A 123,921-nucleotide genomic window follows, 5' to 3' on the forward strand; every position below is an offset into this window, starting at 1 on the left:
ATTAAATGACATAATATATGTAAGGGTCTTAGAAGAGGACATGGCACAGATTATATAATGTTAGCTATTCTATGATCACTTTTTTATTACCAATACCTTGTGGCTTATATTTCTAAAAATATTCTGAGTAAATGGAATGGAGTTTTCACATTGACCTGGTTATTGTTTCAGAGACTTTTATCTAAATAAATGATAATCAATGTCTGTAATATCTTAGAAATGCCTAAAAACTAAACAGTGACGTTCAACAAAGTCAATAAAACAGTGAAGTTCAGCAACGAACAGTGAAGTTCAAAAAAGTCAACATGTATTGTGTCGCATTAGAAATTCACTCTAAGTGGTCTGTTCGGTAATTCAAAAAAATATATTATTTGTTTCTTACCTTTTTTTTTCAGTGCCTCAGGCTGATGGGCCAGTAAGAGACACAAAGGTCTTGTGAGCTCACTCCTGTGATCCAGGAGGAAGGGCAATGAAGACGAGGGGATTCAGTCAAAGACAAGAAAAGGAGAGAGAGATTTGTGTTCATGCTACAAGGCAGACTTCCAGTACTTCCCTTTAAAAAAGTCTTTGTCTTGGGGCGCCTGGGTGGCTCAGTCATTAAGCGTCTGCCTTCAGCTCAGGTCATGATCCCAGGGTCCTGGGATCGAGTCCCGCATCGGGCTCCCTGCTCAGCAGGGAGTCTGCTCCTCCCTCTCCTAGGCCCCTGCTTGTGTTCCCTCTCTCACTGTGTCTCTCTCTGTCAAATAAAAGAAAAATTTTTTTTTTAATCTGTCTTTATAAAATGTCGTGCAGTAGGCAAAGTAGTCACCAGTGATCCCTTCATCTTGCTTGTTTTTTCTAACTAATCAATTGCCTGTTCCTGTCAATTGTTGCCTAGAATTGGGTCTCACACTTGTCCCTTACTTTTTCATTCCCAAGCAACCTCACGTGTAGCCTATGAAAGATAACCTTAAAAACTTTGTTTATGAATACATGAATTTATGTCAATTATATATGTTCATTATAGATATTTGAGAAAAATCAGATAAACAAAAAAGAAGGAAAAGATTCATGCGTTGAATCCCATCATTCGGGAATAATCACTATTACTATTTGGTACATATGCCTGGATATGTGTGTATTTATGTGGAATCATATTGCACAACTATCTTACAACCTACTGTATATCATAAATGTTCCTTCATATAAATAAATAGACCTTTACAGTAGGATTATTAATAAATGTAGCTCTCTATTCTGTGAATATAATGCTATTTATTTCCTCAACCTCCTATTGTTGAAAATCTAGGCTATTTCTGATCTTTTACTTTTATAATTGTACTTTTGATGAACACCCTGGTAACTGCATTAATCACATACAGTCTTCTATTTCTGCAAGATAATTTTTTTTTTTTTTTTTTTTTACAGAGAGAAATAACAAGTAGGCAGAGAGGCAGTCAGAGAGAGAAGGGGGGGGGAGCAGGCTCCCCGCTGAGCAGAGAGCCTGATGCAGGGCTCCATCCCAGGACCCTGAGGTCATGACCTGAGCCAAAGGCAGAGGCTTAACCCACTGAGCCACCCAGGCGCCCTCTGCAAGATAAATTCTTAAAAGCAGAATTGCAGGGTCAAAGTCCATACACATTTTTAGGGTATTTGATAATGAACCAAATGCAATGTAGCTTCTTAATCTTATACCTACGTATAATGTTCCTTTTCTCCAACCCATCTTTCTAAGCACTACCAGATTAAGTTTGTAGAAAAGGACACTTATAATGTTTTGCCCTGTCGCCCCCAAACTCTCCAGGGTCCAAAATCCTCAGCCCAGCTTCTGAGGCTCCTGTAATCTGAGCCCATTACTCTACATCCCCATGCTATTGCTTCTGCTGTTACTACCACCTGGAACACACCTCCTTCCCACCCCCCCATCTCTGCCCTTTCTAGATAGGATCCCTTCTCTGCACTCTCATAGCCATGTTTAGGGATCTCCCTTCCGGCATTTATCATATTCTGTTCCATACTTCATGGATCTTTCTGTGCTGCTCTCATCTCCCTTCTCCACCACAAGTGCTTGTGAAACTACAACCGAGGCTTTCTCATCCCCTGCATCCCCAGAGTACAAGTGTCACAGTCAGGATTGACCCAACTGTGCTGCCGGCAACAGGCAGCTCTCATCTCTGAAAGGCTAAAAATGAGAAAGATTTCTTTCTCACTCATGCTACCTGTCCATCTCAGGTCAGCAGGGGCCTCTGTTCCAGGACATCCTCACTTGGAATCAGGAGACCCCTCCATCTGGAACTGATGTGGCAGCGGGGAGAATGGAGAGTTCAGGATTTATGCTGGCAAGAAATTGTTCTTACCTGGAAGAGACATTTATGACCACATCCCAGAGGCAAAGTTTGTCACATGACCTTGACAGGGGAATAGGGCAGAAAAAAAAGAATCTTCCCATATAACTGGGAGGAGAAGAGAATCAGATGAGGGGGAACATGAAGTCTTTACCACAGAAGCTAATATGGCGGCTTGTTTATAATGGACAATTAATAGATAATGTGTTGAGAGAATGAGTGAACCACGAATCCACAAGTAGTTACAAAAACAAAAGAATGGTGAACAATAACAGACTATGTTTCATTTTTAAATTAATTTTCATTTTTTATAAGTAGAGGAATGTTAACATCTATGGTTAGTTTGTTTTTCCTTTTAAGTGTATATCTGCATATGGAATACAGATACCTATTTTTTCCTCTCTCTGGGTACGAGGGAAGCGTGGAACTGGGGAATTGTGAGCCCACAACATACTTTTGGTAGAAATTGGAACTGTGCCATGGTCACACAAAGTAACTGGGTAGAAGTGTCCCATACTGTGTTAGAATGTCATGGTCCCCTAGGAGGGGTGACTGGGTTGACTCAACTCCTTTCTCTTAGAAGATATATCTCTGCATTATTTTAATTATAATGAGATGCTAATAGGATGTTACGCAGTTACTAGTACTCTGAGGAGGACCCTCTTGAGACTACACTGAGTGTGACAGAGGAAGACACAAGAAAAGGTTTGCGCTTGGCAGGGTTCTTGAGGCGGCAAGTCAACTCAACACTAAGAAGCCACACAGCTGGACAAATGCCAGTTTGAGTTCAGTTCCCCTGGGAAAACCGCGTTCCCACCAAGAACCTCTGGTTTACTCACCTAGAACCTGCAACCTCAGTGGATGTCTTTTTCTTTTCTGATAAGGCTATTATCACTCTATCAAGGTAAGCTTAAAGTTTAACAAAGTAAATGAAACCCATGGGATTTCTGTCTTTGAAATGGACTTAAATGTGGGTCTAACACGAACTTTTAGAGTTCCTGTACCGTGTGTGTTCATTTGAGAGAATCTGCCACAAAGTTTGCATTGTTGTATTGAAATGCTAGAAGACCTCGACGAAGTTTGAAATCAGCATTTAAATATTCAAGGAAATTGGTTCATGAAATGTGTTGTTTGACTTATTAGTTGTATAATAATGTTTAAATATTTGGGAAAGTGTGCTTAATCAATGTAAAAGCTTAATAAACTAAACATTAAACACAACTAAGTAGTGGTAAGTGTTTTTCCATGCCTAACCCCACTGAGACGTTAGAGATCCTAGCAACAGACAAGACAGGTTTTATCCACTAGATTTAACAGACTGTGTCTTGGAGCAAAAATGCATGAGGCTGGCTATTACTACTCAAAACAAAATCCAAACTATGATGTGTGGCAGGAAGACCCAGTTAGCAGGTGCACTGGCTGCCTTTTATAATCATGTCTTTTGATAAGGATTATTGTTTACGTTGTGGCTTGATAAGGCTTGGATCACGGGCAAATGTTTTGCCATGTTCACCTTTCTAGAACAAGATTAAGATTTGTTCCTTTAAAACACTCCCAAGGTCAAGCTTTGAAATGAGGGGAATTGAGAGGTGAAGGTTTTAGAAAAAGGCCAGGCAACTTGGATGACCGTAGGACTTTTAAGAGAAGGAAAGATTAATATTCCATTTTATGTTGCATTGATGTTAAACCCTTCCGTCTCCCCCAAAGGCTCATTAAAGTTGCCATATAAATAAGCAGACCCTTCCAAGGTCTAATAGTTTGGATTTTGTTTTGACAAAATGTACCCATTAATGATAGGACAATTGATGATTCTCCCTTCACTGATTTTTCTGGAATAGTCACCTCGACTTGCCACTTGCCTGGCTGATCTAAGATGTTCTGAGGACTTATGAGCTAAGAATGCTTAGGGATTTCATGTCCTGAAGAGCTCTTTAATCCTATGCTCCCTGAATCCTACTCTAAGCCAGACCTTCTGTCACAGCCCAAGAGCTTCCGGCAGTTTTTTTTTTGAAAGCTCTGCTGAGCAACCATTCTGCTCCATCTTTGGGGGATCCTGTGAGGGGCCCTGTAGGGTTTCCTCAGTGACTTCGACCAGGATGTAGTTCCTTCTGGGCACTCTGTCCCAGGGGGTGCTCTGAGGGTCTCCCTCTCTGAGCCAGAGCAGCGAAGCAAACCACACCATGGGTGAGATCAGCCAAGAGGCCGTGGAGAAATACCTAGAGGACCACCCCCAGTTTGCCAAGGAGTACCTCGCCCAGAGGCTGGGGGAAGCCCCCGGGGACAGCGGGCCGCTGTCGTCGGCCGAGGAGTGGGCCCTGTGCTCTGAGCTGATGCTGGCCATGCAGGAGGAGATGGCCAGCCCAGAGCCCATGGTGCACCGGGCCCTGGGGAAGTTGGCACAGCTGCTGCAGGCCGACCGCTGCAGCTTCTTCGCCGGCCGGGCCCGCAACGGCACGCCCGAGGTGGCCTCCAGGCTGCTTGACATCACCCCCACCTCCAGGTTTGAAGATAGCCTGGTGGTCCCTGAAAGAGAAGTTGTGTTTCCGTTGGACATCGGGATAGTGGGTTGGGTTGCTCACACGAAGAAAGCCATTAATGTCCCAGATGTGCAAAAGGTAGGTGGCTTTGTGACAGTGGGGCGGACCGGATATCTTGGCAGGGTCGGGGAAGAACCAGTGGGAAAGAGCTGGGAGCTGGTGGGGTGGGTTGGGGGGGTTGGGGGGGCAGCCTGCGGCATGGGGTTGTCTGTAACCTGAGGAGTAGGAACAGTGAGGAGAGGATCCCCTAGGCGGACGGTTGCCAGAGTTAGCAAATAAAGACACAAGATGCTCAGTTCAAGTTGGATTCCAGGTCAACAATGAGTGAGTTCTCAGCGGGTGTCCCTTATAGTGTCGGGCATTTTCTCAGGCAAACTTAGCAGGGCCAGGTGCATTCCACACCTGCTCCCTTACATATCCTCCCAGCTCTGGAGACTTCATTTCTGGACAGCCTGGCAAAGCGGCCCATGCTGGTGAGATCCAGTGCCTGACACTGAGACCTGTGAGCGGCTCCCCACACCTCTCACTCACAACCCTTTCAGGTCCCTCAGTTCTTTGGGATGGACTAGCTCATAAATGGATTCTTTCACTTACGGACCAAATGCACAGAAAGAACAAAGAATGCCATTTGAAAGTTCAGGTGTTGACATTTGGATTGTGAAAAATGTAAATTTGGATGATAAACACAATTGACACCCCCCGTAAGTCAGCTTTATCCAGAATCACCTCCAATCACATGGTGTGGTCCTGAGATAGCCTACTGTGCAAACACACCGCTGGTTTTGTGCTTTTAAAAACAACAACAACAAATCAATCTTCTTATCACCACAGTGGGGTTGCTTGTTAAAAAAAAAAAATACAAATTTGGAAGGAATGTAAATCACTCGTGAATGGGGGCAGCTGGGAGGCAGGAGGCTAATCCCCCATGTGCCTCCTGAAGCTGATTATAGGAGCAGGGCCTTCCTGCGGTTCCAGAAGGCACAGAAGTCGTCAAACATTAGCAACACTCTGCAAACAGGCCCAGCACAACCCCCCAGTGCAAGGGTTGCCCTCCACCACCGCAGAGTGGTCAGTCCTTTCTAATCCCTGGCTTCAGGGAGGTCAAGCTGGTTTCAGGTAGCTTCTGTCACTAACTGCCGCTGTGCCTGTGACTGCACTGGTTTGTCCCCTTTAGGCAAAATTCTCCAGACACCGATTAGGAGGCTATGCCTACACACCCTGAGGTTTTCTCACAGGGTAGTATGCTTCCTGCCAGTCCCCAAGCGAGCGAGCCCATCTCCAAAGTTACTAGGACTTCAAACTTAAGAAAGTGACATGCAAGTTTTTTTTTCTGAAAAAAAAAATTGTTTAAAGAGATGGATAAAATGATTTCTGTTGTAATGCGTTATCAATGAGCCCAGTTCGCATGTTGAGAAGAGAATGATGGCAGAGAACTGCTGGGAAGAGCAGGCAGCCTTGGTGTGTCGCTGTCCATGGTGAGCATCGCCGGGTGGACAGAGCAGGAAATGGAGGTGGGCGGGGGGCCATGTTGTCCCCTTGTCCTTTTCCTTAAAGACTCCCTGCTATTGTGAGCAGGATGGAGAAGTGTTGAGTCGAAGACAGACACCTTCTTCAGCTCAGATGAGAGACAGAGGCCTCATTTGCTTTCCATTTCTATCACTTGTAAATATTTTTTTCTTATGGAAAGAAGAGTGGTGCTTTTCAATTCCAAATGCACATTTAAAATTGAATCTGGAGCACTTAAGAAAATACTGTCCAAGATGCAATAGACCAATACACCAGACTCTGAGGGGTTGGGATACAGGCAACAGCATTTTTAAAAAGCTCTCCAGGTGATTCTAAAATGCAATCAGTATTGAAAACCACTGGTGTGTTGGGTGAACAGAGTGGGGTGGAAATTGGATTTCAGAGCAACCGGAGGATCCTCCATGGCAGGGGCTCCAGGAATCTTGAACTGACTCTTTCCCTGGGGCAGACGGGAAGCTGAGGTCACAGGGGCTGTATCTCACCCAGAGGCCATGGTATGGTCAGTGAGTGAGAAGGGCTGGGCCAGACCAGGCGCCTTCACTCTGCGTCCAGCTCTCTTTCTACGCTCCACTGACCCCCACATCCCTGCACCTTGCCAGACTTGAATCGCTATAATAAAATCTGCAAAAAGAAAAAAGAGGGAAACCAATGTTTTCATGAAATTTCTACTCATTCTTACCTTCTCATTGTATTTGACCATTTGTAAAGCATGTTCACATTCTTAATCTCCTTTGATTCTGGCAAAGATCCTGTGAGGAACAAGGGACCATATTTTTATTTCCATCCTGTACAAGGAAGAATCTGGTCAAGGCCAATCAGGCAGGATGTGACAGGTCTGGGGCCATAACTTGGGTCTTCTGAGGCCTCCCCCTCTTCTACCACACGTGGCTTCTCTCCGGTTGGCAATGTGGGCATCAGACAGACCTCATCACAGATGTGGGTTTGAGACTAGGTAACTATGTGATAGATTACATTTCTGCACCTGAGGCATGGAGGTAAATAAATATACAGATTAAATAAACATAAAGTGCCTGACTCCTAGTAGGTGCCCAGTAAACGACAACCATGATAATACTGTATTTAGGCCCAGGGGTGTTTGGGGGCTAGGTGTAGGTGCCCCAGAAAAGGGTCACTGATTATCGCCTGTTTTTAAAACAGGTTAAAAGACAGGAAAACTTTTAATAACAGGAAACAGAGAGATATCCTCCTCAGGTTAATTATTTCTTTTTCTATTGGAAAAACTGCTGGTTAATTCTATGGGTGGTTCTCGTACTGACTGTGGTTTAAAAGAAAGCCACAGGAGAAGTCCTAAGTTTTCAATAATTAACAGAACACCTCTAGCTCCCATTCCCCTCTTCCTTCCGTTCTTTCTTCTGACTCCTGGTCTCGAGGAATAATGATACTTAATCAGAATTTAACAATGCTGAGATTGGATGAGGGACCCGGTCAGTCTGCTGCTGGACACAGTGTTTCCCAGATGCCTTCAGTGACTTCTTTGAAGGTCTACCCAGGGGAGTTTGCGGATCTGAAGCAAACTTCACTAGGGATTGTTTGAGCTAGTGAACCTGAAAGCCTCGCCTTGCCTACCTGCCATCTGATGGATGGTTTTTTTTTTTTTTTAAAGATTTTATTTATTTATTTGACAGAGAGAGATCACAAGTAGACGGAGAGGCAGGCAGAGAGAGAGAGAGAGGGAAGCAGGCTCCCTGCTGAGCAGAGAGCCCGATGCGGGCCTCGATCCCAGGACCCTGAGATCATGACCCGAGCCGAAGGCAGCGGCTTAACCCACTGAGCCACCCAGGCGCCCCTGATGGATGGTTTTATGTAGGGCTTTCTGATACAATAATAAGCATTACATTTTGAAACACATGTCATTTTTTCGAAATAGCCAAATGAACTTAGGAATACTTCCTTGTGTTTAGAATCTAGAATCAAATAGCATGGAGCTTTGAAGCTGACGAGGAAAGTGTGTTTGCAAAGAAACGCGCCTGCCTGATCATCCCATGGTGTGTGTGCATCTGACCTGGCATTTGATTATTCATTTAGTGGTCAAGATTGCTGTGTAAACAAAGGGGATTGTAACCCATAATGGGTTGTAGGTTAGGAGGAAAATGGAATGCGAGTGGGTTGGGCAAGCAGTGGATGAAGAGAAAGGAGCTAACAAAGTCTGGAGATGTCCTGGCCTCAGAGGGAAGATGTTACCAGATGCAGAGAGAATGGCAGATCAGGAGGTTAGGAAAGAAATGTGGCTGTTGAAGGCGGGGAGTGGAGGTAGGGGAGGGGGGTGAGGTGGCAGAGACCGGCCCTCAGACAAACGCATGCTTCCGGGCATAGGGCATAGAAGGCCTACAATGATAAGAGCATCTATTTTCTTCTGTGGTTAGGACTGGTTACAAAAGCTAGAACTAGAAGCAGAATGGCCCTTGCGTAAGAGAACTTCTTCTCATCCAGGGAGGCCCAATAAAATTCCAGGTGTCTTTTCCCAGTAATTTTTGAGCACCTGCCATATGTCAGACACTTTTCGAAGTGCTCTACCCACACTGTGTTAGCCTACGTGTCAGGGATTCTAGAGTCCACACCGTCAGGCTTCCTATTTCCACAAGGCTATATAGCATGCCCGGGTTCACTCAGCGGGTGAACCGGGGTCCTGTTTTAGCCGGGGATCTCTGACTCCAGAGTCTTCTTCAACATTAGGTGACGTGGCCTCCTAAGTAAAGAGTTGGTTTGTATGGGTCCACACTGGGAAATGTAGAAAGATCTGGGATAAGGGGCTGCCTCTGACTCCCTTAGCATCTCACCATTCCTAACCGGGTCTTCTGCAGGAGTGATTCACCCACTAAGAGGACAGATTCCTGGGGAAGACAGATTCTACTCTAGGAGGCTGGGGGTCAGTGGGTCTGCTGGGAGGTCTGCAAATCTGAGTGTGTCTGCAGGGGTCTGTGAGGCAGAGCCCAGGTCCACTGCTGAGCTGAAGGTTCTACTGGCCAATGAGCCCTGCTCCCTGGGTGAGATTCTGGCCCAGAAGTCACACACCAGAGGACTCCCATATTTTTAATTTTGGAAACTAAACAGAGTCCAGCTCCTAGGGGGTTGTGTTAACCATCAACACAAGGAAATGAAAATAATACAACCTATGAAAGGAAAACCCCATTCAGTCTGGCCAGTGAGTCTCAGAATCAGGCAGAAAGTTTAGTTCCAATGGAAGGAGACTCGGGTTCAAAGATGAGATAGTATGAACCAGGGAAGGCTGTGTCTACACCCATCTAGAGTGGGCGATCCTCTAACTTACAGCCCATAAGAACCGCTGTCCTTGACCCTCTGAAGCTCTTCCTTTTGGGAACATTGCCACACTCATCACTCTGCCCTTTCCATGGTTAGGGTGTTAGAATCATCTCTCCCATCTACTGCATGAGGCTTGTGTCTGGGAAGATCCACTTCCTCTCTCCCACGGACAGAGGGAGAGAGAGAGAAGGAGAGAGAGAGAAAAACATGTATGAAAGATGTTGGCTTGGTAGAACATTAAAAACTGATAAGCATCTGGTGCTGGCAAGAGGGCCCCTTCACCCATGACCAGTGGAGTAAGATTTCCCACCATTTATAACAGTCATCGGTGTAAATACAAACTGCATATATCAGTGGCTCCCGTGAAAGAGATTTTTCACCTCAGGATCCATCCCATAAAATGAAAGCAAGAGTGATTAATGTGGCATTGTTTTCAGTGAAGAAAACCACGGAGTCAGTGGAGAGTGGCTGAGCGTACCACGGGCCTCCCACACTGGGCAGTACTGGGTAGGAATCTAGAGGCTGAATTCACTCTCATTTGCACAGGTCTGGAGGGAAGTCTGTAAAGTATCATTATAGGTTGCAAGCATGGTGTGAATTAGAAAGAAAAATTTTATAAAAAAGAAAAAACTTTTGTCCAAGAGTTAGAGAAAGGCATACAAGGAAACATACTGGGACACCCAGTGGCTCAGTCTACTAAGTGTCTGCTCTTGGTTTTGGCTCAGGTCGTGATCTCACGGTCCTGGGACGGAGACTGGGGTTGGGCTCCCTGCTTAGCAAGGAGTCTGCTTGCCTCCCTCTCTCTCTGCCCCTCCCCTCACCTGCAGTTTCTCTCTCAAATCAATCAATCAATCTCTAAAAAATAAAGGGAAAAAAAGGACACATACCAAGCTGTTAACACCAGTTCTCTCAAGTCAGCAAGATTAGAAGAAGTTTGAGGAGTCATTCATTTTTTCTTTATGTTATAGTGTACTGGTTGTCTGGTTTCACGCACATTTTACTCTCACAATTAGAAAGCTGAGTTCCGTGGCCCTACACCTGTAATCCCAGCTGTGACTCTTTCCCTGCACACCTTCTGTCTGTTGTAACCCTGTTTCCTCTTAGCAACCCACTTTCCTCTTGGCCATGACCTTACCTCCTTTCTCTTGGCCCTACCACAGCCTTGCCTAGATAGGCCATAGCTCAGGTGGGAGACGCTTAACCTGAAACACGTGAGTTCGCTCTGTGCAATCATAGGATGGGGGTGTGGGCAGGACCGCTGTGCTGGAGCCCTGGTCGCCTGTGCAGACGAGGTTTGGACTAGAGAGAACATTCTGGTGCCATTCTTAGACTTACGCTTCATGGTCCTGTACTGCTTTGGCAAACGTGTGAATGTGTCTTTCAGAACAGCCACTTCTCTGACTTCATGGACAAACAAACTGGCTATGTCACAAAGAACCTGCTGGCAACTCCGATCATGATGGGCAAGGAGGTTCTTGCCGTGGTTATGGCGATTAACAAAGTAAACGCCTCTGAATTTTCCAAACAGGATGAGGAGGTAATGCTACCCTGGGCATCCAGCTGGAGGCTCAGGGAATTTATTTCTTATTTAATGGAGAGAGAGATACCATAGCTAATTTGTTTTTCTCTGCTTCCTGTAGATCTTTTGCAAATACCTCAACTTTGTTTCTGTCATCCTAAAGCTTCATCATACCAACTACCTATACAGCATTGAATCCCGAAGAAGCCAGGTACTTGGAAGTTGACCTTCCTCACTCCATGCTTTCCTGTTCTGACAAAGGGACCCAGAGGCAACAAGCCCAAACCCTTCCTATCGCTCTTGAGGGTTTAAGTCACGTGGAACTGATTCCAAGACTTTAGTCCTGGCTGTCTTCTCATGTCCGCCCCTGCCTCCCACCCCCACCTCCCTGCTCCTCCATCTGTGTGTACAACTGGCTTCCCTCGTCTTTATCCTGGGTAGCCATGGTTTCTTCTGTGAGATAATTATAGTACCTACCCCATGTGGTTGTTGTGATCATTTGATCATTACATGAATTCATCCATACAAAGCTCTTAGGAGTTCCTGGTCCATATGGAAGCTATTAATTTCAGGAGCAAATCCCTCTTCTGAAGTCTGTTGCCTCCTTGAGCCAGAGGGATATGGAACAACATTGGGAACCAGGGAACCAGGCCATTCTCTGGATGTCAGTTTCTTCATCTGTATAATGGTGGGAGAGGGGTGGGGATGAAGGGCTTCCAATGTCCCCTCCTAGCCAACTGTCCAGATGAGGTTACCTCTGAGTAGCTCAGGACACGTGGAAGGAGGCATATGGATTTCTGCCCCCCAGGGGAGCAGCAGGTGCCAGGGCATCACCAATACTGGACTCTCTGCCTAGAGACTGTCTCTGCTTCCAATGTGAGGTCACCGGCCCTTTGACATTGGGGACCAGTCATGGTGTACCGCTTTCAGAGACCTTCACCTTTGCACAGGTCTGCTCATCATCCCACTCAGAGAATCTGAGTAGTGGATCAGACATGACCAAGTTCAAAAATGAAATTGCATTGTTTGATGATACATGTTCTTTTATTCAAGGCACCTCCTACTTTCTTTCAGCAAATGCTCTACCTCTTCACTGTGAGTTTTGTTCTAAGTGTTTTCTTTTTATTTCCCCCTTTCAGATCCTCATGTGGTCGGCCAACAAAGTGTTTGAAGAGCTCACAGATGTGGAGCGTCAGTTTCACAAAGCACTCTACACAGTTAGAACATATCTGAATTGTGAGCGGTACTCCATCGGACTGCTGGACATGACCAAGGAGAAGGTCCTCATCACTCCATTACATTTTTGTTTCCTCCGAAATCATCTATACAACACCCACCACATGAAATGTGATCCATTAAAAAATGGATACTATTCACACACAATATATGATGTTCATTTTTCATCTTGTTTCATTAATTCGGTTGGAGCGCTCCTAGCTGAACATAAGTAATGAATACTATATCTTTTACATTCTTATTCTCCATGTGAATGGAAGTTACTTTTATCAGAGTAACTGTTCTAAGTGGATAAACACAGGACTAGGTGTCAGGAGTGCTGGGCTTTGATCCTGGCTCTGGGACTTGGTGGTTGAGTGTATTGGTTGGGGTACTTTGGGCTGCAAGGAACATCAGACCCAGTAAGTAACAGCAAGAGAGTTATTATCTCATTTAACAAGAAGTCCCAAGATCAGGCAGTGTAAGGCTGGGTCATTCAGAGCTCAGTACAGTCATCAAGGTCCCAAGGGCTTCCTGTTTACCCTGGCATGGTCTCCACTGTCTGCAGCATGTTGACAAGGTCTCCCCTTGGGGGTGACAAGTTGGCTGATGCAGCTCCAGAGGTAGCACACAGAGAAGAAGAAACTGGGAGGTGCCTCCTGCAAATGTTACTTCCATTACCTTTCATCCAAGGGATGCCCTTCCTGAGAAGGGCTCAGCAGACTTCCCCTTTCGCTGCTGTCCAGGACTGGCTGTGTGCCTGCCTCCAACTAATCTCAGGCACCTTATAAAGGCCACTCAGGGGCTGTGCAGGCCCCTCTGCCTTGAGAAAATGACCTCCTGATGCCTAAATAAAATGGGGGTCTGTTAGAGAGGAAGAGGGGGAGAATAGATGTTGGGTAAGGCAGCCTGCACTGTTGGCCACCCCACGTGACCTTGGCCAAGCTTCTTAACCTACTTAGATTTAGTTTACTTATCTATAAAAGAGCTGCTGGCTACTGAGTCCCTTTACCTATGTGTCAGGGTTGGTGCTCTGCATGTGTAGCTCATTTAATCCTCACAACCACCCTATAGTATAAATTCTATTATTATCCGTGTTTTACAGAGGAAAAAGGCTAAGAGACTTCACTGTCTCAAGTTCGTAAGCAGTATTGCCGGGAATTATAGGTCTTTTTCAGCTCTAAAATTCCAGAATTCTAAATTAACATAAAATATGCAAAGCCATGAAATCACAGAAGACATGGTAGGTCATGGAACAGTTTGTTTGATAATATTTAAATATAATTGCTTCCAGGAATTCTATGACGAATGGCCAATCAAGCTTGGAGAAGTCGAGCCTTATAAAGGTCCAAAGACCCCGGATGGCCGAGTAAGTGCCAACATCTTCCTCTGTGCTATGTGTGCTTGGTACAGGGCACCAGAACCAGCAGAGAGGAAAGAGCACTGGTCTGAGAGGCCCTGGGTCCTAGTCCCATAAGTTTTGGTGGGACCTCACTGTAGTAGAAAGAGCACTGGACAAGGAGTTTGACGTCCACGTCTCCGCTCTGCCCAAGCCAGCTGGGTGGTCCTTGCCTAAACTCATTGTTTACCTCTCAATTTCCTTTTCTGTATAGCTGGGCTTGGTGAATCAGTAGTTGTCAAGAGGGAAGGACACATTAGAACCACCGGCCTAGTTTTTGAGCACCCAGTGCCTAGGCTCTCCTTCAAACCTGCTAGATTGGAGACTCCAGATGAGGGATGGATTGGATTAAATTTGCCCCTTGCCAGCAAGCTTCAGAGGGCAGGAACAATGTCTGACCACCATATTCCCAGCAGAGGAAAGTGAGGGTACTGGGATGGAATGTGTCCCAGCCTCAGGTTCTTCATCTGCCTAAAGTAGAGAGACTAGTTCTCCAGTCCCTCCCAGCTTTGATGAAGCACCCAATGAATCCTGTTCCTGAGGCACCTGCTCCTATCGGCCAGTGCTGGAAGGTGGGAAGCGTTCATTGCATAGTGGAGAAGGGAGCAAACACATTGGCCGAGCTTGAGAAATGACATGCTGTGTTCCACTACTAGTTATCAGTCAGGTATTTCCAGACAATAGAAAGGGATCAGTTAAAAGTAAAACAAGAGTCGTTTGAAAGTTGTGTGGATAAATTCAGCTTTAAAAATTTAGCTGCACAGGGGCGCCTGGGTGGCTCAGTGGGTTAAGCCTCTGCCTTTGGCTCAGGTCATGATCTTAGGGTCCTGGGACTGAGCCCCACATCAGGCTCTCTGCTCAGGGGGGAGCCTGCTTTGCCCTCTCTCCCTCTGCCTGCCTCTCTGCCTACTTGTGATCTCTGTCTGTCCAATAAATAAATAAAATCTTTTAAAAAAATAAAATAAAATTTAACTGCATAGGCTTGTTTGTGTGGCTAATGAGCCACTAGTATTTCCAGTCGTAGCGTGAGCTTGTAATCAGGATGTGAGCAGTGGCTGCGGTAGTTACACAAAGCAAGCATAAAATAAGGCACAATTAAATGAGCCTTAAAGTACAAGTTCGCTGATGAAAAGTCTTTTCTTTGGGAAATAAGATTGTCCTAATAATCTCTTTCCTTTTAGGAAGTCATCTTTTATAAAATCATTGATTACATTTTACATGGAAAAGAAGAGATCAAAGTGATTCCGTGAGTACTGTCCTGAGGCAGCAGGAGTTGCCATTTTGTTTTTGTGCACGTTGCGTGTCTCTGTATGGCAATGATTCTCTTTCTTCTCATCTTCCTTAAGGACCCCCCCTGCAGACCACTGGACTCTTGTTAGTGGGTTGCCAACATACGTTGCCGAAAATGGATTTGTAAGTTCCTGAACACATTCAAATCTTGAATAGTATTGGATGAAACTCTTACTAGCTATGGGATGGGAACGGATGTGAAAGTGAGATGCAGGAAGAAAGAATGACATGCCTCACAGGACGTGGGAGAGAGGACTCCTGGCAGTTGAAAGGAGGTTAACTAGAGACTTCCAAACTTGACACGAAAATATTTAGTCAACATGAGAGAGACCCATCCTTCCCCCCAACTTCTTACTCAGTAGTCATGCAAATTTCAGATGTCTTTTGAAGGTCTGTGACTATGATTCATGTTGGGTTTAATTTGATCTCAAGTACAGTTACCTTGGTCAAGACTTTCAAAGCATGGGAAATTACTGACAAAAGACAAAAATGTGTAAATGGAGGACATTGCCACTGACAGCCATGCAAAATGAGTGAGTTAATAAAGGAAGTGAAGAGTTTTACCTTGGTCTGTTAGGTTGGGGTGGGATGGGGTGGACAGATAGCCGGCCAGGTCTGGTGAAGAGAGTTCAGGTGTGGGGAGACAACAAACAAGAGGTCTCTGGTAGGTCCCATAAGTCTTAAGGTCAGAGAACTAGACTCACCACAGCTTTCCCACTCTTCTACCATACTCTCCTTCTTTCCATGGTGAATTTCTCTCCCTCGTTGGCCTTCTCTACCATCTGTGTCTTCTTTCGGCATCAAGATTCCTCCCTGCAAGAGAGTTCAGTGCTTCCAACATTTCTTTATGTTGGCATTTTCCTATCTTCCCCTTCACAAATCCAAGTTTCTATAATATATTTATAGCACTCATTTGCATATTTGGTTTTTCTTTAGTGTTGTCCTTGTGTTGTTGGCAGTGTTCATTCATCTTCGTTATTTAGTAAATGGGCATGTAAGTTATAGTGACTAATAGAGCCACTCGAGGGTCAGAGGTTAGCTAGATTAACCGGCTCAGTGTGAATATTGCTGGGTTTGGAATGGTAGCAGAGTAAGGAAAATTCTGGATGTGGCTGAAGTCTCTTCATACATCAGGGGGCTTTACTTTGGGGTTTCCGGGAGGCCTAAACCCTGGGTTCACTGGTTACGGGACCAGGTGGCCTCGAACAGATGACATGATCCCTTTCTCTAGAGTAGAGACATGCCATAGGGGAAGAAAAGGAAAAGGAGGGAAAAAACAAGTTTATTTCCTTTAGGAATAAACAGCACAAATATCACGTTTTCATGTTTGCAAAATGATTGTTTTTTTAAATGTCATTCCTGACTTAGTAGTAATGACCAAAGCATTCCAGTTCATTCCCGAGTCCACAGGTACCACAACTTTCAGCTTCAATATATCGCCAGACTGCTCAACCATAGTCCCTGTCCTTGGTTTCCTGGCAGGCCACCTACTAGATCCCTGTTTGGAGTTTTATCAGATTCAATGTGGCCAGCGCTGCCATGGTCAGTGTGGAGGGATTTATGCCCCGACTTTTAAGCACCTATTCTCTTCTCGGCTATTTCCTAGGGAAACGGATTTCCCTGCTGAAATCCATTTGGATGAAGTGAAGGTGTCAAAAGCCAATTTGTTGAATGGCTAATCTGACAAGTCATCAAACTGCCATATAACCAACTTGCCAAGAGATGGATTCCCAAAGCAGGGGAGGGTTCTCCCCCACATTTCGGTTCTAACACAGATCCCCTGCTTACACTGTCCCGCTGCCTTCCACATCTCAGCTCCCACCCTGGGCCCTATCCCTGCTCTGCTGGTAGCCCAGGACTGGTGGCAAACTCTTGGAAATCTTGTTTAAGGTACTTCTCACCAAATTCCTTCTTAGGCAAATTGCATTCCCAAAGTGGGAATTGATTTGCAGAGAGGTGAGCTTGAGCCATTTCCTGGGACTCCGTAATTAGGGTGAGCATACATCCCAGTGAGCCTGGGCCAGCTTCCATGGACAGTTGTTGTGCTGGAGTTATTAATGTTCTTCCCTTTCCCTCCCAAAGGTGTCACCCTATACGATGTACTTTCAAGGGGCCAGACTTACTAAAAACCCATTTTGTGCTTAGCACAGCATTTTCTCAAACTTAACATTATTGACTTTTGGAGCCAGATGATTCTTTGGGTTGGGCAGAGGGCAGGGAGGAAGCTATGCCATACATAGTGAGATGTTCAGCAGCATCACTGATCTCTACCCACAGACGCTGCACACCATCCTGGCTGGGAACACCTAGTCTAAAGGATGATGTCAAACATTACAGCAGCCTCAGCCGAACCATGCCTCCCCAGGAGCCTCCAGTAATATAGTGGCACAAGAGAGCGAGAGGCTGTGGCTCAAGAGCCTGGGTGCTTTGACTCAGTCCTGCTGTGGGCAAAACCCTTGGCAAATCCTTGACCTTGGACAAATCCCCTGACCTCTCTGGGCTTTAACACTCACATTTGTAGAATAAGGTTATTGACCTAATTATTTAAGAGATGGGGCCTTTGAGAATTTCTAGATGCTATTTTCTAGATAAAAATGATCTGCAATTTTAATCATAATTATTGGTGCACCTATAAAATGCTGAAACTTTTCCTTTAAGCTTTTTAAAACATTTCCCTCAATCATTTCGCTGGGTTGGAGAGAGAAAGTAGAGGCACGCTTTAGGGCGAGCTGTCACAAAAGTCCCGCAGCCCGACCTCTCGGGTCGTAGGGGACACGCGCACAGAGTTCTCATTAAACAAATACCTCCCAGCTCTGAATGGGACGTGACAGGCACCAGTTAATGATTTCTCAGATATTAAAAATGAGAACTAGGCCAGATTGTAGCATTGGAGGCACGAAATACAGGATCAAGCCAAGCTGGAATTAAGATGTGGGAACTGAGAGAGAGCAAGGATTTCTGAATACTGAGCTAAAAAGCTTGGCCTCTAGGATCTTGACCCACAGGTAGATGTTCTCCAAGGGCCTTAAAAGTATGGGTGGAAACTGACACTGTTGGCAGAAAGGTCAGAAAAGAGGACTAAGCTACTTCTTGCCTCTTTAAAACATACCCAAAGGATGCTCAGCCACGAATTCACTCAGGTTAGATTGTAAAATTAATGGACAGCACCCATAATTCCTTCGACTCTTAGGCTGTGTATGCTAACAAAACCTTTGGAAGACTTGCGCAGTTGCTTCCTAAGAGTAGCACAAACCCAGCATGTATGGCTTGACCACGGTTGGTTGCAAGCGCTAACACTGCGGGGAGGGGGGAAGCGGGGGTGACCCCCAAGAGCCAGGGCAGCGGGGGTAGAAGGCCTTGCTCCCCGTTCACCAGTGTTAGAGTTTCGACACCTTTATGAGCAGGTTGTTAAACTGTTGCCCACGGTGGGAGTATTGGTGCCACGGAAATGGGCAGATCTTAAAAGTGAGGGCCGCCCCGCCCCGCCCCTCCCGAGGAGAGCGGGCCACACCATCCCCCTCACTCAGACTCCACTTTGAGCTTCCTCCCATGGTTTTGAACAATGTCTCTTAACCTTTTTGATCTTCTAATTCCTCATCTTTAAAAGAAGAAGCTCAAGCTTAATGATTAAAATTCCTTCCAACTTTAAAATGCTATGATTTTAAGGATCTACTATATAGTTTTGGTGGAAAGAAAGTTATAACATTTTACTGAGATGTTTGTGGATATGATCTGACATACAGATAATTAAAAATTACCAAGAATGGAATGTTTCTTGTCCTTGGGATTGAAAGCAGTAGTTTCTGAATTCAGTACTTCACATGATATCTCAGAGTGACTACTTACCTTGTACCTAAATCTGCCTGGCTGCTTCCTCCTCCCTTAGCCACCTGCCTGCAACTCAGGTCCCACATCTGAAGGAAAGAAAGGAAGAAGGAAAGAAAGAAAGGGAGAGAGAGGAAGGAAGGAAGGGAGGGAGGGAGGAAGGGAAGAAGGGAGGGAGAAAGGGAAAGAGAGAGAAAGAAAGGAAAGGAAAGGAAAGAAAGAGAGAGAAAGAAAGAAAGAAAGAAAGAAAGAAAGAAAGAGAGAGAGAGAGAGATGGGGGGAAGGAGGGAGGGAGGGAGATAGAGAGGGAGGGAAGGAAACAGAGTCTTCCCGGCATCACTACCACACCTGCCCCAGAAGAACAGTCCTCTGCTCAGCTTCCTCCTCTCCTCTCAGCTTCCTCTCCTCTCCTCTCCAAATTGTTTGGAATTTGGAAGAAGAATCCTGAGAGACTGGGAATAAGAAAGAGCAACGATTGTGCTAAATGTCATACAATGACTTAATTAGACCCTCAATGTGTTGTTAGTGAGTTTGGCCCAGCCAAGTTTGGTGTGAATAATTTACCTGCGAGCCATGTAGAGCTGTGGAGGAAACCCTCCTCCGTTGCATTCTTTCTTACGTGGGCTTTGTGGGTTCATGGTTCCGCCACATGATGTTTTAGGTCTCTCATGTCCTCTTGCTTTACAGATATGTAACATGCTGAATGCCCCTGCAGACGAATACTTCACATTTCAGGTAACTTTGCCCTCAGCTAGGCTTCACCCAGGAGTGCTGCTCCCCGCCCCCCATCCCTGGAGTCTGCCTTGGGGTTAGGTGGCCTTCAAGGCTTCTGTCCCATTCACCCTGGCTGGGCCAGTGCCACCAAATAGCAGATTCTTCAGGGAAGGGAGAAGAGGTGAGAGAAGGAGGGGGGATGAGAGAAGGAGACAGGAAGCTTATCACCCCAGCAACAGGGGGTGGGAGGGCACGGTCCCTGCCACTCCTCCATTCTACCCACTCCTGGTCGCCCAGGGCTTCGAGCAGTGCCTGGCACATCACAGGCGCACATCACAGTGTTTTTCGGCTGAGTGATTAGCTGTATGCCTACTACCACCTGGATTCAACCCTTTGGTGGTTTTCCCAGGCCCTTCCCTGCAGTTTACTGGGAAAGAAAATCTATTTGTTGGGTCCTTGGGGGTCTCTCCTGCTGTCAGACTCTTGGTTTTATCTTTCCTCCTGCAACATCCAGGGATCCCCCTCCCCACCGGTCCTCTCCAACCCTCCCCACCACTCCGCAACTGCGGGGGAGAAACTGGCGTGTGTCCCTGCAGCCTCTCCTTTTCTGCCTTCTGGCCTGTGTTTAGTGTCCTGTTTTAACAAACATCCAGTTAGAGCCCGGGTTCCAGTCAGGAATAGAGACAGCCCTCCCCGTGGGGTCATCGGTCCTGGCTTCCTGTCTCACACAGACACACACACAGAGCCCCATCTCCGCCTGATGGAGATGCCGGCCTCCTAGAGCCTGAGGACTGGATGAGAAGCAGCGTCCCAAGCTGGGCAGGCAAACCTAGGCGCACTTGCCTAGTTTCCTGGAAGGTTTCCCTCCGATCTCCCCACCCGCTGCTCACCCACATGGAAAACACACAAATACCATATGGCGCATTTGCTCCAGCTCCCCACCCCTCGCAGCCACAGCCTCACGGTGACCACACTGTGCTGGTCCTGACCCTGACCTTTAAGGCAGTTGGGTGCCAGAAAAGTGTGTGCAGGAAGGAACAAAAGGGGACAAGCGCTTTCTAAAGTGTCTGACCTTCAGCAGCTGTTGTCTGACTGGGGAGGGAAGGGAGCTGACCCAGGGGACCCGGGGCTGTGCTCTGAGGTTTGAGGGCAGCCACACATGGCTCTGATGGCCCTGGCTGCCAGGAGGCTGCAGACCTGCCTGAGTAAACCTCCAGCCCATAGGAATTTCCCAGCTCTCCAAGAAACACCAGTGTGGTGCCCGTGAACATGGGCTTCTCGGGTCTCTGGCGGTGGTGGGGGTGGGGGGTGGTGACTGTGCAATGGCTGCTGGGCTGGGAAGTCCACAGTCACCAGAGCACAGGGCTGCTTCCTGTGGGCCACTCCAGCTGCTGGCTGAGCGTTGTGGGGATACTGAGGCAGATGCATTGCTGGGAGACCCCAGCTCCTCCCACCACAACATTGGCCCCAGGAACCCCCCAACAGCCCTGTGAACTCTGACAACGGCATCTTGGTCTAAGATACTGCTCCCCCCACCCCGCCCGTCCTTAGCCTGGGTCAGGACTGAATCTTGATGGTGTTCTCGGCTTCCTCGGGCCTCCTCCCAGCTTCCTCAGGGACATCACCCCTGGGGATCATTCCACAGAGCAGATTCGGGATAGGGTTGCCGCCCCTCCAGGTCTCCAGCCCTCTCTTCACCTTCCCACTATCTCTCCACCTGCTCATACCCCACTTCTATTCTCACTAGACCCTTTTGTACCTGGGAAGTTTAATGGAAAAACGACTGATTCCAAGTGAACTATGGTCACAGCAAACCTGCAAAGGCAAAGTTCTCAAACTGTGTTCCTCAGGCGACCTGGTGGATTAGCTTTCTATCGCTGCTGTAACAAATTACCACTCACGCACAGCTACATTATCTTATGGTTCTGGAGTCAGAAGTCCAAGAATGGGTCACGCTGGGCTAAAATCAGGGTGTTGGCAAGACTGTGTTCCTTTCTAGAGGCAGTAGGGGAGAACCCATCTCCTCATCTTTTCTAGTTTCTAGAAGCTACCTGCATTCCTTGGGTCATGGCCCCCTGCCATCTTCAAAGCCAGCAATGATATCATCCCTGACCTTGCTTCTGTTGTCTTCTTCATCGATTCTAGCTCTCTCTTTTCTACTTTTAAGGATCCTTATAATTACTTTGGGTCCACCTGCAAAATCCAGGATAATTTCCCTGTCTTAAGGGCAGCTGGCAGCCCTAATTTCATGTGCTGCTTTAATGCCCCCTTGCCATGAAAAGTAACATATCCACAAGCTCTAGGATTTGGATGTAGACACTGCAGGGTGTTCCTTGAAGTGGATAAAGGGGTTCTTCCTTTAAGCCAATTGAAGTGGTCTTCCATTCACAGGAAAAAAAAATAACACATAGAATTTTCTCAGTTTTAAGTTTTCATCCTATTAATTTTTCTTAAATCTTTAGTTCCTTCTCGCACTTTTCTGTCAGCAAGCTCTAACTAACTTAACAACAACAAAATACATGAACATGCCCAGGCAACAAAAGATATTTACCGAAAACTGAGAAACAGTCACTGAAACTTGTTTTGGAAGCTTTTAAAAATATACAGGGTGCTTATGGTTGTGAAGGTATTTTGTACACAGGTAATATACTCTCTGCAATTGCTTTTGTCCCTAGTCTATCTGGCAGTGTACGTAGAGAAACAGTTCACGGTATTTTCTTAGGATAAAGACTTTGAGAAACACTGTGTGCTGATTTTTTCCCCAAAACTTTTACCACCAAGACACATAAGTTGAGGTTTGATTTCCATCTGCTTTTCATTGCAAGTCCAGAGACGAACCTCTGACTAAAAGCCGCTGTTTACCGAGCACCTGTCACATGCCCGGCCCTGTCCCGTCACTTGTGCGGAGCTCAACAGTGTGTGAGACACTCTTCGGCAGGATTAGACTATAGCCTCACAGACAAAAATCAACAACTCCGAAGCATGTGGAAATTGTCTAACTGCTAAGTTGTGTGCCCCAGGCACTAAGCGCTGATTGAGTTCTGAAAAAGAGAAGTTCCATATGGGTCAGAAAGGTGAGAGAAGGTTTCATGGGAGAGGCAAGACAGGCTGGGCCTCGATGGATGTTCACTAAATGGAGCAGCCCCCAAAGCAGAAGACTGTTTTGAGAGATCAGGCAGGAAAACAGAAACCACACTAGGTATTTCAACAGAGAGAATTTAATATGAGGAATTAGCTAAACAGGTGTTGGGGAACAGAAAAAGTGACCAGGGAATACGGAGGTAACATAGAGGTAAGTGCTAGGGGGGGCAAAGAAAAGAGGTTAAGGTCATCACAATGCAGATGCTTGGTTCTAGTACACTGAATCACATGTGCTAGAACATCTTTACGGCATTCTAGTCCTGGCCATGTTCTGATACAGTGTGGAATTGCGCAGCTGACAGAGAGACTAGATTATTCTTTCTTTAAAGGTAGCCTAGTTTGGGGGGATGGTGGTGAGAGGGTAGCTCAGGGAAGACTTGGGGTGCTGTGTTAGTTCTGTATCTTGCTTCTGGGCAGGGTGCACATGGCTACACATGTGATGAATTTGCACAGAAAGGCACACACACATACACACACACACACGTGCACAAGTAAGTTCACACCCATCTAGTGAAATCTGAGTGAGATCCAGGGCTTATATCAATCTTTATTTCCTGGATTTGATAGTGTGCTACAGTTACACAAGGTGTTCCCACTGGAGAAACTGGGAGAAGGGTGCATAGCACTTCTCTGTACGTTTCTTTTGCAACATCCTGTGAATCTATAGTTATTTCAAAATTGAAAGTCGAAGCATAATCTGAATGTCTTTATTGTTTGTAGAAAGGACCTGTAGATGAAACGGGTTGGGTCATTAAAAATGTCTTATCCCTGCCTATTGTCAATAAGAAAGAAGATATTGTGGGAGTAGCTACATTTTATAACAGAAAAGATGGAAAACCTTTCGATGAGTATGATGAACACATTACTGAGGTAAGTGCGATTATAAAATAATGGAGGTAAATGAAATTCATGAAACAATGGAGGCAGTGTCATTATTTGTTACTCTGGAGGGATGTTACTGAAGGGCAATTAAGGCATGAGTCACACATGGTTGTGGTCAGTATGTGCCCATTGTGTCATTTCCGTTTCCTGACATCTGTAGACTGCAACATTTTCTTCCTGAGATTGAACTCTCGCTTAATCAAAATTCTTTACGATATGAGGAAATCAGGAAGAAGGTTTCTATCTCCTTTCCCCACCCCTTCTATTCCTTGTCATTCTTACTATCTCCCCCAATCCTCTGAGTTTCAGACTGGGCTTTATTCTACTGTGTATTTGAAATTCCTCTCCTCTAATAAGGTATTTATGGGGCATGGTGCATTTTGAAAAGCAAGGGCTCAGCCAGTTTTATTGTCTGGGGCTGATTATTAGTATGTTTTTTTTTTCTTTGGTTGAAATAAGAAGCTGGGTTGTTGATGGTGAGAAGGAGATTGATTGATAGAAAAGATGCCAATGGTTGCCTCCAAAACAAGTTTTTAATTTGTAGAGAATTGAATCACATTTTATCCATTTCAGACTCTCACACAATTTCTTGGATGGTCTCTTTTAAATACTGACACCTATGATAAAATGAATAAGCTAGAAAACAGAAAGGATATAGCTCAGGAAATGCTCATGAGTCAGACCAAAGCCACTCCCGATGAAATCAAGTCCATTCTGGTAAGTGGGGAATTCGGTTCTGTGGACATTTGGCGGCATCTAAGTGCAGCTTCTGGAATTTGTTTAATTACCTAGAGGTCTGACAAATGAGGATAGGTTTAGTCCTGGGCTAAGGAGGAGGAGACAAAGAAGGAAGTTTGGGGGAGGACCTGGGTGCCCAGCAGACACAGAGCCTTATTAGATGTCTCAGCTGCTTAGTTGGAATTGGACTCTGCTTAAAATATTAAAAAAATTTTTTTAAAAAACAGTTCATGGATCAGTAGGAGCTAGAGGAGTGGCAGCTAGATTCAAGTGTGTTAGTAAGGAAAAAATATTTCCAGGAAGGGAAATGTACCAGTCAGCTATTACCACATAATGCTGCATAACAAATATGTCAGTGGTATATGACAACAAACACCTATTTCCTCCTCAGGCATTGGTGGGTTGACCAGGCTTCAACTGATTCTTAGTTGGGCTTGGCTCTAAGCTGTGGGTTTGGTTTGCTTGATGCATATATCATTCTTCTTGACCAGCAGCTACCTGAGAAGTGTTCCTCTTATGGTAATGTCAGAAATGTGAGAGAGTAAGCCCAAGTGTGCAAGTTCATTTCAAGTCTTCACTCAACGTCACATTCACTCAAAGTCTCATTGGCCAAATGTGACCAAGACCAATATCATGGATGATGGGGAAGCAAGTGGATATTTACTAACAATGTTCTAATCACCACCACATTAAGGGAAGATATCACACACCCACTATCTTTATTCCTTTTATTTCCCTAGTTTTTGGAGTGTGTGTAGGTGCAGTTTTCTTGTTTTTTTTTTTTTTTCTTTTTTTCTCATTTTGGTTTTGCTGAGTGGTTTGAAAGTTGAGAGAAATTTTACTTAACAATTTGAGATGTTAAAAATAATAAAATCTAGGGAGGATCAAGGGAAATTATTATTAACTCATAGAAAACAAAGGAGAAAATAAAAGAACTCATAGAAAAACAAATTTTTCTCTTTCTTGCCTACATACAAACAACCTACATTTCTCTCTCTGTCTCTCAGACAGTCACTGTTACATTTTACATTTGGGGAAGAAAGAAATCAATTATATTAGGGTTTTTTTTGTTTGTTTGTTTGTTTTTAGGAAATTCTTCATAATTATACTACAGGTCTTCTTTGTATCCAAAATACATCTTTGCATAGAACTCATTACAGCATATTTTAAATACATTTAAACCAATTTTAAGAGTAGAGGAATCAGATAGAAATTTACTTTATAGGAATCTCACACCCTGAATCCTTTTACATTTTAGAAAATTAAAGAGAAGTTAAATACAGATGTAATTGAAGACTGTGAAGAAAAACAACTTATCACAATTTTGGTAAGTGTTTCACTTCTATCCTTTACATCTTTTAAATAAAATATATTAGGATACATGTTCTCATTTCTCAAGTAAGTGTTGACTTTCCTCTTCTCTGCCATCTTTAAAGGCTAAAAAGAAAAGAGATTTCTTATAAAGAGTGATCTTCTGGTTCTCTGCATTTCTTCCTCCTTGTCTCCTACAGTCCAATACACAAAGATAATTTAGAATCAGAAACCAGATTTCTGAGATGTCTGGGTGGCTCAGTTTGTTAAGCGGCTGTGTTCGGCTCAGGTCATGATCCTAAGGTCCTGGGATTGAGTCCCGCATCGGGCTCCTTGCTCAGTGGAAAGTCTGTTTCTCCCTCTGTCTGCTACTCCCCCTGCTTGTGTTCTCTCTCTCTCTCTTTCTGACAAATAAATAAATAAAATCTTTAAAAAAAAAAGAAAAAAGAGGGGCACCTGAGTGGCTCAGTGGGTTAAGACTCTGTCTTCAGCTCAGGTCATGATCTCAGGGTCCTGAGATCGAGTCCTGCATCAGGCTCTCTGCTCAGCAGGGAGCCTGCTCCCCCCCTGCCTATTTGTGATTTCTCTCTCTCTGTCAAATAAATAAATAAATAAAATCTTTAAAAAAAAAAAAAGAAAAAGAAAAAAGAAAGAAACCAGACTTCCACATAAGGAAACACAGGCACAGACTCTAAGGATATCATGGCCTTATTTATTTTAATAGTTTTGGATTGCACTCTAATCACCCCAGAAGACATGACAAAATCACAGTAGAATGTTAGACCCTCTGAGGCACAACTGTCTTCTGCCAGGTCTGGTTTCTTCCTTCTGGAACTTGGAGGAATTTGATTCTTTCCTATGGTTGCCATTGGGCCACCCCTATCATGTCCGGTTGCAATAACTTCTCTTCTTGTCATTAATACTATATTTGATTCTAGGTAGTTTTGCCCTAAACTTCTTTGCCATAGACATTTTTGCTGCAAGCATTTCAGGGCAAGCATTTTTGCTGCATAACTGATTGGTTTGTAAGGCAATCTTGCTGTAAAATAAAAAATAATAGTTCTTATATTACATAAACCTAAAAGAAATTTTAGTGAAAAAAGAAAGTGTGATGCCAAAGGAGGAGATAAATCAACAAGTAAATATATATATACATATATATGTGTATGTATATATATATATATATATATCTTATGTATGCATATAATATATATACACACACATACATATTACTCTGAATGAAAGACAAGTGCACAGAATAAAATCATTTATTTGCGCCGTGTTGCCATGAATCTACCCTATACGTTTAAAATATATTCAAATATTTTTTATTTTGCAGTAAAGTCTCTTTCATTTTTTATTCATTTTTTGGTGTGTTTCATTACATCCTTTTAAATTAATTTTTAAGTAGGCTCCATGCCTAACTTGGAGCCCAACACGATTCTCATGATCCTGAGATCAAGACCTGAGCTGAGCTCAAGATTAGGAAGCTTACCTGACTAAGGTGCCCCTCATTACACTCTTTTTAATGAATGTCCCTCTCTTATTTTTTGTGATTTTATTTTTTATGGCAAAAATTGCCTTGTAGCTAATTAGTTATGTGGGCAAAAATGTTGGCAACGAAAATGCTTGCAATGAAAATGTAATCGTAAGTGGAGATCATAATTTTGGGGGAACCTTTCTGAAATATTTGTTTGAGTTCCTAAGTTTTATGCAGTAATGATTTAGGATGAGCCTAGAGCAGATTTTATATTCAAACAGGTGTTTCTTGGTAAAGCTATTGGTTCTTTACCCATTTTATTGCTTCTCCAACATAAGGTCCTTTGTCCTCTAACTGAAGAACTAGCGACTTTCTACAATGTCATGGATGCCAATGGCCGCTTTGCTTTACAAGGAACTCTGAGGTAGCCTGCACCAATGCAGACAAAGGAGGCGAGGCAAGTCCTCCCCCTGCCTTCCTTCCCTCCTCTCCAGGACACATCAGGAGGCCCTGCACCTCGCAATTACACCGTAGACCCAGAGAGGACTTCCCAGAGAAGGACCTCGGTCACCCATGCTTAATTCTGTGTTTTTCCTTCAGTCAGTAGTTAGCGAGGCACACTCTACCATCCGGAGCACAAAAGGTAGTATAGTCTGGTCAAGAAGCCGCGTTCCTTTTTTTTTTTAAGATTTTATTTATTTATTTATTTGGCAGACAGAGATCACAAGTAGGCAGAGAAGCAGGCAGAGAGAGGGGGAAGCAGGCTCCCCACTGAGCAGGGAGCCCGATGTGGGGCTTGATCCCAGGACCCTGAGATCATGACCTGAGCCGAAGGCAGAGGTTTTAACCACTGAGCCACCCAGGCGCCCCAAGAAGCCGTGTTCCTTAAGGATAAAATACAGGCAATCACACTGCCCTGCAGGGATGAGTTTCCAGAGTGTGAGCACCAAAGGCACAGGGAGGCCAAGGGCCTGTTTCTACTCGCGGATGATGGCAGAACACAAGGGAGCTGTGGCAAGGAGGCTTGAGGGGAAAGCAGGATTTGTCTGGGCAGAGGGTGAAGCTGGGGGCCTGCTCAGGTGCCCAGGGGATCCTTCTGGGAGTAGATGGAGTGAGGCAGCCTTGAAAGGTGCCATCAGAGCTGCTCCCAACTGCCCTCATCCCAGCTTAGCGGGGAGAAGACTGGCCATTGGGTGCCCAGAGTTCCTACTTATTAGACCAACCAAACCAACCAAACGCCTTTATTTTTTATCGACCCTCTGTACCACATATTGTAAAATAGCTGTTCTTCAAATTCTTTAATTTTTGTAGTAAACTACTTTGATTGTTTTGCCTGTTACTGCAAATGAGACCTGGGGGTCATTCTTCTGAGAACTTCTTCCTTGGATTCTTGCTAAAATGCACACTTAGACTTTAGTGTGACTGAGCCTTTAAAGCATTAAAATCATTTTCACATCCTATCTTCACTCTATAAATTGTAGGGCTGAGACAACCTCCAGCAGGGAGTCTATGTGGCCCGGGGTACTGCCCACCATACCGCTTTAACCTTCTCTACTCTGATTTTTAAAAGATGTGCTTATTGTCTGCCTCTCCCCATGAGAATGCATGTTTCAGGGACAGTGACAGTGTCTGCTTTAGTCATCCATAATGCCTACAACACAGATAGAAACCAATAAATGTCTATTGAATGAATAAATGATGAATGCATAAGAGGAAAAGAAGAACCTACATGGGCAAGGAACCTGGGAGTGTTTGGACAGAGAAAGAAGGTGACAAGAAGGAGTAACGAAGGACATAGGCAGGTTCTATGAGAAACGGAGAAAGGGTTTTTGTGAGCTGAATCTTCATTATTTCTCTGTGAGGCAGGCAGATAAGATTATCATTGCTTTTCAATTAAGACGGCAAAGACAAAATTGTTACTATTGTTGTTCATGTTTCACAGATGAGAACACTGAGGCTTATGCAGTCTGGGAGATATAGCTAAACTGAACCCAGAACTAAAGGCTAGTCTCTTGGCTCTAAACCATTGCTTTGGAGGGCAAAAAAAATCATGTCTGCCTGATGTGACCAGTCTGAGACTAGCCCGGGTGAGAAGGCATCACAGGGCTCTGGGAGACCTGGGGAAGGGAGAGAAGGGCGACGGGGAGAGATCAATCCAGACTGAGGGCTTAAGGGATGAGAAATCATAATTTTGCTTAAAATAGCCATTTACCATTTGGTATTAAAATTTGTGTAAAATAGAGCATGAACTATTCCTCCTGGGAAACCATAACTTGCTGAGCAACACGGCCTTAGCACAGTGTGCAGGACTTAGGACTGGCTCAGTAAATACCCCTTGGACTGAATTGCTCCTGCGCGCTTCCGGTGGACCCATGTCACTCTTCCTAGCTTCTTTCTCCCTCCTGGAGCTTCCTCTCCTCCCGTGGGATGGTCTCCTCCCTGCCTTCCACCAAACCAGCTGAGTCTACACATCCTTCCAGAATCTCTCTCCCTCTAATTCCCCCTGCAGCCTGCCTTCAGTCTCTACCCCCAGCCTTGGGCCCGGGATGTTGTTACACTCTGTGAGTATTCTAAGTTCCCACCTTTCAATGATCTATATTAGAAATATTAGAAATATTTCAAAGAGCTAAGTTCCTTAAGGGCACGATCCCTATTTTTATTTCCCTGGCCATGTCAGTCGTCACGGGCCAAGTTCACTGTTTTATCCATAGTCCTTGATCTAACAAGGTGTGGGGTGAATGAGGCGTCATTCATCCCACAGACGTTTCCCAAGCCCCTCCCTGGCACAGGCCTGCGGACACCGGGAGCCACGGCAAATAAGACACGCGCGATCCCACGTGGCAGAGTCCGCGGTCTGCGAGCAGGTAAAGAGCAGATAAGAATGAATGAAGTGATCGTTCACTGTTCGCCAAGTAGTTCTGAAAGAGGAGAAGAGAGAAGTCGAATCCTGAAAATGGACCAGGCTGCTGCAACAAGACCTTTTCTTTAGCATCAGAAAAAGAGAACGGCCACTGGAGATGGATTCAGAATTGAATTCCATCTCTCAGAAAGTTTCTTAATGAAGCCAAATCTCAGCGTCACCCTCTGGAAACTGGGGACGATGGTGTAGGCTTGTCGGGGGATCACACACGGCCTCTGCATGGCCCTGGGGTCAGGTGCACAGAGGCTCGGGGGGCTGCACATGGTCCCCTTTCATGGTAATTCTGCTTTACACCCCATGTGAAATAGGGGAGAGCAGGGTGGGGTGGGGGAGGCAGGTAATCCGAAGCAGTCTGCCCTTGTCTCCGCAGAAAGAGGACCTGCCAGACCCACAGGCGGTGGACCTGTACGAGTTCCGTTTCAGTGATTTCCCCATCACAGAGCACGAGCTGATTAAGTGTGGGCTGCGGCTGTTTTTTGAAATCAACGTGGTGGAGAAATTCAAAGTACCCGTCGAGGTCAGATAGCATGTAATTGAAAGGAAGGTGTGATGCCATTGCTGCCCTTGCCTGTGTTTCCCGTGGTTCAAAAGATTAACTTCCGTTTGGGTTTTCAATGATTATTAACTTTGTAAATATATCAGCTTGAGCCCTGCAAACAGGACCAACCTATCTTTTTAGATAAGATGGTCACAGACCTTCTGATCTTTAGAATTCGATTCCAAAGTCTGAACAGAGCTGTCTTGTTTGGGCGGCAGGTTCTGACCAGGTGGATGTACACGGTGAGGAAAGGGTACCGCTCCATCACCTACCACAACTGGCGGCACGGCTTCAATGTGGGGCAGACCATGTTCACTCTGCTCATGGTAGGTACAGAGAGCTGTGAACCGCGGGAAACCTGCACATTTCCCTCGTGGGCACGATGACAAGCGGCTGTGGTCCATGGTTTTAGATCAGTAATTTTGGATCCTATAAGCCCCAAACGCCCCTGTAGATGATGCCAGGCAACATGGGTATCCCTGGGCACGTGGTTGGATGAGTACCGTGGCATTCACATACTCATGGCCTTAATGGAAACAGTTAGGAACCTGCTGGGTTTTGTAATTGCTGGGAATGAGCTGCGGTACCCGAGATGTAAAGCCTATTTGCTCTACAAACCGGGCAGGCCATCTTCTCCTTTGCAGGCAGGCCTCAGTGCGCCCGCTCAGAGGTGTATATGTCTAAGTAAATATATATATATATATATACATATGTGTGTTTTTAGACAGGAAGACTGAAGAAATACTATACGGATCTTGAAGCCTTCGCCATGCTCGCAGCTGCCTTCTGCCACGACATTGACCACCGAGGCACCAATAATTTGTATCAGATGAAGTAAGTGACGAGTACTGGTGATGTTTGAAGCCGTCTTGGGGGAGAAGAGAACTTGTCTCTTAGCCTGTCAGCTCTTCTCCATCATGTTCAGGAATCTCAGAGTCACGTTCTGTTCCTTCAGAGCCTCAGCCCTCATGATAATGTCTGCTCTTTCTCCCTGGATGTTTGCAGCCTGCAGCCCCCGTCCCCTATGGTTTTCATCTCCAGACGTGCTCTGCCTTATTCATAAATACTGTCACTCCTCCTCTCCTCAAGTGCTTAGTCAGAGTATGGAATTCATATATGAAAGTGCACCAGGCTTGGGCTTACACGCACACACACTTGTGGAACATCCCCAACCAGAGGGCGTTCCTTTCTGGGCTCACTCCCCTTCCCTCCCCTCCTGAGCTCTCCTACAGCTGGCGTGGCACCTTATCCTCGCTGCCACCTTCCCCTCCTGCCCCAGCCAAGGGCAACAATGAAGGTGCAGTTTCTCAGCTCAGACAGATGTGGGCTCACTGGGTTCACAAGTGATTTACACTTTGTAAGCCTCAGCTTCCTCATCTGAAAAGTAAGAATTGTAGCAATGGTACCTAACAGGTAAGATCCTTGTAAAAATCAAATGAGATCATGCATATAAAGCATTCCACTCCTGGTAGCCTCCGGACAGTAAATAAACACTAAGTATTATTATGATGTCACTGACACTCTTCAAAATTCATCAGCAATGCCCGTGGCCAGCTGAGCTCCTTGATCATGGCTTTTAAGCTGCTCTGTCTGACTTAGACACACTGTATCCTCATCCCTGATATACTACTTACCCCTCTCCGGAGGCACCAGGCATTTAGAGAGAAGTCTGGGTTTGTGGGGTCCAACCACTTCCTGGTTGGGGGAGCTTGGGGAATTGGTCTATTTGAGATTCCATTTGTGAACCACAGAAGGGGCACGATATCTACCTCTCAAAGACTGTTAGGGGACTCAAATGAAATTACGTGTATCTGAAACTACACAGGAGGTGCTCCAAAAAAATCTACTCAGTGAATGAAAAGCACCCTGTGAGTGGTATTGTCAGTCTCACCTTCAGCAACTCCAGCTATGGGGCTTTGTCTTGAAAAGAGGATTGGCTCTGTGGCTTCGGGCAAGGGACGGATTCCCCTCCAGAGATCCCCGTGCACGCGGGCCATTCTGCACTCCTGCATGCCAGTGTCCTGACAGTGGCTGGGTTCCCTTCCTCTCCTCTGAGCACTGGTGTGGTAGCCACCTCAGATCTACTGAGTAGCCAGGGTGTGCTGCCCCGTGCTGAGAACTTGGCACTCATCGCCTCTTTGAATTCTCCTAGCGCTCCTACATGGGTGCTCCTATCACCTCCCTCTTTTACTGAGGAAGAAACAAGCTCAGAAAGGCAAAGTCCATCTTGCCAAATTGGATGTGGCATCTGGCCTCCAGGAAGGATGCAGCAGGTCTCTGCTTTGGCTGGGCGTGGGGTCTGTGTGTGTGCCCCCATCCATCTGCTGGGGGGCACGCTGAATGTCTCCTGCCATTTCTCTCTGTAGACTGGACGGCAGGAATATGAGACGGTGGAAAGACTGGGACCTGTGTACGGGTTTCCTCACTGCAGGCACCTTAGCATGGGTGTCCTTGGTCCTGGCAGCTCTGCTATGCCACCATGATCAAACACAGCCTTGCTGCATGCTGTCCTTCAATCGTGATGCTCACTGAGGCTCTTCATATCCCCATTGTTCTGGAAGAATTGCTTAGGAGTCCACAGAGCTATGGAGACATGATGTTGGCATGTTCTTGAGAAGGTGGAATGAAACACGATTATTACTCTCACATTGATGGTGACAAATCAGCTTGCCATGGAGGGTGACATGAAGCAGCAGGGATCACAGATGACTCTGCTTCTTGGCTGGACCTTGTGCGCCTGGTCTGATTTCTTGTCTCTAGAATGTCTGGCCCCCTTGGTTCTGGTTTCCACCCTCATTTATTAGCCTTATAGACTACCCTCTGACAATGCCTTAAAAACCTTGCCATTTTCAGATTTCTGTCGTTACCTCCAGTTCTCCTACTCCCTTTGGTTCCTTCACTTTTCCAGCCAGTTTGTTTTCTGCTTCACTCATCTCTAAGCTTACTGATTTCTTTATCCCTTTCACCCCTTTTCCTTGTTTAGTTTTTCAGCCATCTTGTCTTTCTGCCTCTTTTCTCTCCTCCGTCTTCTCCCTGAAGAAATGCAGTTACTGGGACAAAATATGAGGAAAGTTAAAATTTATCTTATCCCCCATCCAACACAGGCCTCTCCTCGACTGCCTTCCTCCCGACATCCTTGAGTCCATATCTGGCTTTTCCCATAATGGCCCACAGGACACACCGTTCTACTCTTAGATGATTCTGATGGTTGGATGTTCTTCATGATACTGAACTGAAATTGGTCTCCCAATCACATCTGTTTGTCCTGTTCAGGTTTCTCTCTGGAGCTGCTAGAATATGTATAATTTCCATACCACAGACCATTCCTTCATATAAAAGAGAATTATCACTTCCCCCTCCTCCTTTCCTGGTTGAACACACCCAGCTGTTTAAACCATTTCATATATAAAGTTTCCACGCACGTCATTTTTTTGGCTATTCTTCTGTGAATCCAGTCTAGTGTTTTTATGTCATTCTTTAAATGCAGGTCTTGGGGCTTAACACAGTAATCCAGACAGGATCTGAAGTGTTTTACATTTAATCTTAATTAAATTTCATCTTCTTGATTCTTCATTTCACTCTTAATTGAAATCGCCTTTGCCATACTCTGTCAGCCAATGGATTCATTTTTTTTTTCCCAGTTTTTTATCATTGGAAAATTAGTCATGATTTCCATTAATATTCATTCAAGTCACTGGTAAAATTATGCATCAGGATAAGGGCAAGGGCAAAGTTTTGGGGCCCAGGACTGGAAACCTGTTCTCATGGTTTCAGACAGTCAATTAAGCCCACTCATTGGGCTCTGCTGCCCAGCTGTGTGAGCGGATACACTCACTGTTCCAGGACCTACTGCAGATATCCTGAGGCGCCCTGTCAACTGCCTTGCTGAAATCCAGACACAGGGGTTCTGCGGCCTCTGCCCCCACCAACCCTGTCACAGAAGGGTCCATAACATCAACCTGGCCTCATGTATTCCTTCTAAACCTGCTTTGGGATTTCCTAATGATTATTCTATAAGTGCTTACAAACTCTGAAATAGTTTAAACTGTTTCAGAGATAAAGGTCAACCTTCCTGTTCTGTCATCTACATATTGTGTCATTTTCTGCTTCTTAAATTTTAGGATAAAATTTGCTTGTATCCAGTCTTTAATCATCTCCTCCACCACCTCAGAATTCTCTAGGGAATACTTATGGTGGTGTCCCTCTCCCCAACAACAGTCCTCAGATTTCTTCAGGAAGTTGGGATATTACTCGTCTACCTTAAAAGAACCCCTTTAGCACTTTCTTACCAACACTGTCCCTGGCTGGAGTCTTAATTTTCAAAAATCATTCTTGAAAAGTCCAGGAAAACTGGTAGGTTGGCTAGTCAAGGCACACCATGATCTCCTGCTTGAGTTTCTCTACTTTTGTTATTTTCTCCCTGGATAGTAGCACAGTCTAAACTAGCTATTTTCCATCCTTCAAGCTTACTGTTGGCAGACTTCCAAAATACAGAGAATTATTGATGGATGGTATGATTTAAAAAAATATTTTTTTCTCGGTATCCCATGGAAACTTTTAATGACATCTCTGAAATTTACTTTAAAAATATATCTTGCTAAATTAATTTTCTCTCCAAATATGTATATACATATGTGTGTGTCTGTGCATGTATATAAATTAATTCTTTTTCTTTTTGCTGAACCATCTGTGAGTTGCAGACATCATGACATTTTACCCCAAAATGTTTCAGCACGTATCTCCTAAGAATAAGGGAGACATTTGCCCATAGAGACAAAACAAGATGATTATGCTGAAGAAATTTAACATTGGTACACTACTATTATCCAATATAGAATGTTTATTCAAATGATTCCAATTTTCCCAATAATGTCCTTCATAGCTTTTTTTTCCCCTTTAGATTCAGGATCTAATCAAGGATCACCCCTTGTGTTTGGTTGTCCAGTATTTTTAATCTCTTTAATCTGTAATAACTCCTCAACCTTCTTGTATCTTTCTGAATATGGCCATTTTTTAGTCTAGGCCGATTCTTGTGCAGGAAAAAGCCCTCAATTCGGATTTTCCCAGTGGTTTCCTGCTTACCAGATTCAGGGTAAACATTTTTGGTGGGATTTCTACATGGATAGTACCCTTCTCAGTGCATCAGGAAACCCATAGTAGCAATTTGTCCCATTATTTATGAGGTATAGTTAAATTATTTATGGGCAATATCCAGGAGCTCTCTTTAGGTAAAGGTACATTTTCTCTTTTGTATTAATAAATAATCTGTGAGGTATTATTCTGAGATTGGGTGTATCTCTAAATCCCCAGAAATCTTTCTTGACTGATGCTTTTAAACCTAAAGGAATTAAAGACACCATTCTTTTCTGACCGGAATCGAGCTTCAATTAATTTTTTTAAATCTCCAGTGCTAACACAGAGGAGGTATTTAAATATGTCCTAAAATTATGATCAATTATCATATTGTTCAGACACTGTTCCCTAACTAGAGCATGTGGGTTACCAGACTTGTTAGTGACCTGTTACTATCTCTTCTACTCTCTAAACTTCTGTTCTTTCTCAAATAAGATGAAACTTCTCTACTAAGGCTGCCACTCCTATCTCTGATTTCTTCCTTTCTTAAAATTTTTTATTCATTCCATAGTTCTTATAACAAATTCTTCATACTACTTGTGTAGGCCTTTGACCTCAGCCTCTCTTTATCACTTCCTCTATCACTTCCTCTCTCTACCTTTTATTTTTGAGGGCTTCCCCTTCTCAAACAGAAAGACTTGAAGGAAGACAGGGCACCCAAGACTGCAGTCCCCACTTATAGAAAGCTGTGACCTAACAGTTAACGAATGGGAAGTTTAACTTAAAATTGATGTCCCTGTCTTAGAGGAGAAAAAAAAAAAATGATCACTTTATAATCATTTTTATTTTGGTTCCTGGAAATTCTTTTTCTTTAGTCTTAAGATTTTATTTATTTGAGAGAGAAAGAGAAAGAGAGCATGAGAGTGGGGTGTGGGGCAGAGGGAGAAGCAGACTCCCCACTGAGAAGGGAGCCCAAAGCAAGGCTCCATCCCAGAACCCTGGGATCATGACCTGAGCTGAAGTCAGATGCTGAACTGACTGAGCCACCTAGGTGCCCCAGTTCCTGGAAATTCTTAATAAACATTTTCCATGCAAATGATCTGTGGGCCTTCAAGAGGTTTGTTCCATGTTCGGGGAGTCACAGGCCAGTGCCATAAGCTCCAGGGAACCTCAAGATTTTAAACTTAAAGATGCAGGGGATGAACCAAACTTCCTAATTTAAATAATTCAGTCATTGTATGCATTCAACAAATTAGCTTTCTTAAAGAATTTTTTTAAAGAGTGTTTCTCTTTAAAAATGTTCTAAATCTAAAAAAATTGGTCCCAATATGTTCCTTTCGATCATTTCACAGGTATTAGAGGAGAGGGAGAAAGAAGAAATGGAAAACATCCTCAGAGAGTAAAGACTTTATACTGTATGGACTTCCATGTAATCTCTAAGCTGCTGAACTTATGGCATATCCTCTTCCTCCTAGATCTACGTCTCCATTAGCAAAGCTTCACGGATCTTCCATTTTGGAGAGGCATCACCTGGAGTACAGTAAGACTCTCCTGCAGGATGAGGTACATGAGCCCTTCTCCAGCTCAGAAGCTCTGGATCAAAGCACTAACCCACAGAAAATGCCTAGAAAGAGGACAGCCTTGAGTTACGGCACTTGGCAGCCTATCCCCTTATTGTAGTCAATTGCTAGAAATGCCTATTTTGCAAGAGTTTTGAACAACCAGGCTGGAAGGAGCTGAGATAGAAAAGAGCCATAGGAAGCCACAAAATCTCTGTGGGTCTGTGGAGAAAGAAGAAAAATCTATGGTGGATGTGAGAGGGCCCTGTTCTCCCTAAGGGATATATATATGGAAAGGGGAACGTAGGCTACATAGCCAATGATTTTCTTATTCACGGGGCATGCCCTCTGAGGCTTTGTGTCGTTGAGGAAGTCAAGCTTTGGTAGTGGAGGTAAGCAGGAAACCACAGTACAAAACAGAAACAGACAACTGCGGTCAGAGAGGCACTGGTAATGCTGAGATTCTAGAAGGAGATGCCACATTCAAGAGTGGGTAGGGCACAGGGAAGCAAAGGGATGGGGTCAGCGACAGCTTTGTGCAGGAAGCTTGGTCTTGAATTCACTTTGATTTGCACATGTCCTGTGTTACTAACATTCCACAGGAGGCTGTCATTCTTCTTTTTATCAATTTTATTTAAGGGGTATATAGACTTGGGGGAAAGTGGATATATATTCTAGTTATACTTAAAAAAAAAAAAAAACCTCTTGAGAAATTCCAAGCTAAAGCTGATTGAAACGAGTCATTATTATATGGAGGGAAACATTTTGTCATAGCAGAGAACATGTTGGGAATCACACGTGCTCAGTCGGGAGAAATAAGCCTTTTGGCGGGGTGGAGCTTTTCTCAGTTTCTGTAACAATCTTTTATTAAAGGCTCAGGGAAGGAACATACAGATATATGCCTGAGCCCAGAGATAACACTAAATTCTCCCAAGTAATGTAAAGCAAGTGGGGAAACTTGCAAGGTAGATTGACCAGGCAGAAAGGTGGAAAAGAAAAAAAAAAATAGTTGAGTGTTTTTGATAGCCTGTGATTGATTCCACGCCCAGACAGGGAGACCCAGACCCAGTGCATCAGAATTCACAGGGAGAATTCACATGGAATTCATGAATTTATCAGAATTCACGCAGGTTGTTAAAAAGTTCCTGGGCTTCATTTTGCACTTCCTGACGGGGTTTTCTGGGATTCTGGCCCAGGAATTTGCATTTTTAGCTTTTTTTAAGATTTTATTTATTTATTTGAAAGAAAGAGTGAGAGAGAGCATGTGTGGGCGAGGGTGGGGGAGCCACGGAGGGAAAGGGAGAAGCAGACTCCCCGCTGAACAGGGAGCTGGATGCCATGTGAGGTTCAATCCCAGGACCCCCGGGGATCATGACCCGAGCTGAAAGCAGACACTTAACCAACTAAGCCACCCAGGCGTCTCATACATTTTTAATGAGAATGATAATTCTAGTGTACAACCAGAACCTATCCCTGCAGTAGGGTTTATAACATAAAAATGATGATATTATCTGTTCTATGAAAGTTAAAAGGAGTGGAATTGAAAGTAATTCAGGAAGACAAGAGTAAATTCCTGTTACTAATTTGTTATGAGTCTTTGTTGGGACAATCTTACATTTTTGAGTAAGAATTTTCCCTACTTTTTATCAATTTTATTTAAGGGGTATATAGACTTGGGGGAAAGTGGATATATATTCTAGTTATACTTAAAAAGTATATGTGGTGTCACTGATTATGTTACACCACAAGCTGGTAGTGTCGAATATAATTTATTTTTTAATTTTACATGTCCCTACAAAGCAAAATATATTTTAAGAACTTCAACCAAGGGGCGCCGGGATGGCTCAGTTGGTTAAGCCTCTGCCTTTGGCTCAGGTCCCTGCTCAGCGGGGAGCCTGCTTCTCCCTCTGACTACGGCTCCTCCTGCTTATACTCATAAATAAACAAAATCTAAAAAAAAAAAAAAGAACTTCAACCAAGTATTTAAATGCTTAACATTGGAGGTTGGGGGGGCAGTGGAGGTGGGGCTAGGGGGTGGTCTTCCTATCTCCTATGGTTTTCCTTTCTGGAATTTAAAGGTTTAAAATAGACTTGTGGTTTTCCATCTTAATTTTTTTTTTAAATTTTATTTATACTGGAGTCTGAAATTGGTTTTGATGGCTATATAAAGGCTTATTATTCTTTCTAAAAAGTCATACTGCATCTGGGTAATCCATACCACCTTGGCACGGACCTGTCTACAATGCTATCCAACCTGCTAATTGCAAACTTACAGGGCCTGTAAATAGAGTAGCTAGGCAATGCAATCACAGAGCTTTTTATGAGCAGGCAAATGGAACACTAAAAAAAAAATGAAATTTTTAGCCATCAGATGTTCTTTTTACACTTTTGGGAGACAATGTTGTTCTTCCATTTGTTTTTTTCTGTATAAAGAAAATATTTGCATTAAAAGCATTTAAATAAGATAAATCCTCATGATTTATATAACAATTTTGGCATTTTGTGGTCATTACTCATTTTATTTTGCATATTAGTGAGGCTTTGAATTAAAATGTCCTTATGTTTTAGTAGAGTGGGATTCACTGTTCTGAGGATTAAGAACCACCTGAATTCTAAACCAGACAGAAGTCCACTCTTTCACCTGAGTCAACAGGTGGAAAAATGCTGGTCAAATTTGTAAAAGTATAAATTTTAACGCCATCCTGTATTGTAGAAACAACAAAATGAATTTCTCAGCTTAACTAACCGGAACCTTGTTATTATTCAAAACACTTCTTTACAGAGTCTATAATTCTACTTAGGCTTTCTCATACCAAGCCCATCGTATACAAAGCAGTGAAGAAGAGGTGAAATATCCTGTGTTTGGTCCCAGTGAGCCATGAACATGTTAGCAATCTCTTTTGATGGGTGTTGCAGGTACCACACTGAAGGCCGGAGCAGCCTGTGCTCTCTCCTGCCTCACCTCACCTGAAAGCCCTACTCGGGATGAAATGGAGTCACTCCTGCTTATTTTGGTGGACCACTCAGAACTGATATACTTACTGCCATTTTAATAGTCGGGGAGAAGAAACAGACTCTCTGTGGGCTAGTGAGAGCCACTGTGCACACCGGGGCCCACAGGAGTCAGCCGGGAAATAGGCCTCCTCTCTTGCTCTCATGCACCTCTTCCCACCTCAGGTTTTCAGCACAGTCTTTGGGGAAACAAATGGAATATTACATATGTACATGTTTTTAAAATCAATGACCTCATAGTGGTTGTAAAAATTATACTTACCAATATGAAAACTCAATGACAGGGAAAAATTCAAAAACAAATATTAAAAAAATTATTTCAAATCCTAACACTCAGAAAATAGCTATTTCGTTACCACGTGATGAACTTCATTGTGGCCACCCTGTGAGTATACAGGCAGGATGGAAACAATTTTAGAAAAATGGGTTATACTATCCAAGCTTTTTTAAAAGTCAGAGTTACATTTTTAAAAGCGGCTTCATTGAAGTATAATATGTGTACAATAAACTCTACCCCCTCAATGTGTACAGTTTTATGAATTTATATAATTTTATACACCTAAGAAACCACCACCACAATCAAGATATAGAACACTTCTATCACCCCAAACCATTCCTCATTCCCCTTTACAGTGCATGCTGCTCTCTGCTCCCAGTCCTACACAACCGTTGAAACACTTTCAGTCACTATAAATTAGTTTAGATTTTTGTAGATTTTATATAAATGCAATTATACAAGTAATTTTTTGTGCTGCCTTCTTGCACACAAAGCAATTTTGAGATATGTCTGCATTGTATATATCAGTAATTCATTCCTTTTCATTGTTGACTAGTTTTCCATGTATCTTTATTTAATTCTATTTGAATTTAATGGAAGAAACATTTTGGAAATGGAAGGAATTGCAGAACTTTGGACACTGTCTTTAAGCAAGAGATACTAGCTCTTAAAGAGCCCTCTACAATGAACAAATTTCTCACAGTGAGAAATTGTGAAATTGTGACAAACTAGAGCTCAACTTTTAGAATTTTGATATTTTTGAAACATGAAGCAATTAAGATACTTCTCCTTCTTCCCAGATCTTCACTTCTGTTTTGTAAGGTGTTTATTATCATTACTATTTCTTTTATCATTATCAGTATTTACAAAATTCACATGTTGCTTGATAATTTCCAGAATTGTTTACCCTTTTTAAAAGGATAATTTTACTTAAATTCCAGTTAGTTCACATACAGTGAAATATTTGTTTCAGGCGTACTATGTAGTGATTCGACACTTACGTACAAGGGTGCTCATCAGAACAAGTGCCCTCCTAAATCCCCATCCTCTATTTCTCCCGGTGCCCCCACCCCTTCCCCTGATGGTAACCATCAGTTTGCTCTCTGTAGTTAAGTCTGTTTCTTGGTTTGCCTCTCTCTCTCTCATTTTCCCCCCCATGACCATTTGCTTTATTTCTTAAATTCCACATATGAGTGAAATCATATGGTATTTGTCTTTCTCTGACTGACTTATTTCACTTCGCCTAATACCCTCTAGCTTCAACACAATTGTTTATTCTTTTTTTTTTTTTTAAGATTTCATTTATTCACCTGACAGAGAGAGAGATCACAAGCAGGCGGAGAGGCAGGCGGAGAGAGAGAGGGAAGCAGGCTCCCCGCTGAGCAGAGAGCCTGATGCGGGGCTCAATCCCAGGACCCTGAGATCATGACCCAAACCAAAGGCAGAGGCTTAACCCACTGAGCCACCCAGGTGCCCCACAATTGTTTATTCTTAATTCTACTCTTAAATGGGCCCTGTATTTAAAATTAATCCTTTTATTATGGCTTCTCCATTCATCTGTATTTTATTTTGACTCACACCTTGATTGGCTAGGTTTTTGTCAAATGGCAGTTTTTCCAAGAGAGGCTAATCTAAGTACATGTTTAAGAATACCTGTTTGTTACATTTGTTTTTGAAGATCAGTTTGGCGGGACATAAAGGTCTTGCATCACACTTCTTCTCAGAAATTGAAGAACATTGCTTCACTGTCTTTTGGCGTTGAAGTGTTGTCCTGAAGAGCTGTATATGGCCAGTCTTTTTGTCTTACATATGACTTGTTTTTTCTGCATGGATGTTCATCTGATACTTAATTCTTCATATTTTAGTAATGTCATCTGGATGTCTTGGTATTGATCATCTTGTATTAATTTTTTCCTGCTCTAATCACTGACTCTGCCTTATCTAACAAAACAAAAAAAAAAAAAAAAAAAGAAAGAAAGCAAGAAAGAAAGACAGAAAGGAAAGAAAAGAGAAGAAAGAAATAGTAAAGGCCCCAAATGTCTACAGTGAGAGGTGTAAGACATGGGCCCCAAATTTGGTCAAGGGCTTTCTAGCCACTAATATAAAACAGAAGCAGGATCTTTTATATGAATCTATATCCATAGGTTATAAAGAAACCACTTAGAATCTCTTTTTTAAAGATCCTTAGATATGAAAGAATAGAGAAAATAAAAAGAATAAAGAATTAAGACAGGGTTTTTCAATTAGGAGACTTTCCCATGTTTTTAAAGGAAAGTGAAAAATGAGTGAGAAGGGGCACCTGGATGGCTCAGTCAGTTAAGCGTCTGCCTTTGGCTCAGGTCATGATCCCAGGGTCCTGGGATCGAGGCCCATGCTGTAGGGCTCTCTGTGCAGCAGGGAGTCTGCTTCTCCCTCTCCCTCTGCCTGCTGCTCCTCCTGATTGTGTCTCTCTCTCTCTGTCAAATAAATAAAATCTTTACAAAGAAAATGGGTGAGAAAAAAGATAAAAACGTGATTCAGGTCTATATGCCTATTTCATAACCATCAACTTCATTTGGCAAAGCCACTATCCATGTCCTTTGGCCTGTATTCCTAAAATGATGGATTTGGAATATGAAAGCTTTTGCAAAATGATACATATTGTTACAATATTATTAACTAGATGTAGTTTGTTGTTTAAAACCATGTAATCATCAAAATGATACATTTTGGAATACAAGAGCTTTTAAAAACCCCTCCCAAATTTGCTCTCATTTTCTAGAACACTATGAAGCTGATCCATTTATGAGGAGATAATTAGTGGGAAGCTCTTTGAAGAAAGGTCTAGTTAAATTGTAAGACATAATTTCAGGAAAACATTTTAAGAACAACTTGGAGAGGATTTTTTCCCCTAGTAAATACATGGGTACTAGTTTAACTTGTAGTTTCTGAAAGTTTTCCAACAATTTCTGTGATTACTCTAAAATTATCTGGTGGATAATTCAGCATATCCAACAATTGGCTGTACCAGATATTCTTTATTAAAGCTCCTCAATTAATACAAGCAAAATTTAAATCTATTATATTTATAATTGATTCTGGGAAAAAGCACTATTATTTGCTTCCCAAACTTATACACTGATTACATGAGTGTTTGCTAATATCTATTTTTATACTTTAAATTACCTTACTCAATGTAGAGGGGTAACAGTCCAAGGGAGAAAGCTGAAAGAAAAAAAGTGAAAGACTTAGTTTTTCTTCTATGCTAATTATCTTTATTTTGTTAGGCATAGTTTTGTTGGTTTGTTGAATCAAAAGCAAATTAATGATTGTACTTTATTGTGATTTTTTAAAACTAATTTATGTGAATTTTTATCTTACAGAGTTTGAATATCTTCCAGAACCTAAATAAACGCCAATTTGAAACAGTTATTCATTTATTTGAAGTTGCAATAATAGCAACTGACCTGGCTTTGTATTTTAAGTAAGTACGAACTTCCTTATACTCTGCGTGCTTCTGCCTTACATAAACGACCCATTGCATTCAAGTTAAAAGGCATTTCTTCACACACATATTTATTCGCTTTCCTTTGGGATCACCAGTAGAATACCCTCCCAGTACCTCATAATTTACTAGACATCTGAAAACACATTTTAGAAAACTAACCCCCTAATGTCAATGGTTTGTTCTCTGAAGAAATTTGAATTGAAGAATGTACAGCAAGGTTGGTGCATTGCCAGAAGGGTGACGCCACAAAGCCTTAGGAGGTGATGCTTGCCCGGGTGGGTTCACGTGGTCCACGGGCTGAGGTTTAGAGTTGCGGGATCAGACATTTGATTCTGCTGCAATCTGGGAGCTAAGAAATCTTGGTGATACTAATGCACATTGATAAAACTCGGATAATTCTGAGTCATATACAGCAGAGTACTAGCCTGTTTGTAGTAATAATAACCAAGGAGACCAGACACTCCAAGCTTCTGCCCATTTTCTTGTCAGTGAACTATAAAGTTGTTAGTGAAAATGGATTAGAACAAGGTGAACTAGTTGTAGTATCTAACTCTTTAATGACTTAGACGGGTAGTATCAAATTGTGGCTCTCTGATCCTTCTTAATTAAAAATTTAGTTATTAGTTCGAAGATGAAGACAGATACTTAGAATAATATAATTCATATCCAAATATCCATAACCCGGATTCAGCAAATACTAAGATTTTTTCCACACCCATCTGAGATCTTTTTTTGTGGAAAAAAAAAAAGTCATGCACTCAAGGCATCCCATCCCACTATGAAAAGCCCCTACCATTTCCCTCACAGATACCATCATTCTGATGTTGATGTGTACTCATCCTTTCCATGTTTTTATATTGTTAATTGTGTTTTTAAATTGTCCATAAATGGTATCTTACTGTACACACTTTTCTACAACTTGCTTTTTCATGTAACATTATGTTTTAAAGATTTACTTTGGTGATAAATGAAGATTCAGTTTATTAGTTTTAACTGTATATTCAACTTCATGAAGATGTCATAATGAATTCAGCCATTCTTCTACACATGGACATTTAGATCATTTCCAACATTTCATTATTGTTGACAATGCTGTATTGTATATCCTTGTATGCATGTGAGTTTCTCTAATGTACATACTTAGAACTGAGATTGCTGTAGAGTTTGCAAATCTTCAGTCTTAATACTACATTGCAAAACTGCACTCCTGAGTAGTTTCCCTAATTTAAATTCCCACCAGCAGTGTGCAAGAGTTCCTGTTATCCTATATCTGGACTACCTTTGATCTGGTAACACATCTATTCACTTATTTATCTTGTCAATTTGAGTGTGAGATGGCATCTTACTGCTATTCAAATTTGTATTTCCTTTTTTTTTTTTTTTTTTACCAGTGAGGCTGAGCATCTTTTCATGTATTTTAGGTTCTTTGTTGATTTTATGAATTTTTTATCATCATCTTATCTCAACACAGCCTCTGGCCTTTATGTTTATGTTATGATCTCCTTTGTTACTAATGTATTCAAACTTACCAGTGGTTCCCCCCCACACCGCCTTTTGTGGCTTGTGGTTTTTCTCTCTTAAACTCTTTCTATGCCAAGGTTAATAGCCATTCCCTGTTCTCTTCTCCCTGACCCCTTAGATCCACTATGTGGACATCTGATGGAAAGTGGGAACATGAAATCTGAAAAGCACATATTAAAGATACTTTTTATCTCTGGTCTTATATGCTAAGATTGTTGCACAGCTGTATCTTTTTTAGGAAGAGAACCATGTTTCAAAAAATTGTTGATGCCTGTGAAAAAATGGAAACTGAAGAAGAGGCCATCAAATATGTAACCATTGATCCAACCAAAAAAGAGGTTATCATGTGAGTAGTCAGAATTTTATTCCTTTTTTGGCAAAAACAAAACAATAAACCACTTATTTTGTATATCTTTCTATTTTAACAATTGTTGTTTTCTCCCAAGGGCAATGATGATGACTGCATGTGACTTGTCAGCTATAACCAAACCCTGGGAGGTACAAAGTCAGGCGAGTACGGTTATGTCTCCTCTTCTGTCACATGCACAGATGTTATCTAGATCATATGTAAGAGAGAAAAGGAATATTCTGGCAATCTTGGAATATTGCTATAGGTAGCAATTATGTGACTATATATTTTGTAAGCGATTACCTTTCATTATCCTAGAACAAACAATTGGTTTATATTTAAAAAGATAAAAGAAACTTAGGAAGTTAGGACAAAAATAAAATGTTCCCTGTTGGATTTCTGCTAATGAAGGCAGACAGCTAGCTTTCAAGAATTCACAAGTGTCAGTAAGACAACAGGTCATTTGGTTAGGCCCCAAGGCAAAGAGAAGGGACTTTAGAAAATGCTTTTTGCAAAGAATTCCTTATCATTGAATAGACTGCAAAAACTTTATATACAATTATTTAGGGAATGTCTGAGTTTTTTTTTTTTTTTAAAGATTTTATTTATTTGTTTGACAGAGAGAGATCACAAGTAGGCAGAGAGGCAGGCAGAGAGAGAGAGAGGGAAGCAGGCTCCCTGCTGAGCAGAGAGCCCGATGCAGGACTCGATCCCAGGACCCTGAGATCATGACCTGAGCCTAAGGCAGTGGCTTAACCCACTGAGCCACCCAGGCGCCCGGGAATGTCTGAGTTTTTAATAGAGGAGATAAATTGGCACAAGAAAAGAATCATAGTGCTTTCCTCTACCAAGGGTGGTTTTGCTCCTACAACCTCTTCTTGTGTTGTCAGTAATTAAAAGGCACTGTCTATAGTAAGTTCGTGTTTAAGGGTGCTTGCCCCAGTTCTTTGCCAACCTCGGGCAATGAGAGTCAGGAGTCACTAGTTTATTACTTGATTTCTTTCTAACTGGATGAAAGAAACTTCTCTTTTCCCCTCAGTGACTTCTAGGAAAAACCCTAGGGAGAAGAGAGGCCAGAATTCACTGGGTTCAACTGTAATTGTGGGTATTATGAATAAGGATAGAGTAATTGGAACCGTCAAATTCCAAAACCAAACACTTGTGCTCCTTCCACCCTGATGTGCCTGTTCTTCCTTCTTTATTTACTCTTTATCTGCACAATCACTCAGGCCAGAAACCTAGGGCCTTGCATGAAGTTCCCCTCCCCATTCCTGTCTGTCCTGCTGGCTATAGCCTCAGATCAGACTTTTACCCTTTTTCATCAGCAAGATGGTGTGGTGGGATCCTCCTAAGTGATCCTTCCTCCTCCTTCACTACTCAGCCCTCCTCCAAGCTGCTGCTGGGATTATTTATACTGAGACCTCTGCTCAGCCACTCCTCTACTTAAAAGCCTACTAACCACTCCCCACCCCCCTACCCCACCCTTCCCCCACCCCCTCCCGGCCAGAGGTGTTCAAGCTTTCTTATTAAAAAGAAGTAAAGGGGCCTGGTGGGTTAGTGGGTTAAGTCTCTGCCTTTGGTTCAGGTCATGATCTCAGGGTCCTGGGACTGAGCCCCACATCAGGCTCTCTGCTCAGTGGGGAGCCTGCTTCACCCTCTCTCTCTGCCTGCTGCTCTGCCTACTTGTGATCTCTCTCTCTTTCTCTGTCAAATAAATAAAAATAAAATCTTTTAAAAAACAAATAAATAAATAATAAAAAAGAAGTAAAGTCCTCCCCCCCAACCCCCCACAAAAAGTTATACAGAATCACTTTATATAAAAGAAAGAAGCAAGGTTACTTTAGCTGAAATCTCTTTTGGCCCCTACCTGCTGGGGCTGCTAGTGCTCTTTGGCACACTAGGGCTCCAAGAATAAGAATCACTGGTCTAGGGGCGCCTGGGTGGCTCAGTGGGTTAAGCCTCTGCCTTTGGCTCGAGTCTTGACCTCAGGGTCCTGGGATCAAGGCCCGCATCGGGCTCTCTGCTCAGTGGGGAGCCTGCTTCCCTCTCTCTCCCTCTGCTGCCTCTCTGCCTACTTATGATCTCTCTCTGTCAAATAAATAAAGAAATAAAAGCTTAAAAAAAAAAAAGAATCACTGGTGTAGAGAATCAAACTTCCTAGCAAAGCTTACACGGTCTGTCACTACCTGTCCTTAACTCACACTCATCAGATTATTTCCCGGCACTCTCTCCCATTCACTGTCTCTCACTCTAAGCTCTGGAGGCTCAATATTATCTCTGCAGATAGTCTTCTCCTCCTCTTTATCTGAAAAACTACTATTCATCCTTGATACAACATAAATGCAAGCTCCTTTATGAAACTCATCTTTACTTCCTTTTCCTGATCCCCAACACTTCATACTACTACTGTTACAGTCCTTACCCGTATGATTTACATGACTGTCTCTATGAGACTAGAAGCATCTTTTTTTTTTTTTTAAGATTTTATTCATTTATCTGACAGGCAGAGATCACAAGTAGGCAGAGAGGCAGGCAGATAGAGAGAGAGGTAGAAGAAGGCTCCCCACCGAGCAGAGAGCCCGATGCGGGGCTCGATCCCAGGACCCTGGGATCATGACCAGAGCGGAAGGCAGAGGCTTTAACCCACTGAGCCACCCAGGCGCCCCGAGACTAGAAGCATCTTAAAGAAACAGGTCACATCTGATTCCTCCTGGCAAGCCTGGTTCATGCCAATATAAGGAAGCTAGTAGGTGTTCATTAAACTTGATATCGGGTTTTTAAAAGCTATATAAATTTACCCTCAAATATCCTCACCGTTATCAAGTAAATCTTGGTGCTCATCTGTGTGCATGTGTGTATACCCAGATATATGCTAGAAGCTAACAGATAAGCAGGACAAGATGACGATGTGTAGGAAGCTGCAGAGCTTAAAGCAAAATGTAATGGAATTAAAAATCCTCCCATCTCCCCTTTTTATTGTTGAGATGTAGTGGCAATAGCAAATGGAGATAGGTATTTCCAGAATGGGCCTAGAATGCTGAAGTGACAGGAGAAATTTCCCCTTCCATTTCAATATAATCTGTAGATGACATCTTTTTATCTTTTTTTTTTTTTAAGATTTATTTATTTGAGAGAGAAAGAGCACATGTGAGCAGGGGGAAGGGCAGAGGGAGAGAAAGAGGGAGAGAGAGAATCTCAAGCCAACTTCCCGCTGAGTGTGGAGCCCAACATGGGGCTCGATCCCACAACCGAGATCATGACCTGAGCCAAAATCGAGAATCTGGACGTTTAACTAACTGAGCCACCCAGACACCATCTTTCTAAAACCAAAGAGTACATGGTGTGACAATGCCTCAAGCATTAATATAAATGCTACCCTTAAATGTCACTCATGGGACGCCTGGGTGGCTCAGTTGGTTGGACGACTGCCTTTGGCTCAGGTCATGATCCCGGAATCCCGGGATCGAGTCCCATATCAGGCTCCCAGCTCCATGGGGAGTCTGCTTCTCCCTCTGACCTTCTCCTAGCTCATGCTCTCTCTCACTGTCTCTCTCTCAAATAAATAAATAAAATCTTTTAAAAAAAATGTCACTCATACTAATAAAATGCAAATTCTCTATGAATGACTCAGTTTCACGAATCAAATCTTATTTTTATTTGCAGGTGGCACTTCTGGTTGCAAATGAATTTTGGGAACAAGGAGATCTGGAGAGGACTGTGCTGCAGCAACAACCTATTGTAAAGACCTTGACATAAAAATGCACTTCTATTACAAATTATAGATACAAATCAGTCTCTTTTGTACACAGAGTCTTAGAAAACTATCCTTAAAGGATTTATTTCTCTTTCTAGCCTATGATGGACAGAAACAAAAAAGATGAACTACCCAAACTTCAAGTTGGATTTATTGATTTTGTCTGTACTTTTGTATATAAGGTAAGTAAACAAATTGAGTGAAATATATAATCATCTGGGGATGAGGATTTTTCTTTCAAAGTGTTACCAAAATCAAAAGTCACTCACATGGAAAGCCATTAGGGGTATCCTTGTTTCTCCAAAGTAGCTTGAGGAATTACCCTAATCTCATTTAGGGGTGGAAGAAAAACTAGAACTCGGGAGCACCCTGAACAGACCAGACACACTTAGAAAACAGTACCTGCCTTCCCTGTTTCCACAGCACTGAGTTAAACTCATCCTAGCAGCTCTGAGCACTGATACAACTCCTTATAGCTCCTTCTCTGCATGTGAAAAGTACTGAAAATCAACTACATGATTTAAATAGTTTCTGACCTAAAATTCTCTCTAGGAGTTCTCACGGTTTCATAAAGAAATCACACCAATGCTGAATGGTCTTCAGAACAACAGAGTAGAGTGGAAATCCCTAGCTGATGAGTATGATGCAAAGATGAAGGTGCTTGAAGAGGAGATGAAAAAGCAAGAAGAAGGAAACACGACCACAAAAGGTTAGATGGAATCTGTTTTTGCTTGTTGTAAAGTAACCAGGAGTCAGTCTGAGCTTAATTTCACATGACAAAACCATAAAAAGTAAATGTAAACAGGAAACTTGCTTTTCAAGTAATTATATATAATAAATTGATTAGTGCTTTTCAGATTACACCTCCCCTCCCCACCCCCCCAACCAATTCAGCTGAATTGACTGGTTCAGCTGAAGTAGGGGTTGGGGCTAGCCTTCTTCATCCACTCTGGTATGTGGCTCCTAATCACCTCCACAGAATACTGAGATTTTGGAAATACGAAAGCCATAGAATCAGTGGGATCAGGGTTAGGTGAGAAAACAAATTTAGTACTAACATTACATGTTAGCTATTACTTTGGGCAACTTGCTTAACCTCTGAGCTCAATATTCTTCTCTATATGAGATTTTACAGACCTCCAGCCTCCCTTCTAGATTTAAGGAAGCCCCACATGAAAAGCAGAGCTGGCCAGCTGAATGGGATGACTTGGCAGGTATTTCAAGACTGGCTGTGCCTCAAATGTCCCCAGATAGTGGTTTTTCCTGATGAAACTTCTACTCCTGAAATTACTCTATTGGGATCAACTAAGAGTTTATCAGATGACTCAAATGTCTTCTTGAAATGGAAATGGTAATGTCACCACTTTGCATTTTGTCTTGAGGGTTCAGCACTTCAAAGGTTTTGTAGGAAATTTTTATCGTGTAACCAACAAATCATGGAGGGAGAAAGTGGTTTGCTTAAAAGGTTAAGGATGTCCTTCAACAGAATAAAAGTAGGAGTTTGACTTTTTGATACCCATTCACCAATGTATTTATTGGGGGTCTATTCTGTACAAGGTCCTGGGTTAGGCAGGGCCTGGGGAAAGTTGGGGTCCTTATTGCACAGAGCTTACCCTGTGGTCGGGGAGGTAGACATTAAACCAATAAATGAACTGATTATCTATCATCATGAACAATTGATTATAACTATCAGAGGAAGCATGGGGGAAGACTTTCCTGAAGAAGGATGATTATGCTAAACTCTGAAGACTGGAGGCTTTGGCTAAGCCAAGAAAGGGGGAGGGGTAGGGAGGAAGCAAAGGAACAGAATATGCACGAAGGCCTTGAAGTGGAAATAAGCTTGGTGCGACTGAAGAATCTAAAAGCTGGTGTAGCCAGAGTCCAGAGAGCAAGCTGGGCTAAGTACCAGGTAGAGCTGGTAAGGCAGTTGGGCAGGATAATGCTGCCTTAAAGGCCTTGCTTGAGGATTTATCCTCTAGAGGAGCAAAGGGAAGTCTTTAAAGGGATTTAGATGGGAAAGCAAGAACCTGATTTTCACTTCAAAAAGATAACAAAAGGGGTAAATTCTACTATGCAAGTGGAAAGCAAAGGTATTTCTTAGTACAATTAAATTTAATCCCTATCTCAATTTTATGATGAACAGGCTATCAGATTCTTTAAGTGGCTCCTGACATTTTCTGTTCGTATTCAGTGTATCGGATATAAATCTTCTATCTTTATTTGCATAAAAAATTACTTCTGAACTTTCTTCCTGCTACCCTGGCAAGTCTCTGTGAACTAAAAACATTATTTTGTATCTTCAGGCAACAAACTTTGTGCCTGGCACAAAGCAACAACTCAGATTCCCAGATTGTGTAGTTCAGTAGTTTGCTTGAGAAACAGATGTTAATTGGTTAATCATTTATAAGATTCTGTTTTTCAGATGGGTCAACTCTGAACATGAATTCAAGTTTTTTTAAATGGTCAAACCCTTAGTACTTGTTCTAAGTTAACAACTATTAACTAGCTATGAAGTTGATACTAACATCATCAGAGTTTTAGAATAAACACTGCGTGACCATGGATTCCCAATGCTACCGCTTTTTCTCATTTTTACTAGCCACAGAAGATGGAGGAGGTGGCGGTGATGACAAAAAGTCGAAAACATGCCTCATGTTATAATATAATCCGACTGGTCAAAATTTCAAATATCGTTTCTACTTTTGAAGAAAAACAGAAGAAACAAACTTCATTCAGCACACCATCAACTAACAGAGTATCAGGATCTTCAGATACACTACCCTTGCGGCCACCAAAAGGAAATATATTGATAGCCTGAAAACCCTGAGGGTAAATTAAAGTTCAACAAAAGTGCAAAACAGAAGATGAAAATAAGCGCATTCTTGGTGCCAATTTGTTTTAAATTAAAAACATATAATCCTGAAACCAGTCACCAATTCTTTTTTTAAAGGTTCTTATTAATAGTATTCATTTGCTAGGACTACCGTAATAAAATACCAGCCTGTGTGGCATAAACCACAGAAATTTATTTTCTTACGTTCTGGAGGCTAGGAGTCCAAGATCAAGGTGTTGTCAGGATTGGTTTCTTATGAGGCTTCTCCCCCTGGCTTGTAGATAATCATCTTCTCTCCTTCTGCCCTCACATAGTCTTTCCTTTTGTGCGTCTGTGTCCTAATCTCCTCTTCTTATAAGGACACAATCATATTGGATTAGGGCCCATTCCTATGATCTCATTTTACTCTAATTAACTCTTTAAATACCCTACCTCCAATTATAGTCATATTCTGAGGTCCTGGGGGGTTGAATTTCAACATGAATTTGGGGGGCGGGGAGACACAATTCAGCGCCTAACAATTGTGATTCATATCTCAGATTCCTTCCTAAACTAAAAATCTCTCATCTATGCATCTTAAGAGCAAATACAATTTAGAATTTATAACATCTGTAAGTACTATACACAAAACAAGTAATAGGATGTCAAATGTTATTCCATCTGAAATGCTTATCATCTTTCCTCTACTTTTTAACCTTGATAATGGAAGGGTAAAGACCACACTGCTTTTGGCAGTTTATGTCTTTGCCCTATGCCCGTCCCTCTCCCCAAGTCTGAAAGCAATTATTTTATGTATAACTAAGAATATTTTTTAATATTCTATTCTTTTTTTTTTTTAAGATTTTATTTATTTATTTGACAGAGAGAGAGATCCCAAGCAAGCAGGGAGGCAGGCAGAGAGAAGAGGAAGCAGGCTCTCCACAGAGCAGAGAGCCCCATGCGGGGCTCGATCCCAGGACCCTGGGATCATGACCTGAGCTAAAGGCAGAGGCTTTAACCCACTGAGCAACCTAGGCACCCCAATACTCTATTCTTCTCATTGAAAGAATAATCAGCTTATAAGATATTCCCGGGGTAATCCTAATGTAAATTAAATCAGCTAATAAATGTTATGCATTATTAAGAAGCATGTGATTTGATTATGCAAGAATTTTACTATCAAAAGCAGTTTAGTGGCACTACAACAGAGGTTATTAAAAAAAAAAAAAAAAGATTACTAAAACCATCTACCAAGCATTCTAAATACTCTTTTGTCAAGAGAAACTAAGGACAATCAACTACTACTACTACATGGTGCATGTTTAGACATCAGAGAAACTTAGGATTTCTTCCTTTACTTATCTAAAATCATTGACCAAATAAAAATTATGCCATAAATTCTGCCACAGATTTTTCTTACCAAAAGGTATCTAAATTTTAATAAATCAAATTGATAGACTATAAACCTCCAATGTTTTGTTATACAGAAAATATTTTTCAATGTTAAGGCCAAGGGGGGAAAAAATCACCATTTGTTGTACGTTTACAAGTAAAAATTATAAGATTTAGAATCATAGGATTGCTATGTGAATACAAATGAATGATATTTTGAATAAATGTCATAACACAGGTATAAATGAAGAGTGCCTGTAAGTTAATAAAGTATCTTTAGGGGGGAAAAAAACTCATTTATTATATACACTTGCATGAGTGTTGTATAGAAAATAAGTCATCACACCTTGAGTAAGTGATAACATGTACACCTTACTTTCATTACTTAAAATAATTTTGAAACTCTACTTTTAGGATTATTTTAGAAACTGCCTAAGAAACTCTTCCTTTAGGGGCACCTGGCTGGCTCAGTCGGTTAAGTGTCTGCCTTCAGTTCAAGTCATCATCTCAGAAAGCCCCAACTTAGCCCTGCCTGGAGGGGAGTCTGTTTCTCCCTCTGTCCCTCCCCCTGCTCATGTTCTAATACATAAATAAAATCTTAAAAAAAAAAAAGGAACTCTTTCTTTAGTTTTATGTAATTTTGGACCCCAAATTATCAGCTCAAACAACATCCCCTCCTCATTCACTAGAAAGCAAGTTGAGGAGCAGAGATGTACTGCCATTGAAGGTCTGCAAAAATAGGAACTTTGCTAAAGAGCAAGTAGAAGAAGGTATTAACTTCATATCCCAAACAGTGGTCCACTGAACACTACTGACTGCACTATAGCCAAATATGAGAGAGGTCTGTCGGAGAATTAATCTTTAAACTCATCATCTTGTGGCCTTTTCAAACGCTCCTTAAAAATATAATTTCAAGAATAATACAAAACAAAATATATGACTTTGATTATGTATGAATGGATTAAGTGTTGTGATTATTATATAATGATCTAAAATTTACTAATGAACCTAATGTCTATAAACCATACTTATAACACCAAATACATGAATTTATTTTGAGAGTCTAGTTTTCCTACTTATCATCTAAGGAATTTTATTTTCTGATGATCACTAAACTATGAATTTTTTTTAATCATAAACATGTTTTAGCTACATATATACTAATATCAGTTTGCTTTCGGACATTTCAACACTTTCTCCTTAGAAACCAAGATTCCTTTTTATTCACTGTAAGTAGTGAGATTAAAAAAAAATACAATTTCTTTAATAAGGGGATTTAAAAACAATGTTCAACATTAACAAACCAATACTGATTTACTGTTTTTGATGGCTTAGAAATGACTGTGTAATTACTTCCTAGATAGTTCCTTTGTAGCAACATCTAGCATAATGCCTCACATATAACAGAAGCCTGATAAATATTTGAATTAATGAATAACAACTATTGAATAAAAGGAAAATCAGATACTAACCACTTAAAAATAAGACACTAAACTACTTATTCTGCAATTTAATGCCAATCATTCCATGTTTAAATGTCATTTAAAATACTTAATTAACAAAATAATTGAAATGCTGTGATTGCTTTCTACAGGTCCTCTCTTCACTAAATCATGCATCTTCCTATCCATCTCTTTGCACTTTACAAAAATGGGTTAAAACCTTTTTTTAAAAAATCAATACATTTGAAAATTTGATGAAAATTATGGACCTTTCCCCCCCATAAATACACATAATCACAGAAGTTTACACTCAGATTCTAGGAGTGCTTAGATTTCCTAAAGCACATTCATCGACTCTAAGGGGGATGATCAGCAAATTAAGAAGTTCCATTTTATACTATATCCTGGCGTATAAGTATATCCATATCTGTGTGACTACATCTGAGATAAGCTCCAGCATATACTATTATTAGTTAAATTATCTTATTATAGAATCTCTCTGTTGGAGAGTCAACTTTTGTGAACCTAATCTACTGTTGTAGACTTCTGTGACCTCATTTGCTGTTCCGGCTGCCTCATAGTATTAATTTACTTTATAATAAACTACTCACACACTCGGAAGTCAAATCTGATAATAACAAGCTCCCATAAGTAGTATAGGTGAGAAGGAAGCAAGAGAAAAGTAAGAAAAAAAAAAGGCAGCTAGAAACAGGTGGTAATGGGAAAGTAGGTGCTTAAAAGGAGGGGTACCTGTGTATCAAAGGAAAGAAGGTGAAGACATATTTACTCTATTTTATAATTTTTGTGAGACACCAGTAATTCTAATAATTTAAATTAATTCAGGCAAGGGAAGATAAATGTGAATGAATAAAAACAACAACAAAAACCCCTATAAAATACAGGAACAATGAACTCTCCATACAGTGTACTAGCTTTATCCTCTAGCAGCTACAGATGGAGCGGCTGTAAATAAGCATCTGAAAAGATATATAAGGGATGAGGAAACATGTCTCCAGTAGAACTGAAAAACTTCCAAAGCAGCTGACATCTTGAGAGTAGTTGGATTTTTATTTCTGAAGATAAACCACTCAAGCTGCAACTTGTAGATAAAATTTTTGTGAAGAGTTTCAAAGTGTACTTTCACAGTAAGGAATGTGGGCTTCTCTCTTCCATCTCACAGAAATAAATCTTGGAAATAGTCATCAAATTCTTCTTCTCTATTTAAAGGAAAAAGTATATGTATTGATTAAGATCAACAATTACAGAAAAAAAAATTACTAGGTGACACATTATAGGTGATTAATGAAAATAAAATATTTTAACTCATTTGCTGATTTTTCTATACATTGATATATTTCATGATTCAGCCATCAAATAATCCTCAGCTTTTGGAATAATCATAAGTATACCCAGATTGATTAAATGTGAAATGTTTTGTATGTTGCCCCCACACCCTAAAAGTATTTATTACCTAAGATTTTACTTTAAAGTAAAATGTTACTTTATTTGTGAAGAGTCATGCTTCATAACTGTTATGAAATGTTACTACTTCTCTTTACTTTTTTGGTTGACAGAATTCTCTGTTCTTTCTCATTTCAAATTATAGTCTGACCAAGAAATGAATGAAAAAGAAAACTATTTTCAGGAAAAATACAAGTCTTACTCCTAAGAATGGGGAAAATCTGCTTAGGCTGTAGGTCTTTATTGCTATGGGAATAGTAAATATATAATTGTAGCAGTAAATATCATGTGTAAAACAATGAATCAAAATCTGAAAGGAGATATTAAATTGTACTATAATATGGTAAAATAAAATGAAAACTAACAAGTACTAAATAAATATTAGCACTTGGAACCAGAGTGATACAGGAAAATACCACAGGATTTCAAGTCAGACAATGTTTAAGTTCTAGCTCTGTCACTTATTAGCTTATATTAGCAGGTTACTTAACTTCTCTGGGCTCAGTCTCCATGTTTGTACAAAGGAGAACATTGTATTTCCTCACAGAGGTGCTGTGAGGATTAAATGATTATACACACACACACACACACACACACACATTTGCCTTTCTCCCTTCTGGGACAGGGAATCAAGCTGGAAAGTAAAATCCAGTCTACCAGTCTCTTCAGAAAAAGTTCTTATAGATCAGGGATTCACAATGGGACTCCATTATTTGGTTTTAAATAACTGTGAATACATAAAGCCATTATACCCATGTTCAAATTTTTAAAATATTACTACAGAACCAGATAAAGTTGATTTAAGAATTATCTGTAATTTGATATCCCCCATACTTTTCCTCCCACATGCCAGCAATATACAGTAAAATTTTTTAAACTGTAGGAAGAATTTAAATATAGGAAATTAACTGAATCTCTGTGTAGGCTTAGGTGCTCAGTACTTGATCACTGTCAAGTACTTATAAGGTCACAAAAAGTTCTGGATGATGAGAGTCTTCTTAGGATTTACTCAAGTATCTTTACTGCCTTAAAAGGTGAGCCAATCTGTCAATTTCAGCTGTAAAGCTCTTCACGGGAAGTTATACCATTAGAAGTTTAGTCCATAGTTTAACTAGGATAGCAGTATTTTATTTACAGTAATAGCTTTCTTATAATCTGATCTATATTGACCATACATTTAGGAATTCTTTACTTGGCTACCAAAAAAAAAGTTAAGTTCACAGAAAAAAAGTGCTCTTGTTTAAAAGGCCTCTTTCTAAAACACCTGAATTCTACTACACTGAGAACATATAATTAGCAAGATGTTTCATAAGTAGCTTAAATTAGTGAATTATGATTGATTCGACAGGTATCTTTCCATTTTGAGCCAATATGCCTAAAGACTAACAAAATGAGACTAAAATTTATTGAGCACTTATATTTGTAGGTATTGTACCAAGTGCTTTATAAATTTTTATTTCATTAACTCTTCACAATAAACTCTGCAGTATTATTTTATCGCCTTGTTACAGATAAAGTTCAAGTGCTGAACATCCCAGTATATGACAAGAGTGATAAAATTCCGGCCCACATCCAGAAGGCTCTTCCAACTCAAGACAGATAACAATGTACACACTGAGTTATCCTGTCTTCGGGAGGCTAAGGTGGTTGTTGGCAAGTAAACTTTTACCCATACACAGACAGCTTCAAGGGGCTCCCTGTATACATTTATGATAATCAGAATATCAAGAATAGGCTGCTGTGGAACTAGGGAACAGCCCTTCTCTAAAGGATCCTAAGTAAAGACCGGACAGTCATTTGGCAAGGAAAGCTGAAGTAGGATTTACTCACTGAGAGGAAGCTGGATGAGTTAGCAGTTTGTGGCCACAAACAATGACTAGGAATAAACTCTGATCTTACCAGGCTAGGTAGTCCTTGGCATTAAACAGACATTCTTGATGAGCTTTTTCATTAATTGTTATCAAGAATGGCTGTGGTTGTAGCTTCCTTACTGATGCAAAAGGTATGCATTATCTAGTAATATCAGGACTCACTGTGATTTTTCATCTGTTTCTGGTAGGGGGCCCTTCCAAAGTTCAGATTCTGAAGTACCTTCTTCTTCATCAGAATTTCCTATTCATTTAAAAGAGATTTTTAAAAATGTGTTATATTTAAAACATATTTTGAATTACCCACCAATGCAATTAAATTAACTTCAGTTTAGTTTCACTTTTATGGCTCTGAAAATGTAATTCACTCTTTCAGACCAATAAATTCTTCTTAAAAATAAATAAATAAGCTGAGATATACCAAAGAGTCTCAGCAAAAAAACCAAGGAAAGTCTCATGGGAAAGTTCCCTAAGTTACACTGAGGGAACTGCAGTGGAACTTCCACTGAAAGTGGCACTTCCACTTTCACTGTGGTAATTCCAGTACTAACTCATAAAGGAATGATCTCTTGCAATATAATTGCCTTTGATTTAGTTTTTTCTTTCTTTTGGCATATAAAAGACATGTAGGTTAAGGTAGAGTATATTTACATTAGGATCAAGAATTCAAGAACTGAACTAGTACATGGAACTAGTTAGTTAAATTATGAATAAATATTGTTAGATGCTTTCAAAAATCTGATGCTGATTAATTAGAAGAAGCTGGTTTCAATAAAGAAATAGACATATTCATACTTGTTAGGAGTAAAAATTCTGTGAACTTCATTCTTGAGGAAAATCTAGCAATACAGATCAGTTTAAAATTTACATAACCTTTGACCAACAATGCTGCTTTTAAGAATTTAATTATTTACTTAGAATAAATAAGCACCTGAGATACATGTACAAAGATGTTCATTACATAACAACAACAACAACAACAATAAAAGAAAACCTATATCCCTACCAATTAGGGATCAAGGATTGGTTAAATTAATATAATATAGCTATTAAAAAAAACCTTAGCATATCTATAGTATTACCATGGAAAAATGTCATGCTGTTTCAAAATTTTTAAAATTACAGAAAGTATGCATGGTATAATCTCATTTATGATTACATATGTGTATATATACTGTAAGTTTGTAAGGACAAACAAAACAACAGTAATTATATCACCTGTGGCCTGGGATACTTTCTATGTAAAACATTTCCAAATTTTTTGTATTTAAACAATGATCAAATATTGCTTTTAAAAATCAGTCAAAACAATAAAAGAAATTTCTATTTTTAAAATATAACAAAATCAACATGTTTCAAAAATCACCCTATTATTAGTGAACTAAAAATTATCAAATACTGGGCGCCTGGGTGGCTCAGTGGGTTAAGCCGCTGCCTTCAGCTCAGGTCATGATCTCGGGGTCCTGGGATCGAGTCCCGCATCGGGCTCTCTGCTCATCGGGGAGCCTGCTTCCCTCTCTCTCTCTCTCTCTGCCTGCCTCTCCATCTACTTGTGATCTCTCTCTGTCAAATAAATAAATAAAATCTTAAAAAAAAAAATTATCAAATACTGAAAAATATAAGGCAATGAAAGTATATGCCATAAAGCAATTATATTAGCAAATAGTTCCTCTCTAATAAGTTAGTCTCAAAAAGAAGTGAAACAAATTCAGCCTATCAATACAGAATGTCCCTTAGTTAAACACACACAAAAATAAAACAGCATTGATTGCCCACAGTGCTTTTTAGCCTTTTACCTGTTAGACTTTGAACCTTCAATCAATATGCATGTCTGAACTTTGGTCCTAACTGTGTCTATTCTGGCACAAATTATAACAAAAATGGCAGGGGAAAAAAAAAAAGAGAAGGGTTATATTTGGGGGGGGGGCAGAGGGAAAGGGGGAGAAACTTAAACAGGCTCCATGCCCAGTGCAGAGCCTGACATTGGGCTTGATCTCACAACCCTGAGATCATGACCTGAGCTGAAATCAAGAGTTGACACAACCGAGTGAGCCACCCAGGCGCCCCAGGGGTTGTATTTGTAACTATCTACATACAAAGACAATAAAAGATGATAAAATTATAAAGCCTTGGGAACCAGATTCCCACTCAATGACGAGCAGAGAAACTGCCAGTGTCTCAAACTGAATGTGTGAGAAGAGAAAATAAAAGTGTTCTACTTTTACTTTTATGAAAACTCACTAACATGAGATCAAGAAACCACGGAAAAAACTAATTAGGCCTAATAGTTAACGTTATGGTGTTACCCTCTTAATGATGTCAAAGAACAAAACTTACAAGATCTTTGAAAGTGGGCAGCTAATTTTAAAAGACCTTACAAACACCTGCCCTCTCTTCCCTTTCAAGAGTACTTCCCACATGCCAGTTTTCCTATACCAGTTTTCTGATACTAGACAAGTGAGTTTTACTAAAAGGTCGAATCAGTTTAGAATATTATAAAGTAACCTTCTTTCAAAGATCATATGCTTAAAAAGCAGCCAAATATTGTTAGAGAATCAAATCTAGAAGACTGGACTACATGACCTTTAAGTTCAACTCTGAATCTATACCATTCTAGTTCCATGAGAACAGCAGTAACTAAAACCACTCCTATGGTAACAGCCACGACGGGCCTGAGATGGGAGGGGCACTGCTAAGGAAAACACACTGAGAATAATAAGCAATACAAATGCGTGCTCTGGTATCAGTGTCAAAACTATACAGCCGTTACTAGCAACTACGGATCAGAATGTACATCACTGACTCTCTGTGGGGTCTTGCAGGTCTTTGATCTAGCCCTTATCCAATGATTGAATCTCATACTGCAACATCTCCCTTGACAAGTGGCTGTCCAATCTATGCTTAACACTTCACTACTTCATGAAGTAGCCCAGTCCTCTGTTCCTTTCTTCAGATAGTTCTAATTGACAAGTTTTTCCTTAAAATGAGGCAAAAATCTGTCTCTGGGCAATTTTTATCCAGAGACTCTCATTCTGCCAAATAGTCATCAAAAATAAGTCTCCTACACAAAAGCAGTCTTACAAACATCTACAGTTTCCATGTCTACCTCCTCACCCCTTCCCTCTTATCCCTTCACTTTTTTTCAAACTAAACATCTATATTTCCTTCAACCTCCTTCCTATGACACAATTTCAAGTTCCGTCTGTCAATGCCTTGGTTATTCCATTCTTAATCTGCTTTTAAGTTTTCAGTGTTCCTTTTATAATGCAAATTCTAAAATGCAAACTGTGTATAATTTTCCCCATACATTTGAATAATGAAAGCAGATATGTCATCTTGGTTTTTCTAGATATTATATGATGCCTAAATAACTTGGGCTTACTGAAGAAGTGGCAAGTCTCCAATTATGGTAACAAATGGACAGGTCAAACTTAAACAAACTTAATTTTTGATCTGACCAATTCTAGAGAACAAAACACAGAATCTGATTAATGGCTGTTTTTCCCCCCTTTCTATAACAATAATAATAGCTACAGGTTAACAAGAACTTACTTTGTGTTGGCTTTACATATATATTGTCTCATTTGGCTCTGACAATAATACAAAGTTAAGTCTCTTTATACCTATTTTACATATAGAGCTGAGACACAGAAAGATCAAATCATTTACTGTAGATTTATACAATGTATCTGCCAAAACTGGGATTTGAAGAGTGTACTTACATTTGACTCACTGAACAGTTATTGATGATATAGGTAAAGGGGCACAGACATTGTGGAGTTATAAATCTGTGTTTCATCCCAGCTCTGCTATTAACCAACTAATAGAAATTTGGTAATTTATGTAAATTCTCTTGGTCTTGGTTCTCCTATTCTGCGAAATGGGATATTATATGCCCATCATTAAGATTAAATGAGGTAATACAAGTAAATCATTGCCACTTTGGCTGATAGAGTAGATAATCAACAAATCCAAGTTAAAATTCTTTTTCCTCACAGAAACTGGGTTTTTCTTCATAGATTTGTTTTTAGTAATCCAATGTTAAATGGTGGTAAAAGGGTAACTGAACATTATCTAGGTACAAATGAAAGATAGTATGTATATACTACTTCAGCCCAGATAGCCCGAGTCTATTGGTCTCATGCCCAGCTATATCCTAGAAACTGTCACTACACTTCACCTAATTTAGGAAAAAAAGCTATAGATGAGTTAGGATTCACAAGGGAAGAAACAAAGTATCAGTGCTTAGGACACTTCAAATATGCTGAAAATAAAACTGGTATGAGCAAAATAATTCATAAGGAATATGTTGTATTCCTAAACTAGAGGAATGCCTCCACTGACAACTCCCTCTCCATTAAATCTTTAAACAAAAATATTTTAAAACTTCTCTTTTTCTATTTTTTCATAGTGCAAAATTTCTGATTACTGACCCCTTAAAAATTCTCCTTAAGAATTATATTAAAATGCTAACTGGGGAGCCTGGGTGGCTCAGTGTGTTAAAGCCTCTGCCTTTGGCTCAGGTCATGATCCCAGAGTCCTGGGATCAAGCCCTGCATCAGGCTCTCTGCTCAGCAGGGAGCCTGCTTCCCTTCCTCTCTCTCTGCCTGCCTCTCTGCCTGCTTGTGATCTCTGTCAAATAAATAAAATCTTTTAAAAAAAAAAAGTAAAATAAAATGCTAATAATGTTTCTCTTTGAATGGTGGGATTTGGAGTAATTACTAATTTTTTTTTCTTGGGTTTGCCAGAGTAAATATATATTACTTTATATCGGTAAAAAAATTAATTTTTAAGTTTACAAATTTCTAAGCCTAGAAATGTCATAAAATAAGTCCAGATGTTATAAAATGAATTAGACAGGCTACTGAGTCACACTTCATTGTTAGCCCTAACCCTACTGCAAGGTCTTTAAGAAATCTGACACTGTGTTACTATTGAGATGCAAGGCTACTGTTTGTTATATCACAGGTGGATGTCCCTTTTATGAATACACAGGAGAGTCTGCTCTCAGAACTCCGCCTGGAAAAGAGATGAATACCCTGCATGTGATCTTATGGGTACAATTAAAATTTCTGCTGGCGGTTTCCCTTGGTTTGGTTGTTTATAAGAAGAGTGACAAATGTGTGATCTACCTTTGTAATTACGCAGGACTTTTTAGTAAATGTCTGTCTGTGTTAATTTTACTTCGAACTTTACTTTGCTCTTCTATCTTATTTTTCCATTATCCTGATTTTACTTTTATAAACCTTATTTTATGTATCTATAAGTCATTTGAATGTTTTTTGGAATGTTGCAGGAAAAAAATAATAAAATCTATGGCAAATATTCAATAAAATCTAAACTGACTTGATATAATCTGGTGAAAACCACAGTACTTATTAAAAAACTAACCACTAGTAACCAGTTGCCAACATCTTACTTTCCATATATAAACCACATATTTCATTTGATCAGTCAAAATAACAGAGATTACTCAATATACAAGAAACATTTCTTAAATCTTAATCCACTTCCCCAATTCTTTTTCCATTCCAACCTCATCCTTTTACTTTTCTTCCTTCATATTCTAAAAAGTGAAATTAAACTGCGTATCCATTGTATTTACTGAAGAAGAAAATTTTATGCTCTTCTATTTTAAAATAAGAAAGTTTAAAATGTTCAAAATTGGGGAAGAAATCGTACACTTTTGCTTTTTTTTTCTATGATTTTTTCTACATGGTACAAAATCAAAAAATGATAGATCAGAGCAAGTCACAATTGATGGGAAACCCAAACTGTGAATAACTTTAATCTATGCATTTTTATTAAAGAAATACTAGGGCACCTGGGTGGCTCAGTGGGTTAAGCCGCTGCCTTCAGCTCAGGTCATGATCTCAGGGTCCTGGGATCAAGTCCCGCATCGGGTTCTCTGCTCAGCAGGGATCCTGCTTCCCTCTCTCTCTCTGCCTGCCTCTCCATCTACTTGTGATCTCTCTCTGTCAAATAAATAAATAAAATCTTAAAAAAAAAAAAAAAAAAAGAAATACTAGATACTTACTGTTTACAGAATTTTCTGATTTCTTTGAGGATGAACGCCCTGAAAGGAAAACAGCATTGTTTTGTTAAAAATCATTTTGCAATTGTGTTAACAGTTCTAGCTGTAACCAGAATTCTTCCTAAGACTTCCTAAGTGTCTAGTTTACTTAATAGTCTTACAGAAAAACACCTCACTGTCTTCTAATCTTTCATGTTCCTCAGACTTATCTCTCTAATTAAAATGTTAGGTTCTTCAAGGCAGAGGTTATTTTATGCCTAGAATACATAGCATAAAGCTTAAAAAATATGAACACCTGTAAAAAAAAGAAAAAAAAATCTCAGGTTGCTTAAAAAAAAACTCTAACCATATTTTATCTACAGCTGTTCAACATCAGAAAGCAGTTTGTAAATAAATACTCATTTTTCACAATACTTTTTCAAATACAGATGACAATTTTTAGTAATTAAAATTCACACAAAATATTACTTCATAAAACAAAGTTTCAGTTCTACAAGTTATCCAGAGAAACAGAAAGAAAAAAGTACTAAAAATCTACTAACGTAATTTTTTAAAAAATCATCACTCTACAGGGTCTCCCGTAATAAGACTACCAGGGAAATAATTTCCAAGACTGATAAATTGAAAAAAAATTACAGCTAACAGATGGAGAGTAACAATTCCTCTCCTTGGATAGGAGGTCTCATAAACCAAAGCTGATACCTACATGGCCCCTTTCAGGCCCAGTGAAGAGGGTGTCAGAACCACAGGGTCAAGACTCCACAGGTAGCCAAGGCCTGGACTGCAGCTTTGGATTATAATTTCTCTTTTGTTTTGTTTCTGGCTTGTTGTTTCTTCCCTCCGATTTCCTACTCATCAGAAAGCAAATAAAAATATAGCTTCGATGTGACAAATTCTTTCCTGTCATCTGAGGAACAGGATACCCGTTACAAATGTCTACAGGTAAAAAACCGGTTAGGCTTACTTTGGAGGCCTAAGGACATAACTGGAGCTAAAGGGAAGAAATTGTAGATTGGGGCTAAATTAGTTTAAGACACCTGCTAGCAATTACAACTAACTGAAAAGTAAAAGAATATTTTGGATGGTAGTAAGTTCCTCTTCCCTGGAGGTGTTGAAGCAAAAGCAGAACAAGTACCTAATATAGAGCAGTACATCTCAAACTTTACGATGCGTATGAATCATCCTGACTTAAAGTGCAATTGGGGAAGGGTCTGAGATTGTATATTTCTAACATATTCCCAAGTGATGAGAATGCCAGCAGACTATACTTTGAAAAACAAAGTCACAGAATATCTTTTTAGTCATGATCCTAGGATGGGTCTCTGATGTTCCTTTCAATATTGAGAAACCACTGTTTCACTGATTCACTCACTCATCTAAACATCTATCGAATGCCTACTATGTGAAGAAAGCATGGTGCTTAGAAACTAGAGATAAAGAATTAATTAAATCACACAGTCCCTTCCTTAATAGAAAATAAACAAACTTTTCCAAGGGTGATTGATATGTATCTCTAAAGGAGAAGTGCAGAGTGCTACTGGAATATGTAATAGGGACCTAACTTTGCCTGGAGAAAGTGGGTGAAGGGTGTCAGGAAAGGTCTTCCCAAGGAAGTGAGCTTGGGGATGCTGTGGCAGTGGTGGGAGAGATAAGATCTTCAACTTTCTGCCAAGACGCTCTACCAAAGTACCTTGTTGTGCTCAGATCTGCGAAAGGAGACTGGTCCTCAAAGTCAAGCTATTGGTCTTTCTTACATTTTCTCTCTATCCATTCATTTGGCCATTTAGCTATCCAATCATTCATCCATCCACCCACTAACTTTTTGTTTGTTTGTAAACTGACACCATAGGAGTAGGTGGGATCATATAGGGAGAAGATAGAGAATTTCAATAAGAGCCTTGGGCAATTCCAACATTTAAGGGTAAGAATGAGGAAGACCTATAACCAAGAGGCAGAGGAAAGGCCAGAGAAACAGGAAGGAAATCAAGAAAGTAGATTGTTTTGAGAAGTACTGTCAACAGTTCAAATGCAGATAAAAATTAAGTATTTATTAATAATTATTATTCAAGTTTGGGACAAATTAAGGTGGCCTGGCTATAAAGAATCACATCAAAATCAAGTTAGTTCCAGATGATCCCAGATACAAATATATTACAGAGCTCCACATAGTTTTCCTAAGTTTGCTAAAATGTTATCATTTTCTGCTTTATACCATTTATGCTTTACGCCATAGAAGCTGAAAAAAAGAACTTTATCCTGTACTCTCTGCTATTAAAGGTACTCTAAATAAAGAATAAATGAGAAACAGTTATCTCCATTCCACTCTGCTTTGTCTCCATCCCTGAAGTCCTGAAACAATCTTCAAAGTCTTTCATTTCTTCATTCTTTAGTGCTTATACCTTATATGTACTAGTGGGGTGCTGGGAATACTAAATTGAATTACTAATTTAAATTCATGGTTAGGGATGGAATCAAGAAAGGATCAGAAATATTTAAACTTAGACCTGGAGGATGAGTTATGATGGGAACTGGCAGTGAGGGGAGGAGGTTAGAAAGAGAGGAAGTAGCATCTACATAGTACCTAAATGGGAAGAAGTTTGACATTTTCTAGAAACTGAAAGGCTGTGAGCATGGAGTATGAAAGTGAAGTGGAGCGCAGTCAGAAACAAGTGTTGTATGAAGGATCGTATAGAACACCTGGGCTTTGTGCAGATTTCAGTAATATCCTAAGAACAACAGGCAATCACTGCTTTATTGAAAATGCATTAAGGGGAGGGTAGGTGCAATGACAAGACAGTGGCAGAACTAGTAAGGAGAACAGAGCAGTAGTCTAGAAAACATAAGAAACATGAGAAAACATGGTGGTTTGAATGAGGGTGGAGAGCACTCGAGAAATATATACTCTGAGGGTAAAACTGACATGATTTGGTGACAAAGTAAACATAAATAATGAGAAATAAGAAGACATCAAGGATAATTTCCAGATATCTGATTAGTTCTTAGCTTGACAGAGGCGTCATCTACTGTAGTGTTCACAGGAAAAACATCTTTAAGGAAGATCACATGCGTATGTATGCATAATCTGAGGGTTCCAACCCCATACCAGATCTTGAATATCCAGCTACCTGTCTGCTTAGAAGGTGCTAAACAAGCCTTTCCAAGGTAGGAATTATTCTTTAATTTGGAATATATAGTGATTAATATGGTACCATACTATGATTTATACATATTACATAATATAATAATAATACAACAAAACTCTCAAGTATGATACATCAAACATTTTTAAAACAAAAATTTTTCAAACTCAAATGGAATTTTCACATTTATTAATTAACATTTATTTTGGAGTTGGGAAATGATTTAGATACAATAAAGTATTCTACTTCAAATATCATTTCTCAAATACCATTATAAACAAGAATAATATTTTCCTCTCACCATCTATCAGTTTCACCAAGTTGAAAACTTGTTACTATATGCTTGAATATATTATGACTCACCAGAAAAAAGTACATTTAAGAATGAAACCTAGGGGCGCCTGGGTGGCTCAGGGGGTTAAAGCCTCTGCCTTTGGCTCAGGTCATGATCCCAGGGTCCTGGGATCGAGCCCCACATCAGGCTCTCTGCTCAGCGGGGAGCCTGCCTCCCCCTCTCTCTCTGCCTGCTTCTCTGCCTACTTGTGATCTCTGTCAAATAAATAAATAAAATCTTTAAAAAAAAAAAAAAAAAAAAAAGAATGAAACCTAGCGGGACACCTGGGTGGCTCAGTTGGTTAAGTGGCTGCTTTCGGCTCAGGTCATGATCTCAGGGTCCTGTGATCGAGTCCCACATCGGGCTCCTTGCTCAGCAGGGAGCCTGCTTCTCCCTCTGCCTCTGCCTGCCACTCTATCTGCCTGTGCTCACTCTCGCTCTCTCTCTCTCTGACAAATAAATAAATAAAATCTTAAAAAAAAAAAAAAAGAATGAAACCTAGCTAATAATCTTCACAGCTGGAGCAAGAGAGCCCTCTCCTGTCCAAGTACTGTGTTAACATGTGGCTGACTCTAATGTAATCTATCATTATCGACATAAATTAAATTCAACTCACTTGAAGTTATAGCCAATTTGACTCTATTACGGACTGAAAAAGAAACTAGCAATAACCTTCATAATAGCTAACTATGCGCCAAGCACCATGCAAACTGTTTCTATTATCTCCTTTCACCTTCTGAACAATCCTATGAGCTAGGAACTATTAGCTTAACCATTTCACACATGAAGAGATTACAGCTTAGAGTTTCAGCACTACTGAGGAAGAAGTAAGTAACTGACTGATGGATTTGAATTTAACAATTATTTACTAAGTGTATGTGCACAGGACCACGATGGGTTCTGAGGACATATATATACCAAGCTCCATGATTTCAAGAAGCTCATAAGCTAGTGAGAAAATCACATAGGCCATGGTAATTAAATCCCACTGTTCTAAGTTTACACTGACTTATAGATTATGTACTGTTTAACAGTGTTCAAAATGCTTTTCACATTCTTATTTGCTTCTCCACAATAAGCTCAAACAGTACAGAAGCCAGATATTCACATCCCCCTATTTATATGAGGGATGTAAAACTGAAGAAGTTCAAGGACTTGCTCAAGGTAATGAGTGTTATTTGCAATATTATTACCATCTGCCCAAAATGCATTAAAATCAATATTGTTCTTAAAACTCTTGAGTTGCTATAAATTCATATCTAAATTCCCCAATCAGGGGGCACCTGGGTGACTCAGTCTTTTAAACATCCAACTCTTGATTTTGGCTCAGGTCAGGATCCTGGGATCCTGAGATCAAGCCCAGAGTCAGGCTCTGTGCTGGGCTCCAGAGCCTGCTCAAGATTCTCTCTCTCTCCCTTCCTCTGCCCCTGCCCCCTTCTCTTAAAAAAAAAAATCTTATAAATTCCCCAACCAGTTTCAACTCCTATAAGGCTTATTTATTTTTTTTATTTGAGAGAGAGAGAGAGAGAGAGAAAGAGAGAAAGCAAGCAGGAGGTGGGGGGCAGAGGAAGATGGAGAGAGAAAATCTTAAGCAGGCTCCATGCCCAGCACAGAGCCTGGCTTAGGGCTCAATTTCACAACCCCAAGACCATGACCTGAGCCAAAATCAAAAGTTGTATGCTTAACCAACTGAGCCACCCAGGCATCTCCCTTTCAACTAGTATAAAATAGAAAGCTAAATGTACTCACCAATTAAATTCTACATTTGACACATACAGCAGATTACACTGCATGATAAAAAATGTGAATAGATGTATTTTAATTCCCTCGTACCTTTTTCCTTTTTCTTAGAGTTCTCTTCTGCAGAAGATAATCTGGATTTTTTACGTGATGACTCTTCACAATCTTTTTTGGTTTTATCCTTTCTTTTTTTTGACTTGACTTCTTTTCGCCTTTATGTTAAACAATATAAAATTAAAGTTAACTTTTTCAACTGACCTTTATGAAAAATAAGAACCAATGAGCAAAAGTTAAATCAGTTAAAGTAACTTATTTTTACAATGTAATTAACATAAGGAAGCCTTAAATAAGTCTTTAAATATCTTATGTTAGTATATTAATTAAAGACAATTCTGTAAGATAATGAAGCCTAAAACTGAGAGAAATCATTTTTTATAAGTTCCACATACAAACCTTAGTAAATATAAATCATAGTTTTACTCATTTCCTCCTTTTTATTTTCTGTCATTTAGCCACTTTTTTAAAAATTACAAAAACAAACATCATTTCTCTCCATTTAAATTCATAGCTACCTATACTTTGAAAAAAACCATACTTTGAAAATAAGAAGAAATGCTGTAACAGCTCTAAACCACCACTAAGTAGAAAATTCTTCTGTTAAGAATAAAAGAATACAGTAAAGGCGTGAAGGAATGGAGATAGAGGGGCTTATGTCTTAATGTCTACTTTAGACCATTTGTCCTTTTACTGCTGTAGCTTTATCTCTTTTAGGCCAGGTTTATATGCCAGTACCATGGTTGGCAAACAATTGATTTTAACTGGTTAAGAAAGGAAATACTAGATAGGAAAAGGTGATAATGCTAAAACTAGGACCATGAAGGAGAATGAAGAGAAAACAAAGAGCCTGAGTTTCAAGAAACTTCCTCATCAGACCTTCTAACTTAAGGTACTTATAACAAATGTTGTAAGACTATTTAAGGCAGTAACCACTTTCTGCCTCTCATAAGAATCAATTCAATTTTCAAGTAGAGCTCGAAAGTCAAGGTCAAAAAAATTTTTTTGGTACCTTTCAGGATCACTGATGGAGATGGGAAATGAAAGTTAGGCTATTCAAGTAATCTTTAAAATTCTGCTAATTTTAAGAATTAAAAAATTTTTCATTACTTAATATTTATTTTTAATAACTAAAATACTAGATAAAGCACATTTATAACATAGCTGATTTTAAAATTAATGTACTGACATATACATTTTATAAAGTTGCAGAATCTCACTGTTAGACTTTCAACTGTTATTCAGGCCTTGAAACCAGACCATCACAACAATGGCAGGTCACAGATTTTGTCTGAACATCTTCAATGCCAGAGACCCCATTATGCTTAACTTCCCATATGCCAGACACTACATCAAGCACTTTACATGCACTTTCATTAATCCCCATGATAACCTCGACATCCTCAATTTTAGAGGTGATAAAATTGACTCTCACAGAGGTTAAGTACCTTGCCCAAAGAAGACAACTAGTGAGTGGAGAAGCTGAGAGGAATACACAGGGTCTTGTTTCAAAGCCCATGATCTTATTTATATATAATGCATATTGCAGAACACTGAAATTCCTCCCCCATCCAACATGAAAGACACATCCTAGCACTTGACAGGGGCCTGATTTTAACATCTGAAATGAGAATAAAGGTATATAATACTTTGTAAGAATGACAAACTCCAAAGAAAACATGGTTTAAATGAGATATAAGTGATAGTCTATATGGAAAACCCAAAAGATTCCACCCCAAAATTGCTAGAACTCATACAGGAATTCAGTAAAGTGGCAGGATATAAAATCAATGCACAGAAATCAGTTGAATTTCTATATACCAACAGCAAGAAAGAGGAAAGAGAAATTAAGGAGTTAATCCCATTTATAATTGCACCCAATCCCATGAGATACTTAGGAATAAATCTAGTCAAAGAGGCAAAGAATCTGTACTCAGAAAACTATAAAGTACTCATGAAAGAAGTTAAGGAAGGCACAAAGAAATGGAAAAGTGTTCCATGCTCATGGACTGGAAGAATAAATATTGTGAAAATGTCTATGCTACCTAGAGCAATCTACACATTCAATGCAATCTCTATCAAAATACCACCAACTTTTTTCATAGAACTGGAACAAATAATCCTAAAATTTATATGGAACCAGAAAAGACCCCAAAGAGCCAAAGGAATGTTGAAAAAGAAAACCAAATCTGGTGGCATCACAACTCCAAACTTCAAGCTCTATTAAAAGCTATGATCATCAGGACAGTATGGTACTGGCACAAAAATAGACACATAGATCAATGGTACAGAATGGAAAGCCCAAAAATGGACCCTCAATTCTATCTATGGCCAACTAATCTTCAAAAAAGCAGGAAAGAATATCCAGTGGAAAAAAAAGACAGTCTCTTCAACAAATGGTGTTAGGAAAATAGGAACCACATGGAGAAGAATGAAACTGGACCATTTCCTTACACCATACACAAAAATAGACTCAAAATATATGAAAGACCTAAATGTGAGAAAGGAATCCATCAAAATCCTTGATGAGAACACAGCCAGCAACCTCTTTGACCTCAGCCACAGCAACTTCTTACTAGACACGCTTCCAAAGGCAAGGGAAACAAAAACAAAAATGAACTATTGGGACTTCATCAAGATAAAATGCTTTTGCACAGCAAAGGAAACAGTCAACAAAACCAAACAACACCGGACAGAATGGGAAAAGATACTTGCAAATGACATTATCAGATAAAGGGCTAGTATTCAAAATCCATAAAGAACTTCTCAAACTCAACACCCAAAGAACAAATAATCCAATCAAGACATGGACAGAAGACATGAACAGACATTTCTGTAAAGAAGACATCCAAATGGCCAAGAGACACATGAAAAAGTGCTCAACATCACTTGGAATCAGGGAAATGCAAATCAAAAGCACAATGAGACACCACCTCACACCAGACAGAATGGCTAAAATTAACAAGTCATTAAATAACAGATGTTGGTGAGGATACAGAGAAAGGGGAACCCTCCTACACTGTTGGTGGGAATGCAAGCTGATGCAGCCACTCTGGAAAACAGTATGGAGGTTCCTCAAAAAGTTGAAGATAGAGCTACCCTATGACCCACCAAATGCACTACTGGGTATTTACCCCAAAGATACAAATGTAGTGATCCGAAGGGCCACCTGTACCCCATGTTTACAGCAGCAATGTCCACAATAGTGAAACTATGGGAAGAGCCCAGATGTCCATTGACAGATGAATGGATAAAGATATGATATATATATAAAATGGAATATTACACAGCCATCAATAAAATGAAATCTTGCCATTTGCAATGACATGGATGGAACTAGAGGATATTATGCTAAGTGAATAAGTCAATCAGAGAAAATTATCATATGATCTCACTCATATGTGGAATTTAAGAAACAAGGCAGAGGAGCATAGGGTTAAGAGAGGAAAAAATGAAACAAGATGAAAGCCAAGAGGGAGACAAACCACAAGAGACTCTTAGTCTTGGGAAACAAACTAAGGGTTGCTAGAGAGGAGGGGCGTGGGGTAACTGGGTGATGGACACTGGGGATAATTAGCAGTAATTAGCACTGGGGCATTATTATAAGACTGATGAATAACAGAACTGTACCCTGAAACAAATGATATATTATATGTTAATTAACTGCATTTAAATTTAAAGAATTTAAAGAAAAAAAATTAATGAGACATTAAGAAACACTTTATGAAGATCTGCTTTACAATACAGTTTCTAAAAATATTATGGCTTCTGAACGTTGACTCCAGACTAAAAATTCTAGCATCTATCTACCACCGTGCACAGGTCTTCATGTTTAAAACTGGCTGGCTAGAGTAAGGCATAGCAAATTTCCAGTTCCCTGGGATATGTGTTTGTGTATCACACAGTAATGCCAGATATTCCATACAATCAATAAATTAAACCATCAACCTCGTAAGGCCACATTTAGACATTCAGTGCAGGTAAGTGACTATGTCCAAGACTACTAAACATTAACAACAGCATTTTACAGGATAATATTACCTGTGATGAAAATTTAATTTAAAGGAACATTCTTGGCATAATCCTAAAAAAAAAAAAAAAAAAAAAGTGACACCACTGAAAGGCTGAATTTGAATTAACTATACTGATACTCTACCTTTAATATCATACATTCTCATTATTCCATATATCCCTTTTACAGATTATCTGAAAAAACAATCCAAATAAGCAATCTGATTCTCTCCACCTCGAAAAATACATATGCATAATAAAAAGGGTAACAGAATGCTTGAAGAATTGAAAATATTCTAATATTACTTTAGAAAAAAGTGCTGTCAATTTATTCTAAAAGCAAACTCTGTTTCATATATAGGATTAATGTGTGTCTCACATCAAAGATATCTAATAACAACAGTGTGGCTATAGTTACTTCCTCTGAAGTGCTTTCAGAGTTTTCAAATAGAAAAAAACTTTTCAAAAGGTTTCACGATTATGGCCTCTTCTTTTGCCTTAATCTCAGTTCACAGCAGTTGACTTTTCTATCATGAACACTTCCAGGAGGAACCTCTACATTGGTGTGCATTAAGTAGAAGCACATGAGGAAATTCTTGACTCCTATAGGGAGTAGGCAGAAAACTCTGAAGCACATTTATGTAGGACCCAGAGAAGGTTGCTAACGTGATGGCCTGAAGAAGCTGACACATAAGACTAGCTTAATTCATGGTGGGGGGGCGGCGGGAGAAGGAACAACAGATTCTAATACATTCATATCAAGAGAAGCTGCTGTACCCTGGGTTATAAACCTTACTAAGCTTTTAAGACTGACATCAAAAACAATTACGCCATCCTAAAACTTGTTCTTTATAGACATGAAGAGTGTAATTATTGTCCACACCACAACAATATGGCTACCAGGTAACATGAGATTTTACATTGCTTTTTCTGATACTCCACATCTTATTCTGCACTGATGATATTCGCACCAATATTCCATAACAGGAAGAGGTCGTCACTTTACAAATTATAGGTTTATATTTGGCATTAGGACTCTTTCACCTAAATGTCACCATAATGCTGAGAGTAAAAAAACTAAAGTCTCAAAAGTTATCTGTCACTTTGGGAAACTCAGAAAAAAGAGCACTTCCAGAAAGATACATTAAATTTTTTAAATTAAATTTTAAATTAGTCTATATATTTTTAAATCTAAATTACTAGATAAACTTTGAAGAAATCAATTATATTCCACCTGAAGTCAACTTACTTAATTTAACAAGTGCATTTCTCTTTTCACCATGCTCAATATAACCAAAATTAACTTCCCAACTCTTCAAGTCATCTTTTTTATCACAACATTTATTTCCACAGGAAAACTGTCCTGCAATAAAGAAAGGAATATTAGCTATGACAGTTGGTGACAATGTTTATCTGTACTATCTGGAATTACTCCTAAAATTTGCTCTTTACATACATAAATTCTTAGTTCTAGGTAGTCAGGATTAAAAAAATAACTGAGCATAATAACTATAGAATACTTAACAAATGTATATACAAGTATTAGATCAAAGAGGTGAAGAAAAGGTTATTAAAAAAAATAAATCACAGAATTCTTGCTCAAGAGATTGATACACTGTATAGATCAGTGTTTCAGCAACTCCCTGATTAGGAAATCTTACACTTTGGAAAATGGAAATACTAAAAAAATAATCTCAATAATACCCTAAAAGGATAAATACATTTCCAAAGTACACGTATTTACACCTGGGTGAATCCTTTTTAATATTTAATAATAATTTTTAAATTTATTAAAATTCTTATTTTAAGTATTAACATTATGGCTTCTATTTTAAGTACCAGCATAAAATGGCACTTAAAGCATATTTTAAAATGGAAGCACTCTGAGATGAAGTAGACTAAGTAATCAAACCCAACTCTAAGTTTAAGAGTTACCTGACCCTAAAATCAACAGCACATTATCACGTTCACTGTATTTTTATTAAACCATTCTGTAAAAAAGGACTAACACTGATGATCCTCAAAAAAAAAAATAAACTACTCAACAACTATTTACTTTCACAGCAGATGAACCTTGTATTTGCACAAACAAAAAAGAATTTTTATCTCAATAATTTGCACCAACAGAAACAAATCTAAAAAAGAAATTATTGAAATGAATTTTGAAAATTATCAGTCCAAACAGGCTATAACTTTTCTAAATTGGCATTTTTTTACTCGTTCCAAATGAATAGTTCATGAAATCTGTGCATGTTCAGTAACAACAACAACGAAAGAATAATTCTAAATCAGAGCAATAGCTTTCTCTTACCAACTCATCTCTTTTTTCAGTTATAGTAACTTAAAGAATGCTCATCAATTTTTTCAAAGGCAGCATTACTTACCATCACCTGAAAATTCCATTTTAATAAAAGTACAAAATTTTAAAACTGTGAGACATTTCATAATTTTTCATTGTTTGGATAAAAACACAAACTAAACTGTCATACTAAGAAAAGTTAAAACTAGCTTTATTTTTTAAAATTTTTAAAAAAGATTTTACTTATTTATTTGACAGAGAAAGAGAGAGAGGGAGAGAGGGAATACAAGCAGGGGGAAGTGGGAGAGGGAGAAGCAGGCTTCCTGCTGAGCAGAGAGCCAGATGCAGGGCTTGATCCCAGGACCCTGAGATCATGACCTGAGTTGAAGGCAGACGCTGAATGACTGAGCCACCCAGGCACCCTTAAAACTAGCTTTAAATTTGTTCTTTTTCCTTCTCCTTTAGAGTATCTTCAGGGCTGATCCTTCATCTAAAAAAAAAAAAAAATTCCTACTCCTTAATTTTTTTTTTTTTTATTGCGGATTCAGTTTTACACTTCACACATACACCCAATTCATGGAAGATGTAAATGATCCACAATGATGGCATCAATGTTTAATCATTTTAAAGTACAACCTTTATTTTCAGTTTAAAGGTTCTTTAAGTTATTAGTTTAAAATTATTTCCTAAATGCTCTTATGTAGTTTTCAGAAGCATTAACACTTTAAAATGCAATTATCAATAAAAAGCTTTTATATCATGAGACAGTACAGAGACATTAATTTTTCAGAGATTTATGAGTAGATTACAACTATGCACAGAAAAAGCATTTATTGATTGCCTACCAAATGTTTGATCTTTTGCCATAAGACTAAATATTCGGGGTTAATCTCAATGACATCCCAAAGTAAGAACTGGCCTGTTCAAAAATTCTATTAGTTCAAAGTGATATTTAATCTCTACATTCAAAATGTGATTAGACTGAATACGGTAATACCTACTCATTATCTCAAAAGTTGATAAAAGAAAAAACTCAAGTATTCATCCTTTATTAGTTTCCTTTAATTCTTTAAATATTTTCTACTTAATATCCATTGAATGTTCTAAAAGCAAAAATTTAAAGGTAAAAATCACTAAAGCATTATATTTTGACCTTTGCTAGTCATATATCATGAATATATTGTCTCCAATTTTACTTATATAGATAACCATTTATTGTATACATGAGAAATAACCTTACTCAATGACTTCAATTCAATAACAAAAAACCTTATCTTATAAAAAAGTAAAACTTTAAGATTTTATTTATTTATTTGACAGAGAGAGAGAGATCACAAGTAGGCAGAGAGGCAGGCAGAGAGAGAAGGGGAAGCAGGCTCCCTGCCTAGCAGAGAGTCCAATGTGGGGCTCAATTCCAGGACCCTGAGACCATGACCTGAGTCAAAGACAGAAGCTTAACCCACTGAGCCACCCAGGCGCCCAAAAAGTAAAACTTTAAAAAAAGAATTACCTTTTCCTGAAATTACTTCTTTTTCTACTCGCCACCTAAATCCAAACTATGAGAAAAAAATTACATTTATACCAGCATAAATTTAAACACTATTGAAATTGTATATACATCTAAACATAGAGGACACTGGGGCCACTCTTGGACCAAAGACAGGGCAAACACCCCATGGACACACAGCATAGAAAGAGTGATCTGAAGAGTTCGTGGGGAACACGGTGCAGAAATTAGCTGCTCATCTCTGAGCATGTCCCAGAAAGGCAGTGTTCACAGACAGACCCCTCTGGGGATAAAGAAACTGGCCAGCACCATTTCCCTCTCCTGCCCCTCATCATAAACACAGGGCCACCTGTGGAAACCAGCACAGGGCTGACACTCACTACTTAACTTGCTTACACAAAACCCTGCTGGCCCCCACGCTCCAGAGAAGCCCTGCTTCCCAGACACATTTGCCTCCATCCCAGCACAGGGGGCCCTCTCCCCCGAGACAACTAGCCCAAATCCCTTCCACACCATGTCTCCCTACCCAGGAGTCTTGCAAGCCTTGGTTCTAGTAGTGGCAGTGACAGGTCTCATTTCACAAGCAGACCAGAGCACACCTAGTTAAAACACTACCTATGAGAGGCAAAGAGAACCTTTGCAGATGACTGGCCTGAAGGACAAAGTGGTCAGGACACAAAAGCAGAATGCGTGTAGTATACATTGGAGACACCCCCAGAAGAACCAAGCCCTAGAGAACAGGTGACACTATACTACAGGGCACTACAGGACCTCTTCTTCATAAAATGGAGTATTATTTAGCTATAAAAAATGAAATCTTGCCGTTTGCAACAACATGGAAGGAGCTAGAGTATAATGCTAAGTGAAATAAGTCAGTCAAAGAGAGAAAAATACCATGAGATTTCCCTCACATGTGGAATTTAAGAATCAAAACAGATGAGCAAAGGGGAAAAAAAAAGAGAAAGACAAACTAAAAGACAGACTCTTAACTATAGAGAACTGATAGTTACCAGCGGGGGCGGGGGGGGGGCGGGGCGGTGAAACAGGTATGCAGATTAGAAGTGCACTTGTGATGAACACAGGGTGATTACAAGAAAAAGTTAAAAAAAAAAAAAGAAGAAGCAAACATAATTCTCATTGTGAGAGATTTTTTTTCTCCTTATAGGATTCCAGGTGTTTAAAAAAACATCTGAATAATTACCAACTTCCCTATTAAGGAATTAATCTTACTTACTTTTAAACTACCTATTAAAAGGTACAGGTGCTAGGCTGCAAGGTACCTAAATTAATAAAAAATATTTATCTTGTTTTATGACACTGACAGAAAAAAAAGAGGATATGGTACAGCAAAGAGGCAATATACTATAGTCCCAAAGAGTTGGATTGTCTGGGTTTACATCTTAGCTGCACCACTTAAAGGCTTTATAATACTGGACGAGGTATTTAATGTTCTTGTGCCTCAGCTTCCTCATATGTAATGAAGAGAAAATACAATACCTATTTCTTTGGATTAAGAAGTTTGAGTGGGATAATACGCACAAAGTATTTAGAATAGTACCTGGTACATAGTATCCTAGGGGTTAGTAAACCATGGCCTGCTGCCTTTTTTATGACATTTTATTGGAAAACCACCACAATCATTGATTCATGTATGGCTCTTTCCCCACTGGCAAAGTAATGAAGAGAAAAGAGAAAGGGGACCATCTGGAGCCCTAAACTTTCCTCCGGATTCCTAAACATAACTGTTCTTTTGGCTAAAAATAATTTTTCTTCACTGCCTTTTTGAGATCTTTCATATTCATGGGCTAATTTTCTGTAGTTTTAATAAATGATTTCATTTTCTATTCAGTTTACTATAATGGTTAAAAGCTCAGTTCTAGAATCATGCAGACCCAACAGAAGCTCTACCATTCATTAATTAGCTCTGTGGCCTTGAAAAGTCTCTTAACTTCTCAGTCTACTTTCTTTTTATGTATAAAAACCCCAGTCTAATAGGTTGTTGTATTATGAGAGATAATTCAGATGAACTGTTCAATGCCTGGTTAACTTTGTCTATTTTTATCACTTATTATTCGAATTAGGCAATTTTGTAGTTTAAATGCAACTAGGGGCTCAAATATTTGAAAATACTCTGATTAAAATCCAAAAAAAAACCTCCCTCCCCAGCCTAGAAAAAAAATAAAACAACTCTGTTTTATTCTACTTTTAAGCCCATTTATGTATGTTAAGATTGCCTGCCATCCAACATATATGTTGGGATGCCCACTGAAGCACAAATGTGTACAACTATAGTTTCTCAACTTTTCCTTCCACTCATTAATCTATTCAACAAATAATTATTAAGCAACTACTTACTGGGCTTGGCACTCTGCTGAAGATATAAGATGATTATTAAAATAGTGTCTATTAACAGGAAAGTTATAATCTTACAGGGGGATAAGAAATATAATAAACAAACATAGTATGTCCTACTAGTTAAAGATTGTATAGAGGTTTTGCCTCAATGTGTTTTTATATTCTTGCCCAACATACATTTTCCTGCTGTTAGGCTGGATTAAACACTGGAATTACTCAGGATTTGGTGCTAAGCCTCCTTTTCTTACTCTACCCGCTAGCACAGAGAGATCACACATGCAAGCAGTAAGACAGATGGAGCCTAACTTCCTGAAAACACGAAGCTCCAAGACCATCTACTTGTACTTCTATGCAGAAGAAAAATAAACTTCTAGCTCATTTAAGTCAGTTACTTAGGAGTGCTTCAGTCCTTGCAGCAGGTTCTAATCCTAACTGATTCAACAATCCAACCAAATTCTCAATGATGAAAGGGAAGAAGTAGTAAGGAAGGGAACAGGTGTGTGGGACAGAGGCTGGAATTCCCTAAAAATGCCCCAAGTAATAGGCACTGGAAAATCAGCACTGATTAATCACTGGTTAGGCACTAATTAGGCACTGGTTAATCATCAAGGAGCTGATTAACTACAAGTGAGTAAAACACTGTCTTTGTATAAATAAAATTATGAGAAAATGCATCCTAGCAAGGAAATCAAAGGCACTATTCTTAACTCAAACATGGTGTGCCAAAAAAAAAATAGTCATCTTTCCCTTAGAAAAGATACCCCTCATATATATGGGGTAAGGGGCATATGGGAAATCTTTGTACCCTCCCCTCAATTTTGCTGTGAACTTAAAAACTACCCCTAAAAATCGGGCCTTAAAAACAAAACAAAACAAAAAAAACCTGCCTCACTCCACATTTCCTATTTCTGATTTCTTACTTAGATTTACCCTCATATCTAACCACTCATCATGTTCTAATAGGAAAATGTAATTTGTTTCAAGATTATCCTCTTTAAAGTATGATCTCCAATAATACATGTTTTTCAAATGGAGAATATAAATACTTGGTTATTGTTTTATGTGTACTTCCTCCCCTCAACTAAATTATAGGGATTTTTTTGAAGGGCAGTCATGTTTTAATTCACAGTCCTTAATAAATACTGAACAGCAATCAACAAATAAGCTAGCATGGAAAAAGCTGCTTTATTATGTTCCTAGAAAGATTTGTATTTCATACTTGACTTGCAGTGTAGTAACTTCAAGTAACTCCAATTGCTGTGGTGCCTTTTGGGTTTGTTGTGATTAATAACTAGTACAGAGAGGAGAGATGGCTCTTAAGAAACCAAGGAAGTCTTTGGGATGGGTTTGTAAACAAGGTTGTAAAATTGGACACTCTTATCTATAAAAATATTGTGAGGCAACCCACATATTAAAAGCACTATGGAAAAAATATGAAATAAATCATGGTTCGAGATTTAACTAATTAAATGAAAAAGAAATTCTTATAATAAATAAATCTAAAAAAACTTTTAAAATAGATTCTCTGTCTTAATATGAATGTACACTATCCAAAACATAGATTTATGCAACATTCCCTCCCCTATTTCAAACTGAGATCATCTGTTCCAGGTTACTTTCTCTAGCTGTGAATGTGAAATTTGAGATAGAAATAAAAATCACTTTACTATCAACTAAAGTAACTAATGTAAAGCAGGAATGGAAATCTGCCATTACAAAATAGCACTGCTAAGAGTTAATTCTACTAGCACAGACATTGGTATAAAAGAAGATGTACATCTGCCTCTTTATAGATGGTAATTTGAAAAAAAAAAGCCTATCAATTTCAAACATCATCTGTGAAACAAGACATCATTCTGCAGTGTCAAATCATTCATTATAATCAGTAGAGGCTCTAGGCCAGAGTTAGGATGAAACAGGATCCAGTAGCCACTTGTGTTTAATTTCAGACTATTCATGCCTCAGTTCACAAAGCACCCTTGACTAAGGCGCCCTTTGTAAATTTCATAGCTGCAGAAGTTAAACTGTCCAAATGACACTTCATAGATGCAGGGCAACCTAGCTCATTTAGCACCTTTAAAAGAATAATATGGGGTGTGATAGTATAATAAAAAGTAATACGGTAATTAAATAAGAACTTTCTATAAATATTTGGAAGGCATACCTTATTTTCTTTGTATCTACTGAGATCTGCTATGCAGTATTCCTTGAATAATTTATCATAGTATTTCTTTGCAAGTTTCTTCTCCCTAGATCCGTAAAAAAACATAAATCTTTTACATTTAGAAATTCAACCACAGTTTGCCACGTGAAAGCAATGTCAAATAAACGACACATATGATATAAATATTAATGTTTTAAAAGAGGCCTATTACTTACATGTGCATAGAATACCTGAATATTAACTATTAATAGTGGCTCTCTCAGGGAGGAAACAGGAAGATTGACAGTCAGAGGAGAGGAGCCTTACTCTTTTTCACGTTTCCCAATGTTTACATTTTTAAAACCACTTTCAGGTATTACTTTTTCCCAAAATATTTAAAAAAAATTTTTAAAAACCTTATTACAGGACAACAAACAATACGGTAAAAGTGTAATATATTTTCTTTTCAAGACAAAGTTAAGCAATGAGAAGTCAGTTAAAACTGCTAAAAATGACCAAAAGAACCAAATCAGACTCAATACTAGGCATGTTTTTTTGTCCTCCATTCAGAACTCCTCCATGCTGGGGCTGAATGTGAGACACGGAAACAGCAGGAGAGACGGGACTAAAGCAATTCATGCATTACATCTCAGACAGCAAAAATTACCAATTCATGTCCATTTCATCCTCCTCATTCCATAAGAATCTATGATTTTCTCGTATAACATCCATGTCTGTCTTGTCATTTTCCCTGGAAAATAAAACTATTCCAATTACACATAAACACAAAATTGGTCAAATTTAGGAGGTTAAACAGTTCTGTGAGTTTTTTTTAGCACTTGAGAAAAAATACATGAAGATAAAGATAGTTTTATGTGTGAATGTACATATACTTATAAAAACAATTTCCATATTGAGGCACCTGGGTGGCTGGGTCAGTTAAGCATCTGCCTTCTACTCAGGTCATGGTCCCAGCGTCCTGGGATTGAGCCATGCATCAGGCTCCCTGCTTCTTCTCCTCCCTGCTCCTGCTCTCTCTCCCAATCTCTCTATGTCTCAAATAAAATAATAAATCATAAAAAAAGAGAAAAAATTCCATATTTTCAAAAGACACTTATAAAGAATGCTGCTCCAGAAGCAAGTTAAATGGATAAGGCATCCATTCACCTATGGTGCTGGCTTCAATTATACGGATGATGCTAAATCACCAAAGGCAGGAGGAGGAACCTGAATAAACTTGAATAAACACTAAGTGGATAGGGGAAAATAATGAAAGCAAGTTTTATCTAAAAAAAGTCAATAACCCCATTTTCATCACATTTAAAAACTGTGTAAAGAGTTTTCTATACCTCATTTTACTATAGCTTCCTAGAGAGACTGAGTAAGGGCAGAAGAGAATGGGGGGAGGGAATGATATTTTAAGATGCTAACAGTTTGGGGGAAGAACAAGGGATTGTTGGGGAAAACAGGCTAAATTGAGAGGGGGAGATAAATCTGGGGTAGATGAGATCATACAAAGTTTTTTAAGGCTCTACCAAACTCAGAAAATTATTAAGTCAGGGGAAAAAACCCCACACACAACCAAGAGGCTCTGATAGAAGAGCCTCAAATATAGGAAGGAGTTGGTTTTTTTCCTGTTTGCCCTACCTTTTTTAAAAAACCAATCCCAAACACTGAGGTCTAAAAAATAAATTATTTCAAAGATCCTTGTTCAAAAATTTTTTTTTAAATTTACTGCATAATCAGGCACATGAGCATTTGTCACATAACCTGTTATCACCAAGTGCAGACCTGGCTCAGCAGGCTACCTGAGGCCAAATGCCAAAGAAATGGGGTTCATGATGAGATACTTAGCAAGAAGTTATGGATAGCCTCTCCACTTCAGGATATTATATGGAAACTGGAATGGAAAGCTGGAGAGGAGGACTGAATCTGAAGACACAGTAGCTGTGAGTCTTTAAAGACATCCACACTTTCCTCCTGTTCTATGTGAACTTCATGACACTTACCCCAATCGCCGGAAGTCTTCTTTTTTGCCACCATAGTATAAAATATAGTCATTTACAAATTTTGTGTGCCTTTGATACTGAAATGCAAAAAATTAAGGATTTGATTTGCTTAGGAGTTGTTTTGTGTCTATGATAAATGAGTAAGTAAAGAAAAACAGTATAAATCTACTTAGTTTTTTTAATATGCAAAACCTACTATATATGCTTATGAATTTAAAAAATATCTAAAAGGGGGCACCTGGCTCAATCAGTTGAACATCCAATTCCTGGTTTCAGTTCAGATCACAATCTCAGTGTCCTGGGACTGAGCCCCATGTGGGGCTCCATGCCCAGTGCAGAGTTTGCTTATCTTCCTCTCTTGCTTTGCCCCTCCCCCCACTCACATGCTCTCTCTTTCTCTGAAATAAATAAATCTTTTTAAAAATATATCTAAAAGGGTAAATATTAACTGTTAGGAGTCAATACTGTAGAGCAGAGGGGCTTTCACCTTCTACTTAATACTGTTCCTATTGTTTTTAACACTTTTCAAGCATATACTACTCTTGTGATAAAATATAGTTCTACCTGGGGAGAAAGAGAGCTTCTTATTCTGTTGTTGAAATACACACAGACTCACACCAATATTCACTTTAATCATAATATAAAAAGTTATAGTGTCTAAAATTTAAAGGAGTATAATTTGGGACACCCGGGTGGCTCAGTTGGTTAAGCTGTTGCCTTCGGCTCAGGTCATGATCCCAGCGTTCTGGGGTCAAGTCCCACATGGGGCTCCTTGCTCAGTGGGGAGCCTGCTTCTCTCTCTGCCTCTGCCTGCCACTCTGCCTGCTTGTGCTCTCTCTCTCTAACTCTGACAAATAAATAAATAAATAAAATCTTTTAAAAATAAATAAATAAAGAAGTATAATTTACCTTTTATTACCTTAACATATAATTTAATTATTCCAGTAATGATAAAGCCTCTAAAATAGAAGATACAACTTTTATAGTATTAAATCCTAACATTAGGCTTTCAAAAACCTATAAGAACTCAGATGTTCTTTTTTAATACTTTCTTTTAATATTTAAGAATTCAGGGGCACCTGGGTGGCTCGGTGGGTTAAAGCCTCTGCCTTCAGTTCAGGTCACAATCCCAGGGTCCTGAGATCGAGCCCCGCATCGGGCTCTCTGCTCAGCAGGGAGCCTACTTTCTCTCCTCTCTCTGCTTGCCTCTCTGCCTACCTGTGATCTCTGTCAGATAAATAAATAAAATCTTAAAAAAAAAAAAAGAATTCAGTCATGTTTTTTTTTAATGCAATATAACAAGATATATGAGCATCTTACTTTTTGTTTTGAAAAGCTCAACAGTATTCTCTCCAGAGCTGGACATGCAAATAACAGAACTGACCTCATCCACAGTACTGCCTGACTACACCCTACTATATCAAAGATAAATAATGACTTAATTCATCACAGTACGTTCTAACGGAATATTGAACCATAATATGATACTTCCAAGACTGGCAACAAACCAGTTAACCTTTCAGAAAAGGAAAAAAGAGAAAAGCTAGATATCCAGAGATTTGCATCCTTTCTAGCTCTTGGTCTTTCTCTAACTGGTCATATGACCATGGCAAGTCACTTCAATCTTTTAGATTAACAAATTCTTTCTGTCAATAGTCAATATGCAGGCAATATGGCACCTGTCACAACAGCTTAGCTCTGTCATTTTAGCATGAAAAGTAGGCACAGATAACACCTCAATGAATAAGCACAGTTATGTGCCAATAAAGCTTTATTTATAAAAACAGGTGCTGAATGGGACCTTGCTTCCAGGAAACCAGAGTAGACAAAGATGTAGTTCTCCCTGTTCTTCCCACTAAGAACAACTAAAAACCTTGGAAATTGTATCTAAAACAAATATACGAAGATCCTGAAAGGTGAGGAGATGAAGGCATAACAGCTAGGGAGCTCAAGACCCATGGTTACACATGGTGGTTAGCTCCCCAGGTTTTCTTTTTGACTCATAAATTCAGACTTGAAAATGAAGAAGCTGGCAAGCTGAAAATGCCAACAAGCACAGACAAGAAAAGTCCCAACAAAGCCTGCTCTAACTGAATAACCAAGACAGAGGGCACCCCAACAAGACAGGTAACTTAGAGACAATACTTACGCTACTCCAGCGAAAAATTCTAGAAATAACCATGGCCCCACCTCCACCCATGCCAGAAAAGGGGACCTACACTTTCACCCTCATCAGTCTGTAACTAGATACCCCAACACCTCCAAATGAGTGGTGTCATAGAAGGCACAAGAGATGCTGAAATGCCAAAGGAACAAGTGACAGATGAGATCCATGGGAAAGTGAAGCTATTGAGTTAGAAGATAAGAAGAATAAATTGGTGGTAAGAGAATTTCTATAACTTAAAACAAAGGATTAAGAAATGGTAACAAAGTAAAACAGATGTCAACAGTTAGGGGATGTATCTAACTGCCATTGTCCCCTTCTCTTAATCCTGACTATAGTAATAAATACCCAGAAACATGTCAGGTCTTGTTCGTCTTGTTCATTCTCCAATATTCCCAATAGTAATATGGATGGCCAGTGGCAGCAGTCAGTGTAACGAGCCACAGCCTTACCAAAAAGCTGAGATGAGACGGGGCTATAATAGAGAAGCAAGATATAGCTTAACGACAGCCCCAAGTCACGCCTGAAAGATGAATGAGGCCTGAGGACAGACCACAAACACATCTACTTCTAGATACAAGTTTTACAAAGACCTTAAACAGCCAAGAACCAGGTAGTAAGAGAATAAGAGTTAAAATGAGACTAAAGATAAGACCAGTATTAAAATGAGAAATGTTGACAGCTTGGCAAAAATAAGTTGGAAAAATATCTGCAGGTTCATGGACTTTGTAAACCTATTCATAGATCATTAGTAATATGTTTTATTATTTTTGTTTCTGAGTCCTCCTTATGTATTAAAAAAAGAAAATTGTACTCAAAAGTATAAATGACAAGATTGCATATCAATAAACAAAATATAATATAGGTCTACCTGACTTCATAAGATTTTATGAAATAAAAAAGTAGATTTTAAAATATTTTATTAGTTAGAAAAATCTAGAGATATAAAAAGGATACAGCATCCATAGCTATAAGGTGAAACCTTCTATTTCTTGCTTCTTCCCTGTAAAAAGATAAATTTTAAGCAAATTCAAATGTCTATATTCTAATTAACAGAATTAAATCCCCAAGTCCCTGAGTTTATAAAAACATCTTAAACTGAAAAAAAGTAATTTACACTGAAGTACATACCTATCCAGCAATTCTGCTGCAACTTGTTTATGGGCAACTTTTCCATGTTTTTCTTTCTGAAATGGCTTTTTGAGCAATAAATCATCTTCAACTGTCCTGGTTTGTGAAGAAGAAAAATTATTAAAAGAGCTCATTTTTCCTCAAAGGATGTTTCCTGTTTCTTCATATTTTCATAACAGGAACAGGTTTTTAAAAATTCAAGTCTTAACTTAAAAAAGACTCACAGATCTTTAATAAGACATTTTATGTCTCCTTAACTAGTTTAATTACTATCTTAACTTTATTATTTATAAAACGGAGAAAGTGAAACTAACAAATAAATGGATTCTGGTGTCAGATCACCCACGTTCTGGTATCCAAACCTGGGCTCTGCCACGCACTATCTTAACCTTAAGTAAATTTAAGTTACTTAATCTCTTCGTGCCACAATTTTCCGTTTGTAAAGTAGAGATAATGAAGCTTTTGGTAATCAATAATATAAAAAAATAAGGGTAGATTATAAGTGAGACAAACTATAGATAATCAGCCCTAGTTTTGAAGATAGGTAGAACCCTAGAGTAGAAACTATTCAACTAGATTTGCTCCAATTCTAGTCTGACAATGTAATATTTTTGAATGAAAAATCTTGAAAATGTAAAGAACCATACAATATAATTTATTGTCACTATTTCTGTTCTTTTGGTCATCCATGAAGACTGAGTACCCAACAAAAATGTTCAGTCCCATTTAGTATATCCAATATATTGCTCTCGGTGTGAAATAATATAGCAATTTTTCTAAGTTTGGTTAATATGAATCCGTTAACCACTCCTAAGTTAACAGATAAAATCAGTTTCTAAACACTAAAAGCTGAAAACAATGTCCCTTCTCACAGCAACACCAAGGTGCGACCTCCTTTTAAGGCCCAGGCTTTATTTGCTGACAGTTCTTGTCCCTTCTAATTCAATAAAAATTTCCATGAGCTCCTTCCTTTGAGCACTTAGTCTGCTCATTTACAAAACCATAAAAATGCACCATATCACAATCTCACTCTCCATGTTAACCTCACTTTGAAGTCACATACTTGCAAAGGGACCACCAACCAAGTCCCTTCTCTTCACTATGACGTTTGCAAGTAAAATCCTTAATAGCTGAATGAAAAATAGATGCAAGAGAGAAATCCAAGAGTTTTCACTGATTCCCCTTTTCCCCCACTTCCCTTCCCATAAATCCCTTCACAGCATAAACACTATTTTCTTATTTTTCACCTAAATGTTCTCAAATTCTCAAGTCAATTAATTCTAGTTTAATAAACGAAAATTCATTCAGTAGAGCATTGTTGTCTTCACATGCAAACACAATCCAAAAACTTTCATTATTATTTATTTATACCTCATTGCAATCCAGAAAGGATATGAAACACAAATCAATAAAAAATTACTTACCTTTTTTTCCTTTTGTTAGATTCTCCACCATGTTCATCATCACTAAAATCAGAGTCATAGCCTCCATGACCATGCATCTGTAAAGGGAGTATAACGTCAGTTACTTAGAACTTAAGTTGCCCATAGTTCGGGAAACAGAATAGTTCAAAAATAAGTCATCTTGAAAAGCCATAATAATTGTAAAGGATCATGGTGGGTATATCACCATTCATGGGCTATCCAGCATCTAAAACTTTCACTCACTTTGAAATAACAGACTAAACTTTCAGAAATGAATCAACACTTTACACCTTAATTACCAGGAGGCTACTCTCTGACATTCTCATTGAAAATGAATCTAGAAGTTGCTGTGTGATTGCACACAAGTTCAGCAATGCTTCACTTCTGACTCGGAGTACTAACAGTTGCTGTGTATTTATCAACTTTGTCCCAGATGTTACGGCAGGTACCTAACAAACACTGCTTCCACTTCTGCAAGTTAGGAACTATGATCTCCATTTTACAGATGAAGAAATCAAGGACAAACAAAGTTAAGTAAATCAACTATAGAGCAAATAAACGGCTAAACTGAACTACTTGATTCTTAAGCTCATGATTTCAACTACTCTAAACTGCCTTTGGAATATGTTAACATGATTATATTCCATTAGATTCACTGTATTTGTGAACAGTCACTATCAAGTCATTAAAACTTTCCTATCTTTTTTTTCAACATATGTTGAGATTTCTTTTTTCTTTTAAACCTAGTTTCCACAAAGTAAACAACCTTGCCCTTTGGCCTAGTTAACTTTATCTTGTTCCAGCTCTTATTTTTAACTGAAATTCTTAGAAATACTGAAAGAGCTCAGTTGTCACTTGGTTGTGTTGGAAGCCTCTGACTGCAGCATTATATTGAATTTGGGACACACGTTAATGGGGAATCAGAGGATGATTTGACTTTTGATGTCATACGCAAATCATATGGCTACAAGGAACTAGTTCCGGTCAAACGACCTATCAAAAATTTTAAACTGTAATATTTACAAGTGCAGCAGGAAAATGAGGAAAGAACTCCCTAAACTATAATGCACTGGACCTAAGAAAAGGTACAACAGCGCTAGTCTTGGCTACCCTGAATAAAGTCTGTGAACTTTTTCAAACTTAGGTGTGTGGGTGTACACCGTCTTCCCTGTCCCCCAGAATTCTAGAGAGGAAGATCCTAGCCCAGGTTAGAGATAAAGGTTAGAAGGCCACAGTTCAACTCTACCCTCCCTTACATCTGTCAACACCTGCAGATCTCACACCCTTTATCATATCAACTCCTTGCTCCAGCTGTCTTATCCCATCTATTCAAGCCATACCGGCTTCTCACCCTTTATGTCATTTTCTTTACATCTTGATGGGAGTCAACCATTGTGTGGAGCTTAGAGAAATAGTCTGGCATCAGCCTACCAGAGTACAAATCCTGGCTCTGAAATGTTCATGTCTTTCGTTGTGCATGTTCCTTAAACCGAGCCTCGGTTTCCCTTTCTATACAACAAGGCTAATAAGAGTACCGGTCTCATAGGATTGGACGTTAAATAAGCTTTATACAGCATATAAAGAGTTTTAGAACAGAGCCCAGTACGGTAAAATCCTGTAAATGCTGACTACTACTAAAGTCATGTTGTTCCCATAACCCGCGACACCACCTCCTATCCTTGCTCCCCCTCCCCCTTTTTCTCTGGCATCTTCCTTCTTCCCATACCCATCAAAAATCAGGGACTGCACTAAGAAGCTCTCACTCACTCCGGGCTACGAATCGACTGACAAGGGCCGAGAGAAATTCGAGAAGAGACGCCGGGTGTCTCTAGAACCTACCAAAAAAAAAAAAAAAAAAAAAAAAAAGTAATCAACTAACAGCAAAAGAGGAACAAGTTTGGAGGTCCTTCTCCCCAACCCAAGCTACACTCAAGGTCCTTATCACACACCCCTTCCCTCCTCCCTGCTCCGCCAAGTACGCCCTGCAGAGTCCTCTCCCTTTTCCCCGGAGGCTGCAGAGACGACCCCGGCCTCAGTGAGCCGCTGCAGGGCCCGTCTGGTTCGCGCCGGCCGCGCAGCCTCGCCACAGAGACAGCCGCCGCAGCCCGCTCCCCGCCTCTTCCTACGGATCCCGACTGGGCGCTGCTTCCGGGCTGGCTCGGCCGCGTGTCACATTTAAATAACACCGTACTCGGGCGCGGCGACCTTGTGCTACTGCCAGAACCAGCCCCGGGAAACAAAGGCGACGGAGAACAGGTCCGGGAGGGGGAGCAGAGGCTTTCTGCTATCTCAAGTCGCAGCTCTCAATTTTTTCCTTCCCTTCGAGAGCCCGTCATCTACTGTCGTGTGGCACTGCTCACACTACGCCCACGCCCGTCGTTTGAAAATGTTTTGTTTTAGAAAAAACCCCGCCTGAATATCACCTGCCGTCCTCTTTCTAGTAACCTTAGTAACGCCTCTTCGGAGCATCCTCGTTGCGTGTCTCTAATCTGCCTCTCCAACCCCACTCCATAAAACAGTTCTCATAATTAGAACAAAAATAACTTTCCATCGTTTCACCACCCACACAATAGATACTATTCCAAATGCAGTGCTGGTGGCAGAAGAGCTCTTGAAATATGGGAGGAAAGGAAGAAGAGGGAATAGGAGATTTCAGAGTGTCGCAGATTGTCTGCAGACAGCCACCTGGCACATGTGAAAACGGATCCAAAAGACTTCTTTAAAAAAAAAAAAGAAGAAGAAGAAGAAGAAAAAGGGGGGGAAAAGTAAGCAGGAAATTTTAATTATTTGAGCTCCACTAGGTTCTCCCTGTGTTGTACCTTTTCTATGTTATGATGCCTCATTCTGCTTTGCAGACTAGTTACTGGGTTCAGGTCTTGCCTGCCTTCAGAGAATGCTGTTCATCCTTGCTGCCTCCTCAGCCCCCTACACAGTTCCTTGGAAATCAGAAGCGCTAATTAAATATTTGGTGAATTGAACTGGCACGCCACTGACTTTTACAGTGGGCCCATTTCAGAGAAAACCTTGGCACTTAACATACATATCATTTTACATCTTCTGCACTAAACAGAAGATAACGATATCAAGGCCCCCTTCTATTTCTGACAGTAAATTATAGATAAATCCTGTTTTACTCAATGCAGTGAATGTGATCTTAAAAATCTGTAAGTCAAAGTAGTGTAAATTCAGTTATTTCAAAATACAATCAGATCGTATTTTTTTTTTTTTTTTTGAGCGGGCAAGGGAAGGTCAGAGGAGGAAGGAGAGTAAGCCTTGAGCAGGTTGCACACATGGCACCGAGCCAGATGCAGGGTTTGAGCTCAGGACCCTGAGTTGATGACCTGAGTTGAAATTGAGATCAATGCTAGACTGACTGAGCCACCCAGGGGCCCCAGATTATGCTTCAATAAAGACATTTACTCAAAAAATTTGCAGTAATAGGAAGCCTCACAATTTAACATTATACTTATGCTATAATGAATTACTTTGTCAAGCAGTTCCTTATTTTAGTAAAAATCTAAAATCTATAGTTAGTTCTTTTATTATCACTAAAATACATAGAATACATCTGTACCTGGTATTCAATTTCCTTTCTACCAGTATTTGACATTTAATAGCATTTTTCTACCATTCTTGGTATGTTTTTGTCCACTGCTTCATTTTACTCTTAAAAACAAGCCCTGTTATTAGCCCCATTTTGCACGTGAGAAATTAAAGCACAGAACTTAAAACCACAGACCTGGTGAAGGTCTAGAACTAGGAGTGCTTGTCTCTCTACAAGACTCAGCTTTTTGTCTGTCTCTGTGTCTCTATCTATCAATTTCTCCCTCTCTTTTAACTCATTGATTGTGTGGAAAGTAGCTTCTGATTCTAACACTTTAAGAATTTTAGATTTGTTGTGCCAGATCATTCAGCTAAAGATTTGTATTTTTCCCTTTGAGGCAGCAATTATTGAAAGAGAAAAAAATAGGAAATATATGTTAGGGATGAATCACACAATCTGAACTAAAAATAATTTGTACAGGATAGAAAAGCTACCTGAACAGAAAATCTCAAGTTAGTAATCAGCTCAACAACTATAAAAACATAAATATTAATTGTAGTGCTTGCTCTGGGTAGAGTTGCAAATATATAAGGATTACAAATATATAAAAGCCAATCCTTACTCTCAAAGGTTAACAATAAAGAATTTATAGTATAATAACAGCAATATATTCTGTGGGGGCACCTGGCTAGCTCAGTCAGTAGAAATGAGACTCTTAATTTCGGGGGTGTGAGTTCAAGCTTCATGTTGGAAATATATATTCTATCATATGCCAACTACCTAGCAAATGGCATAAACCTATAGTTCCTAATCTATAAAGTGTATTATTTCAATGAATGTGAAAATTTAAATGTACACCAGTGCCATGTGCCATATAACTCAAATAAAGCAACAAAATACTATGATAGGTATGTGGTGAGGGTGAGGGAAGTTAGTCTCACTCCTCCGCATTACCTTTCACTGTCAACATACATACTCTTTTTGCCCGCTCAGAAAGCTGCTCTGGGAAATAGTATGGTAAAGAGACACATATCAAAGTCAGCCAGACTGTCTTCCACTTACTAGGTGGGAAATCTTAGGCAAATTTTTCATTCTCTGAGTCTTAATTTCTTCATCTACAAAACAGAGATTATACTAGTAGCTATCTTACAGGGGGTTAATGAGTTTTAAAATTAAATGATGTAGCAAGAATGCTTAGCATGATGCCTAGTTCATAAGGAGTATGTAATGAATACTACTTGAGGAAAGAAGCAGATTACAAGCATTCTTTCTTGAGAATAAGTTTAAAAATTAACTGCTGCTTGAATATAGCCCAGAAACAGATCCACTCATATATAATCCCATGATTAATGACATAGTTTTAAGGGTGGACTTTTCAATAAATAGTTCTGGGTCAATTAAATAATATGTAAGAAAATACTGATTCCTACTTTACACCACACGCAAAAGTCAGTTTCAAAGAACACAGGAAACATCTTCATGATATTTGATGATGTCTTCCTTAGGGCATAAAAAATCTTCCTAGGGCGCCTGGGTGGCTCAGTCAGTTAAGCGACTGCCTTTGGCTCAGGTCATGATCCCAGGGTCCTGGGATGGAGCCCCGCATGGGGCTCCCTGCTCAGTGGAGAGCCTGCTTCTCCCTCTCCCTCTGCCTGCCCCTCTGCCTACTTGTGCTCTCTCCATCTCTCTGTCAATAAATAAATAAAATCTTAAAAAAAAATCTTCCTAGACAGAACACACAAAGGGCTAACCATAAAGGAAAAAAACAACAAATTAATGACTTCTGTTCATTCTGAAAGCTATTGAACAATGAAAACTTAATTCACAAAGTAAGGGAAAATATTGCAGTATGCATATTTCACAAATTATCAGATTATATGAAGAACTTTAAAAGCCATTATGTAAAAGGTGAAAACCTAATAGAAAATTTAGCCAAAGTCTCCAACGAATAGTTCACCAAAAAATGATATCCAAATGGCCAATGCATATAAAACAAACTGCTCATCTTTAGTAGTTATCAAAGAAATGGAAACTACGAACACAACATACCCCATTACACATGCTCCAGAATGGTTAAATGGAAAGGATGGATCTAGCACTGATGAATATCCTGTGTCTCATGTATTCTATTCCTCAGTGTATTTTCTTTTTTAATTATTTTAATTTTAATTTTTTAAATTTTCCTCAGTGTATTTTCAACATAAGACTATACATATGTTCATTGGAAGACCTGAACTATGGAACACTAGTTACAAATAACTGCACTATTTATAAATTAAAAACTAGAAGCAACCCAAGTGTCCATCAGCATTAGAATAGTTGAGTAAATTGTAGCTTATTCACACAATGGAAGACCATAGAGCAATAATAGCAAATAAACCACAACTATATGCAACAACAGAGATGAATCTCATAAATATAATACTGAGCAAAGAAACATTGCATATGCAAAAGAATACACATACTACAATCTCATCTATATAGAGTCAGGATAAATGGTTTCCCTGATGGGTCAAGAGCAAGTAACAAGAAGGGGGTACAAGGCAGTGGTGGGGAGGGCTTCTGGGGAAGATGGCAATATTCTGTTTCTTGATCCTTGCATTCAGTACATGAGTGGTTCATTTGTACTTATGGTTTGTGTACATTTTTAAGGATTTATTTATTTTAGAGAGAGAGAGAAAGGACGGGGAGAGGGGCAGAGGGAAAGGAGACAGAGAATCGCAAGCAGACTCCCTGTGGAGCACGGTGTGGGGCTCAATCTCATGATTCTGAGATCATGACCTAAGCAGAAATCAGAAGTCAGATTCTTAACTGACTGAGCCACCCAGGTGCTCCTGGTTTGCGTACTTTTATGTGTGAATATTATACTTCAATAAAAAATTTGCATTTTAAAAAAATCGAACTATTCCTAGAGGTTTTTAAAAATTTTGGCTTTAATGGGTTAATGGTAGTGTCAGTGATTAAAGGAGTGTCAGGCATGACAGAATAGGTTGGGCAATAGAGAGGTGGGATTTCCTGGGAAATCATGGCATATAAATGCTACATAGTCAAAGACAAATTTCCTAGGCCCTGAGATGGGGGCAGCCAGGGGGTGGGGGTTGGGGGGAGCTCTGTAAGTGCTTAGTCAGCACCCAAAGGACTGAAAGCCCCCAGGCCTAGAATCCTCAGCAAGGTCAGCCTGTGCTTCCTGGATGTTTACAAGTCAGGGTCGGGCAGAGGGCAGCCCTGCAGCCTCCATGGTAGAGCTCTGTCCGTGAACAGAGATACAGTCCAATAGGTATCTTTCACAAGCTGGTCAGAGGTCAGGCACTTACTTGTGTAAACGCCCAAAGGAAACTGCCAGAGCACCAACACTGAGGTTGGATGGACTTTGGGAAGTTAAGTGGAGAGACAGCAAGATACCAATTACCAAATGAATTGATTGTCATCTTTAGGCCTGCTCCCAGGAGGCGAGAATGGAGACAGGATGTCTATCAAATTCCTCTCTGAGGCAGTCGTGGGTAAGGAGCCTTGTGATTAAGAGATAGGGAGACGCCAGATCAGACGAGATGAGAAGCAGACACCGGGAACACTAAATGTCACCGGAAAACTGATGCACTTATTTTTTGTCATATAATATCTGTGTGCCTAAAGATTTCATGCCTTGCTCAGGCACATGCAAAGTAGAGAGATTCGCTAGACTAATGAAGGTTGATGGGTGTCATATCTCTGGATTCTGCCTCAAGGGCTGGCTAGGCCTGGGCCCATCATCATGGAAAATACATAATTCCCCCATCAAGGCCCAAGCTCTCTAGGGGGCACAGACACAGACACAAGTCATTAGATTACATCGCTGTGGGCAGTGATTGGGAGAGACCCAAAAGGCTGTGGGAGTGCCAGAGAGAGGCTTCTAGACCTGAGAATAGGAAGACTGGAAATGCTTAAGAGAGAGAGGACTTTGTGTTTATGTTCCAAATGCTTAAATCACAAATTTAACTCTATGCTACAAATTGCATTGACTTTGCATCCAAAGGAAAGGACAGTATGACTTCCCAGGCCTTCCACATTCACCAGTGACCACCAACAGCTTCTCTTTTTATAAGGCAAAACCAAAAACCAAGGAGGAATTGACCAAATCCCATGATTCCACAGTGTATGAACACACGTTGACCACGTAGAAGGAATGCTGGTATAGTCAAGGAAAATGTCTGGTGAAATAGGTCTGGGGCATGGTTAAGGACACATCTCAGCATTATTATGTGCTCAGGCAATTATATATAAGTAGCAAGCAATTTTCCTAAATGATGCCTTAATTACATAATCTCTTGAAAGTAAAACCTCTTTGACTAGTTGTTCGGGTACTGAAAGTGATCGCTGGTGGTAGGAAATAGAAACACTTCAACACACACAATAACACAAATGACTGAATAGGCTCAGAGGAGCGGTGGTAAATAGGAGATGGAGAGCTCATGCCATGAGCATGAGCAACAGCACCCAAAGTCATATTTGGATCCATAAATAGAACTTTTTCAATGACCCACTTTATTGTCAGGAATTCTGTTAAATGCTGTAGGGTGGCTTACAATAGAAATGTAGGCCAGAATTACCTGAGCAATCCATTTTTCCAGAGAGGCTGGAAATCTGGATTTTCAGATTCAGTAGGCTGATTTTTAATATTGGCATCTAATTCAAGTTTAAAAATAAAAGAAAAACAGCATTTGGAATAAAACACTTCTGTGAGGTGCATCCAGCAGCCCATAGGATGCCAATTTCCAAGGGGTGGTCCATTATCCTCTTTGGAGGTGGTGGTTTGGAAACATAGATTATGAAGCTATCTTGGGTTTAATCTCTGGGGACAAGATAGGCTCCTGGCAAGTCAGGGAGAAGGAATCAAAGCGTTAAATAAATACTCAGGAAAGGGGGCTTGGAGAGGTCACAGCTTGGGCCACAGCAAGGAGTGGTCCCTAAGTCCCTGGTCAGGAATATCTATGCTGGCTGAGAAAGGCAGGGTGACTCCCAGACTGGGGGGAAGGAACTCACATCCCAGAACATGCTGACAACCTAGAAAACAAGGACAATTAAAGGAATCCCCTCATTTTTGTGTTTTGGAAAACAGCTTACTGCGAAGAACCATTCTTTCCATAAGTCTTAGATAAGACTCAGATAACCCCTGTTTAACCTGTGACAAAGCTACACACAGACCTTCCAAATTCCCATTCTTTGCCTCTTAAATGATGAGCTGAACTGCTTATTCCACTGATCAATTAGAACACAATGCTTATTAACCAAACTTTGGGTAAGCTTCTTTCCATCTTCCAAGCCCCTGCACTTTGACCCACCCACAGCCTGAGCCAGCACCAAGCCCCTCCTGAGAACAGACTGGCCTTAGCATAAAATCCTCTCTGATCTACCATCTGATCATGCCACTGTTTCATTCCATTTTCCCCACACTCGCTTCTTTCCAGCCTTGCTCATGCCTCTCTGCAGAAGACAACCTTTATGTGCCCTGACCCCTGAGACACTTGTAGGTTCCCCCTGTTGCAATAGTCCCTTTCCTCCCTTGTAAATATCTTTGAATAAAAGTCTCTTCTAACTGCATCCTGATTTGTTTTCTATTAGACGGTGTCCTTACTCAGCCTATACTATTTAGCACAATTTCCGACAATGAGGTGTGTTATTGACAAGGTTCTGTTTATAACCAAAAGTATTACTCTGTTGGATGATGCCCTCACATGACAAGAATTAGACAGCAGCTGAAGTGGCCCCCAGTCACTGGACAGTGAGTTACAAGATGTCAACAGTAAGGTCACTAGTCTGTCTTGGCTTCCATCACACCACACTCAGTTTTCCCTTTTCCTCAGAGTCTATGCCTTCTCAGACTCCTGAGGCTCTGCTGGGTGCTCTTTTCTACCTGCACCAACAGACATGGCCATGGCCCAGAGGTCCACCTATATGCTGATGTGCCACAATTTATATCCTTTTAACGGCTAAATATTATCTGTTGCATATATATCACATTTTGTTATTCATTCATTCATCCATTGACAAGGTACTTGGGTTGCTTCTACCTTTTGGCTATTGTGAATAATGACAGTATGAACATCTGTTCAAGTCCCTGCTTTTGATTCCTTTGATATATATGTAGAAGTAGAATTACTGGGTCATATGGGAGTTCTATGTTAACCTTTTGAGAAACTACTAAACTGTTCTCCACAGCAGTTACCATTTTACATTCTTTTTTTTTTTTAATTTTATTTATTTATTTATTTATTTATTTGACAGAGAGAAATCACAGAGAGGCAGGCAGAGAGAGAGGAGGAAGCAGGCTCCCTGCTGAGCAGAAAGCCCGATGTGGGGCTCGAACCCAGGATCTGGGATCATGACCTGAGCCGAAGGCAGCGGCTTAACCCACTGAGCCACCCAGGCGCCCCCACCATTTTACATTCTTACTTTCTCCACCATCCTCATCAATATTTGTTATGTTTGAAAATTAAGGGGTGCCTGGGTGGCTCAGTGGGTTAAGCGGCTGCCTTCAGTTCAGGTCATGATCCCAGGGTCCTGGGATTGAGCCCCACATCAGCCTTTGCTCAGCAGAGAGCCTGCTTCTCCCTCTCTCTCTGCCTGCTGCTCTGCTTACTTGTGCTCTCTCTCTGTGTCAAATAAATTTTTTAAAAAATTACTATTATTAGAGCCATCCTAGTATGTGTGAAGTGGTAGCTCATTGTAGTTTTGATTTGGTTTCTCTTATGATTAATGATATGGAGTATCTTTTCATGTGCATATTGGACATTTTTTGTATCTTCTTTGGAGAACTGTCTGTTGGAGTCCTTTGCCCATTTTTGAATTGCATTCTTTGTTTTTTTTCTGTTGTTGAGTTTGGGTTTTGTATGGATTCCAGGTATTCATTTCTTATCAGATATGATTCATAAATATTTCCTCCCATTCTACATGCTATCTTATTGCTTTCTTGATAGTACCCTTTAATTAAAAAGATAATTTTTAAAAGCCAAAATCATGACTACAAATATACAGATATAAAAACACATATCAGAGATTTTATTTACCTAATTCATGAGACTATCAGCTGGAGTTTACCACAGTTACGAAGAAGAATCCAAAGAACCCACCCATAAAGGCAATCAGAAAAGCTGACAGGAATTTACAAATAGATGTAAAACTGGTCAATATCCAAGGGCAATAATCAATTGCGCTTTCACCTGACAAAATGCATTTGCATCTCTATTGGTAAGAATCATTTGTATGCTATTGGTTTTGTACAACCTAACATGTTGTAAAATAGCTCAAAGATGATCGAAGTCCCAATAACTCAATAGGGTGCCAGCCTAGTAACCGTTTTCTGCCTATCTCAGTGTCTTTCATAATTTTTCCTGATGCCGCTCTCAGAGCACCCCCGGCACCACTCCCCCACCCGTGAGGGGCACCAGCTGCTCTCAGGTTGCCTCTAGTCTGTCAGCACTCTGATGGCTCCTGGGGACAGTTATTTTAGCTCAAGCACTGCTCATGGGGTGCCGTGTGGTGGAGGTACAGCCATCCAGCTATTTCTGCTACAAATACTTACTATGGATTCTGAGCCGGCACTATGTTCTGAGCACAGTGGGGATTGGGCTGACTGATGTCTGTCCTCTGGAGCCTTCCTGTCCAAATAGGGCAGGAAGAATAATAAATAGACAAATAAAATAATTACAAACTAATAACCGCAACGAAGGCAAATAGCTGTCAACGTAGAGAATCCCCAAGAAGGATTTGGGTAAGTAGGGTGGTCAGGATGGCCGCTGTGAAGAGAACATTTCAGCCGAGACTTGAAAATGAAGAAGAGCCAGCTACTCCGAGTGTGGAGGGTGGCAGGAAGCCAAGAGAGCAGCCAATTCTTCAGTCTGTCCTCACCCTCTGTGCTTCTAGGGACTGGTCCGCAGTAGCTACAGTTACTGCTTATACCTGCCCCAGTGCTTGGGAGGCAACAAAGGCCAGGTCCAGACTTCCCAGTGGCAGAACTGGTTACCTTTTGAGTCTAAGCTTCAAAAAATGCAAAGGTGAAGAGAAGGGTTGCTCCCAAACCAGCTTGTCCTCCTTCTTTCTGACCCAGTTTCCCTCTGACTACCCCCATCTGCTAAGTGAAGCCTGAAATGTCTTCAACTTGTGAACAATGGTTGAACACCCCAAAAAAGATAAAAGGCTTTAAAAATGCAAACGAGGGGCAAATGAGAATTCACACATTAGTGTGACTGTGTACAATGATCATCTTTTTGCTGAACTGATTTGATGACAAAGCTGCAAGGCACAGGTCTCTTACAGGCAAAGGGAGAGACCCAAGGGTCGTGTCGGGTGATGGGGCACCCAGATCAATGTATCATTTGCCTCACGATTCTGTCCAGAGCCTGGCAATAGTTCACCGTTGTTCTGAAATCATATCACGCTGCTCCATGACTCTCACCAGGATGCTGGCACCAGAATGGCTGGATTGGGGACCATCTGCCTGAGTTGGAGTGCTGCAAGTGGATGGGCGCACGGGGAGAGACAGCAGGGAGAAGAGAAGGCAGGGGACAGAGTCTGAGGCCACTGATACGGCCAGGAGAGGAAGAAGGAGATGGAGAACAACAGACTCAGAGCCCACAGAACCAGAAAAAAAAATGTTGTATCATAGCAACCGAAGGAAATGTTTAAAGAAAGGAAGTGGCCAATTGTGTCAATACCGAGGGACTGTTTCTCAAAATGTGTGTGGATCTGGGAACGCTTACATCAGAATCACTTGGGGCATTATTAAGAATTCAGATTCCCAGGCCTCAGCCACACCTGGTTTGGAACATCTGGTCCTTCAAGCAGGAACTGACAATTAAGATTTTTATTTATTTATTTGAGAGAGAAAGTGAGAAACAGCATGAGAGGAGAGAGGGTCAGAGGGAGAAGCAGGCAGGAGCCAGGAGCCCAATGCAGGACTCAATTCCAGCACTATGACCCAAGCCGAAGGCAGTCGCTTAACCAACTGAGCCACCCGGGCACCCAGGAATTGGCATTTTAATAGGTGCTCAGAGACACTGATGCATGTTCTAGAGTAATGTGTAAAACATGGGATGTGGAATCAGAAATGGGCGTGATTCTGGTTCCTTCACATAAGCTGTGGGGCAAGTTATTTAACCTCTCAGAGCATAGTTTTTTAAATCTATAAAATAATATCTACCCCATAGGGTTGAAATGAGGATAATCTTCACAATGAGATTATATTTATATATACAAACTATATATTCAGTACTTAGCACAATGCCTGGAACACAGTTGGAAGTCAATGAATACCAATTGCTATTGTTACATAATAAAGGCCATGGGATTTGGGAAGAAGGGTTATTTTCAATTTTTCAGATAGTCTCAAGAGAGTAGCTTGGGAAATTTCTGGTAATTTGAAAGCAAATACATGGATAAGAAGTAGAAGTAGCAAGTAAAGATCAAATTTAAGTCCAGAAAAATGTGCGGCAGAAGGAAAGCCACTGGGGTTGGTAGTTCTAACTAGACTGGGTAATGTTGTTAAGAGGAAGGTGACTATTGAAGGGGCAGTGATGGGAGGGAGCTTGAAGGACCGGGTAAGGACAGTTTCAGTGGCACAGATATAGGAGGCACTTGAAGAAAATGGGAATAGGAGTCCAGTCTCAGAGAAGATGAGAGGGAGTTTCAGAGGATGGATAGTTGGGTGGGTATGAGTTAGAGAAGCTAAACCATTTCCCCTGACATCAGAGGGAAGAATTACGGCCCGAGTTTGCCAGGTGTGGACCCTGTCCCAGCAGCATGAGTACCATCAGCAACTGGCTAGAAACACAATTTTCTTGCTCCACCACGGACCACTACATCAGAAACTCTGGAGGATGGGGTAATCTTTGCTTTAACGAGCCCTCCAGGTGATTCCAGTGTACCTGAAGCTGGAGAACCACTGGATTAGGCAGGAGCTGAAGAGGCAGGGATCTTTGAAACCAAGCTATGTGGTGTCCTGGGCAGGCCATCTGCTGAGTGTGGGCACACGGGGAGGCTGAAAGAGCAGAGAAGGAGGCTGGGACAACTGTCCTGGATGTGTGCCAGAGTGTCAGTAAGACCTGTGTGGGGGTTTCTAAACCACAAGATGCTATAAACAGGTAAGAACATTTCTGTCCTACAATAACAACACATCTGAGGTGATAAAAAAAAAAATTCAAAAGCACCATGTACTGAGGTATGTATAATATTGAAAAACTAAACACTTAATTGCCCCACATGAGGGGATACATTAACAGAGTCCCAAGGCATTCATTTACACCTTGTGCAGACTTTGAGACAAGAGAGAATATCTATGATACTATGCGGAGGGGGGAAGCCTCCAACACTGTACATAGGTATAATAACAATCGTGGTTTTTTTTTCTTTTTTTTGAAGCACTTTTGGAAGGATGATTGGAATTTTAAAATAGATTGCCAAAGGCCACTGGAGCCAAGAACATGGCTGTTATACTTGCCACAGTGGAAGCAAGAGTTGGCCGTTGGTAGGAAGTGTTAGTCAGCGAGGACTTCTGGGTAAGACAGGCTTTAATCTGGGAGTTGACAGCCATGGGGTGGTGAGGCACCAGAAGCTGCTTTCTGGCAGTTGCTATGGTCCAGAGCCAGAGCAGCTACGATGGAATCATTTGAGTTTGTTCAGAGTCCTTGAGGCTACCCACGCGTCTGGAGTAGAAGATTGCCATAGAGAATAACAGGAGATGGTCTTGACAAGCTAGGGCGATGACATTTTTAAAACCCAAACTTGTGACCCAAGACTGCTTGGGAGTATAGATGCTATCGGGAGTGTGGGCCAGCAAATCAGAATCTGGGCACCCCTGGCAAGGGTGGTCATGGTGGACAAACAGTTCTAGGAGACCATTTACATTTGGAGTCCCCAGTCATTTTATAGATCAGGTAAATGAAGGCAAGGGAAGTTGAAGAACATGCCCAGAGTCACACAGTTTGAAAACTGCAAAGACCAAGGCAGAAGCTAGATCTCCTATTTTATTACTGTGCCTCCTGGGCTAAAAGAACAAACCCCGAGCTGAAAAGTCGAGATGAGATGTGAGAGGTAACAGGGATTCATGAGAAATCACGGCCTAGGAAGCAACATGGTGAGTGGAGTGTCCGAGGAAGGACAGTCACGTGTGAAGGGAGGGGATCACTGGGGGACCAGCCGCAATCTCTAGGCATGTGGTCAACTAGGGCCCGGATGAATTGCTGGCTGTGCCATTAGTAAAGAACCCCAGAGAGACATGGCATTCCTCCCTCAATCCACACCATCCCATTTCCTTCCATCCATCCTTTAGAACTCATTTCTTTTGTCTCCAAGGCTTTGTGGACACAGCTCAGCACAGACTTTAACCACCCTGTAGATCTTTCCGATATTTTTTGCTAGACCATGCTCCCCATCTTCCAGAGCCAGGGCTATACCCACTGGTAATTAAGAGGAATCATACCCACCACAAATGGTGAGTGGTCCTGACCTCCTGGCCTTCTACAAATACTATGGTATTTTTTTTAAGATTTTATTTATTTATTTGACACACAGAGAGAGATCACAAGTAGACAGAGCAGCAGGCAGAGAGAGAAGGAGAAGCAGGCTCCCTGCCAAGCAGAGAGCCCGATGTGGGGCTCGATCCCAGGACCCTGGGATTATGACCCGAGCCGAAGGCAGAGGCTTGACCCACTGAGCCACCCAGGCGCCCCAATACTGTGGTATTTAAAGAGAAGGCTGACAGAGCAGAGCTCTGGGATGTCTCCCCTCCAGTCTGGTACTTCCTGTCCCACTTCTGGCATCTCTGCTCCTCCCTCATGCCTCCAGCTTCCTTGGCTCCTTTGAGAAAATGGGAGGCATTATGCTAAGGTTAGGGCAAGGTTCTGGGCTAAGGCCTCACAGATCCTAAACACAAGTGGTGAAGGAGAAAACAAAACCAGGACCAGGTCTCTTAAAGGCCTCTCTGCACTACAACCTGTCTTCCCCCTCCATGAAATGCAACCTGAGATAAAGTTCCAAAATAAAAAAAAATTAATAAAATAGTATAATAAATAATAATAATAATTAATTAATAAATAAAAGGTATTAATTATATAGAGACAATATATAAAATATAAACATATTTCTATAAGATGTAATTACATACTTATTATAAAATATGTAAAATATACAAATATATATCTCATATATACAGATTAGAGTCAATAGAAGGCAATAAAATTATGGTAAGTGTTGGGGGGGAAGGCCTGGGTGGTTTAGGTGGTTAAGCATCTGCCTTCAGCCGAGGTCATGATCCCAAGGTCCTGGGATTGAGCCACATTGGGCTCCCTGCTCGACAGGGACCCTGCTTCTCCTTCTCCATCTGATACCGCTTCCCCCCACAACCACCACTTGTGCTCTATGGCTCTATCTCTCTGTCAAATAAATAAAATCTTTAAAAAGTTATAGTAAATGTGTAGTAATTCAAATATCACCTTAAATGCAGTAATCGAACAGCATTCTTTAAATCAAATTACTTTAAGAAAGGGGAAAAAGAAGAATTTTTTCCTTTAAGCTAGATCTGCCATCAGAAGTAACGGGTCTACATGTGCTTTTCTTTGGCACACTACTGTAAGTTCCCTTGGAACTACGTTATGTTATTCCTGGTACTCGTTTCCCTTTCTTTCCATGACCCAATCTGCTGAAAGGAAAAGACCTTATCTTTGTATACCTCACGATTCTTTGTATTGTTTTTGGCACGTTGTTTATTCTTCAAAAGGTTTTGGCCCCATGTTTATGCCTTACAAACATTTGTGGAATGACAGAGCATAAAGTAACTTGCAGCCAACATTTTTGCGACTTGTCCCTTCACCATGTAAAGGAGAAAAGACAAACAGCAAAATGGATGTTGCCACATCAAGTGGAGAATCTAACAAGTTGCTTTTCCAAAGAAAACACCTTGGAAAGCTTTGAGCTCACACATACAGTTCTGAAATCCATATCACACAAATGAGTCTGAACAAGTTGAATCAAGTCTTTGGTAACAAATTAAAAATTTGACCCATGGCAATTAGGGCAGAATCAAATAAGATGGAAAATGGCATTCAAGCCAATTTCCCTTTCTATAATCAATGAGTTGTCTTGAAGCAAAAAAAAAAAAAAATAATAAAAATAAAAATCCTAGGATTGTTATTTACTTACAATATTTTAAGAAAACTGTTTTGCTTGCTTTTCTGTAAAACCAAGAACAGAGTGGGTTCCTAGACTCCTTTCAGATGCTTCAGCTAGAAGTTAAATGAACACCCGTGCCAATAAAATGAGGAGAAAAATTATTCCAAACGCTTGACACCAGCTGCAGCAATTAAGTAAGCACCCGCTTTATGTTTCATCTCTCATCACCCCTCCCTGCTTCATTTAGGCTGGTTTCTGGTTTTGAGGGGGGGTTCGTTTGTTTGTTTTTTGAGAATAAATGCACCTCAGTGCACAAGCCCACAAATGTGCTTTTCCCTTCTTTTTCTTTCTTTTTTCTTGGGCTGTCATTAACTGGGGTGAACTGAGTAGCAGGAAGATCTGGACAAAGGCAGGGTAGTAAAGGCACTTACATTTCTAAAATCTGGAGTTTTTTAGAATGTTGGGGGCAGATGTAACCATAGCAATCAGCCTCACTATGAGTGCCAATGTCTGCTGCTTGTGCTAAGCAGTCGACTACGCCATTCCAGGGAGACCCAGCAGATAAGATGTAGAGTTGATTTCTGGAAGCAAGGTTTCCATTGGCTGAAAAAGCAAGTTTCTCTGCAGACATTCAGGCTAGAAAAGAAACGCCATCGAGGAGTTCTAGACTGTTAACAGTGCAGAACTAGCATGAGCATCAAACAAGATCTGGAAGACATTATGATGCTTTGAAAAGTTGAAAGGATTATGCAAATACGTGACAGGTATTAATATTAAACATGCTTAGTGAAATCCTTCGAATAGAAAGTAGACAGTAAGCGCATTCATCCCCTGGAAGTGAATTAGCACTTTTCAGAGCCCTGAGCCACCATTGCCTCTTTCCTCTTTTATCTTCTCTGTGAAAGCTGGCTAATGATGCCTCACTCATGGGGCAATTGGAAGGCTTACAGAAGACTAAGTGAGATAATGTATGTGAAGCACCTTGTTCCGTGCCTCCTATATATAAAAAACACTTAATAAATGTGACTTGATTTCAAGGGGGAAATTAAATACATCATCCTAGAATTCTTCGTACCCGCAGCCCACCAATAGATGCTTCCCATTAAATTATGTTTCCAAGAGAGAAGAATGGAAAAGTCACCCTCAACGGTATGGAATCAGGGAAGCGAACTGCTTCTCACGTGGAGAAAACAGACATGAAACCAAGACATTTATCCTTCAGTTCATGGGTACCAGAGTAGCAACCATCCCTTTCTTCCTATACTGATTATTACCGCTCTGTTCTCCAGGGGGAAATGTTAACACTGCTTTTAAAGTCCTCCTAACACAGCCAGATACCTGCAAAAGAGAAATTCTGAGAATGAAGCAAGACCTTCCGGCTGCAGACCAGCGGCTCCTTGAAGGCATGGACCTCCCCACCCCATTTCCTGCCACGGACCCAGCACCACCCAGCACTGTCAAGAGCGCCCAACCTGTCACAAGCCCTCAGGGCACATTCATTGAAGGAGTTCCGCACATCAGAGATATGAGGAAGAAAATGAGGTATCAGATTATAGGTCTCTGTTTCAACAATTTAATTGGTAGTCTTGCTTCCTCTGCCTTTGGTTCAGAATGAGGCCACATTTGTGTTAGGATTTAGACCGTAAAGATTCCTAACTCTGCATAGTAACGGACAGAGCTAGACTTACTGTGGTGTTTGCTTCCCAATGTGTACACATATTGAGTCATTATGTGGTGCCCCTAAAACTAATACAATGTCTTACATCAATTATACATCAATAAAAGAAAAACATAACGATTTTGAGGTTTCATTCTTGATTAAGGGTCCATCTGCTCTTCTTACTAGTGTGCCCGGCACATCAGTAAGAGTGAGAGCAACCTGTTCTTTGTAAATTAGTTAATATGGCCTCCAAGAAGGAGAAGCCAGAAAGTCTGGTCCATCCACCTAAGGATTCTGTCATTGGCTGTTGGTACAGATTTATACTGGTGCAAAAGAAATGAAGTTGTGTAGAAGGAGCCTTTAGTTTTTTTTTAGGTATTGCTACAGCACCAAGACAGACAGCCATTGACAATCCTAAGAGATTCTGCACCAAACAGATCAGTGCTTCCAGCATTAGTCACTGACCAGTTTATACACACTCACACACATAGAGCCTATCCTAAGGCATGTCTAGGGTGCCTGAGTGGCCAGACCAGCAAGTCCAGCATCAGCCTCACCCCATGCTGAGAACCCTTGTCTTGACTGTCATCTCTCCTGGAGAGCCTAGAAACCCTGAGTTTGAGTTCAAGGAGGTAACATTTGAGTAGAACCTTCAAGGATGAGAAGGAGAAGAGCAGATAGGTATCCTAGGAAAGCAGAAAGTATCACCAACAACAGAGTAGTTTTTTGTTTTCCTTGGATTTCTAACAAATATAATGCACAACATTCGAAACTCAATGACAAGGAAAAGGTGAACAAAATAGAAATGGGATCAGGGAGGAGGGCCATAGGCATGCACAGGGAGGGGTAAGAAGTGGACAAGTTAGGATCTGGGGCAGGGGGATGCCCCCCTTTGGGCATCACATCTCATCATCAGTCTTCCTTGTGGGAAGTCCCCCACTGTCACAACTGATGGCTTGATGAAGACATCGTCCCTGGCCCAGCACTCACAGTAGTGTTTTCCATTTGCACTGTCATCGTTTTCCTCTAGTGACTCATCATAGTGGTGCCAATCTGGTAGAGAGCCTTGAAATCTGCAAGTCTTATGTACATGATGGTGCTGTGTGGCAGGGAGCTGCCCACGGGCAACCTGGGCCTTCTCCTTGGTATTCCTTTGGAATACAGAGATAACTTAAAAGGTGCTGTGTGTACCACATTTAGACTTGGGGCAAAACCCAGAACCCACTGCCATCACTTTATTGTCCTATAGAGCAGTGATGGACTCAGGGAGCACTAGAGAGCTGTGACAGCACATTGGGAATAGCCAGTCTTCCAAATTGTTAGGGTAATGTGGCCCAGGCCAGTCAATCACCTAACATGGACTATTAGCTCTATGAGAAGAATAGATTAAAGGTGTTAAAAGCCCTTTAAAAGATACCCATGTCAGCCTAAGATAATTAGAGAGATAATCCTGGTCACGAGAGTGGACTCCTCAAAATCTTACCGATCTTGTTTGGTTAAAGAGTACATTCATTCAACAAATCCTTTCATTGGTTCTTTTTCCTGGCCATAAAACAGATCCACCTAAGGAGCTTAAAAATTTCCCAGGGTGCCTGGGTGGCTTAGTTGGTAAAGCGTCTACCTTCTGCTCACTTCATGATCCCAGAGTCCTGTGCAGGTGTTGGGCTCTTGTGCTCAGCTGGGAATCTGCTTCTCCCTCTCCCCTTCCTCCAGCTTGTACTCTCTCTCTCTTTCCATGTCTCTCTTTCAAATACATAAAAAAAATTTCCAATGTCTAGGCCCATTCCAGTGATTCTAGACGCCTCTGGGCTAAAGGAATAATGAGTGAGAAGGCCTGGAGAACAGGGTAGTTTACAGGGTTATTTACGGTTCTAGGTGCCTGGAACACAGAATAGGGAAATGAAGCAACAGGTGACATTGTGGGGTCACTACTGCCCAGCGCAAAATGGAGGTAATGGTGTAGGGTTTAATTCCCTGTCCCCAAATCTACACTATGGTAGATGTCCCTGCAGCCACAACACAGCAGAGGCTATTAAACAAGGGAATCTCAAAAAATCTTTGAGAAAGGATGCCATGGTTGTTATGGCACAGGCTGTGTAGGCCCCAAATCCTGTCTCCTTTTTCTCCTGTAAAGGACAATGACATTGAGTTCAGACCAATGGAATGCGGGCTGAAGTGATACACACCACATCCAGGGCTAGACCTGAAGAAAACCTTGCTCCAGAACCTCCCTGCCTGCACTCTCTCCCTCTCCCCTCATCTGCTGCTGGGAGGCAGAGTCCAGTGGAGGACTCCAAGGTCCTGAGGAGGGTGTGCTGTGAGTAAGCAGTCAGCCTCTACTCTATTAAGTCACTGAGATCTGGGGAGTTTTTGCGATGGCTGTTAGCCTACCCTGACTTTACAGCAATCACAGATTCAACAAGTTAATTTCTGTAGAAGCAGAATGTCAAGAACAGCAAAGGTTTAGTAGGTAATAGTTATCTATCATCATGTGATATTTGCGCTTTGGGAACCTAGACTTTCCCTTCCCATTTTTTTCTCATGTTATTTTTTTCCCTTTGATCCAGTGACCAAGGCATATGTGGATGTCTCTCTCTGCTTTGTCTTTAAGCCTGATCACAATGTCAGTGCAATACTTCTGCCTGGAACTTGCTTCACTAATAACATTTCCTTGCAAAAAATATGGGGAGAGAGGAGATGCTTCTGTTGACATGCTAATGAGTCAGAAGCATGAGGCAGTCCAATTGGCACTGCTCCCCACAGCTCAGCTCTGCTTTCCTTGCCTTTCCACATGAGGGCTACAGGGCCGAGAGCTGAATTCAGTTGAGGACTAACCCAGAGGGGCAGCATAATCTGCTGCCCCTCTGGGTTAGTTAGGAGAAAACATTCCATAAAAAGTGTTCCTGCTGAGTTTTCACAAAACTTCCAAATTTTTATTAGACACTGGAGAACCAGATGGGCGGCAAAAGGAATTTTGACAAATGCAAGGAGTTTAAGTCAATGAGGAAGCCAGTGTTTCTACAGTAAGAGTTAAATCAATAGTCATGTGACTAGGTGGCCACTTAATCAGCATGATTTGAGGAGTTCAGGGGTTCCCCCCATGACCCCCAAACTTCTCCTCCATCGCATGCTGGCAATGCCTGAAAAATGGTTCACAGCAACCTTTCACAAATGCATGTCCTTTTACAGGATCTCTCTTACTGTTCCCAACTCTCCAACAAGGTCGGGGTATAAGTGTGGACCCCACGGCTCCATGAAATCAAGTGATGTGCACAAGATTGCACAGCTGGAAAGAGCAGAATGGGGACCCTTAATGTATTTAGTAGCTTCGGAGCTCTTAACAGCACAATTGCCTCTGCCATTTTTAAAACTTCATTTCTTTGGGCTCAGGGCATCTCTTAAATAACTGATCATTCAAATGAAATTCAGTGGGACCCTGAATCTTCGTGAACATGTGGAGTTGTTCTGGTCAAAGTGTATTTATGGGGAGGAGAGGCAGGGAGAGGGAAAGTTTAGGGAATTCAATGCACAGTCCAAAAAATTCAGTCCAAAATCCACTAGCTTAAAGCAGCTGTGCCCTATTTTGATACAAATGGCCTTAGAGGAACCACTTAGTGTCATTCATACATCGTATCCTATCAGATAATTTCCTAGTAGCTGAGACAGGGAGATAGAATAGCAAACCCAGGTTGAAGGGCCCTGGTTAGTGTGTGGCCAGGTGGGAAGGAGAAAAGGAATACAAAAAAGGATGAAAACCAACTTTACATTTTGCTTCACGTTTACTCTGCCTGTAGAGGGAATCAAATTCTGCTGCTGCTAATAGATTATTGTTTTTTGAACATTGATGTTTAAGGCTAATACTGTGAAGTATTCCTTGTATTTTGTCAAGTGCCTGGGGATCAGGATTTTAGGGACCAGAGAGAGTGATGGAAACCAGCCACCAAGCCCCCCAAATTCCTGGGAACAGGCAGGTACAAGAGAGGAGCGTGCAGGCAGCTGGACTGTGACTGGGGTTGGTGGGAGGAGAGCCTGGAAGGGTCCTGGTAAGTTGGGAGAGACTAGCTGAGGGGCTTCCCTCCTCCCCTTACTCCTGTCTTCACACCTTCCCTCTCTGCTCTACTCAGTTCATGCTGATGGAGCTCTTCCTGGGACCCATATTCCCAGGTGAGGAGGACTTACCATTCCTACCAAGGGTCCCAGTTCTTACTTCTTTTTAAATACCCCTTTTTAGGAGCAACAGTGTTAGTTCCCTGACCTGAAAAATGGGCCTAAGAACATCAGCCTCATAGAGTTATAATGAGGAATAAAACGATGGAATGAAATATATGTGAAAAGTTTTCAGCACAGTGCTCAATACCCACACAGGGACCAGAGTATGTCACCCCAATATATACCACTTTGGAATAAGGTTTGTTTTGAGCTGAAAGGAATTATCTCTTTGCCCTTTCCCTTCCTGTCTAAATGCAGGGCACACATTTCCCTTTGTAAATGTAATATAAATTTTCACTTGTGAATGTGCCTACCTCTCCAGTACCAGAGAAAGAAATGTTCTGGGACAATTCTTATCACCTGAGAGGACTCTTATCTATATAACAAACCTTATTAAACCTTTTTTTTAAAGATTTTATTTATTTATTTGAGTAGAAAGCCAAAGAGAGAGAGGGAGAGAGAGAGAGCATGCACAAGGAAGGGAGAGGGAGAAGTAGGATCCCTGCTGAGCTATATAGGGGCTTGATTCCAGGACCCCAGGATCATGACCTGAGCCAAAGGCAGACACCTAACTGACTGAGCCACCCAGGAGCCCCTAAACAACTCTTATTTACCATCTGTTTCCTCTTATAACTTATCCACATTCCAGAAGCCCCAAACCCATTTTCCTTTGTCTAACCTCTTTTCCAGACAGTGTCACAGTTTGTTAAGGTGATACCTGAGCCCCAAATTCTAACACCTCCTTAAGTCATGTTTGTTTGTGAAGTCCTGTGCATAAGTATATAATTAAATTCTGTTAAAAAAAAAAAACTCTTAATTAATCTGCCTTTTGTCAGTTTATTTTTCAGGGCTCAGGTAGAAAATCTAAGAGATTAGAAGAGAAAAGATTTTCCTTTCCTAACAGAGGCATGAAAACCTTTTCCTCTCATATTTTTCTCTTGTTTCACATTATGGTCTGTGTTCCCTGGTTTACCCTAGAAACCATCCCTCAGAAGCCTTGGCCATTGTGGGGAGGATTCAGAGGCCAAGGATTGAGGAGTTTTCCCAGATCTTTGGGAGCAGAGGGACACATGTACTACAGTGGGACCATCTCAGTAGAGAGCCACCTGACATCCACAAGGAATCTGGGGACCTTGGGGAGGCTGCCAGGATGGACCAAAACAGAAATGGAGCCCTCTGGGTTTAGTTTAAACTTTCCTGACACCTCAGTCGAGTCTCTGTGCTATTATCACTGTTCCACCGACCTGACTCTCCCCTGACACTGCCTTCGGCCCCCAAGTGCTTCCTCTTATTTAATTCTTGACCCCTCCTCTAGACTATGTGATGCCTGAAGGCAGAACTCTGTGGGTCTTGCCCTGTACTGAATGTCCAGTACATTCTAGCTGTCTAGATGTCTAAATGTAGCTGTCTAGCTACATTTCTAGCTGGGCTGTGCCTCACCTAGAAATCACACTTAGCACACATTTGTTGAATGAATGAACTTAGATAATTATGCTGAGTAAGAATAAGATCCAGTTGTTCACAGTAAAAAGAAAAAAAAATCCAGCATTTACTTAGTTCTAATCTGAGTGGCATGATTATAGTCAAATATCAGATGATGAACAGTCCCTTTAAGGAGGGCCCATGTCTGGGGCACCTGGGTGGCTCAGTGGGTAAAAGCCTCTGCCTTTGGCTCAGGTCATGCTCCCAGGGTTCTGAGATCGAGCCCCACATCGGGCTCTCTGCTCAGCAGGGAGCCTGCTTCTTCCTCTCTCTCTGCCTACTTGTGATCTCTCTTTCTGTCAAATAAATAAATAAAATCTTTAAAAAAAAAAAAAAAAAAAAAAAAGGAGGGCCCGTGTCCAGCACAAATCACTTCAACGTAGGTCCAGAAAAGTGACAAAAGGGGAAAGTGGGGTTTTCCTAGAAAAACCTGAACAATCGTCTCAGAGAGTTGATGACATCATTTGAGAGCCCCTCTGAAATCTGGCTGCTCTCTAGAGTGGGGATAGGAAGGAAGGCCACCTCTGGACTGTGTTTCTTCAGGATCCTCTGATTTACCCTCAGACTAGCCAGAGGAAACCCATCACAGAGGCCTGGGGTTGAGAGTAGAGCCTGGGTCGGGAAGGCAGCCACTCCAGGCTGTTCTCCCCCATGGCCAGGCCTGATTTCTCTCCTCACTCACCTTTTTTTTTTTTTAGGATTGATTGATTGATTGATTGATTTGACAGACAGAGAGCACAAGTAGGCAGAGTGGCAGGCAGAAGGAGAAGGGGAAGCAGGTTCTCCATTGAGCAGGGAGCCCAATGCGCGGCTCCATCCCAGGACCCTGGGATCATGACCTGAGCCAAAGGCAGCTGCTTAACCCACTGAGCCACCCAGGCACCCCCCTCCCCTCACTCATTCTGACAGCTTCAGGAGGGATGCTCTCGTAAGGGTACCTCGGAGACTGAGAGACAGATCCGAATGATAAGAGCTTGCTGTGTGTTAAGCTTGCACATAGTTATCTCTATTGCTTTTCATAAAGATCCTGTGAGATGAGTACTAGTATCTCCATTTTATAGGTGAGAAAACTGAGGATAAAGAAGTTTAAACATTTTCCCAAGGTCATGCAGCCAGTAAATGTCAACACCAGGAGTTGAGCCGTAACCACCACACTAGACTGCATCCTACTAGATTGGGATGACCCAAGGGTTCCCCTAGGCTTCCCCTGAGAGCCTCCAGAGCCAGGGCTGCATCAACCTCACTCATTTCCATGCCCCAAATGCCATACACTCTACAGACATCTTACACAGTACTCGCCTCACGTGGACAAGGAAGGGCTCTAGAACTGCCCATAATTTCATATACATCAAAACTAAAGAATCCTATGATAAACATCTTGGAAAAAGATGACAGAAGTCAGTTTGAAGCCAAACTAAATGGCCTTGGACAAGTCACTGAACTTCTGGGAGCTTGTGTTTTCTCATCTGCAGAGTGAGGATGATAATGCCTGGCACGCAGGGCAGGTAAGATGATCAATTGGTCCAATAAGTTCTGCTTCTTCGTCTCCCTGGCTCCACCACAGGGAGCGGTCCAGGCAGTGGTAAGTGTGTGGCCAGGAGAGGGGCTGGTGCAGAAGCCTGAGGCTCCCCTGCTGCCGATGTTTCTCCCTGCTCCAGATCAGCAGGGCACTAATCCTATGGTCATAACCAGTTCCGTCATTCCCTTGCCATGTTCTGGGGTTAAATTCCAAGCTTCTGGGATCATCATTCCTACGGCAACTTAATGGGTGTAGTACAGGCCACAAGTTACGGGCAGCAATGGAAAGCTCTCAGTTCTTCCAGAATGAGAGTACAAAGCCAAACAAAACAAAACAGCGCCTTTCTAAAGGGATAAGGCAAAAGCGACAAGCTCGAAATCCAGCATCATGATGTTCACATTTCCAAAGCACGAACAGTCTAGTTGCAGGTTTCACCTTCAATTTCAGACTCTTAAACCAAAATAACTAAACAAAAAGCACTTAATGGTCTCCTTGAAATGGTGAAGAAGTGTCTCCTTTAAGGAAAAAAAGGACTGTTAATAACTACCATGGGAGTGATTCGGGCATAAAGTAGAAGAAGAAAGGAGAATAATCATATTTTCAGCTTTATATTCCAATAAACAAGTCCTCCCTAGGGCAACGCCTCTCAGAGGCCCTTAGTACCACCCCAAATCATATTTCTGGCTCAATTTCATTCATCTTGCTCATGACAGAGAATTATGCTTGCTTTATTCACTAACAACATTTTTTTGCTCTTCAAGTCTAGCCCGTAAGAAGGGCAGCCTACCGAGATCTTCCCTGCATTTTTGGTGTTTGGCTCTAAAATATTCAAATACATTTCTAGAGAAAATGTTAAATAGCTAAAATCAGACTTTTTTTTTAAGATTTTATTTATTTATTTGATAGAGATCACAAGTAGGCAGAGAGGCATGCAGAGAGAGAGAGGAAGGGAAGCAGGCTCCTGGTAGAGAAGAGAGCCCAACGCGGGGCTTGATCCCATGACCCTGGGATCATGACCTGAGCCGAAAGCAGAGGCTTTAACCCACTGAGCCACCCAGGCTCCCCTAAAATCAGACTTTATTAAAAATATTCTTGGAACATTTGCTTCTGTACACTTTTTAAAAATTAAGGTACAATTGACCTAGAATAGTACATTAATTTCCAGCATAAAACATAATGACATTTATATATAGTTTTGCAAAATGATCACCACAATTAATCTATGTAATCTACACCTGTCACCATATATAACCACAAAAGAGTTTTTTTCCTTGGTATGAGAACTTTTAAGATATACTCTCCCAGCAACTTTCAAATATGCAGTATGGTATTGTTAACTACAGTCAATATACTAGGTAAAGTATGCTTTTGTATTTTGATTTAAACTTCACCATGTGTGGGGTGCCTGGGTGGCTGAGTCAGTTAACTGTCTGCTTTTGATTCAGGTCATGGTCTTGGGATCCTAGGATGGAGCCCCACATCAGGCTTCCTGCTCAACGGGGAGTCTGCTTCTCCCCCTCCCTCTCTCCCTTTTTCTTCCCCTCCGCCTCCGCTCATGCTCTGTCTCTTACTTTCATTCTCTCTCTCTCAAATAAATAAAATCTTTAAAAAAATAAAATAAACACTGCCATGGGCATTTTATTTAACTGTGGTACGTGCATGTACTATACACAAAATGAAGAAAACAAAGTCTTTTCAAGCTTCTGGGTTTTTTGTTTTTTTGTTTTTAAGATTTTATTTATTTATTTGGCAGACAGAGATCAGAAGTAGGCAGACAGGCAGGCAGAGAGAGAGGAGGAAGCAGGCTCCCTGCTGAGCAGAGAGCCCGATGCAGGGCTCCATCCCAGGACCCTGGGATCATGACCTGAGCCAAAGGCAGAGGCTTTAACCCACTGAGCCACCCAGGTACCCCTCAAGCTTCTGTTTTTGATAAGGTATTTCTCCTGCCTGAGGAGAAAAGTTTGGAAGTTCTAGAATGTTAGTGTAAGAAAGATGAAGAAACTGAGACCTGAGGAAACAAAGTGCCTGTCCACGGCCACACAGCCCTTCCGCAGTCTTGCCAGAGGATATCTGTCAGTTTGTTTTGGATTCTGTGTGTAGAGCATTCAGCTTCCTTGGGTTAATGGATTATTGATTAATGTTCAGAAAAATACACAAGGAAGTTTTTTATGTTCCCACTATGAGAACTTCTTTTATTCCTTCTCAGCGGGAACGCTAAGAGCTTTGGGGCAGGACAATTCCTCATCGTGTGTGGAGGTTCCAAGAGTTTCAGGATGTTGGCATCTCCAGTCCGGCGGCTGCAGCCATGGTGAAGCAGGAGGCAACTAGGCCAATGTTAGCACAACTCAGGGCACCCAAAGAGCTACTAGTAACTTGTTGTTGTACATTCAAGAACCTGCTCAACACTCTCCCTGCCTTTCCAATAACCTCTCCCGCAGGACTCCTGGCAGAGGCCGTTCACATGTACAGGATCCTTAGATCTCACCCAGCCCCGGCACTTCCTTTGTCAAGAGCTATGCCTGTGCCCCTATTCCCCTGTGCCACCACTTCTCCAAGGGATCAGCCCTGGGTACACGGCCAGACCAGCACAAGGGCCCAATACCCATCACTCCCAGAGGTTCCGTACCCGCAGTTCCTGCCCATCCGTGTGTGAGTAAGGTGGGGTCACCTTTGTTCCAGGAAACCGCTCTGCAGCAAGAAGACAGCACTGTGGAGTGAGGAAGAGTGTGGATGTCTCTGTTTCAAGCCAGGTGGACCTCTTATCTCGGACAAGCTGCCTGGCCTCTGTGCCTCAGTTTCCTCATTTATAAATCAGGAGTCAACAGTAGCCAAACCGTGTTACAATTAAATGGGGTAATGGCTCCAAGCCCCCACACCAGCGCCCGGGACACTGTAAACACCTGCTAAGTTTTATCTGTCAGCAACAGCAGCACCATCATCACCTTCTTCAATCCAGGGACTAGAAAGATTCATTAATTGCAGATCCTGCCTTCAAGGAGGCTTTTTAAAGAAGTACAACTTGCTGTGTTTCATCCCATTCACCTGGGTTTCACTCTGTGATGGGCTTGGAATCTTGGTACAGTAAAGAGTGCGAGAGCCAAAATCCCACTGGATTCACTGTCCCTCCTCCTCCCTTCCTTACTGACCACTAACCCTAACCCTAACCCACTCTTAGTGGGGTGGTTCCCCAGGCTTCCACACTGGTCTTAGTTGTTTTAGAGCCCAGCCAGGTGTTTGGAAGGGTGAGGAGTGTTTGGAAGGGTGTATTAAACACGTCTTCTTATTTTTTCTACTCTGATGGTTTGACATCTGGGGCCTTCCTGACACTGGAGGGACTGTCCCGGCCAGAGTTCACCAGTTCCTAGAAATAGTAAATGACTCATCTGTGAGAATATCTGTCATATGTGAACCAACCAAGGCAGAGTCCATCTCCCCAACCATCGCCTCTACTGGGCTATCCTACTCTGAGCCAATATCCACCTGCCCTAATCATCCCAGAAGCAGGTACCCGATAATGGGGGACAGCACCCATGTCCCAAAGCCCATCGTGATTATTCAAATTAGCACAATAAAGTCTCTTGTCTACATTTTCCCTTAATGACTTCTGCCTCCTGACGGTCCCTAGTGCTTCCTCATGTGGGCTTCCTGCACGGCATGCCCTGTCTCCTGTTTCACACTCCAGGGCTGGGTACCGCAACTTCTTCCTTCATGACAGTCATTTCCATGTCTGCCTGTTGTACCACACCAGATTAAAACAAATCTTGGCTACCTTTACTTTTATCCTCTTACAGGGAATAAAAAGGGGAGAGAATCAGAGATAAGAGTCAGCTGGGGAAGGGGTGGCTGGCTGGCTCAGTCGGTTCAGTGTTTAAGCTTCTGACTTTGGCTCAAGTCATGATCTCAGGGTCCTGAGAGCAAGCTCCCCATTCAGCAGGGAATCTGCTTCTCCATCTCCCTCTGTCTCTCCCCCAGCATGTACTCTCTCTGTCTCTCTCTCAAATAAATAAATAAAATCTTTTAAAAAAATTTTTAAAAAGGAGCTTGTTGGGGATGAAGGGTTGATTTCAATTTAGTAAACATGACTAGAACAGCAAAAGAACCCCTCATACTTGTAAAAGACTAGAGTTGATAAAATGTTTTCACTGATGTGATTTCATCCAGCCATTGGCAAAAGCCTGTGAAGTCAACATTAATCTGATTTCACACAAAGATGTCGAGACAGTCTAAGTGACTGACCATGATCCCACAGCCTGTAGGGGGCAATGTCAGAATTTGAACTCAGATCTATCTGTATCCACAATTCTACTTTTGCATCCCCAAGAAGCAAAACGAGAACTAAGAAGGAAGAGTGAGCTATCTACCGTCTTATAATCTCCGTGTTCATTCCATTGGCTGAAGACAGAGACTTATATGTCCTTGCATTCCCCAATGCCTCATGCATAACAGAGTATGAAGAAGTACACGTTGAACCAATGAATGAAGAGCAATCAAAAGGGGCAGGTAAACAGTTCCAAGCACCTTACGAGCCCACTGACCCTTCTCTCTCTTGTCCTTGATTCTGACACACCAGTGTCACATGGTTTCCTTATCTGTAAGATGGGATAATAATAGTGCTTATGCAAATCTGTTGAGAAGAATTAATACATAACTCAAATATATATAATACAATTATATAGAATATTATGAGTTAATTATTTTATTTTATTTTATTTTTCATAAAGATTTTATTTATTTATTTGTCAGAGAGAGAGAGCGAGCGAGCACTGGCAGACGGAGGCAGAGGGAGAAGCAGGCTCCCTGCCGAGCAAGGAGCCCGATGTGGGACTCGATCCCAGGATGCTGGGATCATGACCTGAGCCGAAGGCAGCTGCCCAACCAACTGAGCCACCCAGGCATCCCATAGTTAATTATATATTTTAAATATGTAATATTTGTTGCAGAGAATTAATATTGGAAAAATGTTTTATCCATATGCCTGGCATATAATCAGTAGTCAGTGTGTGGTAGCAAGAGTTAGTTATCTGACACTTCTGCTCTTGGCTGGGCACTGTGGGCCTTTGTTGCTGGGCTGAGAGCACGGTATTAATGGCATCTGGTCAAAGTCCCCTCCTCAGCCACTCTTTTTGTCAACTGGCGAGTATGTCCCTGCTTTTTATCTAACTCCTCTTTTTCCTCCTTTGACAAAGGAGAGAGACTATGTTCTAGCTCCATGTCCCCAAAGCACTTTCACCATTAATTCAACAGGTATGTATTGAGCATTGTTTCATGTTTCCTGTTGCTACATTAACCAACCAACCAATACATCCTGGCTTAAAATAATTTTATTTGCTCACGGCTCTTTGATCTGGTGTGGGCTCAGCTGGGAGTTCCTGCTGTTGGTCTTGCCAGTGGTCCCTCTTGCAGCTGCATTCATCTGGTAAACCTGGCTGGAGCTGAACTTAGCCTGGGTGCTGGAGTGTCTGTGTCTCTCTATGGAGACTCAGGATTTCTAACTCTTATGTGGCCTCATCACAAACAGCCTGACTATTGATAAAGCACATCAAGCCTTCTAAAAATACAAAAGCAGAAGCTGCTAGTTCTTAAGACTCTGGCCGTGAACTGGCAGTATATCACTTGTGCCCATCTTGTTGGTTAAGGGGGGCCAGTCCTGCTCCCAGGGGAGAGGGCACAAGGACATGAGTAATGGGAAGCCTGGTTCGTTGAGGGACCTCAATGGAACAGACTACAGAAAGCACGTTCTCTGTACCTACCACTTCCCTAGGATCATTGGTGAAAACGTCAGACCAAGTTCTTTTCTCCATGAAGCCTCCATTCCAGGGCAGTGGTTATCAAAACTTGACGGTGCATCAGAATCACTGGGAAGCTTTGTGAAAACTTAAAATGCTGGGCGCTCCCCCAGAATTTCTCTTTCCATTTGTCAGGGATGGGGCCCAAGAATTTCTAGCTCTACCAAGTTCCCAGGTGATAGCTGGTCTGGGAACACTTCGAGAATCACTGTTCTGGGGTTCAGTTTTCTCACCAGAATACATCCTCAGAGATGTTACTTCAGTTGGTCTGGGGTAAGGTAATTTTTAAAAACATTTCCCTGGTGATCTTAACGTGCAGCCAGGATTGAAAACCACCGCCTGATAGTCTATTCTGTCTCCCTGTCATTTTCCTGACAAGGTTTCTGAGCTAGTCACACTTTGGTTTACCTTTATGACCCCACCTGAATATTTCTCTTCTTCAAAACAAGGGTTCTCAAATTTTGCTGCACTTTAGAAATTTGCTACAATTTAGAATTAAAAGTCTCAATGTCTAGGTCATACTCCAGGCCAATTAAATCAGAACCTCTAGGGATGTGACCCCAGCATTAAGTATTTTAGAAATTCTCCAAGTGATTACAAAGTGCAACAAAGTTTGAGAATGGGTGCTTTACAATGCCCTTAGTGATATTATCACGGTAAACATTTCTCAGTTTAAAAACCACCTTTCCTGGGACGCCTGGGTGGCTCAGTGTGTTAAAGCCTCTGCCTTTGCCTCTCTGCTCAGCGGGGAGCCTGCTTCCTCCTCTCACTCTCTACCTACTTGTGTACTCTGTCTATCAAATAAATAAATAAAATCTTTAAAAAAAATAAAAATAAAAACCATCTTTCCCACAGTAATTTCAGTAACACTAAAAAAATGTAGAGGATATTTTAAACTAGAATTTTACCTTCTCCTCTATCTACTTCCACTTATAGCTGCATTCATGCCTCAATTGCATAGTCATCCTCTAAGGAGACCAGATTTTGCCGCATTTGCCCTTAAAAATTTTTTTACTCAAGATCACCAGGAACTTTTGGTGAGGAAGGGGTTAAGATGATAGCCCAGTTGCATGCTGGGAATTGTAGTACAAGAGCAGCACTTTCCCCCTGAGGCACTATGGACCTCCAAAGCAGCACCCAGGATCCTGCATCCCAATGACCCTTTGGGGAGGCAGCGCCCTGTAGTGGCTAACACCGTGGGCATCAGATTCAGATGCCTGGGTTAGATCCCAGTGCCGCTCCTCACCAGCTACAGTACCCTGGGCACACTACTTCATCTCCTGGCCCTAAGTTTTCTTTTCTGTAAGTGGAGAGGAAATAATAACAGCAACAACAATAATAATAAATATCTAGCCCATTAGATTGTTACGAGGATTAAATGAATTAATTACATAAAGGGCTTAGAACAGCAGATGGCACAAAATACGCATTCTTTAAGTGTTAGTCTTATTCCTATTGTCTTCTAACTCCTCTCTTGGCCAAAGTTGGACCATGGGAGTCACAAAGTCCCCAATTCCATAGTCAGGACACAAGGGTTTAGCTGTCTTTTGAGAAATTACCCATATCTGTTTGTCTAAATTGTCCTCTGGTCATTCTCTTAAAAATTATATGGTTGGTTGGTTGGGGTGATAGGTTGGGGCCAAGGGGTACAATATTGGCTAACAGATGCTAGCACACATACCGTCCCCTAGTGAGTGTCCCTTGGTTTTACCTACCCAGCCCTCCTCTCTGCTCTTGGTCGTAAGACCAAAGTTTCCTTTGGGGTGCCACACCCCTCCCACTGCATCCTCACTTGGTGGGATTGCTGCCCAGGTGTCTGTTCCCGTAGCAGATGGGTGGGTACCTGACTCCAGCTCAGCCCACAGCTCTCTCCTCTGGGGAGGGACATGGGGACAAGAACTGGTTGGAGTGGATTCACCTGAGGACCTTGTCTCTTGTCTCCTGGCCCCTAGATCCTCAAGCTCCCCCAAGTTTCTCCTTTCTGAAACCTGCTTAGACGGACCATCCTCGGATTCTTCGAGTCACTCTATCACCATGGCAATGAGGGCCTTTTATGCTAAGACTGGCAGAATCAATGTCTGACACATTCTACAAAAGAGTCCTCGGTGACACACTCCTTCTAAGTAATCTTTAAAATCTGGTCCTTTGCTCACTGCCCTTGCCCACTTCCCATCTAATTTCTGGCAGAACTATCAGTAGCCGAATGCCTTCTTTGTGACATGCCTTCCACGTGCATTATCACTAATTCTAATATCAACTATGTAAAGATGGCATTACTACTACTTTATCAATGTAGAAAATGAGGCACAGAGAAGCCAAGCAACTTGCTCAAGGTCACACAGCTAGTAAATAACAGAAATGATATTCTGACCAGTCTACTTACTGCCTTCAATCAGTAAGTGAATTCTTTTGGAATTGAGATCAACATTTCTCAGCCATTTCACAGACTCCTGGGGTGGGTGAAGATCTTTCTCATCCTCTGATGAAGCGTTTTCTTTTTCTTTCTCTTCTTTTGGTCCTAGACTGATTGTAAGCAACATTTTACATCACAACCATTCGTGTACACACACACACACACACACACACACACACACACACACACACACACAAGATCTGACACCCATTTGCATGTGTGAGTGTTTGTAAAAGGGAGGCAGGGCTAAGCTGGAGCTTTTGAGGCTCATAATAATGATTTGTTTACTTGCATAATGCGTGTTTCCTAGGCCACAGCCAGCCTGAGGGGAGAGCTGGGATCAGAACCAGCACAGGCTGTTCCTCTCTCCCTCTGCTTTCATCGGCTCTCCCAGAAACTCCAGCCCCTCCACAAAGCCCCTGTACCGTTCCTGAGGATGCCTGGAGAACTTCCCACATGTGCTCCCTAACACACACCAGGAACTCACCTCCCTTCTCTTGTGCTCTGGCTCTCTGCTGGGATCATTGCCGACTCCTCTGTGTGGCTGTCACTGTGGCTGGGCCACTAATATCGAGCTGCTCCTGCTGGAAAACCCAGGGCCTTTGGTGACGTACGAGTCACGGGCTTGGATAGGGATGCTGTTGTATCTCCATGGCAGTTCTGGTGCCACAGCGCTGGGCACAGTTCCTCAGAGCACCCATGTGCAAGGCCATAATGGCCACTAACCTAGAAAGAAAACCCTTTGTTCCAGGGACCCGAAAGTAGATTCTTCTTACCCCTTCTAACTTACACATGTTCAAGGGCAGCCGGTTGACAACAATCTCTGTCCTGCGTTCATCACCAAAACAACCTTCTTTTTCTCCAGCTCTGGACCTTGCCCTTGGACTAGGCTTGGATGTTCTTACTCTCACCCAGACTGTTGAGTTCTTTTCCCAGGAGGATTCTTGGTTGCTTTATGCAAATAGACTCTTGGCAAGGCCGCATTCTCTCACCCCCCAGCCGCCCACAAGTCCACAAGTCCTTGCTTCTTAGAGTGAATACAGACTTAAGATAAACCCATTTTTATTTGAGAGCTTTGGCTTCCCAGGTCTTGGGAGTCACATGCTCAGAGTTCAAGTCTTGTTACCACAATGATGACGATGATGGTAACAAGTCGTCCCCATGTATCAGACCC

General features: G+C 40.9%; 2 protein-coding genes across 6 annotated transcripts; one reads left to right on the forward strand and one right to left on the reverse strand.

The window, feature by feature from the left end:
* The first annotated feature begins 4,504 nt into the window (after positions 1-4,504).
* On the forward strand, positions 4,505-52,573 carry PDE6C (phosphodiesterase 6C). The gene is made up of 22 exons (XM_047703304.1): positions 4,505-4,939; positions 11,055-11,207; positions 11,311-11,400; positions 12,329-12,469; positions 13,699-13,773; positions 14,985-15,049; positions 15,150-15,216; positions 19,606-19,653; positions 23,494-23,643; positions 24,229-24,372; positions 25,652-25,720; positions 30,475-30,621; positions 30,861-30,968; positions 31,367-31,476; positions 37,191-37,278; positions 43,926-44,026; positions 45,810-45,917; positions 46,018-46,081; positions 49,584-49,658; positions 49,773-49,856; positions 50,227-50,383; positions 52,274-52,573. Exons 1-22 carry the CDS (start codon positions 4,505-4,507, stop codon positions 52,333-52,335), a joined length of 2,541 nt encoding a protein of 846 aa, XP_047559260.1. The 3' UTR covers positions 52,336-52,573.
* Positions 52,574-53,528: 955 nt separating this feature from the next.
* LOC125084838 (protein FRA10AC1) lies at positions 53,529-91,158 on the reverse strand. Of its 5 annotated transcripts, none has more exons than XM_047702722.1 (15): positions 91,020-91,158; positions 90,762-90,829; positions 88,995-89,071; positions 87,571-87,666; positions 87,397-87,442; positions 84,276-84,352; positions 82,934-83,017; positions 82,288-82,372; positions 77,772-77,817; positions 75,212-75,325; positions 73,993-74,035; positions 69,991-70,109; positions 64,687-64,725; positions 58,815-58,893; positions 53,529-56,537 (listed from the first exon to the last, which is right to left on the reverse strand). In XM_047702722.1, the coding sequence occupies exons 3-15, from the start codon at positions 89,069-89,071 to the stop codon at positions 56,495-56,497; spliced, it is 948 nt and encodes a 315-aa protein (XP_047558678.1). In that variant the 5' UTR covers positions 90,762-90,829; positions 91,020-91,158; the 3' UTR covers positions 53,529-56,494. The 5 variants fall into 5 exon arrangements, with proteins under 5 accessions (XP_047558678.1, XP_047558679.1, XP_047558676.1 ...); XM_047702723.1 differs by having other exon boundaries at positions 90,721-90,829; positions 90,944-91,125; XM_047702720.1 differs by having other exon boundaries at positions 90,944-91,124.
* Positions 91,159-123,921: the final 32,763 nt, after the last annotated feature.

The sequence above is a fragment of the Lutra lutra genome, chromosome 14 (assembly GCF_902655055.1).
Source record: "Lutra lutra chromosome 14, mLutLut1.2, whole genome shotgun sequence".
In the NCBI taxonomy this organism is placed as follows: Eukaryota; Metazoa; Chordata; class Mammalia; order Carnivora; family Mustelidae; genus Lutra; species Lutra lutra.

Excerpts from the sequence above, each read along its gene's own strand:
- LOC125084838 (XM_047702719.1), bottom strand. The coding sequence starts at position 89,320 with ATGAGAATGTCAGAGAGTAGCCTCCTGGTAATTAAG. Across the intron at positions 74,036-75,211 it reads AAATGCACTTGTTAAATTAA|GATTATGCCAAGAATGTTCC; the intron begins GTAAGTTGACTT and ends TTTTTTTTTTAG. Across the intron at positions 56,538-58,814 it reads GAAACAGATGAAAAATCACA|AGAAGAAGAATTTGATGACT; the intron begins GTGAGTCCTGAT and ends TCCTTTAAATAG.
- PDE6C (XM_047703304.1), top strand. The coding sequence starts at position 4,505 with ATGGGTGAGATCAGCCAAGAGGCCGTGGAGAAATACCTAGAGGACCAC. Across the intron at positions 11,208-11,310 it reads TTTCCAAACAGGATGAGGAG|ATCTTTTGCAAATACCTCAA; the intron begins GTAATGCTACCC and ends TGCTTCCTGTAG. Across the intron at positions 23,644-24,228 it reads ATGATGAACACATTACTGAG|ACTCTCACACAATTTCTTGG; the intron begins GTAAGTGCGATT and ends TATCCATTTCAG.